Here is a 118680-nt window from a genome sequence, read left to right on the forward strand (position 1 = left end):
ACAATCCTGTCTCGGAGGTCTATAGACAATTCCTCGGATGTCATGGCTTTGTTTGTGCTTTGACATACACTGTCAGCTATGAGAACTTACATAGACAGGTGTGTGCCTTTTCAAATCATGTCGTATCCACTGAATTTAGCACAAATGGACTCCAGTCCCCCGTAGAAATCTAATAGACGATCAGTGGAAACAGGGTGAACCTGAGCTCAGTTTTGAAGTTATATAAACATAAAATATTGTTTTATAATAATAAAACAATATTTTATGACGATCCTTTTAAGGTTAAGTTAACTTTAAAAAACAAACTAAAAAAATAGATGTGAAAAAAAAACATTTTACTTAACCAAAAATAAACAGATTTTTTTTTAAGTAAAAAAATAAATAAATAAAGCGGTAAAGATGAGAAATAAAGATAAAGCCAGTGATTTTATCCTACAGGTTCACTCCTGCTTTTGGTGAATGGTTATGGCAGCACTCCTGAAAAAGACTTGGTCCCCCACACTGCACTGGGAATTCTGCTTCTCATCACTGCAGCGCTTCTGGCTTACTCAGGTTTGTTTAGGTTTGAGTTTTATTATTGCATGTTGTCATGTAGCTGTAAGTGTTTCTCCTGACCCTGTCCTGTTTTTTCTTAGGAATCCATCACAGTCTGTCCCACGGCCGCCTGTTTTCCACCCTGTGTCTCACTGTTTCTGCTCTGTGGTGTGGCTCTGGTCTGGTGTATATCCTGGGAGGGCAGAGGGTCATACAGCCCACACAGCTGAGATTCGCTTTTGTTCCAGGCCTTGCAGCATTTATATTGGCCTTGCTCATCATAGGCATTGCTGCTGTTGTAGCAAAGAAAGCAGTTCTCTTTCTCATAGCTGTTGGTATCTCCTTAGCTTCCGCCCATCAGATCGCAGGTCTGACAGCGGTAGGTTTTGGCCTGTATGCCACAGCTGCTAACTACTTCCTTGTCTGTCTGGTGTGTCTTTACATTGGTTCTGGACGTCTGCTGTCTGTGATCACTCACGGTAAAGTGGAACTTCCTGGAACAGGTGCGAAGAAGAAAGCTGGGCTGAAAGCAGAGCAGAACCAGGGGTGTAATGATGCCGTGTCAGTGAGTTTGGCGATGAATTTATTATCTGCGTCTGTATTAGCCTGTCCCCTGCTAGGTGTGGTCCCTGAGCTCTCTGTCGGTCATGTCCCCTGGCTGTGGACAGCTGGCGTGTTCCAGCTCGGCATGTGTATCCTCTTTTACAGAGGTATGGACATGCTACTTTCAGAATAGTGCAATGCAATTCAAGTGTACTTGTGTATTAATAAGCAACTCTTTATACATACTTTATACATACAGGCCTGAGTGTTCCAGAAATGGTTGTCCTTCTGGAAGGTTCTCCTTTGTCCCTCCCTGACTTAGACCCTTCTACCCTGATTGCTTAGATTGGTATTTCTGTACCTTTCTCTAGATCGGTGCCTCAATACAATCCTGTCTTGGACGTCTACAGACAATTCCTTGGACGTCATGGCTTGGTTTGTGCTTTGACATACACTGTCAGCTATGAGAACTTACATAGACAGGTGTGTGCCTTTTCAAATCATGTCGTATCCACTGAATTTAGCACAAATGGACTCCAGTCCCCGTAGAAACATCTGATAGACGATCAGTGGAAACAGGGTGAACCTGAGCTCAGTTTTGAAGCTCAGGTGCTTCAAAACACGGCTGTTTCCTGAATGTTTCTAAGCAATTTAGATAGTCAGAATTGTTTTAAATACTTCCTTAATTGTGAATAATTAACTAGCACACTAACTCAAGTGATTCTCAGTGATCTAATATTTATGTGAACTTTGTGACTGAATAATCAACGAGTTACCAAAAAAGAACCAGGAAACGTACAGGTGTCAGCGGGCTTTTCCCTCACTACACTTTCCTCCTAGTTTGAGCAGCAACACTCCCCCTGGACTCATTTTATGATGGGAAATTTTGTAGCTCAGAGTGAGCACAAGCTCCCACCCAAAGTCTTAGAAAACTCGAGCTCCAACAGGTGGATGGGGAGCATAGCTTTTCACCCATTTTCAGATCTTACCAGAGATGTACGATCAGTCTGGCCTCCGGCTTGGACACTCAAAGTCTTTTACTTTGTTAAAAAAAAAAAAGATGAAGTGATGGCCTTATTTAGTCACTGAAAACTGCTTTGTTAGGTTTAGGAAGTTTTGTGTTTTGTGTTAAATATGTCGTTTTGCAACATAAATCTAATGATTTAAATTTAATGCAGTGACTTTATAGTGTTTCTGTATCTGGTGACTAACATCACTGACACAAAAGAAACCAAAGAAACATATTGCATGTACGAGAGGAAATAGTAGCCTTTGAGGAGTCTTCTGAGAATGGGTAAAATGTTAAGCTGATTGTCAGGGCTGATGTGGAAAGACAGGACTCGTATGCAGGGCTCCTTTGAAGAAGACAGTGGATTTATTTACAGTGAAGCAAAGGTAACAACAACAACAACAGTTCAATATATACAGACGTGGACTAAATTGTTGGTACCCTTCAGTCAGTGAAAGAAAAACTCACAATGGTCACAGAAATAACTTTAATTTGACAAAAGTAATAATAAACAAAAAATTCCAATCTTAACCAATGAAAGTTTGACATTGCTTTCCAACCATGCTTCAACTGAATTATTTAAAAAGTAAATGCATGAAACAGGCCTGGACAAAAATGATGGTACCCCTAGAAAAGAATGAAAATAATGTGACCAAAGGGACATGTTAATCCAAGGTGTGTCCACTAATCAGCATCACAGGTGTCTGCAATCTTGTAATCAGTCAGTGGGCCTATAGGACTCCAGGTAGTCACTGTGTTGTTTGGTGACATGGTGTGTACCACACTCAACATGGACCAGAGGAAGCAAATGAAAGAGTTGTCTCAGGAGATTAGAAAGAAAATCATAGACAAGCATGTTGAAAGTAAAGGCTATAATATATATCTCCAAGCAGCTAGATGTTCCTGTGACTACAGTTGCACATGTCATTCAGAAATTTAAGATCCATGGGACTGTAGCCAACCTCCCTGGATGTGGCTGCAGGAGGAAAATTGACAACAGATCAAAGAGACGGATATTCCGAATGGCAACAAAAGAGCCCAGAAAGAAATCCAAGCTGAACTTCATGCTCATGGAACATCAGTGTCAGATCGCACCATCCGTCGTTGTTTCAGCCACAGTGGCCTACATGGGAGACGACAAAGGACACTATTGTTGAAAACAAATCATAAAAAAGCCAGACTGGAATATGCCAAACTACATGTTGACAAGCCACAAAGCTTCTGGGAAAATGTCCTGTGGACAGATGAGACAAAAATTGAACTTTTTGCCAAGGCACATCAGCTCTATGTTCACCGACGGAAAAATGAAGCATATCAAGAAAAGAACACTGTCTTAACTGTGAAAATGGGGGAAGCTCGGTTATGTTCTAGGGCTGCTTTGCTGCATCTGGAACAGGGTGTCTTGAATCTGTGCAGGGTACAATGAAATCTCAAGACTATCAAGGGATTCTAGAGAGAAATGTGCTGGCCAGTGTCAGAAAGCTTGGTCTAAGTCGCAGGTCATGGGTCTTACAAAAGGACAATGACGCAAAACACACAGCGAAAAAAAACACCGAAGGATGGCTAAGAGGGAAACATTGGACTATTTTAAAGTGGCCTTCTATGAGCCCTGACCTCAATCCTATTGAGCATTTTTGGAAGGAGCTGAAACATGCAGTCTGGAAAAGGCGCCCCTCAAACCGGAAACAACTGGGCCAGTTTGCTTATGAGGAGTGGGCCAAAATACTTGCTGAGCGGAGCAGAAGTCTCACTGGCAGTTACAGGAATCGGGGTTTTTTTTTTTTTTAATGCATTTGAAAGAATGTCAAGCAATCTCTTGTAGAGTTTTGATGTAAAATAATAATAATAATAATAATAATACTAAGTCTAATCAGTTTTTCAATAAGGCTGTAACATGATAAAATGTAGAATAAGGGAAGTGTTGCCAATGATTTCTGGATGCTCTGCAATAACCTTTGATGCCCTTGGAATGAGGAAAATGTTAAGCTAAGGTTTGGCGGGAAATTCGGCAGTTTCGCTATTATGATTAGCAATGCATTTGTTATGTCATGTAGATAAAAATATAAATTATGTAACTATGTAACTAACTTGTTTTGTTTAGAGGCAATCTGATGTTTTAATACTTCCTGACTTGTGCAATAAGTCAAGTGATACTCTTCCATGAATAAGCAACCGTGCATACTTTGTCACACTCAGTATGGCAAGCTGAGAGCAGTAGCTGTTGTAAACCATTATTTCCATATCCTCATGAGTAACACCACTGATGTAAAATGGTGTTACAGCCTTCATCCATAATGCATTACATTCATTTTTTTACACACAATACCCCATAATGACAAAATGAAAAAAAAAAAACAGTTTGCTTGAAATTCCTCCAAGTTTATTATTTATTATTATAAAATAAAAACATTTATACAAAAACATGTAGTGAAAACATTTACTCAATATTTTGAGGGGAACCTTTGGCAGCAATTGCATTTTATTTTCTGAGTATGATGCTACAAGCCTGGCACACATATTTTTGGGCAGTTTCTCCTATTCTTCTTTGAAGAACCTCTCGAGCTTCAACAGGTGGATGGCGAACGTCCATTTCCTCCCCATTTTCAGATCTCTCCAGAGATGTTCAATCAGGTTCAAGACGGGGTTCTGGCTGGGACACTCAAAGATATTCACAGTGGTCCTGAAGCCACTCCTTTGTTATCTTGGCTGATTGTTTAGGGGCATCGTCCTTTAGGAAGATAAACCTTCTCACCAGTCTGAGGTCCAGCGCTTTCTGGTGCAGGTTATCAACAAGGATGTCTCTGTATGTTGCAGTATTTGTCTTTCCCTCGACCCTGACAGGTCTACCAGGTCCTTCTGCTAAACAACATCTCCACAGCATGATGGTGCCACCACCATGCTTCATGTATTGTATTGGATGTATTGGCCAGGTGATGAGTGGTGCCTGGTTTCAGCATGACACTTGCCTTTCGGGCCAAAGAGTTCATATTCCTTGGACTTTCTTGGGCGTTATTCTTTGACATGTACTGTCAACTATGAGACCTAACATAGACATGTGTGCCTTTTCAAATCATGTCGTATCCAATGAATTTACCACAGCTGGACTCCAATCCCCTGTAGAAACATCTGATAGATGTTCAGTAGAAACAGGCTACACCTGAGCTTGGTTCTGAGTGTCATAAGTGTCCTTTTTTGTTAATGCATTTTAAAAAATGTCAAGCAATCTTTCGTAGAATTTTGATGTAAAAAAATGAATAATATTATGACTAATCATGTTTTCAAATAAGGCTGTAACATGATAAAATGTAGAATAAGGGACGTGTTGCCAATGATTTCTGGATGCTCTGCAATAACCTTTGATGCCCTTGGAATGAGGAAAATGTTAAGCTAAGGTTTGGTGGGAAAGTCAGCAGTTTCGCTATTATGATTAGCAATGCATTTGTTATGTCATGTAGATAAAAATATAAATTATGTAACTAAGAAAGTGCTCGAAGAAGCACAAAGAAAAAACATGACGAAATGAAACCAGCTGTTGTAGTTGTTTAGAGGAAAACACGGCTGTTTCCTGAATGCTTCTCAGCAATTTAGATCAAATCAGAATTGTTTTAAATACTTCCTTACTTGTAAATAATTACCTAGCACAATAACTCAAGTGATTCTCAGTGATCTAATATTTATGTGAACTTTGTGACTGAATAATCAACGAGTTACCAAAAAAGAACCAGGAAACGTACAGGTGTCAGCGGGCTTTTCCCTCACTACACTTTCCTCCTAGTTTGAGCAGCAACACTCCCCCTGGACTCATTTTATGATGGGAAATTTTGTAGCTCAGAGTGAGCACAAGCTCCCACCCAAAGTCTTAGAAAACTCGAGCTCCAACAGGTGGATGGGGAGCATAGCTTTTCACCCATTTTCAGATCTTACCAGAGATGTACGATCAGTCTGGCCTCCGGCTTGGACACTCAAAGTCTTTTACTTTGTTAAAAAAAAAAAAGATGAAGTGATGGCCTTATTTAGTCACTGAAAACTGCTTTGTTAGGTTTAGGAAGTTTTGTGTTTTGTGTTAAATATGTCGTTTTGCAACATAAATCTAATGATTGTCATGTAACAGCCTTATTCCAAATTGGATTAAAATCATTTTTCACCTAAAACTACAAACAATCCTGTGCAACGCAATGCAATATAATAATGTATAGGTTATGGGAAAGAATTTGACACAAAAAGACTCATTCTCGTTCACGATTATGTAGTATTGTTTGTAGAATGAATTTGATGTCACATTTTTAACAAAAACACAGAAAGCAGAAAAAGTAAGCTTTTTAATGTAACTGCTCCTTCCTGGTAAGAAATCGTTTATAATCATTTAATACAACAGTTTCTTTTGTTCATTGTGTGTCTGCATTCCTTTTCTGTGTTTGAGATAATGATGGAGGAGATGACTCCTTATGAACACTCCTTACAGCAAGCATGACAAGTGTTTCCTCGAAGATACAGAGATGAGATGAGGTTAACTCTTTGACGTGAATAAAAACAAGACTTTACATTTCTTTCTAAGGAAGGGACACTTGAGAATATTTTCTTATCATATTTTGTGGTTAGCTTTGACTTGCTGTCAAACTCATATCGGGATAATATTTCTTCTTGGTGTGGTGCTTTTCAATTAAACAGTTTTGGATAAAACTGATATGGTTTTGCTGATAATTGTTGTATATGACACGCTCTCTTATGTATCTATTTATTTTTTAAACAAAAAGATGCAGTTTTACTTTTAGCCTGGTTACAATCAAATAAGCTGATTAATTAAAATAAACCAGTTAAAGAAAAACAGGAACATTTAAAACTCGACCATAAAACAAAAAATCTGGATCTACTGAATAAAAAAAATAGGCCAACACATAATAATTGTGTTTGTTTAGAAATAATCTGTATTCATATGCATCATGTTAGTAACAACAATGTTAATATTTGTAACTAAAAAGTTTTTACATTTATTAATCATGTAAACTCCCTGCGTTTGCCAAAGATTTCCACATGAAGTCCAAAAAAAATGACCCAGTCTAAAGTTCAATTGTTGAACGTCATACTGATGTCCAGATTTAGTCATGGTTGGACGTTTGGACATCGTATAGATGTCCATACTTGGTCATGGACCGATGGACTCAATATAGACATGATCAGCATGTCTGTCCGACGTCCAATGTTTAGTGGGTACAGCAAGCTTATTGACAGGTGTTCCCTTGTAGATACAGAGATGAGACACGGTATCTGAAAATTTTTTTGACATCAATAAAACAAGACTTTACATTTCTTTCTAAGGAAGGGACACTTGAGGATATTTTCTTATCATATTTTGTGGTTAGCTTTGACTTGCTGTCAAACTCGTATCGGGATAATATTTCTTCTTGGTGTGGTGCTTTTCGATTAAACAGTTTTGGATAAAACTGATATGGTTTTGCTGATAATTGTTGTATATGACACGCTCTCTTATGTAACCACACTATACTGACCATTTCATGATTGTTATTGCACTGTAGAAAGCCAGTAATGTTTCCCTTTTCACGAGTTGTCTTATTGTTTCTGTGTTTTTGTGAAACACGTGAAGTAATTTAAGTGGTGTTTTTTGTTCAGCGAGCCACCCAACATGTTATCCTACTCAATTCAGTGAAGAAAAGAAGAAAGATAAGGGGAATTCAATCCATAGTGCAATGTTTGGGGAAACTACACGAGGCGCACGGGTTTTTTCTCAACCAGTTAAAGAAATTTTATTGAAGGATGTTAATAAAAGGCCAATGGTCACTTAGTTAGTTACACCATGCTAGATCCATAATGATAGGAATGATAGGATAGTATCACACAGTCGCTGCAGATTTGTTGGTTGCACATCCATGATGTGAATCTGTAATGTGACAAAATGTGGAACAAGTGAAGCGCTGTAAATACTGTTCGGATGCACTGCAGGCCATGGCGATGTGACAGCTGTGAAAGCTTTTTACTAGGGGTGGGACTCGATTAAAAAATTTTATCCAGTTTCAGTTTCCTGTGCAAAGCTGCCAGAAGTGGTGACCAGATAAGCCTCTGTACAACATTTGCCACAGGCTTTGCAGATCGCAGTGTATTTTGGGAAATACCTTTTTGACTCTTTCAATAAAATTACTCCCTAAATGAGGAAAAATATAGTGTGAGGCGACACGGATATATGTATCATAACATGGCTAAAAAAATAGTCACATATGGCTCAAAAATAATGATCTATGAATCTCTCCCTACAATAAAAAATTATGAGACAAAACAGCAGCTGAAGTAACAGCACCATAAAAGAGAATACTGGAATGTATAAAGACTATGAGGCCATAAAGCCAAACCTCAGCTTCCTGTTATGCTTCTAACATTTAGTCAGTAAGAAAATTGGAAAAGTTGCTTCCAAATCTAATTTATTTCACCTTAACCTGCTAAATGTAAATATGGTAGTCTGCACAGTTTATTGTAAATTTGTTTTAAAGTTGGATGTGAAATTTTCAGACAGTCATTATTGCACACAATCACTGTGCTTGCACCACATTCAGTTTTTTGGGAAGTATCTGGTCACCCTAGAAGCACTTGTGTGGTCATCTGCTGCTTCAAGGTTTCATATATATATATATATATATATATATATATATATATATATATATATATATATATAAAACACCCAGCACGCCCCTGCGGGCGGTTTATCCTTCAAGCTCGGGTCCTCTACCAGAGGCCTGGGAGCTTGAGGGTCCTGCGCAGTATCTTAGCTGTTCCCAGGACTGCGCTCTTCTGGACAGAGATCTCCGATGTTGTTCCCGGGATCTGCTGGAGCCACTCGCCTAGCTTGGGAGTCACCGCACCTAGTGCTCCGATTACCACGGGGACCACCGTTACCTTCACCCTCCACATCCTCTCGAGCTCTTCTCTGAGCCCTTGGTATTTCTCCAGCTTCTCGTGTTCCTTCTTCCTGATATTGTTGTCATTCGGAACCGCTACATCGATCACTACGGCCGTCTTCTTCTGTTTGTCTACCACCACTATGTCCGGTTGGTTAGCCACCACCATTTTGTCCGTCTGTATCTGGAAGTCCCACAGGATCTTAGCTCGGTCATTCTCCACCACCCTTGGGGGCATCTCCCATTTTGACCTCGGGACTTCCAGGTTATACTCGGCACAGATGTTCCTGTACACTATGCCGGCCACTTGGTTATGGCGTTCCATGTATGCCTTCCCTGCTAGCATCTTGCACCCTGCTGTTATGTGCTGGATTGTTTCTGGGGCATCTTTACACAGCCTGCACCTGGGGTCTTGCCTGGTGTGATAGACCCCAGCCTCTATGGATCTTGTACTCAGAGCTTGTTCTTGTGCTGCCATGATTAGTGCCTCTGTGCTGTCTTTCAGTCCAGCTTTGTCCAGCCACTGGTAGGATTTCTGGATATCAGCCACCTCCTCTATCTGCCGGTGGTACATACCGTGCAGGGGCCTGTCCTTCCATGATGGTTCCTCGTCTCCCTCCTCTTTCTTGGGTTTCTGCTGCCTGAGGTATTCACTGAGCACTCGGTCAGTTGGGGCCATCTTCCCAATGTATTCTTGGATGTTCGTTGTCTCATCCTGGACTGTGGTGCTGACACTCACCAGTCCCCGGCCCCCTTCCTTCCGCTTAGCGTACAGCCTCAGGGTGCTGGACTTGGGGTGAAACCCTCCATGCATGGTCAGGAGCTTTCTTGTCTTTATGTCAGTGGCTTCTATCTCCTCCTTTGGCCAGCTTATTACCCCAGCAGGGTACCTGATCACGGGCAGGGCGTATGTGTTGATGGCCCGGATCTTGTTCTTACCATTCAGCTGACTCCTCAGGACTTGCCTGACCCTCTGCAGGTACTTGGTGGTTGCAGCCTTTCTAGCGGCCTCTTCATGGTTCCCATTTGCCTGCGGGATACCCAGGTACTTGTAACTGTCCTCTATGTCTGCAATGTTGCCTTCTGGTAGTTCAATCCCCTCAGTTCTGACTACCTTCCCTCTCTTTGTTACCATCCGACTACACTTCTCCAGTCCGAACGACATTCCAATGTCATTGCTGTATAGCCTGGTAGTGTGGATCAGTGAATCGATGTCTCGTTCACTCTTGGCATACAGCTTGATGTCATCCATGTACAGGAGGTGGCTGACAACTGCTCCGTTCCGTAGTCGGTATCCGTAGCCAGTCTTGTTAATGATCTCACTGAGGGGGTTCAGGCCTATGCAGAACAGCAGTGGGGACAGAGCATCTCCTTGGTAGATCCCGCACTTGATGGTAACTTGTGCTATGGGCTTGGAGTTGGCCTCTAGTGTTGTACGCCACATCCCCATTGAGTTCCTGATGAAGGCTCTTAGGGTCCCATTGATCTTGTACAATTCTAGGCATTCCAGTATCCAGCTGTGGGGCATTGAGTCATAGGCCTTCTTGTAATCAATCCAGGCAGTGCACAGGTTGGTCAGTCTGGTCTTGCAGTCTCGGCTGATTGTTCTGTCTACCAGTAGCTGGTGTTTTGCACCTCTGGTATTCTTGCCAATTCCTTTCTGTGTCCCGCTCATGTATTGACCCATGTGCCTGTTCATCTTAGCCGATATGATGCCTGACAGGAGCTTCCATGTAGTACTGAGGCAGGTTATTGGTCGGTGGTTGGAGGGGACCGGTCCCTTCTTGGGGTCCTTGGGGATCAGGACCGTCCGGCCTTCAGTTAGCCATTCTGGGTGTCTTTCGTTAACTAGCAGCTGGTTCATTTGTGCTGCCAGACGCTCGTGGAGTGCAGTCAGCTTCTTCAGCCAGTAGGCGTGAACCATGTCGGGCCCTGGTGCTGTCCAACTCTTCATACTGGAGACCCTTTCTTGGATATCTGCCACTGTGATGGTTACTGGACCCTGTTCAGGGAGGTCGCTGTGGTCTGCCCTCAGATCCTCTAGCCACTGAGCATTGCCGTTATGGGTTGCATCCTTCTCCCATATGCTCTTCCAGTATTGCTCCGTCTCCAGCCGGATATATATATATATATATATATATATATATATATATATATATATATATATATATATATATATATATATATGACGGACCTATGGATTCTTCGGATACCCAACATCCACAATGACGGCGAAACAACTAGTAGCTCAGTGTTCCAACATTCGAAAGAAGGGACTGCTCTCACAGCTAGAGATTGTCGAGGTACAACACAAATGCTACGGCAAGGAGGAGTCAGGACGCCAGGTCAGGGGGGAGATATCATCACCCCCACCCGAGATTGGGTACATAGCCCCAAGTGCGATAAGAGAAGGATCGTTGAGTGCGAGAGGAACTGACCTGAAAAATAGGATAATGGCCAAGCTTGAAACCTGGATCCCCCGTAGCCGGTTACCAAGATTACGTGAAGTACCCTCAGAAGGTCTGCTAGATGATGTTAATGCAGCATTACGGACACAGTGGCAGATATCCAAGAAAGGGTCTCCAGTATGAAGAGTTGGACAGCACCAGGGCCCGACATGGTTCACGCCTACTGGCTAAAGAAGCTGACTGCACTCCACGAGCGTCTGGCAGCACAAATGAACCAGCTGCTAGTTAACGAGAGACACCCGGAATGGCTAACCGAAGGTCGGACGGTCCTGATCCCCAAGGACCCCAAGAAGGGACCAGTCCCCTCCAACTACCGACCAATAACCTGCCTCAGTACTACATGGAAGCTCCTGTCAGGCATCATATCGGCTAAGATGAACAGGCACATGGGTCAATACATGAGCGGGACACAGAAAGGAATTGGCAAGAATACCAGAGGCGCAAAACACCAGCTACTGGTAGACAGAACAGTCAGCCGAGACTGCAAGACCAGACTGACCAACCTGTGCACTGCCTGGATTGATTACAAGAAGGCCTATGACTCAATGCCCCACAGCTGGATACTGGAATGCCTAGAATTGTACAAGATCAATGGGACCCTAAGAGCCTTCATCAGGAACTCAATGGGGATAGAGGCCAACTTCAAGCCCATAGCACAAGTCACCATCAAGTGCGGGATCTACCAAGGAGATGCTCTGTCCCCACTGCTGTTCTGCATAGGCCTGAACCCCCTCAGTGAGATCATTAACAAGACTGGCTACGGATACCGACTACGGAACGGAGCAGTTGTCAGCCACCTCCTGTACATGGATGACATCAAGCTGTATGCCAAGAGTGAACGAGACATCGATTCACTGATCCACACTACCAGGCTATACAGCAATGACATTGGAATGTCGTTCGGACTGGAGAAGTGTAGTCGGATGGTAACAAAGAGAGGGAAGGTAGTCAGAACTGAGGGGATTGAACTACCAGAAGGCAACATTGCAGACATAGAGGACAGTTACAAGTACCTGGGGATCCCGCAGGCAAATGGGAACCATGAAGAGGCCGCTAGAAAGGCTGCAACCACCAAGTACCTGCAGAGGGTCAGGCAAGTCCTGAGGATTCAGCTGAATGGTAAGAACAAGATCCGGGCCATCAACACGTACGCCCTGCCCGTGATCAGGTACCCTGCTGGGGTAATAGGCTGGCCAAAGGAGGAGATAGAAGCCACTGACATAAAGACAAGAAAGCTCCTTACCATGCATGGAGGGTTTCACCCCAAGTCCAGCACCCTGAGGCTGTACGCTAAGCGGAAGGAAGGGGGCCGAGGACTGGTGAGTGTCAGCACCACAGTCCAGGATGAGACAAGGAACATCCAAGAATACATTGGGAAGATGGCCCCAACTGACCGAGTGCTCAGTGAATACCTCAGGCAGCAGAAACCCAAGAAAGAGGAGGGAGACGAGGAACCATCATGGAAGGACAGGCCCCTGCACGGTATGTACCACCGGCAGATAGAGGAGGTGGCTGATATCCAGAAATCCTACCAGTGGCTGGACAAAGCTGGACTGAAAGACAGCACAGAGGCACTAATCATGGCAGCACAAGAACAAGCTCTGAGCACAAGATCCATAGAGGCTGGGGTCTATCACACCAGGCAAGACCCCAGGTGCAGGCTGTGTAAAGATGCCCCAGAGACAATCCAGCACATAACAGCAGGGTGCAAGATGCTAGCAGGCAAGGCATACATGGAACGCCATAACCAAGTGGCCGGCATAGTGTACAGGAACATCTGTGCCGAGTATAACCTGGAAGTCCCGAGATCAAAATGGGAGATGCCCCCAAGGGTGGTGGAGAATGACCGAGCTAAGATCCTGTGGGACTTCCAGATACAGACGGACAAAATGGTGGTGGCTAACCAACCGGACATAGTGGTGGTAGACGAACAGAAGAAGACGGCCGTAGTGATCGATGTAGCGGTTCCGAATGACAGCAATATCAGGAAGAAGGAACACGAGAAGCTGGAGAAATACCAAGGGCTCAGAGAAGAGCTCGAGAGGATGTGGAGGGTGAAGGTAACGGTGGTCCCCGTGGTAATCGGAGCACTAGGTGCGGTGACTCCCAAGCTCGGCGAGTGGCTCCAGCAGATCCCGGGAATAACATCGGAGATCTCTGTCCAGAAGAGCGCAGTCCTGGGAACAGCTAAGATACTGCGCAGGACCCTCAAGCTCCCAGGCCTCTGGTAGAGGACCCGAGCTTGGAGGATAAACCGCCCGCAGGGGCGTGCTGGGTGTTTTTTTTTATTGTTTTTTTTTTTATATATATTAGATTTTCTGTTGCCTTCCTATCAGCTCAAAGCAGTTTGGCCATTCTCCTTTAATCTCCGCTATTAACGAGGCTTTTTCATGCAGAGAACTTTCGCCTCTGGATATTTTTCTTTTTCAGACTGCTCCCTGTTAGCGTTAAAGGTGTCTGTGTAGGAAAATGCCACTAAATCAGCACTTTCTGAAATACTCAGACCAGCCTATCAGGCGATCGTGGCTCAAGAGTTGGCAATTCGTCTTGTGATGGCCTACTGGTGATGGCCAGAGGGGCCGATGGCGCAATATGGCAGCCTCGCTTCTGTCAGTCTGCCCCAGGGAAGCTGTGGCTACAACTGTAGCTTGCCTTCACCAGTACGTGAGAGTGAATGAATTGTAAAGCGCTTTGAAGGTCTCGAAAAGCGCTATATAAATGCAATCCATTATTATTATTATTATAACTGTACTGGTGTACCTAATGAACTGGCTGGTGAGTATATGCTGACAACAGGAAATCCGGTGATGTTCTTTACTGTCACTGATATCCCTGTGGCCCAAGGACTTTGAGAAGATGTATAACAAACACAACTGACAAGTGAAGTGCTGTGAATACTGTTCAGATGCACTGCAGGCCATGGCGATGTGACAGCTGTGAAAGAATTTCACAGTAACTGTTCCTGGTAAGTTCCTGGTAACAAATTTACTCATTTAGTAGTGTCTTTGTTCTTTGTGAGTCTGCATTCTTTTTCTAAACAAAAAGATGCTTTGCTCAATGAATGTTTGAGATAATGATAGAGGAGATGACATGAGTATGTACACTCCTTCCTTGACAAGTGTTTCCTCGTAGATGCAAAGATGAGACACAGTATCCGAAAGATTATTTGACGTGAATAAAAACAACACTTTACTTCAACAAAAACAAGGGTCTAAATTTCCTTTAGAGGAAGACTGTGGGACTGCACAATGCACCTTTGTGTTCTTTTAAAGAGCACAAAGCCAAATATTACATAAATAACTTTTTGATTAAATTAAGAAATTACATGGCGTTTACTGATAATAGGTAAAAGCTATTTTCAGTCACCTACATTTAAATTGTTATTCAGCCTTCATTAAGCAACAGGTGAGGAAAATGTAAGTAACGGAGGCTCTTCAACTATACCCGCAAGGAAGTTCGCACAATACAGTGAAGAAAAGAAGAATTGTGTTGTATAACGAGGTGTGACAGAGGTGTGGTATGCAATCTTCAGCACGCGCATACCTTCAAGGGAATTTCTGAAAGCTGAGCTTCCACAAAAGACAAGAAAAGTGTACAATGACTGCATGCATGAAGGCATCGCTTACATAACGTGCATCCGAAAATGACTCGATGCCTTTGTTCTCAGCTTAAACTCTAGTGAACCTACAGTAAAAGTATAACACACTTCATTAATAAAATAGTGAAGAAAAAAATTTTAAGAAAAAAATAGATTTAAAATGCTTTTCTTTGGATTGCTTGGATTTGTGGTGTTAATCACATTTTCTTTGGCGTATTTCGACTTTTAAAACAATCTTTCTTTTATTTTCTTTGCATCTTTAACAAAGATATTGACCCTTTATTTGGACAGTGTTGCGTTTCCAACCTGTCATTAAGGTTGGTTTAATGAATTTGTCTTTTCTGGCCTTACATTGTATACAATTATATTATTATAATATATAATTTTATACATAATTATATTATATTATGTTTGTGTGGATAGTATACCTTTTTTTTTTTACAGACAAAAAATACATATATCAATCACCTGGATCACCTGTTGAAAAAGAAAAAAGAGAAAACAAGCAGGAAAAAAAGAGCAATATAATAAACAACATCATCGCGATGATCTATGTGAATATAACAGTAAATACTAAATATTAAACATTATTGTGCAGCACAGGATCAACAGCGCACAGCGTGCTTTGAGGTAGGAGCCAAAAAGAGTGTAGTTTGTGTCTGTGAGCACCCGTGTGTACACCTGTGAGCATGAACGCGCTTGTACAGTATTTAAAAGGTTCCTTCATATAACGATCTGCTAGAGGGTGTGGGGGGGGGGGGCATAGCCCCATCCTACAGGGCATGAAGCAGGTATGGAGGAGATCCAGGCTCCAGACATCCAGAGACCCTCAGAGCACAAGAGACCAAGGAAGACCAACGGAGGGGCAGCCGCGCCACTATACCGAAAAGAGCTGAGGAGAGCCCCAGATGAGGGGTCACTCAGCAGCCGCAGAGCAGAAGCCAGGGGTGGGCTTTCAGATGTTGTTACATCCTTAAAAAATAAGAAAGAAAATCCAGCAATGACCTCTAACCTCGGAAAAACCAGGCAAGTTGGAGATCTTTGTCAGTGATCCACAACACACTGCAGTAAAAACATACCTGAACAGAACACAGACCACATAACTATTAGTCATAGACTGGCCTCCCCAGTGCCCAGACCCCAGTATTATTGAAGAAGTGTGGGATCATCTTGACAGAGAAGGGACAAAAAGACTGCCAACATCCAGAGAAGAGCTTTGAATGTCCTTCAAGAAGCCCAGAGAACTATTCCTAAAGACAACATGAAGATAGCAAGAAACAAGAGAGCCTGCCTGAGTGAGTTCAGGCTTTGCTGAACAATAAAGATGTTCAAAGCAAATGTTGACTTTCAAGCTTGTTAGAATTTTACAAATTATATTTTTGGCTTACATACTACATTTCCATTTATTTTTCAATAAATTGCTGCACCTGCTGAAAAGAAAAAAGAAAAATAAATGAAGGCTAGTTCATGACACAGTAGTACAAACACAAACATGTTTAAAATTGAAACAGTCCGACTGGGGTCTGGAATGTGGGGCCTCCCTGCTGCTGTGGCGTCGGGGCGGTCTGCTTCTTTCCACCCCAGGGAAGAGCGTAACACTACCTGGGTCTGGGTGCAGTTTCCCCTTCCAGGGGCAAGGGTACCTAGACCTGGGGTATAGAGTACGCTTGGGGAGTGTGATTCTGTGTACAGTGTCTGTTTATGTCTGTCTCCACGTTGGGTGAGTGTTGAGTAATTGCATATGAGAGCATGAGGGTGGGAATGGATGTTTGTATCTGTGTGTGCCTGTTTTTCTGTGTCTATATGTCAGGTCGGGTATCAGAGGCCACCTCTCTGGGGACATTTCAGGCCCTCCAAGGTATGGAGGCCTATCTACCCCCCCCCCCCCCCCCCCCCCCACTCCCCCTGCCAGTAGCAGACGCCCTCAGACATCGGTGCATTGGTGGTCCTTGGTGTCCGGGGATGGGCGTCCAGGTACCCACCGGCTCACTCCTGGTGGCTGCTTGTCGGGGCTTGGAGCCTGGGGCTCACTCAGGCAACTTCGGGGGTGGGGTACCCTCAGCCTCTCGGCCTGGGGCTCGGTCACTCTGGCACAGCTGGCTGCCGGTGGAGCTCACGGGCACGTCACTGCAGCCCACCCCACCCACGTCATTGCAGCCCACCAACATCTGAAAGAAAAACATTGGAAGACCTTCAGACAGCCTGGAGAACTAAAAACTGGTCACTTAGAACCGCTTTAAAAACTGTGGCCGGAAAGCCTTGCTCATTGGAAGCAAAATAGAAGGAAATGAAGGGTGGCTCAAGACTTTTGCAAAGTGTTCATTTATATTCATGACTATTTCTGAAGTAAAACTTGGTGCATATCGGTTCAGTCTCTGCTTCAGTAAAGGATCTTTCTAAAAATCTGTTTGTTTTCTCTTAATGCTGAATAATAAAATGCTTTAAATATATATATAATAATATGTGACTATGGAATATTAACAACAGCATGAAGACAACATCAGTTTATGTATTTATTTATTTCAGCATAATTAATTAAACATAAAGAACTTAAATACATATACATACCCAAGAAAATAATATAGTTTAAATACATATATACAGGTTTAAAATTATTAGGCAAACAACAATTTAACATATATGTGTGTTACTATAACTGTAGTTATCATAAAAATAATTTTTATAGAGGCACATCCGAGACATGTTATCTTCATGAAGCTGTAGTATCACAGCAGATTCTTCATCCGCATACAATTTCAAGATAAAGTTCCTACTACAGCTAATAGATGGTACAGATGGAGTTTTTATTGTAACATATACCCATACATCCACAATTACAATAAAAAAAGCTTGAATAAGAGCATTGAGAGTATTGAAAAGAAAGAGACAGAATGACAGATAAAGCTGCTGATCCTGAAGGCAACCATTCAAGCATGTGCTCCCTTAAAGAAAAGAATCGTAACAATCACAACATTGTGCTTTTTATTCGCTCAAAGATCTGGAAAACTTTAACTGCAGGGACACAGCCTTCTCTCACAATGGTGATGGTGCCTGCAGAAAGAGTGAGATAAGTTAGATGGTGCTTCATAAAACACCCAAATTTGAATTTTATGTGACTTCTTTTGTGTTCACCTTCATCAATCTTCAAGCAGTTAACCACAGTGGAAGCAACAACTTCATTAGAGTCTCCATCACAGAGAACTCCTTGGATCTTGTGTCCGAGTCGACTGTGCCAGAAAAGGGAGGGTAAATGAGCGGTCAGCAATCATCTATTACTAATACTCCACATCGTAAAATAAATAATTTGTCACTTTTCTACAGAAACATTTGCTGTAAGGGGGTTACACATACTGTCACAGGTTAGATCAGTCTACTACTTTGTAAGCTGTTTGCAAGCTCTTACTCAATGACCATGCTGTGGTGGGTGCTGTCTGCCTCTCCACTTGGATTGGCTGAGGTGATAGCAAGCGGTCCAGTAATATTACACAAGTGGCCGGTAACTGTGTGGTCAGGGACACGAATCATGATGCTGTCCCGAGTCCCAACACGGTCATAAGCTGGTCCCACTCCTACACAGACAGATTGAGCTGAGGTGAGTGCTGATAAATGACACAGATTCCAGTAACACCATATTTACGCTGCACTACAAAGTTTACCGAGTTGGAACAGCCAGTCTCCTTTCTTGACAATGCAGCTGATGCCTCCGGGATACACATTCCTCATAAACTCCCAGAGCAGAGGACTGAAAGGAGGCTTGGCTGCCACCAGCTGTTCCACGCTAGAAATGCAAACACATATGGGCTTCTCGGCTGGTCTGTCCTGGAACAGGTTATAGATTGCAGATTAATAAGCTTTATACATCACAGACACGTGAATATTGAATTAATTTGCCAATCTTTTAATGACTCTTACTTTAATATTGTATATTTTTTCAATGGCCTGAGGATTTTTGCAGGATGCAGCTAAGGCGTACACGGTGTCTGTCGGAATGCCGCATACTCCTCCTTCCTCCAGAATTCCAGCGATCTTCAAGAGACCGCTGGTTAGTCGTGAGCTGGCTATCGGACATGGCAGCTCTGGCGATGTTTCCTGCTTCTTTACCTCCTAAGACAGGACACAGTGGAAAGGGCATGTTTAAAAAAACTGACTTTGAGAAGGAGCACAAAGTCAGTTTCATCTCTGCTTACCTTTAGTAAGGGAGGACCCATAGGTATGAGTCTCTCTGAGAAGATGCCGCTCACCAGTGTTGCCAGAATGCCATATACACAAATTATTGCCACCAGTGCAAGCATAGCAACTGTAAAAAAGAAAAAAGAAAAAAGAAAAGCCAGTTTTAGAAATAATCAGCTTGAGAGTCTCTATAACATTATTAATCATTTTTAATCAAAAGTGAATCCTATGTTTAAAAATGAGGCTTTATCAATACTTACTTTCCAGCCTATATGGCAGTCGCTGGAGGGTGGAGAGCAGGAAACAGACAAGAGCAACTTCCATCACAGTCGTCAGAAGCAGCAAAACCAGGTTCTTATAGGCAGCTAACACACACAGACACGTAAAAAAAATCCTTCTTGAAACAAATAATCCAATCAACAAATCTTCTATTGAGACTAACAGGGAATTTTAATCTTACCAATCAACATGAGGAAACCATTAATGACCAGGAGGGCAATGGCTCCTGCTGTGAAAGCATAAGCTGCCCCTGTGGAGAGCTGAAGCAGGGTACCTAGAAAAAAAAAAAACTTGGGTTAAGAATCTTTTCTAAATCAGAAAGAGAAATGTCCACACTAGTGTTTGTACTGGCATACCTGCGAATCGAAACCAGGTCCATGTCGCCCATACTCCCACATAGATGGACGAGATGACTGACCCAAACCGACCACCACCTGTGACTTGCAACCTGCTGACGTAAGCCTGGATGATCGCTCCAGAGATCAGGACCCAAGGGATGGTCAGATGAAGGAACGTGGGATTCATACTGGACAACTTAGAATGAATAGCTGACAGAGCTGCGACCCCATTTAAAAAGTAAAACAGAACATCGGAGGTCTGGTCAGTGTGGGGCACCATCTCGCTGCCTACTTGTTGGGACTTGCCCCACTTCAAAGCCTTCTTCATATTTGCAGTGGAGACCGGCTGCTTCCCTACAGGGATTAGTAACTTTTCTGCTATACTGTTGATGAGACGTGCAAAGGTGCCATAGATGGAGACTGCGGTAAACAGAGCACAAGCTACACCAAAGAAGATGTAGTAACCCTCAAGTGGAATCTGGGGTACTGTTGAAACTGTGACTAGGACAAAAAGCATGTTGTGGATCAGTTCTAGGATGTCCATATTCAGACTTCCCACACACAGAATCAAGCCTGCCACCACAAAGAACCAGTTTCCCACCATTGCTTCTCTAGCAGAGCCTACTTCGCTCTTATTTCCGATCAGAGTAGACGCCACAAACTCACTCCAAGCCTTAATCAGCCAATATGTGGCATGAAATCCAAACTTTGTAGTGTGGTAGCAGTCTTGGCGCAGATGGGCATAGTAGCTAGAGAACAATTGGGCGAATGAGATGATTGAGACCCAGGCAGCTCCTAAACCAAATGACTTCATGTACCCGAAGCTGTAGAAAGCAAAGATGAAAGGAGCTACAGAGTCACAGAAGAAACCCAACGCCATGGGTTCAGCATATTTGGTGTTTTTCTTCTTCTCTTGGCCAATGCTCTGGGCACTTGCTGAGTTTCCGATTCCTAAGAGAAGAACATTAAAGAGGGGGGTCCCAAAGCCTTTGAGGGCTAGACGTTGGGTCAAACCTTTGAGGAGCAGTACAGCTGAACCGTAGATGGCAAAGATCAAAATGAGCAACTCCAGGACCCCGGATACTATGAGAGCCCAGGAGCTTGCTACTATACCCACTGCTTCAAAGATTAAAGTGGCAGTGATGGCCCCAAAAACAAAAGGCATGATGTAGTTGACTGTGGCAGAGCAAAATGCCAGGAGAAAGGACAGTAAAATGTAGGGGATCAGACCCGCAATGGCTGACTCTTTTATGGACAGGAAGAAATAGCCACCTGGTATCTCTGCGGAGCCATTCAGAGATATGTTGGTCATGAGGTCAGTGGACAGAGATAAATTGCTTGTCTGATTTGTTGTTTGATTGTCAGAGACACCAGAGTAGATTCGGGTCGCCCCATAACTAGCCCAAAGAGCAGCATAGCCAATAAAGGCAGTGCCACTCAGGTGATCGTATTTTCTAAAGGAAAGTAGCCCGGCAATAAGTTGGCATATACCTCCAATCAGGATGAGATGAACACCTGTTAAATAAAATAAAAATGACTTAGCTAACTCTTCTTTTTTTCTTTTTTACATTATTATAGCTGATTGTCAAAAATATGTACCTGCAAGTATGTTCTCCACCCCATATGCTTCTTTGCCAGTGTGGGCTGTATTGAAATTCTGCAGAAGTACAAGGAATGCACTGATCCCATTGGCTAGCATGCCCAGTACTCCTGGTTCCCCATAGAAACTGGCAGGAAACCCTTCTAGTGTTGCCATGATATTTTTGCTGTCAATCTACAGATGTGCAATGAAGCAAATGAGGCAAACAATGCAAATCATTCAAAATACATTTCAGAATCTGTCTTAATCTTCTTTTTATCTGGCTAATGTAATGTAGTGTTAAAACAACTTAAACATTGTGGAAAAACACATAAATGAATAAAAATTCTAAATAATTATTAATAGTGAGTCATTTTCACATTTATAATTTATAAAAATAGAAAGAAAAGTAAATTATAATGATTAGAAATATTCCAAAAATACACTACAAAGCATACTGAATCACACAACTTCACTTACATCTTGTTAATTAACTATAGTTAGGCTAAAACAATATGTAACTCACTAAACATTTAAGGCTGAGGGACTGTCATTACAAGCTCTCCTAAAGGCAGCAGAGACACACAGAGAACTCGTATTTAACTTTCCTGCTCCAGTAACTGGAAAATTGTCACTGAGCACTAACGGGGAATTTTATTCATATCTAATGAAAAACATTTACTGAATATTTAACAGAAAACATGGATCTGTTAGATCAATTAGATAGTGTGATTTTGCTCATATTTAACTTTAAATGGTTACATATTCTTAACCAAGTAAAGCTATTTAGCTCATGTAAAAACGTCATCTTAATCAGTACAGCTTTTTAAGTTGTAGCTGGGTTACATGCTCCTCTAAATAATAAAGTAATAAAGAAAGTGAAAATAAAGTCATACCTGGCAGAGAATCTTAGAAAGATGAACAGGCAAACTCTTCTGAAGCAGGAATGACAGTTTGACATAAATAAGGCTTTGCTACATGTAGGAGGAGTTGCTGTAATTTCCCCTGTCCCAAAGCCCTTAGATGTGACATCACCTTTGCACTGTGACAGTAAAGTAAACCTTTCCTCCTCCTCCTGCTGTGACGATGGTGACGTTGAAGACGTTGCCCACAGTGGAAATTCCTTTTTTTAATGATAAGTCTTTGTTATGGATATGCCCTTCCCTGTTCCTTTGAGTCAGGTATAAGATTAGACTATATAAGGCAGGTATCGTCTCACACTTAGAAGCATCAGCATCCCTGACAAAGTGCTGCTGGTAAAACTGCTGCATTGAGAAGAAAGAGAAAGAAGGACAGTCAACTTGACAGAAACACCAGACTGGAACCATGATTTCAACTGTAAAGGTAAAAGTTAAAAGTTATTTTTGTATTACTATTTTTAGTAGAAAACATTATAGTCATAAGTCCAATCAACTTAATTTAATTAAGTTAAGTCTTAATTTAAAATTGTCTGGCAGACTTAATTCAGTCTAGTAAATAAGAAAAACATAAATCCTAATGTCATATTTTTGCAGTGAGTAGTTGTTTCTCTGAGTAGACAGCAGAGTGATACTTAAATGAGCTCTTGGTAAATTTTCAGCAGGTTAGTCATGCTGTCTTACACCTGTTACAGCAGCATCGTGTCAGCACAACAGCTCTTTCAAAAAAAAAGTCACACGGGCTGAGTTCTACTCATTGCAGTAATGCCGATGTCCACTGAGACTTTAACAAAGCCAGAGTAGAAAATAACTGTCTCTAGAGCGTGTAATAGATCTGAGATGTTTTAAGAAGAAAGTACAATGCGTGTTAATTTCAGCATGGGTTTTGCTAATAATATTCTGCGCTCTTTGTCCTGTAGAAAGCCATTAGACCTGTGTGGGCTGCCAGAGCAATTCATAAATCTGCAGTGGAAGGTAAAACCTTTGTTGTGTTTCATTCTGTCAGTTCACCAGGAAACATATTTCTCTGTTTCACATTTTCCTTTTGCTTAGTCCAGACCGTGTTTTTTTTTTTCCCCCATTGCATTCTTCTTTCATTCATTCATTCCTCTCTGCAGTCTTGAAGCAGCCAGCGCCCGAGGACACAGTCACAGCCAGTTTTGGGAAGTTTATCAGTGAAATTAAGCCCCAGCATCTATCCCCTGTAGTGCTGCACCGCAGTAAAAGAATGGTGCTGGACAGCATTGGAGTTGGGCTGATCGGAAGCACAACAGATGTGTTTGAACTGGCCCTCCAGCACTGCCAGGTGAGTTGGGGAAAGGGATTAAAAATAAAGGTTTCTTATTAATGTTTCCTCCCATATAAGGCAGTGAGACAGGTGAAAGCAGAAGCCTCACCTTTTATTTTATTATTTTTTATTTTCTTTCTGATGATTTTTTTAGTTTAGGTGTTTGTCATATAACTTACAAAGAAACCTGTTGAGGTCCCATCGTTATTTAAAGCTTTTAAACGTTTAGTTTGTGTGTGTTTGTGTGTGTGACTGTGTACACTGAGAGTGTCAAATGTTGCATTGTGCTTACCTGTCTCCGTCGCTTCCCCTCAGAACATGTACGCTCCTGGTGACAGCAGCTCTGTGTATGGACACAGGGGCATCAGACTCTCCCCGATACTGGCAGCTTTTGTCAACGGAGTGGCGGTGAGTATGAATAAGTGGAACAGATGTGTCAGCATGCACCAGACAATTTCACGTGCACAGAAACCCGTACCACTCCTAAAAAGTTGCCTGTGTGTGAGCTCAGTTTTTGGTCCAATCCTGGACGGTAAACAAAAGCAGGACTTGGTGGAAAATCCCAAAAATTTCCATCATTACATCAGGACATCTGCAAACATTGCTTTTTAAAGATGCCATCAGGGTGCCAAGCTCATTTCTATAGCCTGTGTTAGTCTCAGACAGTAAAAGATTGTAAAGTGAGAGGATTTTCTAATGAAAAACCGCCTGTGACTGAGTTTAGCCAGGAAGAGTATGCGCACTAAAAATAATAATTTGGGTGTAGAGAGCTAATCTACATCATTTAAGCACAAACACGATGCTTGGTACTGGGTCATATCTCTAACAGCAAGCACCTGTTTTTGCCATCAGCTCAGGAAATGTATCAGTAGCCATCTAATTAATTTTAACATTAAACTAATGCTGTGCTGGGCTTTGATGTCCTATCATTTGATCATTAAAATCTTTTTGGTTCAGACTCACTCCATGGACTTTGATGATACGTGGCACCCTGCCACTCACCCCTCCGGAGCTGTCCTTCCTGCTGTGTTAGCTCTCAGTGACATGATGCCAGCTAACAATAAGCCCAGTGGCCTGGACTTCTTACTGGCTTTCAATGTTGGCATTGAGATTCAAGGCCGACTACTGAGGTTCTCTAATGAGGCCCACAATATCCCCAAGAGGTGAGTGCTTTAGAGCTCTATAGCTACATTACAGTATGCTACCCTTAACTGATTGCATCATTGATATTAGGTTAGTTTCTCATTGACGATTCTGCATAAATGACTCTGGCTCTGCTGATCTCTACCCTGCAATTTCCAAGCAGGCTGCGGAGGTGTAATGCACGCTCTATGAATTGTGTCAACAAGCTCTAAAAGGCGTCTTTTCATGCTCATGCGGGGACAGCTGAGACTCTGTGTGTAGTTTTAGCACTGCTTAGCCATGTGGAGCAGAATATGACAGAGGACTCTTTTTGCCATGTGCTTACACCCTCAAATGTGTCACCACATTATGTGCTTGTTGATGACTAAAATCACTAAAAACCTCTTACCACTCATGAAATGAGCTGAGTTACACAAGTGAGAGGCTGTTTGGAAAAACAAGCTTTCACACAGGAGCTCTATTATGACCATTACGATATGTAGCACCCATTTAAAATTTAAAAACATCTAACCAACGTTTCTGTTTCTTTCTGATGAATTTCCCAACAGGTTCCACCCTCCTAGTGTGGTAGGCACCATGGGAAGTGCTGCTGCGTGTGCACGCCTCTTATCTCTGGACCCCATCCAGAGCAGTCATGCATTGGCTATAGCTGCTTCTCTAGCAGGAGCCCCAATGGCTAATGCTGCCACTCAGTCCAAACCCCTCCACATTGGCAATGCCTCCCGTTTGGGCCTAGAAGCAGCTCTGCTGGCCTCCAGAGGCTTAGAGGCAAGTCCTTTGGTCCTAGATGCTGTTGCAGGGGTAGCCGGCTTCAGTGCTTTTTATGAAGATTATGTACCACAGCCTTTACAATCGCCCGGTAATGACAGCCATATGTTCCTGCTGGAGGAACAGGACATAGGCTTCAAACGCTTCCCTGCTCATCTGGGGATGCACTGGGTGGCAGATGCTGCAGCCTCAGTCCATAAGATTCTCGTTGGAGTTGGCCCTGGCACTGTCTCCCCAGCTCAGGTGGAGGACATCCTGCTCAGAGTCCCCAAATCGAAGTACATAAACAGACCTTTTCCAGAGTCTGAGCACGAGGCACGCCACTCCTTCCAGTTCAATGCTTGCACTGCTCTCCTGGATGGAGAAGTGACTGTGCAGTCCTTCACCCCCGCTGCCATGAACCGCCCTGACCTGCACGCTCTGCTGAGCCGTGTTCGCCTGGAGCATCCCAATGACAACCCCGCTAATTTCAACCGCATGTACGGTGAAGTCCAGCTAACCCTGGTTGGGGGCGACACTGTGAAGGGACGCTGCAACACCTTCTACGGTCACTGGCGCAATCCACTGTCCAACGACAGCCTGAGGAAGAAGTTCAGGAGCAACGCAGAGGTGGTGCTTCCCTCAGAGAAGGTCGAGCGGCTGATTGAAGTGGTGGAGGACCTGGACCGGCTCAGGGACTGCAGGAACCTTCTCTCACAACTGCAATAGACTTTGGTTTTGTTGGAGTTACACAGTAGCCTAACAGCAACACAAATATTCTTGCACATAAAAATATTCAAATCAAAATATGAAAAAATCTACATGTTGAGCCATCTGACAATTTTAATATTGTAATATAGACATATATTGTTATTATCTCGGTTCATGAAAAAATCAGTATTTTGAGATAAGAAGTTGCATTACAAAGGGAACATTAGGTGGATTCTATATATTGAATGCTTTCCAGTATTGCTGCTGTATATACAATGCATTAAGAGTTGTGCTTTTCCAAACAATGGATTCCTAAACGGGGTAAAAGATTGTTGCTTTTAATCTATATGTCTGCTTCTATTGTCATTCAAAGAAGACAATTTCAGTATTTCTATTTGTGTGTTTTCATCTAAATAAATAAAATTACAAAAAACGCAAAAAGGCATTGTCTGACATGTTCTGTGTTACATATTCCAGAGGTGCTTAAAGAGTCAGCTAGCTAATGATGCAATAAAGTAGAGCCTTGCTGGTTTGTCAATAAATGAATCACACCCATTAGATAGTTCAAATACATGTTGTAGTATCTGATTTGATTATAAGAAGAAATATGCACATATACTTCAAATGAAACCATCAGAACATCTACAGAGTGAAAGAAAAAGTTGATAGCTGGTTTTGTCTTTCAAGTGTGTTTATTTGGAGTGCAAACATAAAGATATGATAAAATGCAAAATGGTGCTGGGAAATGTAGGCTGGTTTCCTCGTTCCTGCTCCTTGAGCTTATGTGTGTGATGTGTCCACTTCAGTCTTACACAGTGAACTGGAATAGACAAATGTGTCTGTGTTTGGCTTGTTAATGAATAACATTTGGTGCAATTTCAGTGGTTTCCCCGATCTCATAAACCTTTGTCTCTTATTCAACCTCTTATTCATTTATTCATCCATTCTCTTTCACTTATCCAGTTCAGGGTTGTGTTGGGGGGGAGGGGGGGTCCCACCTATCTATCATAGGGCAAGAAGGGATACCTGTACAGGTTGTCAGTTCATTAAGTGTCTTATTTCACATGGAAACATTTAACTATATAACTGTGTAAAACTGGAAAACTATGGTGTATTATCTGATCATAAAAGGTATGTCTTTAATAAGTATTTGATAAAGACACAGTTTTTGTCATTTTCCCTCTGTACCCCAGTGCAATGGATTTGAAAGGAACCAATCCAGGTATGACATAAATGTAACTTTGAACCTTAATACACAATCTTTAAGAAACATATTTGATGAACCATTTAAAAATTACAATAATTCCAAAAAAATGTCCCTCTATCATCAAGGGCTCAAAAGCAATAATTTAAGGAACTGAAGTAATAAATAGTGTTATGGGCAGATGTGGTCTGCTGTATAGCAGAAAGAAGAGCATTTTGATTTCAGTTATAATAATAACATTAAAACACAATGTCTGTTCTGTTTTTCGGTTCAATAGGGTCTTATATCGCTGATAAACAGTTTCATAACAGACAACTGTGTTTTATTTATGTAAATTTTTCTTTAACTGTGGGTACGCAACAGAATTTTTAACATTTTTGCTTTATAAGATGAAGGCTGGATAATGCTCTTCTATTTTGTTCCCTTTAGTAGCTATTTTTTCCCTTTAGTAGCTATTAATGTGAGGTCTAAACATGTGTCCAAAAATGTGCTGATGCAAGCAAATAATTGCCAACAAAAAGAACTATTAGTGAGGTGGGAAAGACTTTGAGATTGGCAGATAAAGACTTACATTCCTAACTGCTGTGTTGGCCTTTCACAACTGAAAAAAAAAAAAAAGTTGAGAGTTTGCTAACACTCGTTGGAGCTGATATTGTGAACTGCTGGATACGTTTGTTTTATAGTAACACAGAAGCATAGCAACAACACAAATATTCTTGCACATAAATATATTTAAATCAAAATATGAAAGAAAAATCTACATTTTGCATATTGCAGAGCTCAAATATAGCAAAATACATTTTGACCCATGTCACTATTTTTAATATTTGTAATATAGATGTATGTTAATATTATCTTGATTCATGAAGAAATCAATATTTTGAGATAATAAGTTTCATTACAAAGGGAACATAAGTGGGTTCTATCTAACAAATGCTTTCCTGTATTGCTGCTGTATATAGAATGTATTAAGAGTTAACAATGCTTTGTGGTTTTCCAAACAATGGATTCCTAAACAGCCTAAAAGGTTGTTGCTTTTAATCTTTAAATCTTTAAATCTGTTTCTATTGTCCTTCAAATTCAGTATTTCTGTTTGTGTGTTTTCATCTAAATAAAATTACAAAAAATGCAAAAAGGCATTGTCTGACATGTTCTGTGTTACATATCCCAGAGGTGCTTAAAGAGTCAGCTAGCTAATGATGCAATAAAGTAGAGCCTTGCTGGTTTGTCAATAAATGAATCACACCCATTAGATAGTTCAAATACATGTTGTAGTATCTGATTATTTGATTATAAGAAGAAATATGCACATATACTTCAACTGAAACCATCAGAACATCTACAGAGTGAAAGAAAAAGTTGATAGCTGGTTTTGTCTTTCAAGTGTGTTTATTTGGAGTGCAAACATAAAGATGTGATAAAATGCAAAATGGTGCTGGGAAATGCTGTGCTGGTTTCCTCGTTCCTGCTCCTTGAGCTTATATGTGTTTAATGACGCGTCCACTTCAGTCTCACACAATGAACTGGAATAAACTTGAGTTTGGGTCGTAAATGAATAATTCACAAATTAAAACAAATCAAATTGAGATTAATGAAGAAGAAAAGAAAAGGCACTTTTAAGTTAATCTTTAAACTTAGCTAACAGTACCAACTTATTACCTTTGGTGCAATTTCAGTGGTTTCCCCTATTTCATAAACCTTTGTCTGGTATTCAACCTCTTATTGTCATGGTCCTGAGTCTGAGGACTCAGTGTTTTGTGTTCCTTATGCTTTTGTTCATTCAGAGTGTGTATTCTGTTGTGATTTTGCCATTTGTTAGGTTTCTGTTCTTTGCCTGCCTGCTTCCACTTCTCTGTGTTCCCTCTGTCTGTCCATGGTGTTATTGTGTCTGCTCATGAGTCTGCCTGTCAAGTTCAGTGTCCGGTCTGGTTCTCTGTGTCTGTTAGTTTCCTGTTTTATTCTGAAAGTTCATGTCTCATGTCAGTGTGTTCAGTTTTACCTCTCCCCTGTCTCGTTAGCCTTATTGCTCCCAGCTGTGTCTCCCTCCTGTGGCCCATTCCCTGATTACTCCCCGTGTATTTAAGCCCTGTGTTTTCCTGTGCTCTCTGTTGTGTCGTCTGTTTAACTCCATGTCAGTCTGCATTATTCTGTTACCTGGTATTCATTCTGTGTCTCTCTGCCATCTCTCTTTGTGCATTTCGCTCCTCCTCCCGTGAGTGTCTGGTTTAAGTTTTGTTCTTTAGTTTTCCCAGTTTAGGTTTGTTTACTCCCCGCTCTGCTCCTCCTGTTTTGTCACTTTATCACCTCTGCAAATAAATTTTCACTCGCACCCCAGTCAGTGCCTGCATCTTGGATCCTTTTCTCAATTCACCACACGACTGCTGTGCAGCCGTGACAGTACGACGTGACCACAAGATGGATCCAGCGGTCTTGGCCGGGGAGAGTGACCTCACACGTGCCCTACGCCTGGTGGACTGGGTAACCCACACCTCCAATGCACGAGCGAAAGTTGTGGGGATAAATGCCGTTGAGGCAATCCTGGCCGGAAATCCCTATCTCCACCAGGTCCGGGGATTTACAGACTTAATCGCTGAGCTGCATAAAGCCCAGGAAGCGGTGCAAGCTCGGGAAGTAGCCAATTGTGCCCAGCAACAATGGACTACGACCGCCACAAAGCATCCGTCTCAGATTCACCCACCGGAGGTTTCACGGCCCGACCCCCCCAGAGGTTTTTCCCTGCCTGTCGGAGCCGTCAGCGGTGGGGAGGAAACATTCGCGCCACCGACGCTTCACCCCACAGCCGGATTCAGGGACTCCTGTGCGACCAGCTGTGGTGAGTTTTAAGGACGCTGGTGCTTCTGGGACTGTGTTTTCTGGGGCCGTTCATGGGGAGGGTAAAGACAGTACACGGTGTTTACCTACCTTCGTGGTAACTGACCTCTCACAAGTTGGCATTTTCAAAACATCCATAACAGTAGCTGACTGTGTTTCATCCACTCCACCACCAACTCCAGTCTCACTTCAACCAGTACATCAGCCTTTAGCCAGTTCATTAGCCCAGCCTGCATCTATGCCATTAGCCCGATCACCCGTTCCCTCCATACTGGAGGCTGTGTCTGTGCCACCCATTTTGAATCTCGTTCCTAGCACCCATTTTGAGCGGAGAGACAAATGCATTAAAACCACTCTAGTTTCTCAGAAACTGGCTAATTTAGAGACTGTTACTCGCCCCAGGGCCTCCCCAGAGGCTGGGTCTCAGCCCCCAGCAGACTCAGGACCCCTGGCGGTTAAGAAGCCAGCTGAGGACCACACCCGGCCGTCGCTGCCTGAGCAGACCCAATGCTCTGTGCAGCTGCAGTCTGCCATGTGTTTGCCAGAGGCCCGTGCGCCTGCTGGTTCTGTTGCGTCCCTGCCAGAGGCCCGTGCGCCTGCTGGTTCTGTTGCGTCCCTGCCAGAGGCCCGTGCGCCTGCTGGTTCTGTTGCGTCCCTGCCAGAGGCCCGTGTGCCTGCTGGTTCTTTTCTGTCTCTGCCAGAGGTCTCCGCACCTGCTGGTTCTGTCCTGTGTGTGCCAGGGGCTTTAGTGCCCACTGGTTCTGAGACTGTTTTTGCTGGGGGGCCCGAGGAGCCCGTCCAGCCATCTGCCTCGTCAGCTGGGGGGCCCGAGGAGCCCGTCCGGCCATCTGCCTCGTCAGCTGGGGGGCCTGAGGAGCCCGTCCAGCCCTCAGCTGCAGTCTCATCACCAGCTGCAGTCTCATCACCAGCTGCAGTCTCATCACCCTCGCCTGGTCCAGCTTCCGCTTCCTCATCAGCATCGCCTGGTCCAGCCTCAGCATCCTCATCAGCTGCTTCGTCTGGTCCAGCCTCAGCATCCTCATCAGCTGCTTCGTCTGGTCCAGCCACTGCTTCATCCTCATCAGCTGCTTCGTCTGGTCCAGCCACTGCTTCATCCTCATCAGCTGCCTCGTCTGGTCCAGCCACTGCTTCATCCTCATCAGCTGCCTCGTCTGGTCCAGCCACTGCTTCATCCTCATCAGCTGCCTCGTCTGGTCCAGCCACTGCTTCATCCTCATCAGCTGCCTCGTCTGGTCCAGCCACTGCTTCATCCTCATCAGCTGCCTCGTCTGGTCCAGCCACTGCTTCATCCTCATCAGCTGCCTCGTCTGGTCCAGCCACTGCTTCATCCTCGTCTGGTCCAGCCACTGCTTCATCCTCGTCTGGTCCAGCCACTGCTTCATCCTCGTCTGGTCCAGCCACTGCTTCATCCTCGTCTGGTCCAGCCACTGCTTCATCCTCCGCTTCATCCTCGTCTGGTCCGGCTTCAGCCTCCGCTTCATCCTCGCCTGGTCCGGCTCCAGCATCCTCATCAGCATCGCCTGGTCCGGCTCCAGCATCCTCATCAGCATCGCCTGGTCCGGCTCCAGCATCCTCATCAGCATCGCCTGGTCCGGCTCCAGCATACTCATCAGCCTCGCCTGGTCCAGCCTCCGCTTCTGCTTCAGCCTCGCCTGGTCCAGCCTCCGCATCCTCATCATCCTCATCAGCTTCGTCTGGTCCAGCCTCCGCCTCCGCCTCGTCTGGTCCAGCCTCCGCTTCGCCTGGGGCTGCAGGGGCCACGCAGCCTTCAGGTCCCCTACTACCACCTCCACATCGTCGGTCATCTGCCAGGCCGCTTGTTGGGCATCTCCGCCACTGTGGACGCCCTCCTGGACGCCCTCCTGAACGCCGCCACTACCTTCCACGTGGCCGGCCTCCGGACTTGTTTCCGCACCGCTGTTGCCGTCCGCACGGTCGGCCCCCAGAGCTGTTTCCACGCCGCTGTTGCCGTCCGCACGGTCGGCCCCCAGAGCTGTTTCCACGCCGCTGTTGCCGTCTGCACGGTCGGCCCCCAGGACTGTTTCCACACCACTGCCTACTGCGTGGCCGGCCTCCGGACCTGCCCCACTGCTGCTGCCTTTCACACGGTCGGCCCCCGGAACTGAACTGTTTTGGCCTCCGGGTCGGCCCCCTGACCTTGTCCGTCTGGGCCTTTTCGGACTATGTCCCTCCGTCCTGGACCCCCACCGCCCGCCCTGGTCGGGTCGTTTTCTGTTTTTTGGTTCGTGGGGGGTTTTTTTGGCTTTGGTCCGTTTTTGTGTTTCTGTTGGGCTGTCTGGTGCCAGCCCTTGAGGGGGGGGTACTGTCATGGTCCTGAGTCTGAGGACTCAGTGTTTTGTGTTCCTTATGCTTTTGTTCATTCAGAGTGTGTATTCTGTTGTGATTTTGCCATTTGTTAGGTTTCTGTTCTTTGCCTGCCTGCTTCCACTTCTCTGTGTTCCCTCTGTCTGTCCATGGTGTTATTGTGTCTGCTCATGAGTCTGCCTGTCAAGTTCAGTGTCCGGTCTGGTTCTCTGTGTCTGTTAGTTTCCTGTTTTATTCTGAAAGTTCATGTCTCATGTCAGTGTGTTCAGTTTTACCTCTCCCCTGTCTCGTTAGCCTTATTGCTCCCAGCTGTGTCTCCCTCCTGTGGCCCATTCCCTGATTACTCCCCGTGTATTTAAGCCCTGTGTTTTCCTGTGCTCTCTGTCGCGTCGTCTGTTTAACTCCATGTCAGTCTGCATTATTCTGTTACCTGGTATTCATTCTGTGTCTCTCTGCCATCTCTCTTTGTGCATTTCGCGCCTCCTCCCGTGAGTGTCTGGTTTAAGTTTTGTTCTTTAGTTTTCCCAGTTTAGGTTTGTTTACTCCCCGCTCTGCTCCTCCTGTTTTGTCACTTTATCACCTCTGCAAATAAATTTTCACTCGCACCCCAGTCAGTGCCTGCATCTTGGATCCTTTTCTCAATTCACCACACGACTGCTGTGCAGCCGTGACACTTATGCATTAATATTCATATTCATCCATGTTCTTTCACCTATTCAGTTTGGGATTGCAGGGTTACAGGGGTGAGGGGATTTCATCCTTGCATAGAGCAAGAAGGGGTACTTACACCTGAACAGGTTGTCGGTTCAATAGGGTCTTATATCACATGGAAACATTTAATTATATAACTGTGTAAAACTGAAAAACGATGGTGTATTATCTGATCATAAAAGGCAAGGACACAGTTTTCCCTCTGTACCCCAGTGCAATGGATTTGAAAGGAACCAATCCAGGTATGACATAAATGTAAACTTTGAACCTTAATACACAATATTTAAGAAACATATTTGATGAACCATTTAAAAATTATAATAATTCCAAAAAATGTCCCTCTATCATCAAGGGCTCAAAAGTAATAATTTAAGGAACTGAAGTAATAAATAGTGTTATGGGCAGATGTGGTCTGCTGTATAGCAGAAAGAAGAGCATTTTGATTTCAGTTATAATAATAACATTAAAACACAATGTCTGTTCTGTTTTTCGGTTCAATAGGGTCTTATATCGCTGATAAACAGTTTCATGACAGACAACTGTGTTTTATTTATGTAAATCTTTCTTTAACTGTGGGTACGCAACAGAATTTTTAACATTTTTGCTTTATAAGATGAAGGCTGGATAATGCTCTTCTATTTTTTTTCCTTTAGTAGCTATTAATGTGAGGATTAAACATGTGTCCAAAAATGTGCTGGTGCAAGCAAATAATTGCCAACAAAAAGAACTATTAGTGAGGTGGGAAAGACTTTGAGATTGGCAGATAAAGACTTACATTCCTAACTGCTGTGTTGGCCTTTCACAACTGAAAAAAAAAAAAGTTGAGAGTTTGCTAACACTCGTTGGAGCTGATATTGTGAACTGCTGAATACGTTTGTTTTATAGTAACACAGAAGCATAGCAACAACACAAATATTCTTGCACATAAATATATTTAAATCAAAATGTGAAAGAAAAATCTACATTTTGCATATTGCAGAGCTCAAATATAGCAAAATACATTTTGACCCATGTCACTATTTTTAATATTTGTAATATAGATGTATGTTAATATTATCTTGATTCATGAATAAATCAATATTTTGAGATAATAAGTTTCATTACAAAGGGAACATAAGTGGGTTCTATCTAACGAATGCTTTCCTGTATTGCTGCTGTATATAGAATGTATTAAGAGTTAACAATGCTTTGTGGTTTTCCAAACAATGGATTGCTAAACAGTGTAAAAGTTTGTTGGTTTTAATCTATATATCTGTTTCTATTGTTATTCAAAGAAGACAATTTCAGTATTTCTGTTTGTGTGTTTTCGTCTAAATAAAATTACAAAAAACGCAAAAAAGCATTGTCTGACATGTTCTGTGTTACATATCCCAGAGGTGCTTAAAGAGTCCGCCAGCTAGTAATGCAATAAAGTAGAGCCTAACTGGTTTGTCAATAAATTAATCGCACCCATTAGATAATTTAAAAGCCAAATGCATGTTTTAGTATCTGATTTGATTATAAAAACAAATATGCTTGTGTACTTTAACTAACACTATCGGTTGAAGTACAGGTCATAAAATGTGCTGATGCAAACAAATAATTGCCAAAAAAAAAAAAAGAACTATTAGTGAGATAGGAAAGACTTTTGGATTAACAGATATAGACTTTGTTACATTCTTAACTGCTGTGCTGGCCTTTCGCAACTGAAAAAAAAAAGTTTGTTGATGCATCATTCTTATATAACTACAATCCAGTCTAGCTGGTGAAGTGGATAAAAGACAGACAAAGTTAAAAAACTACACACAAATATTAATAGAGAATTTGTGTGTTTGAGGGGGTTATCATATGGAATAAATATCATAAAAAGATGTTATAAAACACGAAATAGTGCTGGGAAATATAGTTTTTTTTCCTCATACCTGGTCCTTGCGCTTATAAAGACAATATTACTGACATGAGCAATAACAATAATAAGGAAATGATAGAAGGAAGGAGCCCTGCGACAGACTGGCAACCTGTCCAGGGTGTACCCCACCTCTCGCACTATGACAGCTGGGATAGGCTCCATTGTATCACACATCATTCATTATAATTCCATATACACTACACTGTTTCATCATGAAAAGGATTACAGCTAAAAATATCATCTACGATGAGGAAAACCCTTAATATGATGCAACATGAATTCTTTTGTATTGGGACACACTGATCAACAAGTCCGAGAACTCAAACACAATAAGCACGAATACCACAGGTTTAGCTATTATACTTTTTACACCCACATCAAAACAGACAATATAACGGTGATGCAACATCAACCCTCCCCATGCTCATCGATACTGCTTCTGTTGTCAGGTAGCAGAGGGGGTGTTTACAAGTGGGTTATCTGTGTCATCAGTGGGCCTTTTCCTTGACAACAAAACAAAAAAACTAGAACAATGAGCATTCATGCTAAAGGTTTAAAAATCAGTGGAAGACAATAAAAGCAAACGTCACTAGTCAAGAAGATTTTCAGGAACAAGGTGAATTACTATAACTAAAGGCAAACTTCCCTGTAAAACTGAAATGTAACACAGCCCTTGTATATTTACTACTCCATGAACTCTAAGCGTGAATTACTGGTGTGCAGTTTTGGGTTGCAGCAACTGGCGTGTCATCTGCAGTGTCTTGTTACAAACATGAAAAGAAATCACACGTTTAAATGCTTTGAATGGGGGAAAAAATGAGAATATAAAAGATGATAATAGCTGTGGCACCACTACCAGAACTGAATTTGTATTTATTTGTTAATAAAGTTGTTTTTTTTTAACTTATAACGTCCTTGTGATTGTTCTTCACTAAATCATAGAAACGTGTAAAAAAAAAAATAATAATAATAATCTAAACAAAAGCTAAAGAGGCAAAGTGCATGATGTACTTTGTGCCACTGCCAAAACTCTTGGCCATAACTGTAGCTCATATGCCATGTTTAAATGGGACATTGTGTATGTCTGAAGCAACAATAAAGAATATAACATATTCTTTATTGTTATATAACATATGTGAGCCAAAAAATGGTCTCACTGTGGGGTTGAAAAGCTAGAGAAAGGGCTTACCTGTTCATGAAAGGGCTTCAATATTATGTTATATACAGTTCACATATACAGCAGTAATTTTAGCAATTCAATATAAGCTGCCAGAAGAGCTCCAAAACATCAGCACAAACACGGCACTCCGGGAGCTTCATGGCGTGGATTTCCGTGGCCAAGCAGCTGCAGATGCAACGTGAAAGTGCCACAGTACTTTAGTTCATACAGCGCTTTTTTAGGTAGGGTTTTTCAAATGTTTTGGCCATTTCAGTGTTTTGGCTCTTCGATAAATCAACACTGACTACATAATGTCGACATCAGACCTTTTTGTAATTTTTCTCCAACAAAATAATCTGATTAGATGCCTTATGTTAGTGTGCCGTAACTATCGATTTACTGCGATCTCACAGCCTCTACCACAGCACACTTATAAAATGGTTTTAGTACTACTCTTGCATGTAAATAACTTAAATCCCAGGATTTTATTTTTCACTCTTAAACTAATGTGCAGCTAAACACTGCATTGCTGAGTAATGCAACTGTAGTGCTGCATTAATAAATGGCTTAAGAACTCATAGTGACAAAAACAACACAAGAAATGGTAACAGAAGGAGCAGATATTTTTCTTGTTTCCAAACATTTTATTTAAAAAAAAAAAAAAAAAAAAAAAAAGCAGAACTCCAACAGAGCCTTTGGTGCACTTTATAACCTTTTATTTTCCTCTGCAAAGCAATGTCACAGACAGAGTTATATAAAAACCGTCACAAGCGCCCATTTAAAACTTGTGGATAAACATCCTCTGGTAGTATTCTTCACTTTTTCTACTAAACTGTGCCTGCACTGCCTTGTCCAAACACAACTAAAACAGAAACTTAAGCAGAGCTGAACACCCACACCCTGTCCTAATGACTCATAACAGACTCTAAAATAACAGCTTAAACTAAATACAATTATAGTAAAAGCAATAATTTTGCGTTGTATACCAGACTAGAATGAGTTTGGTGGGCTGGTGAGTTGTTTGACATGTCAGTAACCAAGGCCAAAGAAGTATCAAGAAGAGTCCTTTGCTGTTGACTGGTTATAGTTTGACACTTCAATAAGATTTTGGTCAGGATCTCTAAAGTACAGTGAGATGATGGTCCCCACAGCCCCCGTCCTCTCCACGGGACCCTCTTCAATCTTGACTCCACAAGCCTGCAAGAGGAGAAAAGGACACAGACCATTTTAACAAGCCCTGATTTTTTTCCTAACTTCCTTTCCTCAAAATGGTTACATAATGTGACCTGTAAAATCAAAACCACTTAAGGAATTGTGTGAACTACCTTAAGATGAGCAGCTACTTCAGCTAGAGGGGTTTTGGTTATGAGGCACAAGTCTGCAGAGCCGGAGGTTGGATGCTTAGCTTTTGGTTCAAACTCCTGCCCCCGCTGGTGAAGGTTAAACTTCTGCTGCCCAAAGCTCAGAGCCTTGCGGTTTCCCTTGAAAATGCAGATAAGATGTGAGTGGGTGTACAGAAGACTCCAGGCTCAAGACTCACAATCAAAGCATGCCACCTAGTGGACATTTTTTTTAAAAACCATGGCAGTTCACTTTTTCTACTGCAATGCAATTATTTGTCATTATAATAAACAAGCGTATTTAATAGAAACATGCCCAACAGCATTAATAATAAAAGCAATGGGTTTTTACTGTGCATACCTTAAAAGTGACCACCTCCATGCCAAGAACTGAGCTGTAAAAACTGATGGTATCTGGCACACTTTTCACTGTAAGCACCAAATGATCCAGATGGCTCACTTCAACGGGACAGCTTCTTTTGTATTTGACAGTTCCTAGTGTTTGAAAGCTGGTAACCTACAAGAGAAAAGAGAACAAACTTTGATTTAGGAGTTGACTTTGTCGCCATGAATAGAAGTGGCTGTAGTTGAGCTGAGTGCGAACAGCGACGCTCCGTGGTGAGTATGTGCTTCAGCCCGTAGACGTGTGAGAGGTGAAAGGAAGCACTGGTTTTAAAAATATCGATTTAGCTCTCGTAGCTTGTTAGCCCATATCCTTAGCTCGTCAATATAAACTCGAGCCACTTACACCATTAACCAACTTCACAATTCGGTTCCGTCGCTTCCCTAAAAACGGAAGTCTAAACTGTTTTTACGTCTAAACATCTGCAGCCTGCCAAAGTTTACGGGACAATAGTGGTGATAGGTGTGCACTGTTAGCCCTTTAGCCAGATAATAACGCATTTTACCTTCAGACAGCTCTTCTGAAACTGCCATAAACGACCTCCAGCTGCCCGGAGCGCCATCCTGCCGTAATGTGACAGCGGTAGGCTACTTCCTCGTTTTTTCCACTCGTGTCCTGTGAAACATTTACCACAGCACAATGGCCGTACGTTTATATGCTTGTCGAAACATGCAGTTTATACAGAGTGCATGGGCATAAACAAGGACCATTGTTTTTTGTCTGTCGGCTGGGATTCTGAGGGGTAATAACAACACTAATCGTTTGACAGGTACACCTGTGCAGGTACGGCTGCCCTGCCGTAAAGTGTAATCATGCGTTTAATGTAAATAATAGTCTGAGTTTTGTTATTGAGGTCATATTGATGTACTGCTTTCCTCTATTTAAATAAGGACAGTGCTCAGGGTAAACTACTAAGTACACTAAGCCCATCATTTAATGCACACATTACAATGCTCACACTATTCCACCTTTGTAACATATGCAGTATTGAATTTCAAACAAAGGGGTCAGTTTTTTGGTTTGTGATATAGAGCCTGCTGACAGGCAGGCTCATGATCCATCTACTTGTTCTGATCACAGGGTAGTTTAAGGCCCGTTAATAAATGACTGGCAAAGTACAAATAAAGTGCACTTTCTGGCCATTTCATTATGTACACCTGTTCAAGTGCTTGTTAATGCAAATATCTAATCAGGCAATCACATGGCAGCTTTGCAGTGCAGTTAGGCGTATGGATATGGTCAAGATCACATGCTGAAGTTCAAGCCAAGCATCATAATCAGGAAGAAAGGTGTATAAGTGACTTGGAAAGTTGCATTGCTCTTTGTACCAGATGGGCTGATCTGAGTGTTTCTGATAATGGTCTGAAAAAGAGAAAATGTCCAGTGAGTCACAGTTTTCTGGGTGAAAAATACATATAGTTAATGTCAGAGGTCAGAGGAGAATGGCTAGGCTGCTTTAGACTGATAAAGCCAATAGGAAGAGGATGAGGAAACTGAGGCTATAAGTCACACAACCTCACCAAAATTGGACAATAGATTTCAAAAATGTTGCCTGGTCTGATAAGTCTCGATTTCTCCTACGATAGTCAAATAGTAGGATGAGAATATGGCATAAATGCCATCAAAGCATGAATCAACAGTTTAACTGCCTCACATCAACAGTTCAGGCTGCTGCTGGTGCTGTAATAGTGTGGGAAATATTTTCTTAACACACTTAGAACCCCTAAGTGCCAACTGAACGTTGTTTCACTTGACCGTGTCCGTCCCTTTATGACCATGATGTACCAATCTTCAGAGGACTGCTTCCAACAGGGTAAGTACCGTGTCACAAAGCTCAGATCATCATAAACTGTTCGCTTTACTCAGATGGCATCCGCAGTCACTAGATCATAATCCAACCGAGCATTTTTTTGGATGAGGTGGAATGGGAGATTTGCATCATGGATGTGCAGCAGCTGAGTCTCACTGTCATGTCAATGACGATGCCAAAATCTCTTGAGAGATGTTTCTAGCACCTTATTGAATCTGTGCCATGAAGATGTAAGGCAGTTCTGGAGTCAAATTGGGGTGGGGGTCCATCAAGGTGTAACTAGTGAAGTGGCCAGTGACTACAGCTGTGGACGTGTTCATTTGATCAGACAGCCCAGTAAGTGTAGAGAATGCATACTGGCAAAGCATTTCATAGCATAACAACTTGTTTAATTCAGCGGTTAGTTTTCATTTAACACCCAGTTAACATACTGCACTGGATGGATCACAGAACAAGGCCAAAACTAAAGCATGGCCTATGAGGGAACATACATTGTTTACATGTTAATGGTATTCAACATCATCTTGCATTCAAACCTTTATGCTCCACACAGGGAAGTAATAGTTGTGGCTAAGACATCAAACAAAATAAGAAATGTGACAGGATGGCTTTAAGTGTTGCTTTTTTTTTTCTCCTTTAGCCAGTGTCCCTGTTCATCAACAGTGCTATTAAAACCTACAGAACTTCTAAATAAAATAAATTCAACACATAATGGGTAATAAGTCTTCATTTCCTTACTTTTACAATTGCATGTATTGCACACAGATATGGAGCATTTGCTCGTGAGGCAGGAGGGCACAGTGGTCAAGAAACTTGACTTTCCTATGAAGCAAAACCCAATGAACAATAATGGAGACTTTCCCACCCCAGACTTGGTATATATCAAACCTTTGGGGTAATAACTTAAGCTGCAACTTAAACATGAAGGTGGACTGACAGGTAAAGAGATCTGTTGTGGCTTGAGCTGAGGAAGCAAGTCTGGATTGCCATTTTATTCAATCTGTGATTATTTCACTCTGCCAAGACCACAATTTATTTCATATTTAATTAATCCAATTGTTAGTAGGAAAAAAAAGAATCGAGAAGAACAATAACACACAAAAGGATCACAACTGTGACATCATTTAGTATTAAAAGTAAATGTCCTTTTGCATCTGTGTCATGCCTGCTAATATTTTAGAGGTGGGGAACTCACAACTTGATACTGACAAAGCCTCCATTACCCATAATGAAAAATCTTTCATTTTCTCATACGATTACATCTGGCATTACAATAATCAAGAAAGTAACAATACAATATTAATCCAAAACAGACTTTAACTTTTGGAGAAAAAAAAAACAAACAAACAAAAAAACAAACAAACAAAAAAACAAAAACCTAAAAAGTTCAACATTCTGGGTTTTTTTTCCCTCTGCGAGTTTATGGTATATCCCGCTCAAAACCAAACAAAGAAGAAAAAAAAAAGTGTTTTATTTAGGGTGAACAAGAATGGAGAGCACAAGTCACACTGTAAATTGCAAAACACTTTGTCCTCCATCCTTTGGACATCACAATCTGTAAATAATTCTGCTGTATACATTGTTAGCACCTAAACATTTAAAATCAAATTCAGAGAGTAATTGCAGACCATCATGACCCAGATCTTCAAATGAGTTCATTTACAATCCGAAACCAATTCAGTGATACAATGTATGATTCAAAATTATTTTACAAGCTTATTTACAGCTAATACTTTGAACTGGTGTAACTAGCAACTGTACCTATACCCAGCTAATGTTATACAAGGGGCCATTCGGGAGTTGAGAGAACAGATTTGAAGTGCCTGAACTACCTGCAAGTGTGCAGCATTTATAATCAGAGGATTTATTTTTATGAGATATCAGTCTACTTGTGCGCATGGCTTGATGCAACGCAACACTGCACAGCCACTACGGGTTGATAGACAGCATGCATCGCTTGTGCCCCACTTTGGACTGCAATAATAATAAATGTCTAACTAAAAACTAAATATTCTCCATCGTCACTGTAAGGAGCACCCCAAATAAAACCTGTTGTCTGCAATACGATCAAACTCACAAATAGTATGAAGGAAATACATTTCAACAGCAGAAACACGTTTTCTCACAGCCTCTTACAGACTTGGGAGATATTGGATTACTTCGGCTGAGACAAAAGGCCTTCAGTCTGTCAAAGCGTTACACCACACTCTCTCTGTTGGCTGACACTAGGACAGCCCTGCGGCAAATGGGGCATGTGGAGTTTTCGGAGAGCCAGCGGTCTATGCAGTGCACATGGTACTCGTGAGAGCAGGGAAGCTTACGTAGCTTGTTCCCTTCTGCATACTCTGTTATGCACACACTGCAAGTCTTCAAGGCATCACTCTCTCCAAAGTTGCGCATGGAGAGGTTGTCAATCTGTTCTTTGGTCAGCCCCTGGGGCTGGTCTTCATCATCATCATTTAGTAGGAAGAAGTGAGCAAGTCGCAGGAAGGGCAGGGAGCTGGGCTCCTCCAGGCCGATAGGTGGTCTTGGTCGAGCCCTGCCACCAGTGGGAGGCGGACCAGTGGCAAGGCCTTCATCCATATCAGTTTCAACCGTCCTTCCTCTGCCTCCAGCAGCAACCGGTTGCTCGTCAACATCAGCAGCAGGAGCATCGGCAGGTGTAGCATCTGGATTATGGAGGGCTTCTATTTCTGCAGGAGCACTGGCTCCACGGTTTGAATCTGAAGAGTCAGAGTCAGAGTCCATGAGGTAGCCAAGCTCACCAAACCCAGTCATGATCTGCCGTATCATAGACTGGAGAGCCATTGAAGTTGCCTCTCCCAAACCTGCATCGGAGATTCTTCGGATGGGGATGCGAATAGTGCTGACGTAGGTCCTCACACCAGCACGCTCAGAGCGCGAGAAAGTCCTACGAAATCCACCACGTTCACTCTCATACATAAATGTGTTGTTTGAGTTCTGGGAGCGCGAGCGAGTACGACTGGCAATGCTGTCTCTTTGCCGATATTCACCTGGACGCACACGGCGCACCTGAAGGTCAAGCATAATAGTAGGGGGGCGACGCCCTGCTGCGCCCCCTTCGCCCCCAGAGGCTTCTACCTCCTGAGAGGCAACATTGTGGGCCTCTGGAATGGATTCTGCAACTGCCCTAGACTGCTGAGCATCTCCATCAGTGTGGCTTGGTCTTGAAAGAACATGCTGTCGAGTCCGTGAGCTACCCTCCACTTGAGGTACAGGGGGAGCACTGCTGGAAGAACTGGCACTTTGAGAGATGTAAGAATGCCGTGGATTAGGAAGTCCATCAAGTTGATCCAAGTTGAGAGGGGAGCGGCTCCTGGCTAAACGGGCCCGAGTCCTGCGTGGTTCTGGACTTCGGCTGCGGGGTCTCCTTTGCCCTCTGCGTGGAGAAGGACAGAGTGGTGGCTGCACTGGCAGGGGAGAAGGTGAGGTGGGAGATTCACTTACAAGCTCTTGTGAAACAACCTCTTCTAGTTCAGGCTCTGGTTCCACTATGACCGCCAACTCATCTACAACTGGTTCTTCTACCACTTCTGTCTCCATGGGAACTGGTGGTTCAGCATTTGCCACTATTTCTTGACCCTCTGGAGCTTGTTCTGGAGACTGTTCTGGCAATTCTTCTGGAGGTTGCTCTGACCTATCTTCTGGCGATTGCTCTGACGATTCTTCTGGCGATTGCGATTCTTCTGGAGGTTGCTCTGATGATTCTTCTGGAGGTTGCTCTGATGATTCTTCTGGAGGTTGCTCTGATGATTCCTGCTCTCCCTCAATAGCTGCCTGTTGCTCAGCCAGATTGCGGTTCACACTGATTTCTAGACTGAAGCGAAAATCGCCACTGTTCGGGTTGGTCTGGCTCACAGCCCGCCATGACTGATTCCCACGATGACCGGTTCTAGTTGTGTTGCCTGTGCGCCTCACAGTGTTCAGCCAGTCAAGCAGACTATCACCACTGGCAGGATCCTCTGAGCTTTCCGGTTGTTCTGAAAATGAGCAGAATTAGCAAGTGAGAAATCATATTCTGACATAAAAGCAGTCAAAGAATGAGGAAAAAACAAAACAATATATAGAGAAATATCAAACGTACCAACTGGATCTTCTACACTTTCAGTACCAGCGGTGTTATTCTGTTGCTCAGGACCATCTTTGATTTGCTGTAGTCTATTGAATAACTCATCTTGTGTTACCTCGCCTGGAAGAAACATCACAAAATAACATTCTGTTATTAACAAAGAAAAAATAAATAAATCATCAGCAGTCCATCTACTCTTTAAGGGTTAAGTTCGCTTCCTCTTCTCAAGCAGCTGGTAGAAAGTGCCAACTTAACTCCCTACAATAAAAACAAATATTGGATTTAATGCAAGGAAAGAGGGGAAGCTGACAGAAGAACAAGCTACATAGAACTACATATCTTTCAGCTAGCAACCTAAAATAAATACATTAAAAATATATTATTAATAATAATCAGTACATATATTTTGATTGTTCATTTTTCCTTTGATCACAGCAACAGGACAATTGACTATGTGCACGTTAGCATATGCTACTTCCGGTGCGGAAACTCCTGTGGGGAGCTTTGTTTCCGGTGTCCTATTCGCACCTTGTTTACCGGCCAAAACAAGTTAAGCAAATGAACAAATCAAGCGGCCAGCAGCAACCATCCTTTCGGTTGTTGCTGGAGGCAGAGGAAGGACGGTTGAAACTGATATGGATGAAGGCCTTGCCACTGGTCCGCCTCCCACTGGTGGCAGGGCTCGACCAAGACCACCTATCGGCCTGGAGGAGCCCAGCTCCCTGCCCTTCCTGCGACTTGCTCACTTCTTCCTACTAAATGATGATGATGAAGACCAGCCCCAGGGGCTGACCAAAGAAGAGACTCACATTTCTATAGATGTCTTGGGCATTTACCCAATATATCTGTAAATGATGTTCATCGACTTGTCGATATTTTTTCCCTGCGCCTCAGAGCAAAAGAGAAAAGGGATTCAAATGTTATATTTCTCAGCTGTCCCTCGTTTATCGCGGGTGTTATGTTCTAAAAATAACCAGCGATGGGTGAAATCAAGCAGCAAGTTTTATTTTTTGACGGTGCAAAACGTTTCGTGGACATCCAGTACTGCACTTCAGAGTCACACTGCTAGCGATCGATGCAGCGATTCTGTACTGTACAGGAGAGACGTCACGGAGGAGATCGTCTGCAGCGATCAGGACGCAGGACGCAATGCGACGTAAAAAAATAAGCATGCAAACTTCCATCCATCCATTCGCTTCCGCTTATCCTTTTCAGGGTCGCGGGGGGCTGGAGCCTATCCCACCTGTCATAGGGTGAGAGGCGGGGTACACCCTGGACAGGTCGCCAGTCTGTCGCAGGGCCAACACACAGGGACAGACAACCATTCGCACTCTCATTCACTCGCACATTCACACCTAGTGGCAATTTGGATTATCCAATTAACCTATCCCCACAAGCTGCATGTCTTTGGACGGTGGGAGGAAGCCGGAGTACCAGAGGGAACCCACGCCATGACTGCAAACTTGCACTAAAAAATCCACGAAACAGCAAGGTGAAAGGTGAACCGCGTTACATCGAGGGAGCACTGTAATTTTGAAGGTAAGTTACAACATACCCTTCGTAAATACTAATGTATAGAAACCCTTACCAGCAATCATTCATTTTTTGTGTGGCTTTTTTTCAGTTTGTTAACATGCTGTCTAGGTGTGTACTTGACTAGCTGATATCAACATAACGGGGAAACATCTGGTTTGACTATTCTTCACCTGTAGTTTGAATGCTGAATATTTGCCTGTTTAAATCATAAGACCAGTCACTATACAGAGATGTGCTTCTGAATGTGGACGATGTGTCTTCTGATTTTGTAATGCAGTTCTGCTTGTGTTGAGTGGTGTAAACAACTGATCATCGAAACTCCTTACACGTCAAAGTTGATCATTAGATTTTTTATGACACAACAGTGGTGAGTGTTCCCACCTTCTGCTCTTTGTAATTTAACGCGATCTTTCCGTTTTTGAGTTTTGGACATGATTTTGGAGAATATTTTCGCAGTAGCGATTGACCGCAAAGTAAAGCAACCGGAAATGTACAACCCCACATCCGGTCTCAAACCAGGAAGTTAGCATTTTCTCGTGCACAGGGTCAACCTCTAGACTTACCAGGGCACGACACTCTCCAGTCATAGCCCTCTCCTTGTAGGGTGCTCCACTACACGCTCCAAACTTACTTTCCCACTCCCACTCTCCTGGGACAGAAATGGATTGGATGTCTTCAATAGTCCATAGGAGGTGAAATTTCAAGGATAGCGGCAAATCCAAAACTAGCCATAGGTACTTAAGCTTAACATTTACTTTAACTTCTACTGACAAGCAGGAGCTATGTAAAGATGGGAGGACAGAGATTAGACCAACAGGTCATAAATTTTTATATCAATAAAACTGGCAGAAGACAGCTAAAATAAGATGAACCAAAAGAGGGGCTTTCGAAAAGGACCATCTTTTTCTCTCATGACAAAGTAGGAGAAAATTACTCAGTGACAGGACAACTGAAAATAGAAACTACATATGATATGTATGATGCGGAAAACCATATTGACATCAGCATATAGTTTAGTGCAGGAAATTCCATTACATCAGATTTTATTTTCAAACCATAATTTGGGGCATCAGACTATTTCACATAGTTTGGTAAAGGCAATAAAATATAACTAGAAAGTTGTACACTTTAAACTGTGTGGTTGATGAATAGCGTTTTATAAGAAATGCCTGTTGACAGTTCGTGTTTTAGTTAACTAATGCTGGGCTTACACTGTGCGATTTTTGGCCGATTTTTGAGTCGTGCGACCGTTTTGGCGATCGGCCCGATTTTGGCCTTCATCGTGCGTCGTGTAGTATACGTGGGGTAACGAGAAGCAATTAACCCCTCACGACCAGCTCCTGATCATTAATCGCTTGGTCGTGAGGATTTCAAACAGGTTTGAAATCCTCGCGACCGTCGTGAGGGTGTCAAAGCAGCTTCTCACACTGCACACGCGCAAACACAAATGTCAGCGAAAAAGACTGCGCAGCACGGCAGTGCAGCGTGTGATCTGGACACAAGCGATGGAGACACAACTTGTAGAACTATGGCAAGCTCATCCGAGCCTTTTCGATGTGGCCTCACAAAATTATCACAACCACAACCGTGAAAATAGTTGGATCTACATTGCTGCTCAATCACAGCTGCCTGATCAGTGTTTTTCATTAGCAATTTAGCAAAGTTGATGGTGGTGGTGTGCGTGTCTGTGTGAGTGAAAGAGAGAGGGAGAGCGAGCGACAGAATTTCTGTTATAACCTTCGTTTTTATGAACGCACAGTTTGAGCACTCAGGTCGCATCAGAGCATCGGGCCGTATAGTGTGAGCCCCTGCATCGTGACCTACGAACTTCTAACCCCTGCGAGTCAATCGTGCAGTTTGACCAGAAGCTGAATAACGCGACTAAAAAATAAAAAATAAAAAAAAAATAAAAAAAATAGCATTAGAGGTAAAGCTACTATTAAAAAAACCAAAAAAAAAAAAAACCCCAAAACAAAACACATTCCAACTACAATTACTACAAAAGATTGTTCAAAGATAAACTAACTCTACTTTCCACAAACGGCCAAGAGATTTATCCACCAAGAAATCTGGGTTTGAAAACAAAAAACAAAAAGAAAGCCTGTATGTGAAAAATACTGCACTGTGAGTGTGATCTTCAATGCTTACTGCTCAATCAAGGTGCCTTGTGTGTGAAATTATTTAACTTTCTTCATATCAATAGCATATTCCTACCTTCCTCCCAGTTAAACAGCTGAAAACTTTTAAAGAGAGGTGCGAGTTCAGCAGAGAACATAGAAAGGGAGCGCAGAAAAGAAAAAGTACTCTTTACTTGTGTAAATCATTAATACTTTAATTGGGAGGTTTTAACAAGACTAAAGAATAGACAGGTTAAAGATTTACTACCTGGAGTGCCCAAAAGGTTGTTGTCTCTCATGAGACGGTAGTCTTCATCACTGAGATTGTTGACGAACTGGTAAAAGGCCTCCTCCCTGTCCAGGCGGTCCAGCTGCCTCCTGCGCTGTGACTCTGGCAGTTCACTGCCATTCTGTTCCACGCTGTCAGACCCCTCCATTGGTTCAGAAGGGAGGGCGGACTAGAGATGATCCAATATTCAGCAAGATCCAGTTGCTTCAGAAAAAAGTAAACAAAGGATTAGGTGCTGATCTAAAAGACATGAGCATGCCCTCCTGCAACTGGGATTCATTACCAACCACTCATGAAATGTATTATTTGATACATCAAGTATTTTCACAAAGTATAGCAGTTATTGTAGTGATGACAGTTAAGAAGAGAGGCAACTGGGCATCAAAATTAGGCATAACCAGGCACCACGCAGCATCAAATAAGAATAACGACACATTAGCAAATGTTAGCACCGGTAACGTCTTCAAAGCATAACATTGAGCCACACTTGTAAGTTGAGCCCATATCGAAACGCAAAATACGATTTCCTCGAAAATGTCACATGTATTTTAAAGTCGTATAAATAACTCAAATAATATAATGATCTATGTGGCTGTAAGTCGTACGATGAAGCCATATGTTGCTCAAAGTCAAAGTCGAGATAAAAACAAAATGGCATCATCTAGCTTAGCTTACGCTGGCTAGCGACCAATTAGCATGCTACATAGGTGCTAACGCCGGCTACTTCCATCATTTTCAGCCATAAAAGAGGTCCCATCGTGTGTCTAATGACCTGTAAATCAAACAACAAGAAACTCACTGTGTAGTGACTGCAACATCATCCAAACAAGATCATTCAATGACAAAGCAATCCCGGTTATGCTGCGCTAACACTAGTTAGCTTCCACGTCAACTAGCCGAGTTAGAAGCGTTACAAACGTCTTACTCAACATTAGCTTTTAACTTTGTGCTAGTGCTCGCTTTTACATCAGCCCCATGTGAATATATGAGGCAAAACAAAGCTGAAGCTGGAATCGTCTTTTGAACTTGATATTATTCTTGTTTACCGTTACTGGACATTGACTATAAACATCACGGTTTCATTAAAAATGCATTGAACTACCATTAGTATCACCGCAAGCTAACAACGTCAACCAGTGACGTTAATAGCCATAACCTAACCAAAGCGATCCAGCTAAAATTAGCTAGCTAAAGAGAGTAAAGTTAATTAGAACGGATACACCATCTGTCACCAAACCACTAATAATTACCTGCTTGGCGATGTTAACGGCAGCGTTATCGTACAACCCAGCTGCCCTTTTAATATTCGCCCAGAAACGATACACTGTTTAGCTAAGTGCGACTGCCAGATTCCATTTTCTTTCTTGTAGGAAGCCTAAAATGATTTTCCGGAAACGGACGAAACAATTGGGTTTTACCCCGAGTAATTCCTTACAGGCACTGGCAAATGTCTCGCGTTTAGGCGTAGCGATGGAGGTCGGGTGAGACAGGCGCAGCGTTCCTGAGAGACTAAAATCAGGGCGATAAATATTTTTGGATTAAAAAAAAAAGACGAACAAGGATGTTTGTTGACAAGGGGGCTACGCTGGCGAGCTGTAGCGTCGCTGTGCGGTGGCTAATGCAAAATACTAGGTAGAGTTTTGAATTTTTAAATGGCCAGCATAATACAACTGTTTTTTAGGAAAGTTAGAAATTAATACATTAAAACAATGAAGAAAAAAATCTCAGTGTTTTTGCATAAATTCTCAAATGAGATTTAGCTGTTTGGCGGACAAAAGAAATATCTTATTTGAGAATTTACGAAACATTAGTTTCATACAGTATAGTTCGTATTGTTTACATCTTTTACAATTATACGCCCTGTGAATGTTGTACATAAAAACAAGATAGAATGCATTTAATATAATAATAATGTGGGGACTGAATGATGCAAGTTTATAGTTCAAAATTTCAACTGCTGTAACCAAAGACATAAATGCATAAAGTCTTTTGGGATAAATAAAGTATTTTTCATCTCATAGTCTCATCAGCTGAAAGATTTGCTCTACCTACCTTTTGCCAGGAAACTGTCATTTTATCAAACCAGTTAGTTATTATCTTGTAGGGTGACTTCATTATGCCATTACGTTGATGTGGCCTACCATTTAAGACACCACAAAACTACAGTGTCTATAGTTTGATTCTTTGCTTTAAGTAATAGCCATGTCTTCATTTGTTGTGTCTTTGAAGATGTGTTTTGTAATAAATGAAATAAAGCTTTTGTAGAACCACTTCAAATGGCTTCCAACTACAAACAAAAAATGGGTCTAAAAGACAGTCAAAGCATTTAAAGTCCTGAAACAACCCAAGTGAGGAAGTGAGGAAGAAACACCAGAGACTTATATCAGTCCCTGTATATATTTTTAAGGCCAGGAGGGAGCATTATTGCTACAGCATACCAGAAGAAACCCAGTGATGATTGTTTGGTAGTAGTGCTTACAGGTAATTTGTAAACCAGCGTGGGGAAAAATTGCTCACAAACTAACAAGACACAAATTTGTGAAAATTACCTGGAAATACCATCAAGAAAACCCACTGGGCAGCTATTGAAAGCCTCTGAAATGGCTTCAGCTTCATTGTTCTAACACAGAGAATGGATTACCCAGCAGAAGTACTGTGTCATTTTTAATGAACTCCGCACATCAGATTAGCCCGTAAAGCTTTCTACTAAAAGAACTCCCTTTGTTTTACAGCAAATCTGCCAAAATGTATAACAATGTGTTGCGTAATTATTTTGTTTTTTTTGGTTCCCATGATTACACTCAATAAACCTGAACTATGAAAACATGTCAATCCCTTTAAAATGTTGCTTTATAGCTCTATAATTTTCTTTTTTTAAAGATAAAAACAGTTGTCCTAATGACAAAGCTGGCTTATGGCTGTCTATGCAGCATAAGCACATACTGACAAAACAACAAGCATCTCATTTAATAACCACAGGTGTACCTGATCCATTGCATTAGACATTCCATCTTATAATTTGCTCGCTCCCTTATCTGCTACGGGTGACTAAAGAACAAAAACAATCCTAATACCAGCTGACAATTTTGGAGGCATACATCACAGGATCTGTTTATGGTCTCAGACTGTATCTCCAGCTCCAATTAAGCATGCCAGAATGAGTTGCAGTGTGGACCACAGCAGCCCAGCTCAGAGTTATGGATGAGCAGTCACTCTAGCAATGCCTGACCCTGAGTGCTAATTAGATATGACATTAAAATAACATGAGCCAAAGCCAGACTTGTGCAGAAATTAAAACGACTTTCGTCTAAGAATCGTCCAATATAACAACCAGGGAAAGACTAATTGGAATTATTAAGGTTGTTTTTACATTTACACGTTTTGTGGCACGGACAAACTGAATGGAATTGATCAGATTTATCCACATCACTGTTATTTTAGTAGTATCACAGGGAAAGGTGGAATATTTACTTTGAAGAAATGCTACGTGGCCTTTACTCTTGACATCTTCATGTAGTGTCTGCAATATTAGTTTTATTTTCCACAATACTCCACATCATAACCTTTACTAATTGTGTTTTGAATGGAGTGAAGCTCTTTGCAGATATGCTGGTAGAGTGAATATTTGTAAATGTACTCCAGCGTGATAGTAGTTCCTGGTTAAAGCAATGGATGGGTACTATATTCAAATCAGCTTTAAATAAGCTACTAGAGTGAAGCTAAGCTAGAAAAGCCAGGAGAGAAGCTATTAGAGATTTGTAAATTTACTCCAATGTGATGTAGTTCCTTTTGAAAGCAATGGGTGAGTAGTAAAAAAACAAACAAAACAAAAGACAGCCCAACTCTCAAAAAAATACCGTTTTAAGTTATACATTTAAATTTTATTTAAATTAAATTAAAAGCTAGTAGAGTGAAGATAATCTAAAGATGCTGTTAGAAGCTAACAGCAGAATCGAGATTTGTACAACTACTACTTTATTACTCTAATGTGATGTAGTTCCTGGTTAAAGCGATGGGTGGGTGGTAAAAACACACACACACAACCCAACTGTCTTTAGAAAGCAGCATTCAAAATCTTAATTTCAATTAAAATAAGATTTAAATAACCTACTGGAGTGAAGAGTAGCTAGCGAAGCTAGTAAAACCTAGCAGATAAGCTAGAGAAGCTAACAGAGAATTGCAAATTTACTCCAATATAATGTAGCTCATTTTTAAAAGCAATAAGTGGGTGGTAAAAAACACAACCCAACTCTCTTCAGAAAGCAGCATTCAAAATCTTATTTTAATTTGTATATTTACTCCATAAACATTATTACAAAACTCAGCAAGTTACCAATATTACATTATCACCATACAGGCTTGATCACAAATATTTAAAACCTTTGCAACAGTTACAACAAAACAAAAAAAACAAAATAATACTCAAATAATTTACATGAAAATCTATAAAACAGCAAATTGTTCACAAATTATATTTTTTTCCAAGTTTTCATTTTTTTTCTTTGCTTATTTGTGTTTTGCACAGTAACACAACACTCTCACAACAAGATCATGGTCTTATTACAAAACTCCCAACAAAATGTAAATATTTCTAGTTTTCTGTTGATACTTTCATATTTTGGTTTTTAAAACCAGAAACTTGTCATTGTATATCCTTTCCACTGCCCATAGAGGCGCATAAAAGGTTACTCACACACACGAATACTTCACAGCACTTTCTAAGAAAAATATACACTTACAAAATATGTTACAAATTGGCACACAAAAAATATACAAGATTTTGTAGTGTCAAGAGTTCATTAAGATTCCTTCTGGTAACAACTCTAGACAGTATATATAAAGCTCGGTAATCTTTTAATGAAAAGAGCAAAAGTAATTCCAATCAGTGTCAAAGAATCATGAAGTGAATACATCAAACATAACATTATAATATACATTCATAAAGAGGGTTAGGAACCTAATCTATTTTGCATTTCTTTTTTTTTTTCATTAACACTGGTGAAATGAAACATACCGAAAAATGAAAATAAAGAAATCGAAACTGAACGGTAAAGAAAAGAAAACAATTGTCAGCTTTCTTAGCACCATTAACATGAGGCAGCTCAACAGTGGCACATTTTAAAAACAAACCGAAAAAAAAGAAAGAAAGAAAATTTATGAACTCAGAGAAGTACATTCAATTTGACAATAGGCAGAAATGAGAGAAGGCAGACTAAATGGGCTTGCAGCCCATGTGGAGCTTCCCATCAGCAGCTTGTCTTGGTCCTAACCCTGATACACTATAGAAAAGAAACAAAGGATCATGGCAGAGAGGAGAGAGAGAAAAAAAAGAGACACAGAAAGATTGATTACGATTCTTGCCGTATGCAAGCAATCAATTAATATAACCTGTGTGTCAGAACAGCCATATCCACTGTGACAAGGCCTGTTTTAAAATCAATCAATCAGTCAATCAGTTTGTCCGTACATCTCCATGCAGTCTCATGTAATTACTGCTAAAAATGATAACATTGTTTAAAAGACAGTGAAACTAATTTCACATATTTCTACACAATATACTAAGTGTTTGATTGGATCTGCATTTCTCCTGAAATTCGTTTAGTGTATAAAATCAAAGCGATTTTATTACTGATTAAGCGTGATTGTATGGTTCATTTTTAAGTGGCTTTCTAGATGTTTATTTCAGAGCTGTGAGGTAGTGAATGAGCCCAAAGTAATTAAAAGCAATGGCCTGTGAATACGCTGGATCAGATAGACGCAATGTATATAATATATATTTCTTTTCAATTTGTGCCTGTATTTAGCCTTAAATTTCTGGTCACAATATTTTCTGCCAGAATTCTGACCCATGAATCAGGACAGTCAATGATGTAAAATGAAGTAGAATGAAAAGAAAGAAACATTATGGACATTATGGGAAATATGAGCTAAATAATCAGACTGAAATACGGCAGCGCCATGAAATAAATTACATGAGAATGTTAAGAAAAGTTACTGTTTAAATTACCATTTTTTTTTTCAGGTAAGATAGAAGTAAAAATTCCACATGGAGTGAATGCAAAGACATGCTTTCCTTCATTTACAAGATTACTGTTTCTATTTGTACTGAAAACTGCTTTCACGTTCACATTGACTGCAATAATGTCCATTCGCGACTGATGTGCGCATCAGAATCTCTACTGCCTTAAATTTCCAGTACAAACAGCTTTTCAGTGAGGCACAGCCCCAAATGACAAATCATCTTCTTGCTTACCCTCAGACATCTGCGCTACACTCTTCTTGGTCCAGAGAAAGCTCATTTGAACAGCTCTCTCTCTCTTTTTTTTTCATCTCCTTCCTCTACAGTAGCCTTCAGAGCAGATCTCCCCTTTGCCTCTCTTTTGTTGCTTCTCAGTGCCAGGCGATGTTGAGGTAAATTGAATTTGGCAAACAAAGTGGGGGGAAACGAGGAGAATTCAGAGTCTTTCTGATTTGGTTTAGTGAGTGGTGGTGTACCACTGCCAGCTGTTGGTGCCTTTCATCAGAGAAGAGAGAGAAAAGTCTCAAATAAAGAATTCCTGTAGTTGCAAGTCTCTGTAAGGAGTCTCCAACCCGAGCAGCCAATATCCCAATGGATAGAAAAGAGGAACAGCCAATATTCACACATATATAAGAGGTCATTTACACAGCATTGTTACTTTTGGCACAATGATTTTAAGATTATAATTATCTTTTTTTCTTTTTTTTTCTTTTTTCTTTTTTGCAAATATTGCATGTCCCTGTACAACAACATTGACAAAAATACTCTGAGGGTGGAGCTTTTATGAATTTGCAAGGCGTAAAAATGTTAATTTAGATAACCAGTTCCTCTAAACTCCAGAAGAAGAAAACAAAAACTTGACAAAAGGAAAGGGGTAGCCATTCCAACTTTGAGGGGGGGGGAAAAGACAATGTCTGATATGTCATCAATACAAAATGGTCCCATCTCGTGTTTAAGATGTCTCGGGCTTAAATTGGGCTCATTTATTGAAGGTTTCCCTCTTGAAATGAGCCAGGCAGTGTATGACGGACAGCAACAACAGGACATCCATATTCTGCATACAAAAACAGATGAGGAGGAGGGGTGCGTAGATGTCACTCAATGCATTTATGTATATAGCTACATCTTTAGGGAAAAGGGAAATAAATATGTAATTCAGGGAAGCTAGTTCTGCTGAGAAAATACAAAAACAAAGTTCCTCAAAAAGGCGACAGAACTTTTTTCAAGGCTTATTTCTCTTTTTCAGACAAAAATCAAACAAAAAAGGAAAGAAAAAAAAACAACTATAAGAAGAACAAACAAAGCAGAAACAACAAAAGCAAGAAAAATGCAGCCATGGTCGTTTCAAATCTCAATCAAGCTTGACACAATCACTCAATAGGTAGTTTGCAAAGTACAAGAAGTTTCTCATGCAGATATTAATTTCCTCTTCAGGGGGTTAAAAGGAAGTGGGAGTAGTCAGGGGGGAAACGTAGAACTCATGCAGCTCTGGCATAGCGTCAGTGTAGGTATGTTTGGGAGGGAGGGCTGAGCAGGTAGTGGGGGAAAGTGAGAGGGGGAGGGGAGGGGGTACAACAGCAGCTGATAACAAAATATTACCTCAGTTTCTCAAAAGAGGTCATCAGTGCTATGTCCTTATTTGGGTCTCTCTCAGCTCGCTTCCCCTTCAGTGTCTCAATCCGAGGGAACTTTGCACTCGTCTTGTGGCGGTACAGCTTTTTGTGAGCAGGCCCGGGGTTAATAAAGTTGGGTTTATCAAACATGTTACAGCCTAGAGCAAGTTGAGGGAATAAAGAATGAGAGGGGTTGAATTTGGCCTGGTTTTTGCCTCCTTTCCCCCCTGCCTTTCTGCCTCTCCCAGCCCCTGTGAGCACAGCTCCTTTTTTCTTCAGGTCAGCCTCAGTACCTGCCAAGATTTTGAGGGTCTTTAGGTTGAGACTGTTGGCCTCAGAGGGCATGCAGGCCTCCGACATGGGGTTCCACAGTGGCTCAATGGAGGCCATCATGAACCTTTGGACCTCAGCCATGCCAGAGACAATGTTGGACAGAATATTGGAGGGCTCCTCAAATTCTCTCTGGTCATCCCCCACCAGGCTGTTACTCTCCGACCATCCGGTGCCAGGCCAGTCCCCAGTGCTGCTACTGTCAGTCAGGCCTGTGCCACCTGCCTGGTTCTTTGCTGCTTTACCCTCTAACATGGCCTTTATCTTTTTGGTGGAGCGAGAGTTCTGTTTGGGAGTCTTGACCTTCTCTGACTTGGGGGCTCTCGGAGCCCGGACCTTTTTCGGGCACTGTCCTCCTGCTGTTTGTTTGCAGCTGCCTTTCCTTTTTGACTTTATGCTTTTCGCTCCATTCTGTTCATCAAATTCTGTAGCTGCCATCTCTTTTTTATCTAAACCTAAGACATCTTGATTGTTGAAGTTGTGTAGCGGAAACTGGTTGTCCTCCACCGGGTATGCGCTTGCCGTGCGCTCCTGTTGCTGTATGACATCACAGTTCCACTTTACCTCCCTATTGCAGTCCATGCTTATATCATTCACATCCTGGTATTCTCCAACATTTCCTGCCATCTTCATCTCACGCCCAACAACCTGAGGGGACAGATTTGGGGTCTCAGGAGGGGAAAGCTCTGAGAGTGATGAGTGCCTAAACTTGTCAGGGGTGAAGTTAGAGATATCCAGCAGGTCTGAGGACTCCCTGAGTGGGGTAAGGGCATCCACACTCTGCTGAATCACCACTTTAGGACTGCAATGAGCTAAGAAGCTGTCTCGGCCCTCCTCCTCACCCTCTCGCTCACAAGACTTGAGGCTGAGTGAGCTGTAATTGCTGGAGGAGGCTGACAGAGAGCCCACTGAGTCATAGCTGATGAGCCTGCCATTGTCTGTGCACAGGGACCCTCGCTGGTATTGCACCTGGCCCTCCACGCAGGCAGACTGACACACTTGCAGATCTGCCCCGGGCTGCAGCCCAGACTCACTCAGGTAGCTCTTCTCATAAAGCAGCCTGTCAGCCTCAGGGCTCAGCTGGCTGTAGTTAGACACTGGCAGACTGTCATTCAGGGGAACAGCAGCTGGGAAGTTGTTGGGTAAGATGGGAGTCTCGGGCGTCTCAGACCCAAAGCTCTGGCTGTGACTTGCACAGAGCTGTGGGTGCCACATCTGGGGGAAGCTGGGGCAGTTCTGAGGAGACTGCTGGAGCTCGGACTCAGAGGGAGGCGAGAGGACGCAGCTCTGAGCGAGCTGCAGAGAAGAAAACTGTTTCTCCTCCAGGGACAGCCCAAGAGAATACTGCTGCCTAGAGGACTGCTGGGGGAAATAAGAGATAGCTGCTCCACCTGAGGAGTCTGTGGCATCTAACAGGGTCTGCAGGTAGCCCCCCGGGATGACAGGGACACCCGTCTCCACCTCCTCTGAGGAGGAGGCAGCTTTGTCAGGAGAGCAGGTGGATGAAACAAAGGGGAATTTCTCCTCAGCGGCTTGAGCGGTGGCGGTATTGTCAGAGAAATGTGGTTTGACTGTAGTTGAGCTAATGCCTGCCTCATCTAACCCAGCAGTGGGGTCCTCAATCTGTGCCGCAGTGACACAGGCATCCGTTTCATTCGTCACACTCCTCCCCTCCTCTCCTTCTGCCTCTTTTATTTTCTTGCTCCTCAGCCTGGCTTCGCTTTTGAATTTCCTTATCCTGACTGTTTTATTTCCTCCCAATCTCCTCCCCTCCCTCTCCTCCCTCTCCTGGGAGCGGCTCTTGGCTGTGACTGTGTGTGTGATGGAGTTTGTGTCTAATGTGACTGGGAGGCCTGTGGCTGCTATTATTCCTCCTACCGTGGGGGTGGCCTCTTCTTTAGTGACACCTCCCTGGCCCCGATCAGAGAGAGGGAAGGACTGTGCTGTTGCTGATTGCTCCACAGTGTGAATCCTCTGAACTTTAAGCCGGTTTGCAATCTTGTATTTCCTTTTGGGATGACTAGAATTAAAAGGGCGATGGTGGCGTCCGTTTAGATGAAAACCACGTTGTTGTTTATCTCTGGCAGCCAGCTTAAGCTGTTCCTGTCTCTCTCTTTGCTTCTCCTGCCAGAAATGCTTCAGAGGAGCCAGTGTCTCATATTTGCTTACTGTGTCGGCATTTAAGCTCACAGTCGCATCCACAGGGTCCAGCTTGCCCAGTTTCACTGACATGAGTCTCTCTCCTTTAAACCTGTTGATGATGATGTACTTGATGACCACAGGTGGCTCTTTGCGGCAGGATTTCCGGCGTTTTTTGGGGCACCAGTCTACATCCTCCTCTTCTTTCTGACCAGCAGGGGCTTTCTCCTTTTTCTCCGCATTTTTCTCACTCTCAAGCGAGTCGACATCATATAAGTAATCATCGCTGTATCGAACCTTTCTTTTGGAACGCAAGCCATAGTTGAGAGGGTTCGAGGGACTGAGGAATCTCTTTGAGTGGCTCTTTTTAAACTTTCCCTCCTGCAGGGTGTCTGAGGACGAGCCAGTGCAGGAGCTGTCATCACTGAACTCCCCTGACTCCTCTGTGGAATTGAAGTCCATTAGGTAGCTGACTTTGGGAGTGGACATAGGCGAGCCGTGGGAACCATCAAGTGGACTCCTAGCACTGCAGTCCCCGGCTTTTCCTTCCTGTGCTCCCTCCAGGATCAGTTCATCAGTTTTGGGCTGAAGATCCTCCGCGGTTCTCCTCAAGACTGCTGCTCCTTCCTCTTTCTTGGCACAGTTGGCCAGGACACTGGGGAAGAAGTTGAACTGCGTCTCTTCCTGCAGAACATTTGTTTTTTCCCTCATGTTGTCCTGGAAAGACTCATAACGAATCTTGAGCGAACAGACATCACTGCTTAATGTTGAATCGTCGTCTTCATCGTCAAACAGATTGTCGACATCTTCCTCTGAGAAGAGGTTGACCGACAGTTCATTCTTAGAACAAAGGTCCAGCAGTTCCATCTTACTCTCACTGATAAAAGACTCAAAGTAGCCCCAGTCCTGGCTGGCGTTAGCCAGGAGAACTTCTTCTCCACTAACCTTGTCTAGTAACAGTCCTTCATACAAATTCTTAGCTGTTGCATCATCTTCGGGGTCATCGCAGTCCCCTGTTGTTTTGTTTGCATCCCCTCTCTTGCCCTCACCTGGGGCTTTTGGCAGAGGAAAGCTAAGTAGCTGGTCAGAGAGGAGCTGTTCTCCATAGTGACTCACTGCCTCCCCCGCGTGGCTCAGGCACTGAATGCTGATGTTGTTGATGTCAGAGAAGTCCTCTCGGCTCACATCCCCTATCCTTACACTTAGACCAGTCTCCGTGTCAGGGTTGGCGGTGGGGTCGTGGGGTGTGTTCTGGATGGCGTTAGGGTCAGTGGCATCACGTGTTTCAATGAAGCAGCCGAGGCAAGTTCGGTTAGGCTGAAGAAGACACTCCTCCGTCAGGCCAGACACAGTGCCAGGCTCCATCATTGTCGCTGATAGAGGGAGGGCAACGGGTAATGGAAGGGACGTTTTCTGGTTGTCTCCTGTTGGCGCCCAGGAGCTTACAGCTGGGCTAGAGAGTGATGAGGGAGCGGGCGTGTGGTGAAGATGGGGAACCACAGTTGGAGGGTCATTGGAGGAAGGGGCTACTGTTAGGCCCAGAGTGGGCTCAGTTCCAAGGGGCAAGGGGAGGGCTGGCGATGTAGGAGTGGTCCTCTGATGCGCTGGGCAGGCCTGTTGTGAAGTCTCTGCGGCAGGTGGAGGCGAGGACGGAGGGAGAGCAGCATCGACGAGCCCGCACAGACTCAGATTGCTACTCTGCTCACATAGCCCTGCAGGGGGAAAAAAAGAAAAAAGATTTCAGCTCTTTGAAATGTAAGTGTGAAGTTAAATTACATTGTTTTTGTTCTTTTAGTTACTCCGACGTTCTTCTAAGCTGCTCAGACGCAATTAGTGTCAATTAACCCCCTAGAGCTCAAAATGTCATTTCATGATGCCAGCCTTAAACATTAATAATTCAGTTTTGGTTCCAGATTCAATAAAAGGTATTAGCAATGTCAAGTTGGACAATTCCTTACTCATTACTTGCTTGATGTTCACATGTGAAAGCTGAGACTCAGCGAGTAGCAACACAGCCATAAAGAAATCCCACCAAACTCTGAGAGCACTTAAAACAAAAAGAAGATCAAAGATGAAATGGAGTCACCTTTATGTAATGTTAGCATGCTGGCAAAAGTGAAAGATATACAGAGCTGCAAGAATTTTAATTGGCTTATTTGACAGAACAAAACGAGCAATTGTATCACATGCTTGCAGGTGATAATGCAAAGAGCCTGTTGTCGTTCCTGCCCGAGCAGTATATACGAGATCAAATTAATGCAGCCACCTTGCTTTATGTCCCCCACCCTGCAGTGTTTCTGTGCAGACGCAGATCTACTAGCTTTTAAGTAACAAGATACCATTAAATTACACAGACCGACCGAAACAATGACTCAAATAAAAGTAGATTTTGGTGATTTTCCACAGGTCACTTGTGACAATGTCTTAATCAGTTGAAGACATCCATCTGATGAGTAACAATCAAAACTCGCAGGAGTGGCTCGCAGCAGCAGGCAGATCGCTGTGTTTGCTCTGCATAATTAGATGACAGCAGTGGAGGCAGGTATGTACACATGGGACACGACAGGCCCATATGTTGGAGACTGTATAACCAATACCATCCACACCTGCCTCCCTCTATAATCCCAAGCTGCTGCCTTCCAGATATTCTTTAAAACGATGCCAGGGAGAGAAAAAAATAAATAAAATTGAAAACCCTAGCACAGCAATTAATGTGTTCACAGAGGTTAACTAGCAACAACCCCCATTTTAGAATGGATGCGCCTAATCATTATTGAGGTAGTGATAAATGCTTGAGGGGAAGACTGCTTAGCAAACCGTATTCAGCGTTGCTGTATTGGCGGTGAGTAAATCTTTGAATATGGATATGATTTGAGAGTGATTTAATGAGGTAATGAAATTTCTGAGAGCTGGTCTCTATGGGTCTGCGGCCTGCAGACACACCGGAGCAGCCACAGTGCTTACTAAAAGCATGCGACTACGGTACTGTCACTCTTAATGAAGAAAGCCTCTAGAGAAATATCCATCCTCTCTTTCCCTCTCATCGTCAGAGAACTGTTATAGCAGCAACTCGTCAGAGGCTGCAGAAGCATCACAGCGAGGCGTTCGCCATCAGGTCCTCTCAGTCTGTGAGCCAAAATGACCTCAGAGCTAAAGCATGGGACTGACACATGTTCTCTGCGGAGAGTCATGACAGATACCCTTTTTCTATATTTAAGATAGAATACTAGCAAATTTACACGGTCGCTTACTATAAAGAGGAGGACTACAAAAGGAAACGCTTTCCATTCGTGAGCACACTTCATCGTGAATTACATGTAAACAGAGCAGATTTCCAGCACGCAGAGACAAGACAAATATAAAGCAGAGATTAGTTATCGCTCGCCCTACAAAGGTGCAAAGCCACCGAAATGAGGAAGTTACAGGAAAAGGGAAAGAGGTTATTAACTTCCTTCATCCCTCTGTGCTCACGTGTAACTTAAGCTGCCACCAAATATCGCCGAAAGATTGGTCAAAATTGCCGTGAAACATTAAACTCATATTGAGAAATGTGTTTCCTCTGGGTTTATAATGGATTAACAATCTATCCTGTCCAATGTGTGTGTGTGTGTGTTGTATGTGCTGAGCGGGGCAGAAAGTGTGTGTGTGTGTGTGTGTGTGTGTGTGTGTGTGTGTGTGTGTGTGTGTGTGTGTGTGTGTGTGTGTATGAGAGGGAGAGTGATAGAGTGTGAGTATTGGCTTGGGGGTATAGTGTTATCGAGAGGCCATCTGTCTCCAGCTGGACCATTAGCTCTTCAGCTGTTCAGAATGTGCCACAGATCAGTCAGTCAGACAGGTATACAAACACACACACACACACACACACACACACACACACACACACACACACACACACACACACACACACACACACACACACTGGGTCTTACAGCGATGACTGTAGCTGACAAATCGAGTTTGACATTTGGGGTCAAAGGCGGGATCGGCAGCTTCCTATTCACTGATATGGTACAACATAATGTTACTACAATATCTGAGCTGGCAAATGTAAACAAGATACACATCCAAAATAGTCGCTGCTGCCAGAATCCAATATTTAGCTTACAGAAAGAGTAGCAAAAAAGAAAAAACAAGCTTTATACACTCTGAGATCCTGCAAGCACGGCTGTACTTTTATAATGGTGTTATCGGGAGAGAAGCTCTTCGAATAGAAACCGAGGCTGGATGTGACATGGCTCATGCAATCTGGCGTGGACATTCACCACTGAGCATATGGAAGGACCCCGGCTGCTGGCAGGTGGTGGTGATCTTCTGATTCCCAACACTGCCAAGCCCAGCCATGCTAGACAGCCCGATCACTGCCAAACTAGACCAGACCAGACCAGACCAGTTAGCACTCGGAGCTCTCCGAGACACATCTCTTTTTCTAGCCATAACATTCGGGGCTTCGTCCACCTGAGGTAGGCCCAGGCTGCTTTGTGCCAGGCAGCTCTGCACGGTAACAAGCCCATGCCGAGGGACACGGTCATGGACATGAGGGGAGAGACTAGTTGGCGCCTGTGTGCCTATCTATTAGTGTGTCAGATGCCACATGTGCGCATACACGTGTATGCCTTTTTTCTCTTTAATTACATTCCAATTAGAGCTACATTATAAAGCAAAGAAAGCAGAAAAGCCTAAGAATAACAGAAACACCTGTCACTGACATTAAATTAAATTCATGCATTTTCTCCAAAGGAATGGCCAAAGGAACACATTTTTCAGATATCACAATATGACACACAATGCAAATGAAAACAGCTGACATGGCCTTTTCCCCTTTTGCCATGGCTTTTAGAAAGCATTCCTTTTTCCATCCCCCTTTCCATCCCTTCTTCCACCCTTTTTTCCTTCCAACTTCCTGCTTCTTATCCCCATTACATGGAGGCTTTTACAATCGTAAAATGCAGAGCTAGCCATTCTGCAGCTCAGCCACCCGGGGCGTTCAGTCATCCAGCTGGTAGGCCAGCCACAGAAGCCGCTTGCTCCATCTCCACTATATGACATTTTGTGAATGGTAGTGGGGGTTGTGGTGGGGTGTGTGTGTGTGTGTGGGGGGGGGGGGGGGGGGGGGGGGGGGGGGGGAGATCAATCCGGCCAGTACAGGATGTTCGTAATAAGTGGTGAGTAACTGCGGCATGATTCATGGCCATCCTCCTCAAAGAACTACCCTATTCCTGCTCAATGGAGCTGCTTTTACTCTCTCCTGTATTTTTTTTAATGCTCTCATTCCACCTCTCCTCGTCTCTCTTGCTCTCTTTTCCTCTTGCTGCCTCTCAAGGAGCAGGCAAGTGCTGGGGATAATCTGTCTCAGTTCCAACTGAGGCTGACCAGAGCTGAAACACCGAGATAAACCTCATCGAAGGATCAGTGGTGCTTGGTAGAAACTATGGGGAGAAGTAGGTGGTGGGTGAATGACTGAATATGCACAGCAGCAGTAGGGCTTATTGTCCAGTAAAAAGGAAGAGATTGCACTGCTATCTGATTTCTTTTGAGTTAGATTTGGTTTTAAAAACCATTTATTCAGCTAAAAGAAAAGTGACCCCATATTGTAATGGCTTACACATTTGCCTAGCACTGAAAGCTCTCCAGTTTGATCCAGGAAAGAGACGCAGATCCCTTTGGGTTCCATCAGAAAAGGCATCTGGTGCAAAACAAAAATAAAAATTCTGCCAAATCAAACATGTGGAGCTAGCAACTGTGGAGACCCCTTGTGAATAAGGCAGCAGCAAAAGTAGCTCATATACCTTTCAGAAGAAAACATTTGTAAACCCTTTGGAGATACCAGGATTTCTAAATTGATATGTGGTTGCAAAAAGTAAAAAAAACAAAATCGAACTGGACTAATTCATAAATAATTGTGTGCGTTTTTCATAGTGGACAGGGAACAAGTGAATTTAGCAAATTGTATAACTTTCCGAAGGTGTTTTGCTGTCTCTCTTCTGGTGCCCTTGGTATGATATTTGCAAGGAAAGCTACAAAAGTCCTAAAATTCCTTGACTTGGACACAGTTATGCCCATCTTCATAACATTCCTCCTAAAGTCCTCTTAAAGTCCTGTGAAAGTTGGTTCTTTCTTCATGAGGGCAGAATTTGGCACTAACCAGATGTTTGTCTTTATTTGGAGACAGGCTCAATTCCATCTCGCACTCCAACGTCAAATTGCAGACGTTCTTTGGAGTCAGGTGTTCCTTAATCACAACATCTGACTCTCATCTGACTATCCCCCATAAGGGCGAGTTTGTATTATTGAAATTCCCTTACTTCCAAAAATGCATGTTTTTGTGTGTTACTGATTAATCCTTTCCCCATTAGACAACGTCTAATGATGACTTTTGACACTTCAGTTTATATCAATAAAGATGTGGTTTGAAGACCGTTTTTTCAAGGGTAGCTGCATAGGCAGGGACCACCTTCACTAACTTCTTAGGAACCAACAAGTCATTGCGTTATATAGGCAGGCCTGAAATATGACAGAAACCACTCAGGTCAGACAGGAACTTCAAGGGTTACTCCTCGTAGGCTTTCAAGGGGTAAAGAGTTAAGTGAAACTATGTAGAGTAAATGAAGTTCAGACGACAATGCGCAGTGTAGAAATCGTAGCAGTTTCAAAGCATTTGCAACCTTTTTTCCTGCAAATATATAATTACTAATCAAGGTTTCGGTTTCTGAGATTTTGCAGAGAAAAAAAAACAGAAGCCCAAAACTGAAATATAACAAGAAAATAAAATAACAATACAGTTATTATTAAAACAATGATGCAGACCTTTTGTTTTCACGATGCTAATAAATGTGTGTGAGAGAATTAATGGCTCCACCCACTTTTATATTTGCAGCTTTTTATGAGAAAAGATAGATTTATATTTCTGCGTTGTGGAAGCATAAGCAGAGAGGATTAACAACAGCTTAAAAAGCTTCAATTAATAATTCTTTTCCACTTTTCATTAAAAAAAAAAACACACAGGATGTGTTTCACGCTCCCCATATCTTGTAAAAGAGTTTAAAACTGAGGGTGAAAAGCTAATTCAAGGAACGCTAATTCTGTGCTATGTGCTAATACTAATTGTCTTTTCAAAGTTTTAAATGTGTTGTGAGAGAAACTGTTGTTAATAAGCTTTCGTTTATTTTAATGAGTGCTTAAATATTCTTGGGCAAATTAAAAAAAAACCTCTCTTCTGCAACCAAGTTTCTCTAAATGTTTAAAGCTGAGAAATAAAGAGCAAAATTAGCATTCATGTGAGTTACTTAAAAAAAACACAAAAAACATTGTGTTAACGAGCTATACCTGAATAGTTACCTGTGCTCTCCACTGCATTTGGATTCTCGGGTTCTGAAGTCTTCACAATCAATGTGAGACTGCTGTCTGTTAACACATCCATCAATACGGCTCAACGCTGCACCACCCACGCATCATTTTGACTGTCCCACCTGTTGAAAGACAAAGAGAAATAGAAAGAGACGTGAGTAAGAAGGCAATCGGTAAAAAAGGGCGACCGCCATGCGTCTGAGGCAGAAAGGCATCAACGGCAGTGCATTAGATTTCATTACAACAAAAGACCGACGCTAAGCACAGACAAACAAAGTTGTGGCGGTTCAAGAAAAAGCTCCAAACGCGATAGAGGCATCAAACAGGCCCTTGGGGCATCAAACAATCACTCATTTCTTCACAGATTCGTGTCTAAGATTAATTTAAACTTTGCCAACCACGAAAGTACACAAAGAATCGCAGCTTGGATCGCTATGGCAACTGTATGCCATACGATCCTATTTTAAGCTTCATTTAACATTTATAGCAGAGTTGTTAACCTATGCCAACCTTACATAGGCGGCTCTGAGCATATTTGTTTATTGTAATTAGCTGACTCTCTCCCTCTCGTGCGCCTCAGCAGCACGAAATCTGAAGGAGCTCAAAGAGGAGAGATTAAAGAGATGTGACTGAGGCGGTGACAGCAAACTGTGAACACTGACAATACTTTTTATTGTAGCAAGTGATGGTGAAAAGTGGGGGTGGGGGATGATTGAGAGTACACGCGTGCGAGGGCCGGGTACGGCGTAATACAAAATAACATGTTAAAGGGTAGAGGAGAGAAGAGAGGTTGAAGTTTGTCGGCCTTTTAAAAATAGACACAGTAAGAGGGGCAACAAAAAGAAAGCATATTAATCTGCTGTGATTGTGAAAGAATAATGGCGATAAGAGAGACTCTGGGCTGGTAAATGATGAACATTTGATGTTGTGGCCTCCTGCCTGCTTATATTGTTTTCTTTTTTCCTCTCCTGCAGTCCTCCTCTAGAGGAGTGGTGCTGCAGGATGACAAATGAGCCCAGGGAGGGGATCTAATAACACGATCTCCTTGTGGTGTGAAAAGGGTGGCTGCGAGATTAAGACAGACGGCAGACAATAAGACAAAGGTAGTGTGTGGCTGACTACAACCAACTGCCACCTCTTTCATCCTATTTCTTCTAAATGTCATTAGCTGTTCACTGACCTGAGCGAGAGCGCTACCTGAAGGGAACCCCTGCTTCAGCTTACAGACCAGCTCAGTGGGTAATTACCTCATGAGCCATCACATCTACTCATGTGTGCAGCAGGTACAGGGACCCTGTAGGTAGACTCAGTTAGATCCTGTTCTTCTCTTCAAAGAGAAGCACTGTTATACCCAAAGCCTGGGCTTAAGTGTACATTTACAGAGCTACGAAATGGTTTTGAGGCCATCTCCTATCAATTCGCCTCACCGAGGAGCTGAAATTTGACATCCGGCAATAAACGTGTTGCCTGCAACAATGCGCGAGTTGGAAGCGGATATCGCCACCAAACGGGATGACGCGGTTGAGCTGGGCTCAGCTTTATCGGCCATCACCAATGCAACGATCCCGAGGTGAATAGCGAAGCCACAACAGCAACCTATTAAATATAGGCTGTGGCCACCGAGCAATGTGTCTCCAGCATGGCTGTGACACAACACACAGCTGGGATGCTGGTCAGGCCACAGAGGTGCTGCTAGAGTTCAGCACTGAGAGCTGCTTGTGTGTGTGTGTCTGTGTTTATGCTCGGTTGCATGTGTGTTAGATAAAGCCCCAAGGCTGAGGATCAGCATCAACATCCACTGGCAGAGGCTGCACATACAATCACATGGAGAGAGGGAGAGAGGAGCAGAGAGAAAATGAAAGCCAGGCATTTAACAACACTCCCAACACCCCTTCTGCCAGCCAGCGCCAGTGCTTCAAATGTGTTTATTTTCCACATTATTCATGATTCTTCTGTATGTGCCCCCACCACCACACGCGCACTCCACCCTTTACCATCTCCACCACTCTGTCAAGACCTGACGAGAGGCCATTTCAATAATGAAGATGGACTAACTGCAATAGAGAGTGCACATAAATTGGAGCTACAGCCAACAAGCATGTCCAATTTGCCAAGCGGTTAAGCCTGATGTCTGGGTGCAGCTTTAAGAGAGCGCCACGGCTGCCGTCAACAGGTTTGTGCCGACCTGATTCATCCATCCACATCATTAATACTTCACAGAGGGCACCACCATTTAACTCTGCTGCGGGAAACCACTCTTTAAACACCACACATTAGGGCACATAATCACTGTGCACTCATTTCTGTAGCATTCAGCAGGTGTAGGAAAATAGCTAGCACTTCTGACCCCCCTCCATTGTTCTTGCATGTGGGCTGGGGTCCTTTGCACGATGAGAAACTGAAATAGAGACAAAGAGCAGCGAGCGGAAAAAGCCAAACAGAATGATTAGAATTTGATTTATCCTTTTAAACCCTCCTCCACACGCGCCATGTGTTAATGTGTAAGCTGGATAACAAGATAAGAACATGTTTACTTGCTCTATATGGAACTTATCAGCGCCACAATCTAATTCCTGCAAGCCTCTTCCCGGGTCTCCGTTTCACCGCATTTCTCCTCGATCCAATTGCATTTCTCGTCAATGAAGCGGCAACGAGGGGGATAGATGGAGTGGGATTGTGTATAATTGCCAAAAACTACGAGGCAAGGTCCCACAGCAGTAGTATATGTAGGTACAAAGGGGCCATTGTGCCAACAGAGGGATGGAGTCAGGGGCTAAGGAATAGATCCCCAACAGAGGAGCTCTCAAAGAGGGCATAGTGCCACAGGGAACACTGATCCAAACAGACAGCGCTGAAATGGCGACTCCTGTTTTCAGCGCAGGTATACGGTTTCAGAGCAGGTTCACTGGTTGCAGACAGGCTGAGTAACCTGCCTCACACGCAACTCATGGTAATACTCCCGAGCTCGTGAGCTTGCAGCACTACGTGGTAGGACTACAGAGAAGCACAAATCCAATACACACACACAATTGTACACACATCATGAATTTTAAAAATATCACATACTGTATTCACAGACCCACACAGTAAAAGCAGTTTGGACTCGTCTTTCAGGTTTTCTAAATTTGGGAAGAAAACCTTAGTGCTTAGAGCCACACCGTGAATGACACTGAGAATTTAAGTAGCTTTTTAACACACGTGGACCTGCCCTGCTATTGTGAACAGGAAGACGAAGAAGTAGGTACTCCCTTCCAACCCTTCCTTCCATTTCTGTCTCACAAACGCGAGCTTTGTTCTGTCAAATGGTCAGCGGGCCTCCTCGCAGCTCATATGTCAGAGCTCTCCTCTTTCGAGGGCCAAGCAAACCTCAGAAAACTCTTTTTCATCGAACCATTTGCATCAACTCGTGTTGCCACGTCTTCTGATAAATGCTCCAAATGAACACATTGCAAAGACTGCTGCAGATGACCGCCTGCTGAATGCCAACATGTTAAACGAGTGAGCCATCGGTGTTTGCAATTATAGCTGGTCGATATGGCGGCACAGTATTAATCTTTCTTTTAATGCCGTGCTGTAACAAAGGCCATTATGCAAACCCTCATACAATTAGACCAGGAAATACAAGACTGACATCGAATACGGTGAACACATTAGCAGTGTTGCTAATTTGCACCTGCAGTAACAGTGTTCAGCAGCATTTATGTTTTTGACAGCAACAACTGCTGCATCGCTAGCACCATATGCTTCCCGTGTTATCCCGCTGTTTGTGTTTCAGCTGCCTCTTCAACACAAAGCTCACACCGGCTAACTCGTGTCATGAGCGTGCTCTGCAGGTTAGGCCGGTGCTGCTGTTGCTGCTGCTGAGGAGAAATCTCAATGATTTTGTCTCTGACACATGGAGAGGGAGGGAAAAAAAGATTCCTTATCTGCAAATCTTAATTCAATGGTGTTTCCTACACGCGCCTCTGCTACTGTGCACCTTCCTTGTCAGCTGTTTGCTGCTGTATTTGATCCAACATCCTCACCTAAAACCCCCCTGACACGGCCACGGTGATGGCAGAGATACAGCCTGCGTTTGAGATAATCACTGTCAATCACGGGCTGCTGGAGAGCCCAGGAAGCATCTGATAGGTAAAGATTCACTATGAATCAGGATTATAGAGTTGGATCTTTATCAGTGCAGCACAACCTGCAGAGACAGATCTGGACAATTGTAGCTACTGTTACCCCCTCAGGCCTCTGCACTCCAAAATGAAGGTGCAGGCCCAGGAGTGTATGGCAGGAAAACGCTCAAGCCATTAATGCTATCTTCCTATTAAAATGACTGCAAGCCTGCTGAAATATAGTATGAGTGACACTGATGATGGGATTTAATCCAAGCCTCCATGGCCTTAGCGTGCACCGTCACCGTTTTAAATATCTTTGATTACGGTTAATGTTTACTTATTTAGTTATTAAGGTAATAAGGGCTCAGACTTCCAAACCTGTGCTTTTAGTCTTTCTTTAGCTAACCCTGGATAAAATGCTTTCCGTGTCTTCAGGAATAGCTAAGTAAGATCTCTGGTCTCTTGTTGGAAAAGCTGCCGAAATATAATTCAATGCAGCATAATACCGCTTTAATTTCTGTTAAAGTCGCAGCTCGATAAATTGTTTAAGTAAGCATTCATTCACTTCTAGCCGCTGTGGACACAATACAGAAGCATTAAGGCCTTATTGTTTTACTGTTGTTACTATTGCATTTCATTTCAAGTTGTTTGCTGCTCTGTTTTCGCAAATGCCGTAATAATCACACGCAGTAACTACTCCATTAAATGACTTGAGCGAATTGTGCCTGTTATTGCAACATTAATCCCCTATGTCAGGTTTCAGGGTGTTTTTTTTTAAAATATTAAACAGATAGAAACATAATTTCTTTTATATCATCGCGTGTTCTCGAGGATTTATTTAAAATAATTGCAGGTTATTTTAATACAAGCTTCTGACAATGGGATCATTTATATGTGCGGAAATGATCGATATACAGGAAATTGCTGCAGATTAAAGGAGGTGTTCTACCCTGGACGCAGCAAAGTGATTTTTCCTATTTAAAATGATTATGGAAACGTATGCACTTTGTAACAGGTGGAGATTGCAGATAAGTGGACTATTAAATTACTTAGATACGCAGCATTTAACAATAAAAAAAAACACATTTAGTTTGTTTTCCTATAAAGTGCAGAAACAGGAATGGACTGAGGCTACTTTTCAAATGCAAAATATGACAGATTGCATAGAACTGCTACGCTGTAAAAAAATACAACTTGAAGACTTGACAGAGTTATACAACTTGTTAACAAACTGCAAATGTTTAAACGGAGCAGCAAAGCTGAAAAAGTTCTCTGCGAGCTGTCGATGATTTCCAGGTTTGAGCATTTTGATGCTGAAAGCATTTCACCTCTATTAGCACGCTTTACTCTGCAGTACCCACAGAGAAGGGATGTCAAGCTCAGTTTACATCATGCCCCACATGGAGCTCACTTTCATCTTAAGTGGACCAGACCAGTGAAACCCATCCTTTCTGTCAGTGTAAAGGAGTTTAACTGTTTACACGTTCAACATTTAATCCCTAAAATATCTCAATATGAGAAAAAGAAGCCCATTTTCAACATTACATCTCAGTTTTCCTACATAATATAGAAATTCTGCAACATTAAAGAAAGAAATCTGGCAGCATGAGTCTTTGACTGTAAAAGTCTGTAAAATTATATTACGGTAGATTTTCAGGTAGCACATTGACTAGATTGTCCTGTAATTATAAGGCAGGAATTTTTTTGTTCATTCACAGAACATACTCTTTTTTTAAAAACATTTTTGCTGCCTCCCTCCTCCTGCTCCACCACAACCACCCACACATGCAGGGCCTTGGAGTAGGGGTATGTCACTAGGATGCAGAGGAGGCTACCCCCCCCCCCTCTGTCCCCTTCTGGCTGCCTCTGCCTCAATTTTATCCCACAACTTAGACATTCACATTACTCACACCCTCATTACACATACATATAGGATCTTGGGGGTGGGCACGATACACGGAGTCCAAGTTACCATCAGGGTGTACGCCTCACCCCTGGCGTCGTTGCCCACCTCTCAATTTTAAATACATGTAGACATTGAGGGCTAGCAGGAGGGACTATGCGCTTACCTGCTGCTCTCTGGCAGGTAGCTCCATGCCCTCCTGGGTTTTAATTGCACCTTAGAACACACATGCATCAACACTACAATGAGCGGGTGGAGGGAGGTTTGGAGTCTTCTCTCACCCCCATTCTCTGCGGCCTACTGGAGTGGGGGGGCTAGGAGGAGTGGGCCGTCCGACTGCGGTCTGGGGCCTCCCTGCTGCTGCGGAGTCGGGGCGGTCTGCCTCTCCCCACCGCAGGGAAAAGGGTAACACCACCTGGGTCTGGGTGCAGTTCCCCCCTCCAGGGGCAAGGGTACCTAGACCCGGTTAGTAGAGTACGCTTGGGGAGTGTGATCGTGTATACAGCGTCCCTTTATGTCTGTCTCCACGTCGGTTGAGTGTGAAGTACATATGAGAGCATGAGGGTGGGAATGGATGTTTGTGTCTGTGTGTGCCTGTATGTCTGTGTCTATATGTCAGGTTGGGTATCAGACGCCACCTCTCTGGGGACATCTCGGGCCCTCCAAGGTTTGGAGGCCTATCTCCACCCACCACCACTTCCCCTGCCGGTGGCGGACTCCCTCAGGTATCGGTGCGTTGGTGGTTCTTTGTATCTGGGGGTGGGCGTCCGGGTACACACCGGCTCACTCCTTGGCGGCCGCTTATTGGGGCTCGCTCGGGCCACTTTGGAGGTGGGGTGCCCCCGGCCTCTCGGCCTGGGGCTCGGTCACTCAGGCACAGCTGGCTGCCGGCGGAGCTCACGGGCGCGTCACTGCAACTCCCCCTGGCTTCTGCTCCGCGGCTGCTGAATGAGCTCTCATCTGGGACTCTCCTCAGCTCTTACTGGGACAGTGGCGCGGCTGCCCCTCTGTTGGTCTTCCTTGGTCTCTTGTGTTCTGGGGGCCTCTGGATGTCTGGAGTTTTGATCTCCTCCATACCTGCTTGATACCATAGAGGACAGGGCTGTGGCTCCCCACACTCTCTAGCAGATCATTACATGGAGAAACCTTTGGAATGCAAGCATGCTGATCCACACAGGTATGCACACAGGTGTACACATGGGTGTTCACAGACGCGGACCACAGCTTTCTTGGCTGCTGCCTCAAAGCACACTGTGTGCTGTCTATCTTGCGTGCTGCACAATATTGTTTATTATTTAGTAACTATTGATATCTATGACTAGCTAGTTTATTGTGATGGTGCTTTTTTTTTTTTATTATTATGTTGCTCTTTGTTGTTTGCTGTCTCCCCTGTTTTTTTTGTTTTTCTTTCTCTCCATACAGGTGACCCAGGAGTTGTTTTTTTTTGTTTTTTTTTTCTCTCTTCCCCCCCTTCTCACCGTCTCTTCTCCCCTTTGGTTTTCTTTCTTCCTCTCCCCCTCTTTCTTTCATTCTTTCCCCCTGTCCTATTAAAAAAAAAAAAAAAAAAAAAGGATGACAAAGGATGAACTGAAGCTCCGCCATCACGTGATGTCACATGCTGCTGTTTCTGATGTCACTTCCAATAAAAAAAAAAAAACAAAAAAAAAAACAAAAACATTTTTGCACCCATTGTAAAAAAAAATAAAACAAGACTTCTACTGTCATTTCATTGTTTATCTATTACTTAATATGAAATACCATGGGTGAGGGTTTTATCAGGAGGAAAGCTGCAAAACTTACAGTTTAAAGTCCATCCTTTATAACCTTGTCTGCATTTTCCAAAGCCTTCCAGTGGACCGGATTGGAGTCTGTGTGAGGCCCATTCTGGTCCCCTGGGCTTATGTTTGACACCCCTGGCATTTTCCTTATTCCTGAAAGAAAATACTGTTGACTTTTCAGCACTGAAAGGTGTTCTCGTCTGATGACATGACCACCTGCCGTGTGGTCGACTGGTTACAGGCATGGCAGGCTGCTTGCTTTCAAAAACAAAACTCAAACTCTAAGAGCATGCTGCCAGATAAATGGAGCGTGTCTAGACGTAAAGCCATCTCCTTATAAGCTATCCTGCCCTTGATGGCGCCGACCCGCTTTGTTCAAAAGCATTAACAAAAAATGCACTGAGAAAAATATTTATATATGCATGTGTAATCATCATTTTCACTCATAGCTGTAATTTCTTTTTTCTGAGTAACTGTAACAGATTGTAATTACCTCTCCTTTGTAGTTTAATTACGCGACACAGTTAACTACCTACCACATGGTACATTAATTTTGCATGGTTTGATATTTCTCTTTTATTTTCTATACATCCCAAGCTCTCCAACACTGGGGTGAAGAAGACAGTAAGAGATAAGGAAAGGAGAAAAATAAGTAGAGGGAAGGTCAAGAGTGAGGAGGGAGATAGCCTATTACAATAAATCCCTACGTGCCTCCAGAGACTGCAGCAGCATGTGTTTACAATGCTGTTTCATACATGGACCGCTGATCAGTCAAAACAAGGTTACTGCTTATCAAAAAAGAAGAAATATGGGATGGGGCAGCGCCCGGTGAATGGTAGAGAGAAGAATGGCAATAAGGCAGGCAGTAGGCGAGGTGTTAAAAGTTGATTAGGTTGTTAAAGGTCATATAGTCAGGCCTCATCAGCTGTCCCAATGGAGCACAAGAAGCAGCTCAGGGCCTCAGCACTGCTGCTAATGAGACAGAGCGATGGCATCCTCACTAACATATGGATATATCCTGCTTCCATGTACAGCAGTCTCCTTATGGTATATAAGCGCATAGCAGTGCTGAGTTAATGTGATGACATTAACAAAAAAAAAATGTCGACCAGCCTGAGGCTGTTATAACAAGCCCAGTACAGAGCGCAGAGGAAGGCTGTGTGAGGCGTGTAATGTTAAATTATTTGATCACTGAAACTAGAAATGTATGGTATGTTTGAACATGCTTATACACACAAAGCGTGCACAAACACACACACACACACACACACACACACACACACACACACACACACATGGTAAACTATAAGCTTCCACATTACAGATTCATTTGCTCATTTGAGCAAATCTGCGTTTGGTCCACCCACCGCTCTTGAAGGGTCAGTCTTATGAAACAATTGCGTATTTAATGAGGCTCTGCATACAAGCAACCCTGTGCACGAGCTCAAACACACACATACACATTCCCATACACACTCATTATGTACGCAGTGCTCCCACTCAGTACAGTTAAAAAGATGCTGATGTATGAGTAACTGCTGATAAATACAGAAGATGCTTCCACCCCCCAGAAACACGGAGCCAAAACTAACAATCATGACCATCACTTCGATCTCCTGACTGACACACACAAACCCGAGCGCTCTCACGCTTGCACAGAGAGCATGCATCAAATAATCTTTGCTGCAACAGCAACGGAGATGCAATTATCTTATTTCCAACAGCTGCATTTATTAGAGCTACGCTTCATTTGCTTTGCTGAATCTAAATCAGGTTCTGCAGACTCTGGGCTGTTACTTCAGCGCTGACGCAATGACATAATGTCCTGCAGGTTTACATTCCTGCAAAGGCCCTCTGTCAATGCCTGTTTCTGCCACAACGCTTCCTGTCAGGCACGCTGTGGGCTGAGTGATCGATATTTTTTATTACCACCACTTTATTCAACCTTTCACACATGCGCGCTGGAATAATGGACATTTATGCAGTTTTCATGGTCACTACCTACTCTTTCTTTGCATTCGAGCAAATGTGTGCCGTGCTAACAGATCTGTGTGTGTGTGTGTCTGTGTGCTCCTTGCTATGAACAAACACGCACTAGTCTTTGTCTATGGCTATGTATTGCCTACAGGTGTGTATATGTCTGTGTGTGTGTACTAACATTTATACTGTGCACATAAGTGTGCACATCTCCTCATGTAAGAACTTAGAGTCCCTCATAATGAGAAGCCCTTAAAGGTGAGGCTGGATCACAAGGAAAGGGCATCAGAGGAAGTGATGATGGTCGCTATGGTGCTGGCCTCCGTGTCAGGCAATCACAGCTTGGGGGGGGGGGGGCAAAAGCACCTGTAGCAACACAGAAATATACTGTACCATTTTAATTCAGGCTCTGCAAGAACAGACCTGCCTACAGCAGAGATGGTGGAAAAAAGCAAAAATCACACTCAATATCAGTGTTGGCTACAACTGCCAAGAATGGCTAATCAATAGAGCAGTGCACCTATGGGAGACATGTTCCATTAAGTCTGTGGGTCAATGTGTTTGCCAGCAGATAGCACTGGTTTATTTTCCCTGATGCTTGTCCCCATCCCCATACCCCACATGCTTGATTAGCTGCCCTGCTTGGCTCCATTGATGTGTATCAGTGATCACCTCCGGAGTCCTATCAGTCAGTGACTCTCGAGAAGGCAGAGGGTGAACACATGCGACCTGTGACCTCTGCCCTCTGCCCCCCTGACCCCGAATGACCCTCATTTAATTAGTTGCGTGTCTACCCAACACCTGCTCCACTTCCAAAACCACTCTTTTATCTAAAATACAAAATCACAGACACAAATACTGTTGATGATTTATGATGCAGGGGAGGATTGAATATTGAGCAAGCTAGCTAAGAGACAAAAGACTGCAGCCAAATTTCAGCTATCCAACACACATTATTGGGCGTTTTGAAGAAAATGTGGGTTTATTTTTGCATAACTGACCATCGCTCTTTTTCTTTTTTATCTTCATCGTTAAAAGCAAGGTGTTTTGTCAACGCGTGCTGAGAACAGAATATGCACCCATCACAGGAGCTAATAATTAATGAAATGACCTCTGAAGGCTGCACCCAAAGCAAGCCCCTCTCATCCCTGCCACACACACACACAAATACACATGCACGCTACTAGAATGGAAAGGCTGCTGGAACCTGCCAATTATTCTCTACTTTACTGGACCCTTGCTACATCAGAGGTGTGATTGGAATAACAACCATCCACCGAACCACGCAATTCTCCATTCCCTGTAGGGCAGCACTGAACCAGCAGGGGAAGAAGGAAGGGAGTGTGAAGGGATTGTCGCAATGATGAGGAAGAGGGTGCATACAAGACAGAGGAAGAGGAGTTGTTGGGGGGGGGGGGGGGTTTAAAAGAAAACGCTAAGGATTACATGAGGAAAGGGGGAGAGGGGAAGAAGTCAAAGCTGGGGCTCCCTGGCAACATGCAGAGGCAGAGGCTGTGTGAGAATGAGTGCTGTCTTGAGTGACACTCACACTCATATCCCCCCCTCTGGGGAAATAACCCCCTTAATCCAACATGCTCTTTCAGATAGACAAGATCCCCCTTCTTCTCCCAGCAAGGATATGAAACGCTCCCCCTTGTGATTCAAATACCAGGGATGAGGGCTGGAAATCGAATCGACAACAGTGTGACGTGGCACAGCTAGAGAGAGACATCAATGTCCCTGTTTCCTCCTCTCCAGCAGCTGACTCACTGCCACAGAGTCATTGGTTACTATCTGAGGAAGTGGCCTGCCATTGGCTAGCTGTTGGGAGGTGGCATAACATTGGTAGTAAGAGGCACTATATTAGATAATAGGCTGATTTTTACTACAAATACTTGCTGAAAGAATGCCAGATGCAAACATTTAAGCTTTTATTGTGCTACCATGTGCATTTTTTTTGTCTAAAATAACTGGCCTTAATAAGCAGCTTGTCTCTGATGATTATGAAAAAATCACCTTCTATAGCCTTTTCAACTGTTGTTAATGCCCGGACCCTCTTTGTAAAATCCTTTCTCATAAGCACACACAATGTTACAAACATTCAGAAACACAGTTAATTAACAGTACGCAGCGCTAGATGGACCAAGGAATCAATAAAGTCAAGGCGGACCCAGTCGCAGCAGGACCCGCCAACCACACAGCCTTTTCAGTGTGAACCGAGGGAGGTCTTTTTCTCTCCATACTGGTAAATCACTCCACAGCCAGGCTGCTTGGTACACAGAGCGAACTGCAGAGCTAGGCCGACACAGTGTGATATTATATTAGCATTACAAAGGCTTTCCCACCATCTGTGACACACTGTGGAAGAAGAAAAAAAATCACTTTTCTGTTTCCAAGCCCCGACTGCTGATGTTTCCATAGGTTCTGCAGGGAGGGCTGATGGGACTGTGGCTGGGAATGACAAAGGAAACATGCGTTTATTACAGCCTCTCTGACACGCGTGATTCACTTTCAGCACACACAGCACACGCAACAATTTCAAAGCCTCGCAGTTTTTTTTCCTGAGCCTTTAACTTTTAGATCAGGGTTAACAAATGTGGTTATTCACAGCCGTTACAAACCTACTAATACCACCACACTCCACCGGTATGTCTAGTCTGATTCAAAGAGATGGCTGGGTTTATGATAATTTCCAGCATAGCGTCTGATAAAATAAAATAAAAAAAATCCATAAAGTGCTATGTTCTCCTCAGTGAGAGCAGATAGAGTTCTGCGCTTCACTCAGCGGCCTAGGGGAATGAATAGACTTGGCTCGTCCACACAGCTCTCCTTGCTTTCCACTGTAGCCTGTTGTCACTAGCCCCTGGTCGTACGCCAGTCGCCTACTTGGCAGGGAGAGGTGCTGTACAAAGCAACTGGCAGGTCTGGTAAATAATGCTGATGGAGTGTGATAGAGAGAAAAGCATCTCCTTTATTCCACACAGTTACTCTATCTGTTTTAGCAGAGCAAGGGAGAGAGAAAGGGGTGGGGGAGGTGGGGGGACAAATGCTGTCTTTTTTCCCCCTGCAATCTATTCGACTGGAGAATCAGGCAAAAAAAGGAAAAAACAAACTACCTAGCTCATCGTTGTGTTATCTTTCATTATGTTTTCCAGCTTAAGAAAAAACCAATACCCCTCAGCCAATGGCTTCCCAGAATACGTAGCACTACAGAGCAGACAATCAGCCAACAGCTGGGATTTACAGTTGAAACTTCACGCATACAATTACACAGATGAAGGAGGGGCAAGTGGACAATAGCGGCGCGACATTGAGGGGAAACACTCATCCAGGCAATCATGCAAAGTTCTCTACTTAGTCAGTGAAACAGGAAAATGGAGAGCGAGAGAGATACATGATTATCACCCACTGCATGACTGACTTAGTTCAAGCTTCAGTATCACATAAGCATGATCCTGTGTGACTGCTCCGTTTCCCTCAACAAAGCCGAATTAGGCAAGCACGACTACAAAATAAAAGTTCAGTCACCGTGTCAAAGTGCAGTGCATCTGCGTGTCTGTACAGATATGTATATAAGTCTGGCTGCATATACCAGACTTATCCGATCGCTCATTATCCCCACTGACTACATTTGCAACCTTCTGTGCCTCTTTAAAGGCATGAAGAGGATGAGCAGCTTACCAGGGAACTTCACTGAATAAGGGTACTCCTTGCGTAGCTTACCTGCACACATTTCATTGCTTTAGGAAAAAGAAGCATGCACACTTATCAGTGGATTGATAAGAGAGCAAATCCTGCATATGACAGCTCATGATCCCGTCTACAAGCTCCGCATCCACCGTAACCCACATATATGAGTGAATGCGCTCATGTGGATCCCTGTCATCTGATGTGGATATTAACTGGGAGCATTACTGCACATAAAGAGAATATATGGCCCAGTGGCAATAAATAAAGACGCTGTCATCCCCGTGGGAGTGCAAAGGGTCAATGAGGGTTCCAGCCCGGTGTAATATTCCTGTCACTGAGCCTCATTCTGCAAACACCTGTAGATGCATCCAGCATCCTCCTTTTCACTAAGTGTAATTCGCATTAGCATATGGCCCAGAATACACAGTGTGGCAAGGCAGTCAGGAAGACAGCCCGGTGAGAGCGAAGGTAGCAAGGTTAGCTCTCTTGTCAAAACCAATATCCACCTCTTGAAGACTAGACTGGGGAGCAGCAGCCAAAATCATCTGCATAAAGGAGAGGCACTAAAATCACCTCTCATAAAATACGACAGGGGAGCCAGCTCACACTGGTTAAAGCATGATGAAAGGAATGGAATCCAGCACAGCTCCCTGTCTGTGGATAATCAAAAAAACCCTGGCACTAAAAGCATGGCATTCAAATTCAATTGTGAAAGCTGCAACTGTCTGAGGAAAGAAAAAGACATGAGGGAAAAATACACTCTTGTTGTTTTGAACTCTGTGGGAGCTTAAAAGATGTGTTTTATAATGCCTCCCATTAGGAAAAAAAAATAGTTAAGGGTAGACTTAGTGTATGCTGGAGTAAAGACGTGCAATTGCGTCAGATGGTGGCTGATTGTTAATGCAATGAAAGCAATAAAGATTTATTAAAGTGCCGCCAGGACCATGATATGATGTCTTCAAGCCCGAGCATGACAGTCACATCTAATCCCCAAGGAAACAGCGGTACATATTAACCGGCAGACGATGACAATATATCACACGGATTGTCAATGCGCAAGATAGCCTTGTTTCAACAAGCTGATCACTTTGTGCAGCATTGCATTGTCACAGAAAAGGACTGAAGTGCTGAGAAAAGAGCCGTTCTCGCGCACCTACAGTGTACGTTTACATGGATTGCGATGCAGCGGTGCACCAAAAACAGCCGAGGCAATGGAGAGAGAGCGTACCGATGCCTTATTACAGTTTGTGAAGTGGAGCCGGGAGCATGGAGGGAGTGAGGAATGTCTCAGTGACAGAGGCAAAGGCTGATGAAAGCCCCGCACAGAGCAATTGAAAGCGCAGACACATGACACAGCTCATAACTGCTCACCATCCAGGACAGGATCGTATTCATGTAGCCCTCTCCTTCATGTATATTTAAACACTCGCAGCTCCAGCTCAATTTCAGCTAAAAAAAACTTTTTTTTCTAGCACGTACTTTACATTTAAATAATATATTTATCAGCATTACATATAAGCTGCTGACGGCCCTTAAAACACACCAAAAGTCTTTATGTCATTTTAAAAATCAGTAGAAAAATCGAGCAGGCTGTAGTGGCCCAGACACATTAAGACTGTGATCTCACACGTGGCGTATCTTCAAGGCCCTTGGTGTTTTTTGTGTGTATGGGTGTCAGTGTGAGAAAGCGTGTGGGTGTGTTTGCTTGACTATATCTTTGTGTAAGAGGAAAAGGGAATGACGCGATGATGTGAGCGACTGAGTAAGAAGGAGACTGAGAGAGAGAGAATATGGACAGAAGGAATGAGTGTGAATGAGAAGGAATAAAGGGAAAAAAATGGCGGTAGAGGTGGTGGTGGGGGTCTGCGCGAGCCCAGGGGGTAGGTAAGATTACAGATGTACACACAATGTTCTAGAGCGCAGGCCAAGGGCTGAATAACAGAGTGTTGCTGTTTCTCCAGAGCTGCTTGCTGCAGCTCGCTCTGTGCCTTGTTCTGCTCAATGCCCAGGGCAGCCATTCAGAGACGCTCCCCGAGTAGCAGCACGGATAGACTTTCATATCCCAAATAACGACAGAACAGCACTGTTGTTGATGAGCCTTTTGAAAAACACCCAAAGCACAGAAATTCAAGAAAGCACACATCCCCCCCAGTACCTAGCCCTTCAAAGAGCATCTCTAGCTTCTATTATTTATGCAAATTTTTTTTGCTTTTATAATTTGCAATGATCTCAATGTTAAAATGCAGGGCAGTAGGTAAGCCTCCTTCCATTATCATTACATCCAGATTAAGGTGTTACTACAATTATATCAACTGCCACCTAAACATCCAGGCTCATGTTAGTCAAATTAAGGTGGAAATAATCTGATTACCCTGGCTTACCTGCCAATTACTGTGACATGTATAGAGCTTAGCCTAACTTCTGTCTATGCTCTGATTCTCCACACAATAATGAAAAAAAAGCATCTTTCTACACATAATTCACCAAAAACAATAAACAACAACTCATCCTGATTCCTTCGGCTAGCCTTTGCACTAATAATTCTGATTATTAAAAATAATTAAAGTCACATCAGTCATATTTACTGAGCAACACCGGTGTAAACGCAGTCTGTCTTTCATTGTAGGCATTTTGAATATAGCAAGAAGTGAAGAAAAAAACCCCCAAAAAACAAAGGCAGAACCGTTGTTGTCAAATGTTGTGTTTGTCAATTTGAGGAAAATGCACTATGTGGTAATAAAAGGTAAGACGTGAACGCTGTTTTTCTCCATAGCAGCGACATCAAAATATGTCCTGTGAATTTTGCACTTGTACAAACAAATGTTATACTTGTCTTTGGTAATTTGCCTCTTTTGTACCTTCTATTCTCGCTTCACTTTGTATGACAAAACCGTCACGTCACAAATTCACATCTACTCTAGTGAGGCGCAGGCTCAAAGCCAAACAGCACATAAGAGGAACTAATTACCCTGTTGCAATTATTTACTTATAAAAAAAAAATCAACACTTCAGAAAACTGTTACCTGCCATTTATACTGAGTAGGACATGTGTTATTGTTTCAGGACTTTTGCTAGATCGACTTATATATATGTATGTATATATGAACTGGAGAACTGTGCATTAATCTGCATGTGTTTCTGCCCGCTCTGTCTTACTAAAGTTAGCACAAGGCTATCAAAGCTATTTGGCATTCACTGGTATAACTTGTGCACATGCTAACCTATCCTACTCGCATATACACTTACGTGTTAAGCTTTTACTCTTTAACCTCTTGCATGCTTAATTTTAATTAGACGAAGGCAGACTCTGGGGAGGTTTGCGGTTACTGCAGTATTCAGGTGGGAGCAGAATTAACAAAAACATAAATCTATGCATTTTATTTCTGCAGACCAGAGCAATAAGCCATTCCTCAGATTCACCCAGCAAAAAAATCTCAGGGCATTTTTTTTTTTCTTCAAACCAATGATGCGTCTCTCTTTTTTTTTTTGGATACCAAAATAATATTTTTCTAACAGGAGAATGAGATTGTTATAGGGGGTAGCAGAAATGCAATCATGTAAATTGCTATAGTAAAACAGGCGATTGCTTTCACACAGGATGTGGATGTTGAGAGCTGTGTTGTCATTATGTAATTGTGCCCAAGTGCTGCTGCTTTGTATTGTTACAATGTATATTTTTACATGCAGCCCAGGAAGAATAGTTGTTGTGATCCAAAACCTAATGGGAGTCTAAACACACAGTATTTTGATTGGACAAAACTGAACACTGACTGCCAAACACTCTTTTCAACTACACACAGAAACTTGCGCAGGAATCCCTCTCTTTGAAAAACTGCTTAGTGTACATGCTCGCAAACAAAGAGGAATGATTGTTGAGTGTATATTTAGACTCAACAACCCCAACACGGACGGTCGTGACAGGAGCTGATCTGACGTTGCACCCCACCCTCTTAAGATGAAGCGCAGCTGACCTAATGGTCACTCTATCGTTTATTTCCACTGCTCCCATGGCTACCTGAGGCTTGCACTTGTTTCTAAGCAATTTCATGAAAACACGTTGTTGGGTGGAAAAGCTGGTGTAGTATTTGAAAGCCACATTTCTGCACATGTCATAATCATTGGGATGTATGAATAATAAGGAAGGAATATTTTCCGCATCCTCTTTCTAAGTCCAAATGATCTGACAAAGGAACCTCGCAACCTACAGCGACCTGTGGGTCCGCCCCCGGTCATGAATATTTAAGACAACCCTAATAATATCACACAGACCGTTAACTTTTTCTCAGTTCAGTTTTTAAGAGTCAGAAATTTTGACTCTAACTATCTTGGGTCAAACAATTAATGCTAATGTAGGATCTGAATTCATCTCCAACCACATAAAGCAGCAGTAAAGGCATTTAATACTATGCTTCTTATTATGCTGGTAAGTTGCTATCTGTTGTTTTCTATTCTACTCTATCATTGAAGTAACTTCTAAAAAATCAGCTTTACATACTTTGAGCAACATTCACTCATTTCTTTTAGTGTTTTCTTCCCCTGGTCAAGAGGATCCACTGATTTGGGATAAAACCTCTTTGCCAAAAGGCCAAATGGCTCCACATCCACAACATTGTTCCCAAATCAGGATTAACAGTGTTGTGAAAGGATGAACACGGGCTTCAAGCACATAATTATAATAATACAAGCTTATCATATGATTAAAGAACTGTGTAATTCTAGATGTAAAGCCCCCTCAACCGAACGTTTGCTCTTCTTTTTTCACAAGATTTTAGATCACAGGTAGCAAACAAGCAAAAATGCAGGAGCACTGTCACTGCTGCATACAGTACTGTGCAAAACTCTTGAGCCATCTATTATTTCTGTATTTTTTGCTAGGATCAGATTTATTTAACCGCGCAAACATATGTAGTATATAAGGGAAAATCATTCGTATAATTTTAACAAGCTCGAAAGTCAGTATTTGGTATCACCACCTTATTCTTGATTACAGATCTGGGGAGGCCAATCCACAACTGATGGTCGTCCATTCTATGTTTTTCTGTCCAGGTGTGCTTTTAAAAAAATTTTCATGGTGAAAAATGAAGCTGTTGCCAAACAGATGCTTTTTAGGTGTTATTACAAAATCTGACCTTACATTTCTGCGTTCATAATTTCATCAATTTAACAAGATCGCCAGCACCACTGATATGTTGCGTCAAACCATGACAGATCATCCACCAAGTTCTCAACACTCTCCCCTGACCTCCTCTCTACATATCTATAGAACCAAACATTTCAAATCTGGATTCATCACGCCATAAAACCCGTTGACGCCGATGTTCAGTCCAGTTCATTTACCTTTGATAGTTCTGACATTCATCTGTTTTAGAAGGTTTTAGGCCTGACACTGTAGTTTCCTCAATTTCTTTAGGGACACACTGCACACCATGCTGAGATGTGCAGTTTGTTTTGCAAATAGCTGTTTGGGGATCATATTGTTGGTGCAAAAATACTGTTATCTTTGACATTTTTCATAAATTTGAGAAAAAATGGGAAATATTATGTGTTTTAACAACAAGTTGTTAGTAACAAAGTGCCTAAAGACACAGATTAAAAATGGTTCCTCGCTACGTTTTCTGTAATGTGTAAATAAAACACTCCTTTTTACCAGTTAGATGCATTTTTTTTAAAATGCTGAAATTATTTATTCAAACAAACAAAAATAATTTGTCTGAAAATGGTCTGGTATAAGGAGTGAACTGAAAAAAGACAGTGAAAAAGTAGCCACTGCCCAAACTACTGCTCAAAAAACTACCAAAAAAGTCTTGATTTGGTTGACATGTAAAGGAAACAGGGATGGCTCAAGACTTTTGCACGGTAGTGTATGTAGCTTACTACAATAACTTTTAATGAACTATTCCGTTTTAATGACACGCAGTTTGATAATTACTGAATGGACACTGTGATTATCAAGTGTATTTTTTGCATTGAATATATATGCAAATTATGACCAATGTGGACAGCAGTAGTTAAATGCCGATGTATATCTGAGGGGATACTGTCATACATTCACTTTACCCAAAACACTAGAAGTCATAGCTTACATTAACAGCACTGGCAGTTTACTTCATCAAGCCCAAGGTCAGTGAAGCTGACTGCCTCCATGTACATTTCAAATTTTCATTTTCTTAAAAAAATATTGAATAAAAAAAATTAACACCTTTTGTGTGATTTTTTTCTCTCTCTCTTTCTTTTTTTACAGGAGCTAACAAATGAGGGTCACATTGTGAAAAACCAATTACAAAATCTACTGCAGTCAAAGTCAAAATGAGTTTCTCTTGCAGCTGCACCACCCTGAACACGCCCGATTTCAGAAGCTACGCAGGTTTGGTCCCGGTTAATTCTTGGATGGGAGACTGCCTGAGAATGCAGCTACTGTAAGCTTTGTTAAACAGTCCATATCTTACATTATAAAGCGCCTCGAGGTGAGTGTTGTTGTGATTTGGTGCTATATAAATAGAATAGAAACTGAGCTGCTGCTTACCATTCTCCTATTGTACGTATTCACGTTTTTTTATGGTCAACCAAAAGTCCCAAACATATTCCAGATTACTGTTATTAACAAACATACTCAAATGTTAGCAACTGACATAAAAGAACATGTGGTGTTATTTTTTTCAAGTAAAATCTTTGCATTAACTTAAAGTACATATAAATGCAAATATCAAAATAATCATGGCAAGTGTCCAGTTTTATTCTTTAACAAATACCCTACCTTGTTTTAATTGCTGGATATGCAAAACTGTGCAACATGTTACCTTACAGGTGACACATCCAAAATGTTATAAAGCAAATTAAGTAGCTGATTAGAGACGTGAAGATCAGCATTTCCTTAAAAAGTGCATTTTGTGGTTCATAATCAAGGCCACAGTACTGTTATGTCACTGAAACAATGCACCAACTTCACCACAGTGCCTCTCTGACCTTGTTAGATGCTGTTTTTTCCCTTTACAATAACAGCCTAGCATTGGGCTTTTGTCCGATTCCACGCCGTGGTGGCCTTGCCTCTATCCAGCTTCTCCTGTGTGAATGACAGCTGATAAAAGCCCTGAGCTTTTGCTGGCGTCACCGCCACTATGTAATTCCACTGCAGGGGAGTGTGCTTTTAGCTATGAAGCCCACTGTCACAAGAGCACTAAAGACACAGGCACAAACCCTTGCCAAATTGCCCTCAAGCTCCAGAGATATTTCATCTGACATTTTATTGACAGAGACAATTGTCACTAACCATGTGATATTTATTGTATTGCATCAGTAGCCCTGCATCTACCACCGCCACCACCAGCACACAGATAAGGCTGGCAGCTGCATCAAATACAGCCACCCTAATTACGAGGGTCCGCATTAAAATTTCATAACAAAAAACAAGATGACAATAAAGCCTCTCAAGTCAATAATGCGCCAAGGCAGCACAATACAAAATTATTCTCAACAACCACCGAACCTCAAGTAAAATACTGAATAGAGCTTAGTTATGCTTGCAAATGTGCATGTGTCTGTGCGCGTGTTTGTGCACATGAATGCCAGTGGATGTGTGCGTGTGTTAGCGAGAGAGAGCGAGAGAGAGAGAGAGACCTTGAGTGCAATGGGAGGAGTAGATGCTGCAGCATTCAGGGAGGGAAAGCAAAGCTAACTGTGAGTCAGACTCTCTCTTTCTCTCTCTTCGGCCCTTACCTCCCTCCTTCCACTTCCACTCTCCCCTTCTCCTCCCTTTCTCAGCACTTAAGCAGCTGCCTCCACTTATGCAGGGCACATTTCAGATGACAGGAGGGAGGGAGGGGAGAACAAGGGGTGGCAGGGAATGATGGTTGGGGGGGGGGGGGGGGGGGGTGGGGGGGGGGGGTAGCAGGAGCAGCACTGGGGGGAGGGAAACAAAAGGTTGCACGATGATTGCACAACGATTCAAAAGCTGCTGAAGGGGGACATTCCAAGCTTAGGTGAGGATGCTTCCCCTCCTCCTCCTCCTCCTCCTCCTCCTCCTCTCCTGCTCTAAAACACCCATGCTGCTATACATCAAAGAGGAGAAGGTTAACCGCTAGACATAGTAACCTCTGTAATAGAACTGTTTTCTAATGACCATCAAAGACTGTTTACTACCTCTGCGCCTGTGATTAATGGCTGTATGCACGGACAACGTCCCATTTCACACGCTCGCTCCCTGCGCTTGAACATGGTAAAGGTAATGTGGAGAAAATGACAAACAGAATGATGATGGAGGATCCTTCTTAATGCTCCTCGAGGATCCTTTAGGATGTGGCCCGATCGCCCAAACTTCTAAAAACATCAAACCACAAGACGAAAAGCTTCAACGACCCTGTTGTGATAACACCATTACTGTGTTTTTACAGCTTAATGAATGATGATGATGCAGCAGTGAGAGCCAAACACCTACGGGCTGTTTTACATTGTTTTCTATTGATGATTCATTTGTACGGTAGTATTTTTTGTGTGTTAGATTTCAAAGTTAACATTCTGTTGGGTTTTCATGATTACCATTTAACCCCTTAAAGCCTATAGTGCATCATATTTGATACATAGAGCTCTTTGTGAGTTTTTGAGATTTCTGCATCATCAGGGTGATTTTACTCTAAATAAATCACACAATACATTTTTAAGCAATTTTTTTTAAATGCCAGATGTAGCAAAAACGCTAAAAATTAAAAGTCACATATTAACTTAAAATGTCATTAATTTTTTAAAACAAATTTGTCACATGGTTCAGTAAATTGGTTCAGTAAAATAGACATTTCTGGCAATTATTTCATGGTTCAGGCTTTAAAGGGTTAACCAAATATCTACCTGAAGCTACTACCTGATGGGACAACGACACTAGGCGTGCCACTGTCACCTTTCATGACTTAAGAGGATAAACACTTTTTTCTTCTGGCTTTTAAATTATGGCTCTCGCATCTTATTTTAAAGATCATATAATACCGTATCAATCGCAGACTGTGAGGTCACCTGTGGTGCCTAGAGTATTTAAAAGTAGAATGGGAGGCAGAGCCTTCAGCTTTTAGACCCCTCTGCTGTGGTACCAGCTCCCAGTTTGGATTCAGGAGACAGACACTCTCTCTACTTAAATCCTCTGTTAGTTCCACTGCAGTAGGTGTAGTCTACTGGGAGACTTCCCATGATGCACTGAGTGTTTCTTGTTCATTCACCTTTTTTACTCTTTATGTGCTTACACAGTCAACCATTAGTTATTATTAATCTCAGGCTCTTTTCCACAGTGTGTTTTTCGCCCTGTATTCCTCACCTCAACCCCCCCAACCATTCGTGGTGGCAGATGGCCCCCCTCCCTTAACCTGGTTCGGCTGGAGGTTTCTTCCTGTTAAAAGAGAGTTTTTCCTTCCCAATGTCGCCAAGTGCTTGCTCAAAGGGGGACACTTAATAGCTGGGCTTTTCCCTGTATTATTGTAGTCTTGTCCTTACAATATAAAGCACCTTGGTGCAACTGCTGTTGTGACTTGTGATTTCTATATAAATAAAACTGAACTGAATAAAATTGAACATTTTGAATTGCACAATACGAAGCAAATGACAAAGTTTGTTGTTCTTTCATGCCCCCAAAGCAAATACATCTAACACCTGTCAGTCGGACAAGAGCACATCAGTCTGAATCTTGAAAACCACTGAAAAGGAAGTTCTAAAGCCAGTTTCTGATTACTGTTTGGATTAAGAACAGAAGAAAAGAATTAGTAAGCTTTAGCCAAGTACTATGACTACTTTTTGTACTAAAGTGAAAAGTTTTTTGCTGATCCATCTTTTAAAACCAAGTCCTTTGTACGCTCACTGCAGCCACTGGAGGGTGTCGGCTCTTCCACTGAACAACAAGCAGCAACCTAAAAAAATGAAGCCAAGGCCGACCTGCCACTTCAGGCTGTCTCTGAAAGTGAGTTACTCCATCTTAAAATACCAGTCATTACACCTTGGTACAAAAACTTTAAGACAGTTTAGCCCCTTCAGGACCATTCATGAGGATTTTTACTCCCTCATTTAATGTGCCGAAGTTATACATTATTTAGACTGTGGCTGCTTTGGTTGACAAGTGGGTGCCGACTAGGCCGCTAAACAAATCATGCAGCTTGACCTCTTGACCGTGTTTGTGCTAATGGCATCTTTTAGAACATTTTTAATGCCGTTACTTAATTAATTACATGGCTTGCTGTGTGGTTAATTGTAACAGCCAGTCAAATGATTTCTCTGCTACTTAGCATTAATACCAGTTACCTGTAAAGTCGGTGGATGGGGCTTGCTATCCAAACTTAGCAGTACTAGAGAATAATGTAGCTCTCCACACACTTTCACAAATATCTTCAATTCTGGCCTCAAAAACTCAAGCTGGCAGTTATGCTAAAATCAAGGCTTCAAAACCGGTCTTCACAAACAGAGGCTATATCGATTTTTTAAAGCTGCTGTTTGCACATATGTTACATAAACAACTGCAATTTAGCCTTTTTATTTCAGCTTCTACATCTGACCATAAAATCTCTTTCACCTACTGCAAAATAATTAAGTCTCCACATGAACAGCTGATATGTATATGGAGTGAGCTGTGTGTGAAAAGAAAACAAAGACGTTTAAAATAATAAGAAGAATCAGTGCCAAATGTCTTTACTGCTGTAGTGTAGTGAGCCGGTATCTGCATTGAGAGCAACATATTAATCTACTGACTTTTTTGGTTTATAAGCACTCATATTTTTGTCTACAGTGGAGATTTAAACCCCATCAAGTGTGCCCTGCAGCTTTCTTGATAACAGTTTTAATATGTTTTAACTGTTTGTAAGTGTAATTTTAATAATCTAGTCTTTAACAGCGCTAAACACAATGAATATGACTGCATTTCAAACCTGGACTATGTTTTTATTGTTACCAGTGCGCTAACAGCACATCACTAGACAGTTATGTCTAATTATTGGTGACAAAGGGATGGTAAAGTTGTGTCACTGTAAGGTCTGTTCCCCTGCAGACTGTGCTGATGGCTGAGAATTAAAGATGACTAATGCTGTGACTCTAACAGCTACCAGAAAGGAAGCTAAGTCACTCCCCTCAGTGTTGAGGGGGCAGGAGGTTGAAGGACTCTGTGCCGCTGCTACAAAAACAACACATCTCCCTCTTCTCTGTGGCCTGACGTAAGCTGCACCAATCATGCCAATTCTTTTTTTTTCTGATTAGTATTCATACTAGGATTTACTGTTTCACAACATTAAAAAACACACCTTATCTGTCGGTTATATTGGTTTGGCTAAAACCATTAGTCATTTCAGCGCTTTCACTCACTGTCTAGACTGCAAATTCAGTTTTTGAATATTTCATTGTCATATTTTGCTCATTTAGTATTTTAACCTCATTTAGAGATGAAAAAAGTATTATTTTTTAGGTATTTCTGCAATATCAGGAAAACTGTAAACTGCACTGCTAGCATCTTACTAATCATATATATTTAATTGCGTTATTATCTTAACATGTTTTTTGCTGAAAAAGTAATTTCTGAAACATCACAGAAAGACTTTAAACAAGCAGTTTATTTATGTTAGGGTGTTTTAAATAGAGCTGAACAAACAGGTATTAGTTAGTTATCAGCTTGGCTTAGCTTAGCATAAAAGCTAAAGAAAACAGCTAACCTGGCTCTGTTGAAAGTATCACTGACATGTCTTCAAAGAGACATGATAGCAATTCATATCACTCACTAAGTTATAATTGTAGGTTGGCAGTCAGTTTCTTCAAACCTGCATTATTAATTACTATAAATCTAAACTGTGTAACATAAGGGGTCCCTGACAACGCTTTAATCACAAGAATTATCACCACACCTTCTAAGCCTTTGTGTTTTAGCATATGCTTTTGCCACAGCTGCTGTCATTAAACCTTGTAGGCATAGTTTTTGAAGATAAAAAGCTCCATTAAAACCACATATGTCTCAGTACCTGCCCAGCACCAAACAGCAGACAAAGTTAGCACCTATCAAAAGAACAAAGTCAAGCATCTAGCATGTTAAGGACCCAGATGGTGGAGACAAAACCAGACAAATCTGAAATAAGAGTGAATATTCAACCACCAGCATATCTTGCCAGAAACCCAACTCCAAAAGAACAATCACACTGCTCCTTGTTTGCAGGATGTGAGAGAAGGTTATTTTTTTTTAACAATAGCAACTTCTTAAGCTCATAGCTTTCGGTTATGTGACTGGCGCGGAGAGCTGGAGGGCAGCTTGCCAGCCAAACACTGGATAGAACTGTAGCACATGCCTGTCAACTTTTCTTCTTCTTCCTTTTTTTTAAAAAGCCATAAATATTTAGATCTCCTTTTAAGTGAACAAAAAATAAAAATTTGTGAAGAAACTGTCAGTTTTGAGCACTTGGGATTCCAATACTGCATCCAAGCACAGTATTCCAATCACTATGCCCTGCCAGACCCCATCTTTCCCAAACTTTGATGTAGCTTGTGGAGAATCCCTTTCTTTATGATGCTACCAGGATGAAAATGTACAAAACTGCAGAGAAATTAGAAGTGCAGGGCGAAAAAAGTCTTCATCTTTAAAGTAACGGTAGCGCTAATTAGCCGACACTGGCTAGCTTAAAAAAGTTTATTTTATCAATTCAAATGGCCCAAAACTGACAACCTAAGTAGGTGTGGAGATGGAAACATTCATAGGATGTTGTCTCTCTTCTTTTACGGCAGGATTACAAGGACGTTTACATGCTGTAGTAATTTACTTATAAATGTGAACGAACTGAGTGGCTGTCTCCTAATGGTACCCTCAGTTTCCTTTTCTCAGCTGACTGGCTGGTGTGGTCTTCTGCTGCTGTAGCTCATCTACTTCAAGATATGTGTTGTGCATTCAGAGATGCTCTTCTGCATACCTTGGCTGTAACAAGTGCTCATTGAAGTTACTGTTACCTTCCTATCAGGTTAATGCATTCAACACCTTCTCCTCTGACCTCTGGCAGCAAAAAGGCATTGTTGCCCAGAGAACTGCTGCTCACTGGATAATTCCTCCCTATTCGATTTGAACTTGCGATATCTACATTATCAAGCAATTGAACAATATGGCAAGTTGAGGTAAGTGTAAGTGTATGTATACTAAGATATATATTAAGTTTCAGTAAGAAAAAAAGGTTTAGCCACGGTCCAGCCTGCAAACAATGCAAACATTACACTACTATAAAATCCAGGGTACTATAATAGCACGCTATCTGATAGTCCTAACTGATAGAGTTATTTGAGTGTGTCATACACAGAGATCCAAGGGAAAGAGCAGACCGACAATTATAATGACAAAATCTGTGGTCTTCTACCAGCATTAATCTGCTTTGAATGCCCAGATACACATCTTTATGCCTTCAACGAAAAGTCCAGGAGATTTTTAGCACCTACCAGAGAGCCAGAAAGCAATAAGGTCAGGAGGGTCATTAAATCGTAGGGCTCTACTTAAACCCACTACTTTACTTAATTTGAAATTATTTCAAATCTTATTTATGTATATATTTTTTTTTCTTTAATGATTAAGTGGTGGATTTTCAAGTTACTGCGAGAATCTTGAATACAAAAGGGTCACTAATTCCCTCACTTCGCTAATGCCAGCATATTTTTTAAAAGCTACAAAATTTCTATTCCGTCCTCTACATGCTGGTGTTCGGTTAGCTTATTGTTTTTTTACTTCCAGGAAAGAGTACTGCAGAAAAAAACAACACATCTACGATACTAGAAAGATACAAGTTTGCTTGTGAAAGCAGAAAATCAGTTACTGGATTAAAAAGCCTGAATAATGAAGAGGAAATACACATTGAGGAGCCTGAAGTAAGCCTTCAGCAGACATCCACTGCATCTCTGGCCTCGTAACTCCTTATTTTCAACACAATAAATGTCCTGCTTATATGTCCAGTCTCCTGAGCCAAGACAAAAGCAGCTCATTGATAACAGCTCAATAAGTGGGTATGGGGCTCTCCTAAGGGCTTTGAGGAATTTGCAGTCAATATGTGATGATAATGGATTGCACATGGCCTTTTTTAAAACTGTGGTGATATTGCAGTAGCTTGAATTTAGATGCAAACTTTTACAACTCTGCTGAAACCACCAAAAATGCAACTGTAGCACAAATATATATATATATATTTATGTGTTTGTGTTTTTTTTTAAATATACCAACCATAATCCTGATATAAAAGAAAAATCTGTTTTGTCTGTATAACAGAGTTATTATTGTTCTCAGTAAATTAATCTTTTACGAGTATTTTGTTTTTTAAAATGAGAGGCTAAAATGAAGACGGTTCCATCCACATCACAAAAATCCGTTCCATTACTCTCACAGTAAAGACTTCCCTTTGTTCTCGGAGCCACAAATTATTTCCCCGTTGCTTCAGAAAGCGACTCCTTTACTTGGCTTCAAAACCAAAGGACAGGGGCAGGAGGGGTGGGAGGAGGGGGGTAGCAGAGGACAGAAGGAGAAGAAAGGAGATACACAGAGAAAAAGAGAGCGAATGAGGCAATGGGAAAGGGAGGGCAGCGGGAAAGGAGCCAGGGAGACAAGGCAGGAAAATGCAGAGAAGGGTGTCAGTCATGTGTTTGTATGTGTTTGGGGCTAATAATGAGAAGGGCACGGGACAGAACAACAACACCGCTCCGTCTACTAACTCAAATCTCGATATTCACCATCTCTGGCTGCTAATACGCCTCCTTTCTTTGATATTTGTTTTCCCTTTTAAAGTCATTGATGTTATTAGTTTTCGAAACCCGGCTTAGAGGCTTATTGATAGGCCGCGCAGATGGAAATATTAATGGCCTCGGAATCGCTGATGAGAAAGAACAATAATTCTTGTCTGCTGCCCGTAAAGCTGCGGCACGTCTACAGCGCAAACCACGCCAAGAGGGAGTTTCTGTGTTTTTCCCGCATCGAGACGCTCTCTGCGCTGCAGTTTTGGCCACTGTGTGTTTTCAGTGTTCGTCCCCAATAATAAATAAAAACCCAGCTTTCTTGCGAAACACTTAATCGGGCAGTATGGAATCAGCGAGAGCAGTAAAAGGAGCATACTGTCACGGCTTTAATGTGTCTCTCTCTTTGTTCGGTGAGGGGGGTGGGGGGGGGGGGTAGCCTCTCTGATGTGCCACAGCTGAAATTGGCAGGCTATCAGTCACAACCCTGTAACACAATGTACAGCATTTCTAAACAATATAAAGAGAAATGACAGCCAAGAAGACAGAGAGACAGACTGAGAGAGGAGGAGAGGGATGGAGACAGTGCAAAACAGAGAGTGAGAGTGAGAGAAAAGCCATTTTTAGAAACCTGATGTGTAAGTCTAAATGTTTTCTTTACAACTGGGTCAGAACAGCACATTATTCTAGACTCACTGAACAAGCATTTGTCGTTTGATGCGCTCAGATCCAGCTCTAGGTGCCGCAGGTTAAATCTCACGTCAGAATAGCAGAAACTCCACGGCTGTGGGCTTCAAATGTTACCAGACTGCGCCTGAATTAAAGCAAAAGTTGGCAAAATGTTTGGTGGGAAGGGAGGTGGGGGGGCAAATGAGAACTGGTGTTAATCAGGCCTATTGATTAGAGCCTGTGTGAGTCTGGGAGGAGCTGGGAGAGGGTGGCTGTGTGCATATGCACAGGGGTATTACCAGCACTTATTCTTTAAGCCTGTGGGACAAAGCAGCCTCTGAGCGAGGTGATTAAAAGGCCCAAGCTATTGAGCTCCTCCAATCAATACCCTCCTATGCTATTGGACAGAGTGGGAGGCCGCTTCCTAAGTAACATAGAAACACACGCACACACATGCTAACACGCTTTCACCTTCACAACCCCGTATTTTTCTTCTGTTTGCCCCAAATCTTAAACCAGCTTCATTAAGTGTTGGGGCGAAGGAGGACAAATCCCCATTGGCCTCCTGTAAGGCTTTCTTGACCATACCACATTGGAAAGGGACTTGCCATTTTCATCATGTGCAATGGCCAATTAAACAAATCTAATACAGAGTAGAAAACGGGGTGTGGGATAAAAGTGGGAGCTTTTCATTTAAATGGATAAGGTTAATGAGTTATTTGTATGGTTGACGTATCCTGATGGTTTAAAAGGTTAGGCGCATCTACACAGCTGCCCTTTGGAGTGATCTCCTCCGTTTCACGCTCCCTCAAGCAGTGGTAATGAGAGGTCACTGTGCACCATGAGGGCCCTGGGAGCTAGCAGCCCAGCCAGACAACACATAGCCACCGACATATTACTATTTCCTCCAAAATAAACAGGCCTCAAAGAGAGGAACAGGTCATTTCAGCCCTTTCTCTTAACCTGCCTCTCCCTCTCTCTCGCTCTCTCTTTCTCTTTCAATATCCTGACAAGTGGTCTGCTCTCAGCTCGCCGTGACCAGAGAACACTCCTCTCTCTTGTTTTTTCGGAACATCCACTTTCATATTTTCAATAACTGCAGAATCCTATTTTTTGTTTCCTAATGGAGCCCCTCTCCTTTTTCCCCCCATCTCTAAATTCCATTTCACAGAACTGGCCTGCCTTCTTTACGTTCGCTGCCATAACAAGATCAGCAAGGCTTTTGGTTTTATTTTGGTTTTTTGGGGGCTTTTTTCGAGTCTCATCAACACCTCGGGTAATCCGGTCAAAAATATCTGCACTGCTGACACATAATCAGTTATGCTAAACATAACTCAATCACAGCGTGATTATTAAAGAGCACACAGCAAACACTTACAGCATCACTCCCACCAGCCTTAATGGCCTCGCTGCAGCCCTGGCCGCGGCGGCTGCTGAGAATCACGAGAAAAGGCCTGGCTTTGCTTAATTCAGAGCTATTGATTTGGTAATTATTTCATAAGCCGCTATGTCCAAATACTCACAGGCACCGAAAAGCCCATATCACAGGCGACCAGGCAGCCTGGGGTGTGTTGCTGTCAGGTTTGCCAGTGTGAGCGGACAGAGGCGGTGGGTTCTGCTTAAGACAGAGTATTGGACAAACACAAACAAACGAGGCAGCGGCCACTGTGACTCAGTGCTCTAATGAACCAGCGTATTGACTTGCTGGCTTTCTCTTTCTCTCTGCCTGCATGTCTTTCTCTTCCTCGCACACACTCTGCCTCGCTCGCGCTCTCTCCCTCTGTCTGCTATGTTTGTATGGATCCCAGCTGCCACTCGGAATACCAATTACTGTAGGTCCAAGATGGGGGGAAGAGTGAATGAGAGAGAGAAAGAGGGACTGTATGAAAAGGAGAGAAAGAGAGGGAGAGAAAAATGAAGTAAGGAAAGAAAGAGGAGAAGCCATGCAGAGGGAAAATAGCGCGCACGCTGGCAGGTGATGCAGGACGCTCGTCCCCCCCTCCCTCCACTTGGTCACCAGGAGAAACACCCTGGTGTTGTAGCTGATGGCGAGGAGAAAAAAAAGGGAGGGGGGTCCTCATTCCCGATGCAGTGGCACCTCACGAGGAGGGAAAATCAAAAAGCATCTTCATGTGAGACACTTACATCCCTGATGCTCCCTGACACTCCTGCAGCTGACACACAAGGAAGGGAAATCAAAGGGGACCTTTCTGTGGTCTACCACAAATAGGTGCAGCTCCTGCACACGGAGGAAGGGAGGGGTGTCACATTCCCCCCGCGAATTCCTGGGACAAAGCTAGGGTGCTGCATCTCCCATTACCAGATATTTGTGTTAGATAAAGGGATTTAGACCAAGGGGAGCTGTTGGGTCCAGTGACACTCCTTCCCGCGCTCCCTTTTCTCGTCTCTTTTCCAACTGCCGCAACAATTCTCATGACAACCATAATGAGCATGCTCACATTCAGCACGATACCACTAATTTGAGAAATTTCCAGCACAAAGACATAATTAGACAAACTAATTAGACGAAGACTTCGCTGCACAGAGATCCTCCACAGTTCAACTCATCCGCCTACCTGCCGATGACTAAAATAGGAAGCAGCCGTCAAGCCCATCCATGCTCATTCCCCTCAGTTAGTGCAGTGAGATGTTTGTGAGATGGCGCACAAGGGAAAATAACATGATCTCTCCCAAGGGCTGCAGACGCTCCTCAGCAGCAGCAGCAGCAGCAGCACAGCAATACCTTTGTTGTGGCTTTAGTGTCAAATAGGACTAACAGGTCTTACCCAGCCACAGATTGTCTTCCTATTTATATCTGAGGCAGCAACACTGTCTATATGCTGTGAAAGAAGCTGCGCAGTCCTACACCTATATGCCACTGTGCAAGACATATTAATAAATCACAGTGAGCCACTCACATGTGCCACGAACGCTTAAAAATACACAGCGCTCCGCTTGAGGTGTTCATAGTGAGCTATAGGTGAAGTGGTGGGTTTTCTAATGAAGAATATGACAAGAGTACTTAGAGAGAGTTGGAGAGGCGAGGGAGGTAGAAAGGTAATTGATTTTAAAAGTGATGGGAAAACCCACAGGTCTCAGGAGGGAGCAGAAAACCATCTCAACGGATCCAGAAGCCCCAGCTGCCTCCAAGAATAATGGAATTAATTCTTAGTCTCACTTAAATACATTTTATAATGGGAACTTAAATTAACATTTGGTAAGGCCCCCAGAGATGGAGTCAAAGTGTAAATTGTTACCATTTTTTTTTTTTTTTTGCTTTTCTCTCAACAATGGAGCCCTTGTCCTCTGAATACGCTTTCCTTGTAGGCACTCGGTAAATAACTGTGCTCGCCCGTTATCGTTTTGTGCAGCACGCGATGAAAAAAAGACACAACTAATTTTATTACTACATGACCGATTCATGCATATACAACAGAAAAACAAACAAACTTCCGTGCCCACATAGAAGTCAGGGGCCAAGACTAAGCATGTGCACATGTGCGCATGCGTGCATGTGCACATTCATATTTTGAATGCTTGGCACACTGTCACTGCATTCACCGTGGAGTCTGAATAGTGGTGGGTTGATTTGTAAGAGCACAAGAGAGAAAAACAGACGGTGTGTTATACTGTTTGTTACTCCTAATCTTCAGTCGGGTCATTAAGTCCAGGTAGACTCACGGTACACTGGTATTAAGAGTCAGCACAGAGGGCTTCTGAAAGAACGGGCAGCCCCTAAAAAGCAATATTTATATATCTACACACACACATATACAGCTCTGTGCCTCTATAACTACAGAGGACATTATATTGACTACAGTTCAGTTGCTGGAGACTTACTTTAACCTTACAAACCCCCTATCCTTAAAACAGCTCTTCACCTTAAAGTACTGGACCTGCCTTGTCCCCATAAGGAAGACAAGTCCCCATTATATGACGGTGTAAACAGATCTAGGTCCCCACAACATGAGTAATAATCACCCACTCATACACACACGAACGCTGAGCACGTAGCACATACAGTACAGCATGCACAATGCACACGAAGAACCCGCATCTCCAGAGGCCTCATCACTCGAGCCAAAACACCGCAGCAGCATACATCTTTGATAGCGGCTTTTAAACCTATTAGATCATATGGCTATAAAGTATGCATACAGACTGTACACCGGCTCTCCCGTGACAAAGAGTTTCTCTCAGTGGACTTACCCGCATAAATAAACCATAAGCAAATCCCAAATATTGCACACAAAAGGCAAAAAGGAAAAAACGTGCACTCATGCAAGTGCATATACACACTCACGCCTCAAAGGGAGATCTCAGAGGAGCAGGTAATACACAAAGTTATTTGAATATAAAAGGGAGATACCTGGTCTTGTGATGTTCCCGAAGTATTTAGCCGAAAGTGACAGAAACAGAACGACGACAGGAGCAACAAAAATGTGTTTTCACTGGAAGTAATAACAGCGATGAGGGCCAAGCATGTCCTTGACATCACTGGTAGCATCTTATTAAATGTAATTTTTCCACTTCACTTCCCCACTAGTGACTACACTTACATCTGTAGCCCCCCCCCCCCCCCCCCCCCCCCTCAAAAAACTGTATTCTTGTATCACACAATAATGACTGTTCCTTCCACTGAGTTGTAAAAAACAAAGCAATCCTCATAAATTTTGAGTTTAATTTTGCCTTAAACAAGCCACAACCGCCGATTTTTTTTGTCGTTATTTACCGACTCCCCCCTTTTGTGCCACTAACGCACCAATTTACCCTTAAATTATTAAAAGAAAAGCAGCAGATCTGCTCAATTAAGACGACTATCTCGAAGCAGGATTTTTCTTTCTTTTCTTTTAATAATTTCTGCTTAAAAATGTCTTAAACAGATCTCAAATTAGTTGCAGATTATTTTCCTAACAATCAAGAAAATGATTGACTCACTAATTACTTGAGCCCAAGTCCAAAGCCACCAAACAGCAACTTTAATTAAATTACACGCTCTACAATGAGCTAAAGAACAATTTTAATCAGTGTATATGATATAAAAAGAAAAGACAGAGTAAACAGCACAGGCATTCGGTGCCCGCCTTCTGGCTGGTTCTGGTGCTTGTTGCGATGGACAAATTTCAGTGATTATTCATACAAAAGCACAACCAATCATAATGAAAGTACAAAATGCAAAGAGATGCATAAACGGAACAAATAAATGCGGCACTTTATTCAAAATCGCAGCTAAATACCTGCATTGGAAAACCTGGATATTATTCATTGAAATGCAGCAATGCTGAATTTGAACCAATATTACAAAGAATCTCTGAGGCTTTGTGTGACTAAATGATGAATTAGCCCTTTTATCAGAAGCGGCTACACTGAGGTGCATATTTGACTCCTCGTGGAGAGCATTTTACTGGCTCAACTGTGATATATGCGGGTCGTATTCTGTCAGTGTTGCTGAGTGATGACTTGGGGAAATGGGTTAGAAGAGCACCGAGAGATAGTGAGTTGAAAAATGTCTATTTGCGCATGACAGAGCTTCGGTACGTCACCCAGTGCTGCTGTCAGGGGTGAGCCCAGAATAAATGTGAAGCTGACATCCTGGCCCTTCAAGTATCTTTACGCTACAATTAGCTGCTTGTTTATGACAGCAGAGACTGGGTCACTGTCATGATGGAAAATATACAGTAAGTGTGAGTGTGCGAGAGACAAAAGGAGTCCCGAAGCAGAAGAAAACCCAGAACCAGGAGACTGAGAAATCTTACTGGGCCTTGCTAGAGCTAAAGCACATACACACTGATAAACAGGCGAGTATACACACAGCTGTTCATCCTAGAAGTCAAAGTACACACTTCATACACTCTCCTGCGATGCATCTGAAATGAGAAGTCCTAATTATTATTTCCATTGTGTCCCACTCCTGTGACAAGGACCACTAGCTGTGAATGATTATAATTATTACCCGTAGTAGAATAGCAGTCATGCTGTTGTATCATCAGCAACATCATCCAACAGATCAGGGTCAGATCCAACTTGAAATTCATGTATGCAACGCAATTCACATCCTCTGTGTTAAGATATTCAAAAACATTTCTCATTTGACTTCTGCTCAGAAGCAGTATGCATGGATTATGTTTTGCCTCTGGCGCGCTATGGTAAATGAAAAGTAAAGCGCCATCCGTCAGCTGACTCCATCTGACAGAAAGTCCGTTGCATCTGCTCCACAGACCTTTTTTTTTTTTTCTCGCTTCTTCCCATCATGCTCGCCTGCATCAACCACAACTTATGATTAAAAATAGCCATTTGATTCAATTACCTCTAATGTTTGATTAGGGCACAAATGCCGCAGTCTCCACAAACAGCAGCACAATTAAACTGAAGTGAATTGCAGCAGATCTCTGAGCGAACGCTGGCCACGCCATAAATTTTAAATACTCGACTTGGGGAGCGAAAAGAAGAGAAAGAAAAAAAAGAAGAAGAAGATTTACAGCAAAATATGGCCTGTCTCTTATTTGTACATAAATTCACAACATCGTTTAGAGTAGCAAACAAGTCTGTCTTGAATGGCTGGTAATTATGTACAGCAGCAAATAAAGCATGGTTTTCTTTTCTGAGGCGCTGGTGGCTTGTTAAGTGGTGAACAGACAAAACAGCATTTAGAAAATGAAAGGTGGAGGGAAACATCCAGGGCACAGCGAGCTTCTCTCCCATTAGAAACAACACTGTCTGTCTCGCGACCGTTTGTTTGTTCCAACTGGCTGTACTGGAAAGACGTGCCCCGAACCCCCACCACCAACACTAACTACGTCTTTCTTGTTGTTTCTGTCCCCTCTCCCTCCGTCTGTCCATCCAGCCCTTCCTCTAATCTTCCCACCATGTCCGTCCCCCATCTCCTAGGCAGCTCCTCTGTTTTGTTTTGGGTTGTTTTTTTGTTTGTTTTTTGCATCCTACCTAATGTTTTGGTCCCTTTTTTTCACTTTATCAGTCCTTCTTTTTTCAACCCGCCCACATCCACTCATTTTCAACCACCAAATCAAAAATAAGGCTAACAAATGTGGCCTATTATCCAGTATTCGGGACACTGACAGTACGTGTCCATGAATGTAGAGCTCCAAATGGCTCAAACACCCTCAGCCGACAGTTCTACTCTGGTCTTCACCTCTATATATAACACCTCGTTGTCCTGTTCACTGGTACCATCCTGTTTCAAAGCAGCAACCATCGTTCCCATCCCAAAACAGTCAAATGTCACATGTCTGAACGATTTCAGACCTGTGGCACTCACCCCCATTCCCGCCAAATGCCTGGAGAGACTGGTCATTAAACACATCAGAGCTGCTTTTCCACCATCCCTGGACTCGCACCAGTTTGCATACAGGGAGAACCGGTCAACCGAGGATGCGATCGCCACAGTGCTGCACACATTACTGAAGCACTTGGAACACAGGAACACCTATGCACGGCTCCTCTTTGTAGACTACAGCTCGGCTTTTAATACCATCCGGCCATACAAACTCCGTCCCAAACTCCACCAACTGGGACTTAACTCCTCTCTGTGCAACTGGATTGTGGACTTCCTCACTAACCGTAGACAGAGTGTCAGAGTGGGTAAGAACACCTCTTCCACCCTTGTGGTCAACACCGGTGCCCCTCAGGGGTGTGTTCTGAGCCCTCTGCTATACACTCTCTTCACCCATGACTGTATTTCCTCCTGCGCATCCAATCTCATTGTTAAGTTTGCAGATGACACTACAGTGCTCGGACTTATATCCAACAATGATGAGACAAACTATAGGACAGAGGTGCAACAACTAGAGTCATGGTGCCACGACAATAACTTGGTCTTAAACACCAAAAAGACCAAGGAGATCATTGTAGATTTCCGGAAGAGGGGCCATAACAACCATCTGCCTCTCTTCATTGGCAGTGAGGCGGTGGAGAGGGTGAGCAGTTTTAAATTCTTGGGGGTAACTGTGACCGAGGACCTGTCCTGGGGCAACCATATCACCTCAGTTGTACGGAAGGCCCAACAGCGCCTCTACTACCTGAGGAGACTGCGGAGTGCACACATTCCCAGATCTCTGATGTTGAACTTCTACAACTGTGCCATCAGCAGCGTTCTGACGTATGGATTTCTAGTGTGGTTCCCCAGCTGCACCAAGGCCGATCAGCAAGCACTCCAGCGGGTGGTGAAAGAAGCTGGCAGAATTATTGGAACAAGTCTGCCAGAGATCAGTAATATCTTCCCCACTCGCTGTCTGAGGAGGGTGCACAGTATCCTGCGGGACCAACATCACCCTGCGCGCCACCTTTTCCATCTGCTGCCCTCAGGGAGAAGGTACAGGTCTATACAGGCCAGAACATCCAGACTGGCCAACAGCCTGTATCCACAGGCTGTGAGGCTCCTGAACTCTCTGCCCCCCTCTCACGGACAATAACCATATCCAACTTCTTAATAGCAATGAACTGGTCTGCATTGGTGCATCATATCTTTATTCTCTTCCCCCTCCTGCCCCCCCCCCCTCTTTCTTAAATAGATAACTATCATATCTGATATCATATCTCACAGTACAATAATATTGAATGGGTTGCATTGTTGTATTTTGTCATGTTTCTCAGGTCTTTGTCTGAATTTCTACGAACATTATTGCTAAGGATTGTCTTATTGCATTGGAGTCACACTGGGTTAAATATGTACACTTGGGTTTTAAGGGGTATTTATTATTTTCTTCTTTTTTTTGGGTTGTATGGAAGCCCCAAACGCAATTTCATTGTTCTTGACAATGACAATAAATAAATAAATACTAAATACTAAATACTAAACATGAGGAATCTAGTTAGAAAAAAAAAATGTTCGAATTAGACCAGGGGCACTGCAGACAAGAGGAATCTATTACTGTTATTATATAACAAAAAACTGAGCTGTTATTGCCACTGTGTGCACCATTACAAAGGAAACAATGCATAGGAGCACATTGTGTGAAACCAATTAAAATCCAACCCTGTCATATACCTTCCTCTCTTTCCAGTCACGTTGTGAATATGCCATTTTTACACCATTCATAACGGCGCACCTGTGTCCACTGCGTTAGATCTCCGCCTCTTTCAGTATCCTTCTCAAATTTTCCAGCATCGCATCTCACTATCTGTTTCAAGAATCCCACGAGCTGAAAATACAAGGGGGCCCGGGAGAGTGTGTGAGCAGAACAGGGGAAATTTCACATTATCTGTCTATCTGCAATATAAGAGTGTGATGTGGAAGCAGGAAATGAGCTATGAACGTCAAGCCTGCATGCTCATGGTCCCAGTGGCCACCAGCCTACATATTGAGATCAAGTAGGCAATGTGGAAAGTGGTTTAATAGACCCCAGTTTAATTGGACTTTTATTTGTTAATGGCTGAAATCCTGATGCATTACTTTAATTATCTTGGCAGAACTAATTCATGAACACGTAGGAAAAGAAAAAAATGTGGCCGGACTTAGCATTTAAATGGCATCCAAACGCTCCCTCCCTCCCTCCCTCGCTCTCTCTCTTTCTTTTTAAAGCTCCTATCCTCAAAGTACTCTGCTTTTGCTTTCCATGGGATTCTCTCTGATACGACTTGTAAGGCATGTGATGGTTTAAACCCTCAGTGTGCTTTAACCAGCCAGCTGTCATGAATGAGTCCACAGAAAGAGGAGAGGAGAGCACTGAGGCCATTTTTCTCATCTTTTTTAAAAGCGCTGGGGCCCACCCAGATCCTATACGTGAGCATGGCCGTGTTTGCTCTGCCCTCCGAGTGCAGAGTAGGTTTGGCTGCTGCCATGGAAGGGAAAGAGGAGGGGAGGGGTGGGCTCACTTCTACACTTACTAAGCCCACTCACACATGAACTGCTCCGTCAATGCTGAAGAGCAGCCAATGAAAAGGTGAGTTCCTTAATGTCTTTCTGATTGCGTCGTTTCTAGTTCATTACATGACGGCACTGTAATAGTTTTCGCCTCACACTGACACTTGAGTTCTTTAAAACGGGGCGTTCTTTAAAGCAGTTTAGCACAGTTTGACTTTCAGCTACAGGGGAAAATGTTTCCCTCTCTCAGCCAGTGCATGTGTACAGTATTTGTGCATTTCATGGTGTGTTTGTGTGCGTGCTGCAGATTGCATTGGAGTATGTTTACGTCTGTGCGCACGCAAGTAGTATGCGAAAACAAATGTGCGTGTCTTCCCTGGAACAGCTCCTGTCTGGGTGGGGGGGGGGGAGCGGAGCTGGCGGTGAAAGAGCTCAGCAGCGCCTCAGTCCCTCAGGACAGACTGCAGCTCTCTCCTCGCGGCCATGAAAAGCAATCAGAGCTCAGCTTTCTCTCCTGGACTTACCTCTGCCTTTAATTACAGAACTCAGCAGCAGCAGCAGCACAGAGAAAGACTGCCTCCGCTGGGCCACAGCCAGCCCGTCACAACCCCAGCACAGGGCTGCGGTCGAGACAGCAGGCCTCAGCATACAGTGGCCTGACATAAGCACAGTGTGCTTAAACATGCAGTCGGCCCCGGTGAGCTCAGCGTGCTTCTGCACAGACCGAGACTCGGCTAAGGTGCTTCTATACTGAAAACCACAGCGCTCCAAGCATAAAACACAGCAGGGCTCCATACGAGCTAGGAATGGCCTTTCTGTATGCCTAATGAGATGTTCTCACCTGTGCTCTAGCAGGATAATGCAACATAAGCGACTGGGGAATTACGGAAAAATGATCAATAACACAAATAAATGTTTGCTGCTCGGTACACACATGCACACACTGTCAACCAGAAGCAAGACCCTGAGATATGAAGAATGCGAGCACTTGTAGGGAAAAGGATTACTGATGAGGAGCCATTCATTGTGTGTAATTGAGATTCTTTCCCATTCAAGAGACATGAGAGTAGAGGCCCAACATGTGCCTTTAGGCTGAGCAGAGGAGAAGCCACGGTGCACACATGGACAGGGGAAGATAAGAGACTATGTACACAAGCTGCTGGTTTTATTGCTGCAACATAACGCTCGGATAGCATTTTAAACACATTTTCAGAAAACCTGCCAGTGCCGTCCTCGCTGCCGTGGAACCATGCCACGGTGCTGAAATGTGTCATTGGGCTCAATTTCTCACCCAATTTCAACCGAACGGAAAATGGCACTTTGGTGACAGCAATGAGGCTGACCAGAAGGAGATGTGAGTGGCAAATGCCGTAAAAGACGAATCTCCACGGCGCACTCGGTGGCACGCCGCCGAACTAAGGCACGGCTGTTATGATAGCTATCATCATTTCCGTATCTATGCTCCTCAAACAAGGCCCTCTCCCCCTCCACACGTCACATAGCCTCGGGTCCAATGGCGCACTGTGCCGTCACACGTGATAATGACACCCACATCAACGTGTCAACTCAATTTGGCCCTCTTATAGGCTCTCTTTGACTCAATCAATGCATGGCCTTCCATCTGGGTTCCACTCCTGTCCTCACATTAGAGGAGTGGGGATGGACAGACATTTTACTAACAGCTCACTAAACCTGCCCCCACTCCCCACCCTTGGACATCTGCAGTTTAACATCACATATTACATATTTTCCTTAACCTAATAATCCAACAATGTTCTCAGAACGTGCAGCAAAGTCAAAAGCACCCTGTCAAGTAGGCTACAAAGGCTTCAAACACAAATCAAAAACCAAGTCATGTCGGGTCAATAACTGTGAGCTGAACAGATCATTAACTGTGGCGATAAATTTGCCAAGTTTTTCTTCTTCTTCTTCTTTTTTAATTTGAAAATCCCATCTTACAAGGCATTCCAATAAATATCAGGCAGGCACATTTCTAGCTCGTTAAAATTTAATCCAATTAAATCCCTATTTAAAACAAAGTTACACCTCCACAACAACCAAGCACAGAGGCTGTTATCTTGGGCTGCAGCTCATTATTTCTCAGAGCAGCTCGTCTGGCTGACAGTGTGGTAGACTGGGACATCCAGTAAACATCTGTCATGAAGCATCCTTACAGGGGAGCACAGACACAGTAAGCTACTGATCCAGTGACCCCACAGTGCAGGCATTCACACATGCCTTGGTGCACCTGCGTGTGAGCCTCTGCTATCGTCATGTTTAGGCCAATTTTAAGGATTTGTGCTTATAAACCGTTTATGAATCATTTATTCGCCATCACAGTGGAGGGGCCTAGAGAGATGATGTGTTATCCCATTAGGTTTCCATAGCTCATTCATGAATCATTCATCAGTTTGGACTATAGATTATTCCCCCTTTATTCATTTCTTATTCATTTTGGGCCAGTGTACTGCTCGGGATGCATTACGTTGCTTCAAAATGACGTCCACAGGCCAGTGTTTGCCTTCAAAACATGCAAACAGTGCAAGGTAACTGGCATCAACGCGAACAACCACACGTGGCATCTGTATTTGGATTGAATTTGTGAGCCTTAAGCGAATAGATCGGAGCTTGTGCTTTAAGTAAGTGGGGGTATTTTTTTTCGCAGGGAGAAGGTAATCGATGGAGCAGAGACGAATGAATGTAGGCTACGACAGCTGTCCCAAGGAGGTAGGGCTGCTACTACACCGCATGCATGGTGTGAGTTCCCCCTTTGAATAAAATGTCCGATCAGACCAAATCAAGAAGGCAGGGATATAAATCAGTGTGTGTGTGTGTGTGTGTGTGTGTGTGTGTATAAATCAGGCTGTCCTGTGCATACCAAATAGAGCTCGCTCTCTATTCAAATACACACGGCACGCTGAATAGCAGCATAATAGCGTTTTCTCTGCCTACCTCCAGAGCGTGTGCGCCCAAACTGCGTTTTTTCCCCCGTCGCAATGGGATCCTTCTCAGCTGCCCTGGACAGTATCAGAGATGCGTCTTTCCCCCGAAAGGCAAACACTTCCCCTGCATGTCCCCCAACCCTCCCTCCCCTGCCGCCACCACCAGCACCACCACCAGCAGCAGCAGCAGCAGCCCGGGCCTCCAGTAATAGCAGGTGGACGCGCTTCTCAATGATGGAGACAGCGCGACTCTCCTCTCCCCCGCCGCTCCATTTTCAATTACGGAAGAATTCGTATTCCAGGAAACGCGCTATAGGGCAGCCAGCATGTCCTAATATCGCCGCTTTTCTCGGGACCAACAGGGGCCGTCGCCTCTCAAACTCCCGATTCGTGGCGCCCCCTCGCCTGTTATCTACCTTTTACGAGATTCTTGATGTTGCCATTGTCACGGTGTATTTTTTTTTCGCCTTCCTTTTTTTTCTTTTTTTTTTCAGCTGAACCTCTACCCCTCCTTGCGACGCGCAGTCTCGTAGGCGCGCACTTTACTTGCTCCCCCTCCGATTCTTCTTGGTCCGACCTATGAGCGCGCACAGCCAGCCGACGCAGGGCCACGCACTGCTTTGACGGACGCGCTGAGCAAATCAGGTATAGCCCACTCCAAATAGGACTGTATCATAACAGGGCAACTGCAATGACATGAATAATGAATAGGCTACTCATGTTTGCTGTGCTGTGTGATAGGCCCACTCACAATGCGTACCGGACTGGAAGCGATATTTGGGGAGACTTGAGCGTCTCTCTCTCTCTCTCTCTCTCTCTCTCTCTCTCTATCTGTCTCGCTCTCTCAGTATGAATTTGATTAGCAAAACTCAATAAACCATTACTTAAAAAAAACGTGTTTTGCATGTACATGATTATTTTTGTGTTATTAACGTCTATTCAAGAGGGGACAGTGTTTTTTGAGTATTTTTATGGATTTAAGATCATATGTTAGAGTAATTTTGTCATCGGGTGGACAGGTTGATGTAAAACAAAAACAATCCTATATATGTGTGTGTGTGTGTGTGTGTGTGTGTGTGTGTGTGTGTGTGTGTGTGTGTGTGTGTGTGTGTGTGTATAAGGCTAGATGTCACTGTCCAATTTTCAGCTTATGTTCACAAATAAATGTTTTATTTATTTCCCTGAATACTGATCGATTGTCAAACTGAAAACATAAAATGTTATTTTAAAAAGTGGCAACAGCCTGATTTCATTTTTCAGAGGCCAAAGTGCATCCTTCACATGTGACAAGGTAGACAGGCATCATTAACTCACCACATTTGTAAGTGGCACTGATTTGGGAGTGGTTTTCTGCGTGTCTTACACAGTTGCTGTGAGCCAGTAGACCACGGTATTTGATTGCGTTTCTACTGTAGTCTACTTCTGCTCCACACTGTCACTTTTTTTCTTTTGGTAAGGGACCTGTTTAGTGCATGTGTGTTACACCGTCCAGGCTTAGATTATTATTAGAAATCAGCACTTCCATAATAGATATTTCTTTTGAGGGTCTGTGAGCTGCACAGTTAAGATCCACCTAAACACTTGTTCACATTTTCTCATTCCTGTGTTTCTTTGTGCAGGCCAGGGCGTACAACATGCTTCAGGCTGAAGGCGGGTGATTGCACAGGGTGGAAGATGTAGGAGGATGACTGCCAAACCCTATGCAAGTTTGTCAGCATGCTAAATAGGTTAGATGACCCACAGTACTGCTGACTCTAGTCTTGGACTTTGGGTTCTGACAGTTTTACAGGTGGGACAAAGGACTCACCCTTCCCCGCTTTAACTTTATATTCAGTTGTATACTGCAGACAGATCTGTTGAATCTTCGATTGTAGTGTTTGCCTAATAAAATAGAATAAAATTTTCCCTGGAGGTGGTCTTTTTGTACATAGCAGTGACTGTTGGTCAGATCTAGAATCTGTGTGTTTCACATCCACCTCTCTAAAATTAGAGTTTACTATTGCTAATGACAAAGACTTCCATCAGATGTGCACAACAAGGAAAGGCAGCAAAAAGCAAATGTTCAACATTTTTGCACAACGGACTGAAACATGAAGTGTCAGCTGTCAGTTTGTAAAACAGTTAGTCATTAAATTAATTGGTTGGTATAATGACAATTATGGTTTCATACTGTTTAATGAATAACAAATACTAAACATTTCTTCTTTCAACCCCTGAAATATGATGATTTGACGATAGTCTGAAAAATAAAGGGTCTGATTTCGAGAACTTCTGGTGGATATTTTTATTTGTTTTATAATATTTTACAAACAAAACGTCTCCGATTGATTCATTTTTCACTTGCTTAAAAATGTCTTTCCCATTGTATTTAACATGGTTAAACTTGAATAATCAGGTTATAACTAAAAGGTATTCTGTCAGCCAAATAAAGCGATTACTGTTTATCTAAACTGGGTCACAGTTTTACATACAGTGGATTATTATGGACATTTGTTTTTGGTCTATATCTTTTGACTTATTTCAACTACTCTACTAAGTCCTGATGTACTAAACAGAGGACGTCCTGGCCTTTCCAAAGATATCTCACATGCTTGGGTGTCCTCTTTTAGCTCCAAAGAGGCAGGAAATTACAAAACAGTTAAACTGAAAAATGTTTTTTCTTCAGTTCTCAGGAGGTTGTTGTATTCAGTCTATAGCTATCTGTTGCCTATATATAGTCATCATGGCCATGAATGTCATGGTCATTTTGGAATTTTAATGATTTCTTTGAACTGTTCTTTTTACAGAGTGGAATAATTGTAGAGCGTATATCATTAATAACTTTAACAAACATGAATTGGGCGCACAAGACTTTTAATATATTTGAAATTTTCTCTCATCCATCTAATCCATAGTCCATGCGTTCACCCCCCACTAATGTTTGATTAAATGTCCCTTAGCAAGTTTTACCTGAACCACACACTTTTAGAATCCATCAACAAGCTTCCGGCGTAATTCTGACAGGAAATTTGACGACTCTCCTTGGTAGAATTTGTAGAGTTCATTTAAATCGGTTACTTTCCTGGCTCACACCCAGCTTTTAAGCATAGTCCACAAATTCTAAATAGGGCTGAGGTCAAGGTTTTGGGAGGGTCATTCCAGAAGCTAATTGTTAGCCTGCTTTATCCACTCCAAAACCAGCTTTAATTCATTTTGGATCATTTTCCTGTCTGACATTTAGTGCAGTCTTCTTAGATTTTAAAGCCACGTCAACCTTTCATATACAGGCTATAAACACTGTTTTGTTTTGTTTTTTCAAATAAGCATAAGAATACATAGTATTCAACTTACAATCTCCAAAGAAATTTCAGTTCCAGCAGTATGTCTCAGTTTTTCCATGTCAGTCTGCTGTCATTACAAAGAAATGCTACTGTCATAACTCAACAGATCATGCTAGCATAGCACTCAACAAGCTAACTTGGTTGTGGAATGGCAGGCTTTGGATAATCATCTTTACATTTGGAGAAGATGAAATCTGTATCCATATTAAACAAGACGCAACACTGCTGTTGTCACGGAGGAGCAGGGAGGACTCGGCGCAGACTGAAATCTCAGAAAAACAGGTTTATTTACACACTCCAGGTGCACTATATACAGGTGAAGGAGAAGGGGGCCAGGGTTCCCAGGGGTGCAGAGCGGGGTCGGGAAAAGCGTCCAGAGTCTCCAAACCAAACACGAGAAATCTGCATACAGAGAACAAGGGTTAGCACGGAACTTTCACGGACAGAGCTCAAAACTGGCTGAGGCTAAAGTAGCACTGACGAGCGTTATTCAATAGTCCAGCGGCGAGGTGCTCTCAGTCACTGCCTTAAGTAGCGGGAGCAAACAAGGTGAGGAGCCACAGGTGATTGCCTACAGGTGGTGGAGGCCGGGAGCTCACAATGAGCTCCGCCCAGGCAGCGAGCAGAGAGAGAGGAGAGAGAGAAAAGACAAAACATAACATGTAGCCACACAGGGCCAGCCGAGCAGGCACGGGGACCATGACAGCTGTTTAGGTTGTTATTAAAATTTACACCCTGATAGCTTAGATTTAAATGCTGATTCTTGTCCTATGGCACGATGTCTGTCTGCAAACAGCTGTACACTAAACAGTTTATTTCCTCTTGTGTGATCAATTTGTAATGTCTCCAATATAATTCGTCCAGTAACATTATTACTGAAGTCACACACAAGGACAGATTGGTATTCTTTAATATTTGATATTACTCTTAGATCCCTCCATGTCTATCTATAACCCTTTGAAACGCGTTCAAAGAGAGCGCACACAAACACACACGCTGCAAATTACCTTTGAAATAGATAGCATTTATTTGATTACCTATGTTTTCACTGTAGAAGTAAAGTACAAGCGCTGATGATCTCCATAGTGACTCCATAGTAACAGAAATTATATCCATACTTCTTAAAATACCTTTTCAACTGCATACATCAGTACAGATGTGTTTTAAGAAAGAGACAAATTAACTTACAGCTTCTCTCAGTGCAGTAAGTTATTAAGTAAACTCAAAGCTGCCAGGAGAGAAACGTTTTCATTCCTCTATAATTAGTTTCTTTGTGTCTTTACAGTAAACAGAGGTAATAAATACTGCCATAGTGGAATTAATGTGAAAAATGTGCTCAGCTGTAAAGACTCACATTGAAACTTACATTTTGCTCATACAGCTAACAAATACACCTGAAAACAGCTGTATTAGGTAGGTGGTCAACGGCTCATTAACATAGATTTCTAATCAGCCAATCACATTGAAGCAACTCAGAGCATTTACACATGTAGACATCAACAAGATGACCTGCTGAAGTTTAAAGGTAGCATCAGAATTGGGAGGAAAGGAGATTTAAGTGCCTTGGCATTGTTGTTGGTATGAGATGGGCTGGTTCGAGTATTTCAGAACCTGATGATCTACTTTGATTTTCCCACATAACCATCTCTAGGGTTTGCAGAGAAAAGAGAAAACATCCAGTCCTTTGGGCGAAGAGGCTGCCAGAGGTCAGAGGAGAAAGCCCTGTAAGCTTCAAGCTCACAGAAGGCAACAGTTACTTAAATAGCCACTTGTTACAACCAATCTATTCAGAAGAGCACACAGCATGTCAAAGATGGGCTTCAGCAGCAGAAGACCACACCAGCTGCCACTACTGTCAGCTAAGGACAAATCATCAGATTGCACAGTAGAAGATCTTTCCTTGTGCTGCAACATTCAGATGGTAGAGTCGGAATTTGGATTAAGCAACATGAAGGCATGGATCCACCCCGCCTTGTATCAGTGGTTCAGGCTGCTGCTGGTGGTATAATGGTGTGAGGGATATTTTCTTGGCACGCTTTAGCCCCTTTGCTACCCACTGAGCAACATTTAAATACCACAGCCCACCTGAGTATCTTTGCTGCTTATGTGTGTCCCTTCATGACCACAGTGTACCATCCTCTGACAGGAAAACGCACTCTGTGGTAAAACTCAGAGCTTTTCAAACTGCTTTCTTCAACATGACAATGAGTTCACTGTCTTCAAATGAACTCCACAGTCAGCAGATCGAAATCCAAAAGAGCACCTTTGGGATGTGATATAACTGGAGATTCACATTATGGATGTGCAGCTGATAAATTTGCAACAACTCTGTGATACTTTTATGTGAGTATGAACTAAAATCTCTGAGGAATCTGTCCAGCACCTTGTTGAATCGATGCCGTGCTGAATTAGGCTGTTCTAAAAGGAAAGGCATGTCCAAGATAGTTTTTGCAAGGCGTACCTAAAAAAGTGTCAGAAGAACATGTAATTATATAATGTATAATTTAAACATTTAAATTAGGACGTGAAAATGTTGGCTTATCAGCGATGATGGCAGAAATAAATATTGATCACCGAAGATCCATCCATACAGTGTCAAAGAGGAGCTGGAGCCTATCCCTGGTGTCAGGAGGAGAGGTGGGGCACATCCTGGATTGGTCATCAGTCTGTTGCAGGGCATCCCCATAGATGATATGGGATATTACAATATAATAACATATCATAGAGCACAAAGAAACATTTCACATATCTATTTCATGAGACAGGTGAGACAGGCCAAAGGCTGCACACTGGTCAATGTGCAAATGTACATGTAGTGTTTGAGTGCATGGCAAAGATTTGACATGAAGATCAAGAAGAGCAAACTGGAATCTGCACCCAGATTTAAAAACTTGTATTTCCTCTTTCCAAAACCAGCCTCCTTACAAACATTTAACATGCATACACGCACAGCTGACAGCAGCTTTAAAGAATTTTTTTTTTTTTTAAAAAAGCACACAGTGATGTAAATCACAGAAAAATGGGTAGGGACCAGAAGAAGAATGACATATTATTTGTATTTCTGTATTTCAGAGAAACAGCTTCACTGACAAGCTCTCTAAATGGAACGCCCAAACAGCTGCCCATCACAGCTGGAAGCTTTACATGTCCAAACTCTTGTTACACAGGTGTGGAGTGGGAGCATCATGCTATTTCTGTGTTTTCTTACAGAGAGTGGCATTGTTCTTTCTACAGGATTATCTCCCTTTATTACTAGATTGTAAATCAAGGGCTCTCATTTAATTGCTTTCACAAAGAAGCATATATTCCAACAAAAAGCATATTAGCGGTCTCATGGCTGAGCAGATAGCCCCCCATTTATACAGCTGTTATTATTTTGTGTGGTTCATTATTTTTTATTCAATTTAAAGTGATTTAATGAAGGATGGAGTTAATAACAAGGTGATCACATGTAGTGTAAATACGAGTGGCCAGCACACCCTGAAAGATTTTTTTTTTTTTTGTTGTAACTTTATAATGTTTTATCACATTAAGCAGCTGAAAGGCCGTCCTGAATTAAATATGAAAAATGGGCAGTTTCTACCTAACACAGTTTAAAGTTTAAATAAATCCACAGGGGGTGATTCTGACATTCGAGCCAATGTAAAATTAAAGGCTGTTATTCACTGAGAGGGGAAAGTAAATGCTGAAATTTCAGGCTTTGATGCTCACCAGGTTTGACAGTCGGTGTGAAATCTCCAATAAGATTATGACAGTTGTAACCTGCGTGAATCCATCTCTGCATTAGCATCAGCGTGCCTGACCAAGCAGTCTAAGAAGGGTGGGGGGTGGGGGGCTACCTGGACCTTAATTTGCCGCCTCTGTATGAGATGCACTGGCTGCAAATCAAATAGCAGAACTGAACATGTGCGATCAGGCTGCAGGTGAATCTTGTGAATCAGTTTTAAGTCTTTATCACAATAACAGGCCACAATCAGAAGAAGCGCATGCAGCTCTCATGTGTCTGATTTCAAAGCCGTGTTATATGGAGCTTTGATTTTGTATTTTTATTTTACATTAAAATTTTTATTTCTTTTTTTTTTTTTAACACAACTAGATTTCAGAAAGTTTTATTACCGTGTCATTTCAAAAGTTTGAAATGAACGACCAATTATGTTCGCAGGAAGCAAACTTTTAATGCCAGAAGTAGTTCTAGACATGACCTTTCTTATGGAGATTGAAACTCGGAAAAGATCATCTCTCCTAAAGTAGACACTAATTCTGCGCTACTTTTCAGAAGAGTGCTGTAGCTTTGACCGAGTTGTTTTTTTTTTTTTTTGTTTTTGCTGATCCACGCTACTGATGATGATGATGTCATTTAGACACAGCCGCCCCCCCCCCCTCCTGAAGCCACTCTGCACACTGTGAATAATGGAACAACTCCACTGGGATTTCTTGACAGCAGCCGTAGTCACTTTACTGGGTCTCCATCTATTATCTGCCAGCCTTTAGCATCTTACACAAAGTAACAACATTATTGCAAACCAATGGAGACCAAACTTTTAAAAAAAGAGAGAAAAAGAGAGAACAAAAGGAGTACAACTGCCTTCAAAAAGGGAGCTATTTAACTTTGCATGATCAGATTTGGAAAATATTCAGCTGTTTATATGATGCTAAAAATGGAGAATTATTCTTGTCTGTGAGGACCAAACATATTGAAATTCCAAATACATTCCTAAATTTGGTATCTGCAGCAAACACTGCACACACACACACATGCACATGCAAAATGTGTGTCCTGGATCATCTGCTCAGAGGTTGCGTCATGTGCAGCACATTGTATCTGTGCAGAGATGGTAATGCCGTCGTATGTGTGTTTATTGACTTTAAAAGAAGCAGCTGCATGCGTGCAAGTGCGCGCGTGTGTGAATATTCATTCTCATTTTGACCAGGAGCATTGATATAGTACACTGGGATTACGCACATAAATTTACACTCCCACACAAAACGGTGGAAATAACTACATCTTCTCTGAGGCATCGATGCATATTTATTAAGGCGTAAACGCCCTTGGCCACATGCTGGTTCCATTGTAGTGGGATGGGAGCGAGCTAACTGTCTGCTGCAGAGGGATCGCCCTGAGTCTCAGCCTGGTCTGCCTGTCATCCCGATGAAAATAAGAATGGAGGAGTTCAGCAACAGGCCGAGGGGAGGGTCAGCAGGGATTTGACGTGTGTGGCTGAATGCGTTTTATCACCTGTGCGCTCTGGGTGGCTGTCTTGGAACGGAGACGTGGCTCTCTGGGCATGTTCAAGAGATCTACATATTAATTTTGCACTGAATCACCGTGAAGGATAATATGTTCTAACCATGTACAGGCAGAAAGAGTGGGCGCAACAAGAAGACATCATCCTATCTGTACATCAGCAGCATGTTCTTTGAAAATCTCTCCTTCAGTTAGAAGGTCGTGCTTTGCGTTACAGGCTCACTCGCCTGCTTCGGTCCACATTAAGGTCATTAATAGAGGCTTTTTTACGCCTGCCTTCCTTTACGCTTGCAGAATGCTGCATAGTAAAGAGGGGAATGCCTTCCCATATTATTACCTCCTTAAAACATGCAGGCAAACAGCTCAAAACAGTGCTAATCACATGCACAGCATGCAGACAATTAAAGGTCACCGAAGAAAAGATTTTTAGGATTTTCAGTTTCTAAACATAAAAAAAGCGAGAAAGCAAACACCCCGCCTGTGTAAGTCCATCTCGGATTGCTTAGTAACTTCAATACTTGAGAGTGTTATGTCCTTGACCGTATCAGACACACACAAAGCTTTGCCTCGGCAAAGAAGAGGGAAAAAACATAAAAGTCGGTGTTATATCTAAGGCTCTTTCACAGAACCCAGGCAGATCATAGCGAGTTATGTTCACTGAATAATTAGTGAATAACCTGTTAGGGGCAGCAGCTGAACGTTGTTGGGAGCCGCTAATGAATAGTCTCATAATCTCATCTGCCTAGGTTAGATGAGAAGGACACCATTAACATCAACTCGACTGCCTGGACATCTGACGCATGAAAGAAGACCCATCCAACCAGTAATCATCCAGTTGGGTTCCTTTTAAGCAGGGCTTTATCAAAGTCTACTTTCATCTGTAATGTGTGACTTCCTCAGAAGGTGGCGGAGGCCTCACAATGCAGCGCAGCAGGGCTTGGTCTGTCACGTTATGGGAATGTTTTTGTTATTGTCAGTTTCAATTATAATCCTGCCGAAAGGCCTCACAGAAAAAAAATGTTGTCTGATGTCTCCGGTCCCGGAGGAGTATCCAGAACGCTGCAGGGGTTCTTGAGGGGAATCCAGTGTCATTTTGTCCACCAGACAATGAACACAAGAAGAGCGTGTTAGTGCCACTGTTGCGTTCCAAGCTTGGATGCTTCGCTCCTAATGACAGATCGTATCTGCTTTAGTGGGGCCAAATGCAAAAGCTGAAACAATCTCTTTGACCACTCTTGTGGCTGACACAGATCCAGTATGTAACGCAGAGATATTTATTATGGGTCATTTTACAGTTAGATCCATAATTTGTTGGACAAAGACACAATTTTTATAGTTTTTCATCTGAAACATTAACACAGTCAATTTTAAATCAGTGAAAAATGGGTTTTTCATGATTTCGTTTCATCTCGAGTAACTGGCCTCTAATTAGGCTGAGATCAGGTGACTTGTTTATTTAAGAATATCCCATTTCTTCACCTTAAGAAACTCTTGGGTTGCTTTTGCGGCGTGCTTTGGATGGCTAACCATTTGCACAGTAAAGTGCTGATCAGTCAGTTTTGCAGTGTTTGTCTGAATCCGAGCAGAGTACAGCCATATACACCAGTGGTTTCCACAGGCAGCCATGCCATGACAACACCTCCACCATGTTTCAAAGATAATGCGGCACTCTTTTTTTCTTTTGCCATTATTCTGGCACAATGTCATCTCAGTTCGAGCTGTCCAAAGAATTATTTCCAGAACTGTGCTGGTACTCCTGGAAAAGCCCGATCTGGGTGCAACTAATGGTTTGTATTTTGCTGTAAATCCTCTATATTCACAATCATTGGGGAATCTCCTAAAGTGTCTTATTTAGTAGGTTTATTGTTTTTAAACCTAATGACGTCATCACTCACAAGCAGTGAATCTGATATTCCTGCTAGTAAGCCTAATTACAATTATTTCTGATCCTCTGAAAATGGACTACTATGTATAAAACTGGCCACAAACAAGCAGTAATTGAAGGCAGCTGCAGTAAGTGCCTGACAGAGTATCTCAAGGGAGGAAACACAGCATTTTGTGATATTCATGTGTTCTAGATTGATTTCTATCCAAGTATTAAAAGCAATTCTTATATTTAAGATCACATCAGTTTTCCTTGTTAATCTTGAGCCTTTACAAAAATGGGGCCTTATGTTGTAATTATGGATTTGTAATATTTTATATGCTAAAAGTTTTTGTGGTTTTTGAAAATAAATATTTTAAATGAAAGCCAGCAACTCATTTCAAAAATGTAGCGGCAGATTTACGCCTTTTTGTCTTTTATTTAGTGATATTGTCTTAAAGTAAGCAAAGCGCTCCCTGAGAATGATGTCATCCAGATGGCAGCGTATTGTTCCTCCAAAACGTACAGACTAATGTTCTTTAGCATTAATGGAGTTTTCCCACACTTGGAAGTGACCCATGCCGTGTGCACTACACCCACACGCCACCACAGATGCTGTTTTTTTGAACTGCACACATGTATAGAATGAGCATGGAATCAATTTTTAGTCCAGCTTTACAAGCTGCAACCAAACTTTGTCAGAAATGTGATTGTTTAGCAACCTTATGTCGAGATCACAAGGTGCTGAATGTACTGAGGTTTATGTCAATTAAAAATGCAATTTTAAGATATACCAGATTTTTGTTGCTGAACTGAGACAATTTAGTGATACGTTGATGTCTTGAAGGGCAAATAAAACAAATATAAATATAGATTAATGCAAATAAAATTCAACTGTTATGCTAGCTGACACGTTGAATCGAGCAGTGAGCGTTTAAGGCGAACATTTCATTCATTTCTCATTAATCTGAATGTTTTTGGAGGTCAAAGTAGCAAAATAAAGACAGCTGAATATTTCTGTAAATAGCCTGATTCACTTTCTGGCAGACGAACAAAAAGCCTGAATCCATTTTCTGTCACATTTGTACATGAACGTCGGCTAATCTCAACCCAGCAACACCTTTAATGAGTTTAGACACCTTAGATTTTAATTCATGATCAGATTTTATCAACTCCAGTTTGGTATTGCACTTAGATTCATGTTATGTGTTGCACGACTGAGAACTGGTCTGGCATAAAAACAGCTGCTAAACAAAACATATAACACATGTATATA

The 118680-nt window shown here is 42.7% G+C and overlaps 5 protein-coding genes and 1 long non-coding RNA gene across 10 annotated transcripts; 2 read left to right on the forward strand and 4 right to left on the reverse strand.

Moving 5' to 3' along the window:
- Nucleotides 1-17557: 17557 nt before the first annotated feature.
- Nucleotides 17558-22340, reverse strand: LOC143413933 (uncharacterized). The gene is made up of 11 exons (XM_076877406.1): nucleotides 22320-22340; nucleotides 21444-21618; nucleotides 19863-21359; nucleotides 19688-19780; nucleotides 19488-19592; nucleotides 19245-19354; nucleotides 18970-19161; nucleotides 18714-18876; nucleotides 18461-18626; nucleotides 18190-18284; nucleotides 17558-18108 (listed from the first exon to the last, which is right to left on the reverse strand). Exons 2-11 carry the CDS (start codon nucleotides 21598-21600, stop codon nucleotides 18023-18025), a joined length of 2664 nt encoding a protein of 887 aa, XP_076733521.1. The 5' UTR covers nucleotides 21601-21618; nucleotides 22320-22340; the 3' UTR covers nucleotides 17558-18022.
- A 309-nt stretch (nucleotides 22341-22649) lies between these two features.
- irg1l (immunoresponsive gene 1, like) lies at nucleotides 22650-26657 on the forward strand. The gene is made up of 6 exons (XM_012924029.2): nucleotides 22650-22767; nucleotides 23261-23315; nucleotides 23459-23646; nucleotides 23944-24036; nucleotides 24586-24791; nucleotides 25320-26657. Exons 1-6 carry the CDS (start codon nucleotides 22750-22752, stop codon nucleotides 26245-26247), a joined length of 1488 nt encoding a protein of 495 aa, XP_012779483.2. The 5' UTR covers nucleotides 22650-22749; the 3' UTR covers nucleotides 26248-26657.
- A 10406-nt stretch (nucleotides 26658-37063) lies between these two features.
- Nucleotides 37064-38873, reverse strand: glod5 (glyoxalase domain containing 5). The gene is made up of 4 exons (XM_004540966.4): nucleotides 38618-38873; nucleotides 38071-38226; nucleotides 37695-37850; nucleotides 37064-37566 (listed from the first exon to the last, which is right to left on the reverse strand). The coding sequence occupies exons 1-4, from the start codon at nucleotides 38672-38674 to the stop codon at nucleotides 37423-37425; spliced, it is 513 nt and encodes a 170-aa protein (XP_004541023.2). The 5' UTR covers nucleotides 38675-38873; the 3' UTR covers nucleotides 37064-37422.
- Nucleotides 38874-40289: 1416 nt separating this feature from the next.
- On the reverse strand, nucleotides 40290-49401 carry rlim (ring finger protein, LIM domain interacting). 2 transcript variants are annotated; one of them, XM_004540967.4, is made up of 4 exons: nucleotides 49205-49401; nucleotides 47934-48158; nucleotides 44028-44132; nucleotides 40290-43923 (listed from the first exon to the last, which is right to left on the reverse strand). In XM_004540967.4, the coding sequence occupies exons 2-4, from the start codon at nucleotides 48100-48102 to the stop codon at nucleotides 42119-42121; spliced, it is 2079 nt and encodes a 692-aa protein (XP_004541024.1). In that variant the 5' UTR covers nucleotides 48103-48158; nucleotides 49205-49401; the 3' UTR covers nucleotides 40290-42118. The 2 variants fall into 2 exon arrangements, with proteins under 2 accessions (XP_004541024.1, XP_076748227.1); XM_076892112.1 differs by lacking the exon at nucleotides 49205-49401 and adding an exon at nucleotides 48754-49115.
- Nucleotides 49402-51954: 2553 nt separating this feature from the next.
- Nucleotides 51955-107712, reverse strand: nexmifb (neurite extension and migration factor b). 4 transcript variants are annotated; one of them, XR_013101595.1, is made up of 5 exons: nucleotides 106986-107712; nucleotides 65379-65521; nucleotides 55573-59767; nucleotides 54208-55027; nucleotides 51955-53233 (listed from the first exon to the last, which is right to left on the reverse strand). XR_013101595.1 is itself a non-coding variant. In XM_076892126.1 (4 exons), the coding sequence occupies exons 2-4, from the start codon at nucleotides 65470-65472 to the stop codon at nucleotides 54781-54783; spliced, it is 4536 nt and encodes a 1511-aa protein (XP_076748241.1). In that variant the 5' UTR covers nucleotides 65473-65521; nucleotides 106986-107712; the 3' UTR covers nucleotides 51956-54780. The 4 variants fall into 4 exon arrangements, 3 of the variants coding, with proteins under 3 accessions (XP_076748241.1, XP_076748246.1, XP_004541020.1); XM_076892126.1 differs by having other exon boundaries at nucleotides 51956-55027; XM_076892131.1 differs by having other exon boundaries at nucleotides 51956-55027; nucleotides 65391-65521; nucleotides 106986-107711.
- LOC143422013 (uncharacterized) lies at nucleotides 104061-109126 on the forward strand. Its single transcript, XR_013101598.1, has 4 exons — nucleotides 104061-104112; nucleotides 104576-104730; nucleotides 106699-106760; nucleotides 108595-109126. It is a non-coding gene; the product is annotated as an uncharacterized LOC143422013 (long non-coding RNA).
- The last annotated feature ends 9554 nt before the right edge of the window (nucleotides 109127-118680 follow it).

This window comes from Maylandia zebra, linkage group LG2 (genome assembly GCF_041146795.1).
Source record: "Maylandia zebra isolate NMK-2024a linkage group LG2, Mzebra_GT3a, whole genome shotgun sequence".
Lineage (NCBI taxonomy): Eukaryota > Metazoa > Chordata > Actinopteri > Cichliformes > Cichlidae > Maylandia > Maylandia zebra.

Bases quoted from the DNA above. Each gene is read 5' to 3' on its own strand.
- LOC143413933 (XM_076877406.1), bottom strand. From the start codon at position 21,600: ATGGCAACACTAGAAGGGTTTCCTGCCAGTTTCTATGGGGAACCAGGA. The intron at 19,781-19,862 runs GTATGCCAGTAC...TTTTTTTTCTAG, and splicing joins GACCTGGTTTCGATTCGCAG to GTACCCTGCTTCAGCTCTCC. The intron at 18,285-18,460 runs GTAAGAGCTTGC...TTTCTGGCACAG, and splicing joins CACCACAGCATGGTCATTGA to TCGACTCGGACACAAGATCC.
- irg1l (XM_012924029.2), top strand. The intron at 23,316-23,458 runs GTAAAACCTTTG...TCCTCTCTGCAG, and splicing joins TCATAAATCTGCAGTGGAAG to TCTTGAAGCAGCCAGCGCCC. The intron at 24,037-24,585 runs GTGAGTATGAAT...TTTTTGGTTCAG, and splicing joins CTTTTGTCAACGGAGTGGCG to ACTCACTCCATGGACTTTGA.
- rlim (XM_004540967.4), bottom strand. From the start codon at position 48,102: ATGGAGGGGTCTGACAGCGTGGAACAGAATGGCAGTGAACTGCCAGAG. The intron at 44,133-47,933 runs GTAGTAAATCTT...TGTTTCTTCCAG, and splicing joins CAACCTTTTGGGCACTCCAG to GCGAGGTAACACAAGATGAG. The intron at 43,924-44,027 runs GTACGTTTGATA...GCTCATTTTCAG, and splicing joins AAGTGTAGAAGATCCAGTTG to AACAACCGGAAAGCTCAGAG.
- nexmifb (XM_076892126.1), bottom strand. From the start codon at position 65,472: ATGGATGTGTTAACAGACAGCAGTCTCACATTGATTGTGAAGACTTCA. The intron at 59,768-65,378 runs GTATAGCTCGTT...TTCCCCCTGCAG, and splicing joins GAGCACAGGTAACTATTCAG to GGCTATGTGAGCAGAGTAGC. The intron at 55,028-55,572 runs GTAATATTTTGT...TTTTGTATGCAG, and splicing joins ACCTCTTTTGAGAAACTGAG to AATATGGATGTCCTGTTGTT.
- glod5 (XM_004540966.4), bottom strand. From the start codon at position 38,674: ATGGCGCTCCGGGCAGCTGGAGGTCGTTTATGGCAGTTTCAGAAGAGC. The intron at 37,851-38,070 runs GTATGCACAGTA...TGCATTTTCAAG, and splicing joins TGGAGGTGGTCACTTTTAAG to GGAAACCGCAAGGCTCTGAG. The intron at 37,567-37,694 runs GTAGTTCACACA...CTCCTCTTGCAG, and splicing joins AAGTAGCTGCTCATCTTAAG to GCTTGTGGAGTCAAGATTGA.